The sequence below is a fragment of the Panthera leo genome, chromosome E3 (genome assembly GCF_018350215.1).
Source record: "Panthera leo isolate Ple1 chromosome E3, P.leo_Ple1_pat1.1, whole genome shotgun sequence".
In the NCBI taxonomy this organism is placed as follows: domain Eukaryota; kingdom Metazoa; phylum Chordata; class Mammalia; order Carnivora; family Felidae; genus Panthera; species Panthera leo.
The window spans coordinates 32543576-32687754 of NC_056694.1; the positions used below are offsets into that span (position 1 = coordinate 32543576).

Consider the following 144179-nt stretch of genomic DNA (forward strand, 5'->3'; position numbering starts at 1 on the left):
CGCAGGTGCCCCTCGATTGACTTTTTCTTGAAGGAGCTTCGCGACGGCTCTAGGAAGCTGAACATTGTAACAGCCTGATAGGTTTCTTGCTATAACTCTTGCTGGTCCGACAGCTTCCACAGGTACATGGTTGGTGGAAAACAGGGTTAAACGTTTGGTCCTGGCCCAGCCCAGTCCACCGCCTGATTTTGCAAACAGGATAACGCTGGCACACAGCCACGCCCACTGACTTACACATTGTTCGTGCCTGCTTTAACAGGCAGGGATGAGTGGTTGCCAAAGAGACCATACTGACCGCTAAGCCTGAAACAGTTGCTATCTGGCCCTTTACAGAGAAGCTTGCCAAAACCTGGTATAAAGCAAATGTTTTGCGATCACAGTGCACGGGCCACCGCTTCCCAGCCTGGAATGGCGGGGCCTCACTGCCCTCTGCCCTGCCCCCTCCCACTGGCCAGTTGCACATTTAGAGTGTTACTTGTAGTGCCCAAATTTAATACCAGTCAGGGTTCTTAGCTGTAAGCAACGGGGACTCTGGCTGATTTAAACAGAACGGGAGCTCGGTGAAAGCAAACCGGTGAAGCACAGGCTTGGAAGTATGCAGTCACATCCCCGTGATTGCCTCCGATTCTTCCATAGAACCGTCTGGTGAGGAAACCACTGCTGTCACCACAAGCTGGTGCTTTGCACCGAGAACTTGACCTTAGGAAGCCCGCTGCTCCACCGGAAAGCATCTGTCTGTGCTATCCCTACTCCTTTGGATTCAGAGCCTGGCACGGTGCGTCTGATGGATGGGCGAAGACTGTGTCAGGTGACCACACCCTCGCCGCAAGGGCAGCTGGGAAACAACAGGCATTTTCAGTATCTATAGTGGGAGGTAAGGTCTGCAAGCCACCAAAACTCCGAAGGAAGGAAATTCCCCAACAAAGGAAGGAAGTTCAAAGGCTGGGCAGTCAAAACCCAAGAGCAAATGCCTGCTACATCCTATCAGGATCCAGTTCCCTATTTATCCACAGCTAAGTTCGTGCTTCCCAAAGTTTATTCACCCGTCTCTCCTCGGCCACATGCTCCTTGCTCATAGGCATATATGGCCTGGACTGTTACTTGCTGAACGTTTTTCTTTAAAGCAACTAGTTTTTATGTGAATACATTTATTCAAAAGGAAACTCTAAGGTAAGTTGAAAATCACCCTCGGCTGTCCTAAGTGACATAGATATGATTAAATTAAAAACAAGAATGCTGTTAAGTGTAGTGCAAACCGTTATCTGGCAGAGGTTTTGAGCCTGAACACTGCTGTTTCCTAAGGAATAAAGGAGGCTAGTAACCGACGTATAGGTGTTAAAAAATTATCAGGACCGTAGCTGCTTGACATAATCAGAAAGCTAACAAGAGAACGGAGGAGACAGGAACTTCCTCCTATGTGATGTGACTCTAGGTACCACCTAAATGAGTTGGGTACCACTGGGGGTGTTTGCCTCGTCATGATAATAGAAAAAGGAAAAAATTAAGTCCTTGCTGGCGCAAGGGAATTCACACGTACGCTCCGATCCTATCGGATTTCCTGATTCTGCTCTTTGTGAGCCGGGTTTCCTCTTTCAGGCTGGCCACATCAGACATCCCAAGCCAACAGGAGATTAGAAACGTGTGTTTTTGTTTAGCCACGCCTGAGTGTGTGATCGGAAGCTTCCAGCCTCCGGGGAAGCCTGCCATGCCCCATACTCTCAACTCCCCTCTGACCACAATCCCTGCTCGAGCTTCTGGCACGGCAGTGACCCAGGAAGGCGTTGCGCAATCCCGCACAGGTGGCCGGCAGGAGCCACATCTCTGCCAGGTGTCTGCAGTGTGCTAATTACAGAGCATGTCGGGCTTTAAGGAGCTGAGGTTCCTAACTCCTCTCCCGTAGGGTAGGGGCTGTGGTTCACCTTTTCTGATCACTGCATTTCTTGCTCCCATCCCAAGGTCATGGCCCAGGACTTCTGCGGCCAACTGGACCCTCCCTGGGAGGCAAGGCCAGGTCACGTAAAACACACGGGCCTCAGAACCAGACAGGCCCGGGTTCCAATCCGACTCGGCAGTTAGTTGCTAAGAGGCTTCGGCAAGCAGCTTAGACCCTGTGAACCTCGTGTCCTGTTCTGCAAAATGGGAGTAATGCTTGGTTCACCTGGTCCCCCACCCGGCCAACATGCTTTGGGCACCTACTGTGTACCACACACTGGGCTGGGCACGGAGACACAGGACGTACCAGACTGAAAGGAGCTGACGTTGTAGTGGGGAGATACAGACACGCGAGACAGATACAAATTACACATTGGGATACAATCTGTGAAGGAAGCCGTGTGCCACGAAGACAGCAACTCGGGGTAGGTGAGGCCTGACCGTTGAAGCTGAGACCCGCGCTAGGAGAGCTGAGGGCAGACGGGGCCGAGCAGCAGAGCCGGCTGGGTTGTGGGGTCCCGTGAGATGGCGCACGTACCGGGCTTGGCACCGAGCGGGGGACCCTGAGCGCTTGCGGAGACACCCGGAACTCCGGTTTACGGAGCACGGTCACGGGAACTGTGTCATTTCGTTTGATTCCATGGCAGCCCATCAGGCAGGGGAGGCAAACACCGTGCACTCACTTTTATCGGTGGGGAAGCAACGAGAAGAACAGGGAAGTACAGCAAGGAGCCAAAGCCATTTCCTTTGGTCTCTCCTCTCCCCAAGGCCACCTCCTTTGGGGCGCCTGGGTGGCTCCGTCGGTTAAGCGTCTGACTTGGGCTCAGATCGTGATCCTGCAGTTTGGGGACTCTGTGCTGACAGCTCGGAGCCCGGAGCCTGCTTCGGATTCTTTCTCCCTCTGTCTCTGCCCCTCCCCCGCTCATTCTCTCTCTCAAAAATAGACAAACATTTTTAAAAAACCACCTCCTTTGATGGACGGTGGACGCCTGCAAGATGGGTGCGGATGACTTAGCTACTGCTGTATGACAAGCAGAACCTTGTTCGACAGGTGTCTCTCATCCCGTTTCAAAATGACTCGGGTATAGACTCATGGTGATGGCACAGATGGAGGAGACCAATTGGAAACATACGCTCTCTTGGGCTCGGAATTGGGATACCACTTCTGCTGCCTTTTGTTAGCCAAGCGGGTTACAAGTCTTACCCAGGTTCCAGGGAGAGGAAACAACTCCCTCCTTCAATTGGGAGGACCGCACTGTCACTTTACAGAGGACAGGGGTGAGAAGGTGAAGGCGGGAGGGAGCAAAGTATTGAGGCCATTCGTGTCATCTGTTAGTGCCGACTTCCATTTAGGGGCATCAAGTAGAGAATGGGTTGTGTGTGTGTGTGTGTGTGTGTGTGTGTAGCAACTGAACCTTTTAGAGCACACACCATTCGGAAATGCTCGTGAAAATGCAGACTCTAGACCTGTGAAATCTCTAAGGACCTGTCCCAGGATCTGAATTTTAGGACTCCCAGGTTTTTCAAGTTTGCATGTTATCATTTTAAGGGATCAGACCTATGTACCGGAGTCAGATGAGTTTTAATTTTGCATTTGGAGATGAACACTGGAACATGTAGGCCAGTCTCTATGCCTCCCTCCAAAACAGTGTGTATCGAAAAAGTGTCCTGCTTCTAATGTATTTGCTTTATGGACTTGGGCAGGCCAAGCGGCCGGAAAGTGAAAGAGCTGGTGATACTACCACCCCCTAGTGGCGGCGTGTGGCAATACAACATAGCAATAAAGCACCCTTAGCAGATAGGTTCTTTCATATCCACTTTAGCCAAATCCAACACAGCTGATCAGGGCTAATGTGAGTTGTTCCTCATTACTCTACAGTGAAATCTATACCGCCAGAACATTGCTATGGTCCTCTTTTCATTAGCTCCATTTATTCCTTTTTAGCCACGTGATGCTGGTACTTAGAATATTGCCCCACGGACACAGATCTGCAGGTTACAACCGGGTGTCACTATAGAATGACTCTTCTCACGTGAGAAAAGAGTATATTTTCAGTGCCAGCCCCCTTCGAAGTCATTTTAAATAATTCTATCATGAGAAGTCCTTGCGAATGTTTTCTTTCAAAATTTGTCCTCGCAAGAGCTCCGTGGTATAGACCAAAGTTGCTCAGCGTTGGCGCGATGGACATTTGGGACCAGATAATTCTCTGTCGTGGGGGCTGTCCTCTGTGTGTCAGGTATGTAACAGCATCCCTGTCTAATCCATCCATCGGATGCCAGGAGACACTCCCCCCTGCCCCCTCCATACACACCAAATTGCGTCAAGGTAAAAGGTCTTCAGACGTTGCCGAAACTGCCCTCAGTTGGGAACCACCGCCAAAGAGTTTCATACACCGGGAAATACGGTGACTGGTGACCCCGGAAGGCTGCAAGGGCACTGCTGGAAATTTGCCGTGAGGGTGGCTGGGCCCCACGCAGCTCGCATCACTGCAAGAGAACAGGGCAGAGCCGACGACAGAGGACCCGGCTGTGGCCCTTGGCACGTGTCAGAACACACGGGAGAACAGCACAGGACGTTCCCGGTCCCGGAGTTTAAGCCGTACGTTTGCTCAATATTTGTCATCAGCTGGAATAAACCGAGACAGGAGGAGCCGGGAAGCGACTGCTTCTTTGTGTCTGTGGAAGGGCGACGGTGCAGTTTCCCCGGGGCCTCGCATGCATGCGAGGAAGGAGAGGTGTGTGTGGCTCGACCTTGGCACAGGTTTACCTTAAATAACAGATTTTGGGGGGCCAGAAGAAGTTGGACATGCTGCTGCCTCATCCGGGAGGGAAGGGGAGAGGAGGGTTAACAGGCGGCCCACCATGCCTCTATCCTCTTAGCTAAGCTTAGGTTTGCTTTTTCCGGAAGCCCGCTTTTCCTGTTTGTCATCCTCTGTCATCCTATGGCAGCCTGGGATGGGTGGACTTTGGTCCAGAAAAAAAGGATCCCGAAAGACCCCCAGCCCAGACCTTTTCAGAATAAGCTGTGATTCCTGGATCACAACGAAATATCTCACTGGGACCAACGAGACATGCCTCATGGGGGCTAATGACCCTGCCGAGCCTCTGGTCCCAGCATTCTCCTTGCTGGATGACCCGTGGCAAACTGCTTGATTTCTCTGGGCCTCTGCTTCCTGTAAAACGAAACTGGCTGTTGCAGCAAGTGCAGGAGGCATACAGACAGTGCTCAGAGAGGGCTATTAATCTCTAATTATTATTGTCGAGTCACTGGGCCAAGGCCACCCGTCAAGTAAAGTGGTAGACCCCAGGCTAGAAATTAGATTTTCCTACTCCAAAGCCTGGGTTCTTGGCACCCGCCGGAACGACTTGGGAAGCTTCTGAAGCCCGGATCCCGCAGAGGCGGTCATTTATTGGCCCGGGGAGCAGCCCGGGTGTGGAAGTTGTTAAAATTCTCCAGGTGATTCTAACATGTAGCCCGGGGCTGAGAACCTGTCTCTGGTCTGCGTCATAACTCAGGTGCAATCAAGTAACAGTCAGGCCCGTGCAGTATTTGACCTTCTGTGACTGGCTTATTTCACTTAGCACACCGTCCTCCAGGTTCATCCATGATGTAGCATGTGACCGGATTTCCTTCTTCTTTATGCCTGAATAATATTCCCTGGTATGTAGATAGCATGTTGTCCCTATCCATTCACTTGCCGATGGGCATCCAGTTTGTTACCACCTGTTGATATCCCTTGAGGTGCCTCAAGTAGTCAAACTCATAGGAACAGAAAGTACAATGACGGCTGCCAGTGGCTGGGGGAAGGGGGATGGGGCCTGGGGTTCAGTGGGTACGGAGGTTTGGCCGTGCAGCTTGCAAAAGTTCTAGAGATCTCCTGTACGCCATAGTGCTTGTGGCAAATGATGGCATACCCTCAAAACTTTAAGAAGGTAGATCTCCTGTTATGTGTCTTATGTTTACAATTTAAAAAAAAAAAAAAAAAAAAACAGTGGTAGGCGATGGGCTGTTCGAGGAAGTACAGAAGGCTCCAGAGTGAGCAGAGCCCAGAAACAGCAGGACTGAATCAGGAGGGGCTTCCTGGAGGAGGTGGTGGCTGAGGGACCTTCTGGGAGGAGAGGTGCCAGGGAGAGCAGGAAAGCTTGGAGCCAGCCTGTGGAGCGGCAGGTGGCGGGAGGCCTTTTAAGGGGGTTAATGGGAGCAGCAGGCTGCTGGGAATTCCAAGCAGGGATCTGGAGCCTTCAGCGTGAACCGCAGACCTCAGACCTCGGAGTTGCCTGCTGGGAGCAAGGTGTGGCCTGCCGGCTCCCGCCTCCCCACCCCCCGGTGAGTTGACACAGTAACCAGACTACCTGTGAAAGGGTGATGACTCAGCCTTCCCTCTCAGCCTCCGTCTTGCTCGGCTAGTTTTCTGGCAACGGAGGCAGAGAGGCCCCGTGGGCAAGACGGGGCAAAACGTGGCAAAAAACAATGGCCAGTTGGTGCCAGAGGCTCACCTGGTTTCGAGGTTGGCCGATTTTCTCTCTCATCGTACGTGGAAAGGTCTGCATAGCTGCGGGTGGGAGAAAAGGGTTTCGTGAAGCGTCCACAGACCCACGGCCTTGGGGTCCCCTGGGGAGCAGGCGGACCTGCGGATTCGTGGCCACGCCCTAGACTGTTGGAGTCCGTCCCTCCAGGGGCGGGGCCTGGGAACCTGCCGCTTTGACAGGCTCTCAGGGATCCAGATCGGGAGAGGTGGGTGGATGGCAACTGGGGATGTTTCACAGGAGGTTTAGCCTTGTCCACCAACCCAGACAGCCCCAATTCGGAGGCGTGATGGCGCTGCCAGCCCGAACTTCCTTTCCTCTCTGCTGGTTGTCCGCTGTCTCATTGAGCGTCATGAAACGCCGAGTGGACCTCCAAGGCGGTTTGGAAATGCAGTGACCTGACTTCAGTGTAGTCCCACCAAAACTGATAAATTAAAAAAAGAAAGGAAATCTCACCTCCTACCCACGGTCCACTCATTTTTGAAATATCTATCCATGCGGATATTTATTGCTTTTTTTTTTTTGACTGGCTGATATTCAGTCCCCCTTTGCTTTGGTAACAACACCCCAAATTCCTCTTGGAGAGTCATCTCTCCCTCCCTGTGGGCAACCTGATGGGCAGGTCAAGCGGGCGTTTTGTGGCACGTGACCCAAGCCAGCGCAATCCACGTTTCTTTCTTAGACCCTCCTGGGCTCCTCGAGGATCCCCCAACCCTGGCGTTTATTCCATCTAGCAGGTGCTTCTTATCTTTGCCTTCTTTCTGAGCCTTCCCTAATCTACACCACGATTGCGTGGGCCGTTTTAGGTGCCTCTCATAAAGCCCCCTGCTCCTGAAGTTCTGGTCGGCTTGCCTCCTCGAAAGGTCTCTCCTTACCTACGTCTACATGCCGCTGCAGTATTCTGGAAAGCTTTGGCTTTCCATGCGAAAAGGAAAGGAGTGGAGGCAGGGATGAGAACGGGCGTCAATGCCTTTCAATTCCTCTGCCACATTCAATGGAGTCCACCAGGAGAGCCTGAGGTTTTTCTGGCAGACAACATACAGAAAGTGGCTCATGGAGACCAGTCTTCCACTTGGGTTAGGTTTGCAGCTGAAAGCAATGGATTTTAATCTACCTCGCTCGATTCCAATTTGACGAAAGGGTGGAAAAAGGAAGAGAGGAGGAAGGATGGTAAAATCCACCCGCAAGGGCTGTGGTTTCTAAGTGCAGGTGGAATTCTGAAATGGGGAACGCCGTCAGGGAAGGGCTTTTGACTCGTTAGGAAAGCCAGCGGGCGTCTGTGGTCATTCAGGTTACGTTGTATGAATCAAGGTCAGAATCTGAATCGACGGAGAAGTGTTAGAAAAGAAACATTTTTTTTTCTCTGCCCTTCTTGGCTTTTTGTGACCCGTCTAATAATCAAATTAACCTAGGACAGATTAACAAGAGAAACACAGATTTAATTAGTACACAGCAGAGTGCCACAGGGACCACGAGACCCAAGGGCAAGCTGGGAAATGGAGGCTTACGTTTCATCTTGAGCTGAGGAATGAGACAGGGGCCTGGGGCTCCACAGTGGGGGAGGGTGACTCAACTCACAGCAGCAGAAGAGCAGGTGTTCGGTAATGAGACGTTCTTCTTGCCATACAGATATGTCATTCAGATTAACAAGTGACCTCTTGGTAATAGCTCTCTTTCTGGGCCAGGCCCCCTATCTAAATTCTTTGAGGTAGTTTAAGGAAGAGGTAAAAGTTTTTCTTGAGTCTGCTGGGTCTTGAATACCTTCCGCTCAAAACGTCCACATGTCAATAGTCCACATTTTGGGGAGACTTATTCTGAGCCCCTTCAGAATCAATGTGGAGGCCTGGGAGAAATGGACCGTGTTGTATCTAGGTAATAGCTAAAACACTTGCCACACTGACACCGTATTTCAAATATATTATTTAGTAGCATTGTGACAGTTGGTTTCAACGCGCAAAGGACAAAAAGGTTTCTTTTCAGTTTCAGAAAGGCGGAGAAGAGGCATAGTGCCACCTGGTGGCCATTTCCCCACATTGTAATCAAGCCTCAGAGATGAAATTTGTGGCATTAAATGTAGGAGGCGAAATGCGAAATTCCACTGCCCTCAACATCTGGCCATTGACCTGGGATATATACATCTCTATATTCAATTAAATTCTCAAGTATTAATCAAAAAATTTGGTTTGGTTTGGTCTGATAAAAGTTGTTCTTTTTTAAAATCAGATATTCCCCAAAGAAGAGAAATGATTCCAATGATTCGTTTTATGGTCATTCTACATTTTCCTCTGCCATGTTATTTTTCCCGGAGGAAGAAGGGCGTGCACATTTATTCTGTGCTTCTTAGTAGCCTTGGGGCAGAGTAACTGGATGCTGGGGTCTGCCTGGTATATTCATTGAAGATTCCCTGGAAAGTATTCATTCTTGATTCCCCTACCCCCGGACATCACTTCCACGGCTTCTGTCCACATCACTTCCCAGCCCGGCTGCTGTCATCTTGTTCTGACCATTGCAGTAGATTGGTAATTAGTCACCCTCGTTCCCTGGTCTACCCACCACCCTCATCCCAGTCTCCAGCTTATTTTCTACGTGGCAACCAGAGTGATCGCAACCTCTTCTGATCCTGTTAACATCTTGATTGAAATCTTCACTGCCTCTCCATGACTCCCAAGACAACAACCCAACCTCTTTTTCTTTTCTAAGCTTTAATTTTAATTCCAGTAGAGTTAACATTCAGTGCTGTATTAGTTTCAGGTGTACAGAAGTGATTCACTTTCATACATCACACTCAGTGCTCCTCACGGCAGGTGTATGCCTTAATTCTCAACCCCTGTTTCATCCAAGTCCCCACTCTTTCCCCTTTGGTAACCGTGTTTGCCCTCAATAACGAAGAGTCTGTTTCTTCCTTTGTCTCTCTTTTCCCCCCCTTTGCTCATTTGTTTTGTTTCTTCAACTGCACCTGAGTGAAATCATATGGTATTTGTCTTTCTCTGACTGATTGATTTCGCTTAGCATTATACTTTCTAGCTCCATCCATGTCATTGCAAAAGGCAAGGTTTCATTCCTTTTTATGGCTGAGCAATATTCCATTATATATATATATATTTCACATCTTCTGTATCCATTCATCACTCGATGGCCACTTGGGCTGTTTCCATGGTTTGGCTTTTGTAAATAAGGCTGCTATAGTATGTTAAGTTACAAGTTAAAAATAGAACTACTCTACGATCCAGTAATTGTGCTGCTGGGTATTTACCCCCAAATACAAAAACACTAATTCAAAGGGATATATGTGCCTGTTTATAGCAGCATTATTTACAATAATGACCCAACTTCTTTTTTTTCTTTTTTCAATATATGAAATTTATTGTCAAATTGGTTTCCATACAACACCCAGTGCTCACCCCAAAAGGTGCCCTCCTCAATACCCATCACCCACCTTCCCCTCCCACCCCCCATCAACCCTCAGTTTGTTCTCAGTTTTTAAGAGTCTCTTATGCTTTGGCTCTCTCCCACTCTAACCTCTTTTTTTTTTTTCCTTCCCCTCCCCCATGGGTTTCTGTTAAATTTCTCAGGATCCACATAAGAGTGAAAACATATGGTATCTGTCTTTCTCTGTATGGCTTATTTCACTTAGCATCACACTCTCCAGTTCCATCCATGTTGCTACAAAGGGCCATATTTCATTCTTTCTCATTGCCACGTAGTATTCCATTGTGTATATAAACCACAATTTGTTTTTCCATTCATCAGTTGATGGACATTTAGACTCTTCCCACAATGTGGCTATTGTTGAGAGTGCTGCTATAAACATTGGGGTACAAGTGTCCCTATGCATCAGTACTCCTGTATCCCTCGGGTCAATTCCTAGCAGTGCTATTGCACGACCCAACTTCTTAAAACGGGCTACCAGTCTCTAACAGTGTCCCGGGTGCTGTTGCTGCCTCATAAGCCTCACACTTAGAGGCTTAGAGTAACTTGAGTTTTGCTTAGTTTTGTGGGTCAGGAATTTGAATGGGACTCAGCTAGGCTGTTTGGTCCACATGGCTTCCACTGAGGCGATTGAAACCCAGGATCTGCTTCAAAGAGGCCCTCCTCACCCATGGGTCTGCCACCTTGGTCCTCCCTGGTTGCTGCCACCGTGTGACATCTTGTCCTCCAGGGTCTTCATGCAGCGTGGTGGTCTCAGGGTAGATGCACTTTTTTAGACGGTGGCTGGTTTCCAAGGGGGAGGAACCAGAGCCAGCTCTGAGAACTGGCCCAGCATCGCTCCCCCTATGTTCCATCGGTCAAAGCCATCATCGACCTGCCCAGAATCCAGGCAGTGGAGAGACAGATGGGTCCGCTAGGTAGGGGGAGGGGCAAGGCCGCGCCACGGGAGACCAGGCAGCATGCGGGTCTGCTGTCCAGGGCCTGGCCCCTGCAGAAGCACAGGTCATCCTAAACCACCTGCCTCTTACAAATGTGCTTCCCTGCGCTCTTAACCTGGCGAGCACGGCCAAATCAGGATTTCCAGACTCTCCGTGGCCTGAAAGAATCTGCAAGCCACTGTTTTGTCCCCCAACTTTTTATTTTGAAAAGCTTCAGCCTACAGAAATCTAAGAATGACATGACGCCCATACACTTTCCACTTAGATTCACCAACTATTAACACTCTGTGGTCGTATTTGCTGTGATGTGTGTGTGTGTGTGTGTGTGTGTGTATGATTATTTTATGAACCATTTGTGAGTTAGTTGCAGACATCAAGGCATGGGGTTAAATGTCCATCATTTAACGCAGACACAGCACTGTTGTCTGCACAGTCTATATAGTTGGGACTTTGCTGGTTGTCCAAATGATGTCCCTTAGAGCTGCTTTTCTAAATCCACGATCCACTAAGAATCACGCACTGCATTTCGTTGGCCCATGGGATTTCCCTCTTCCACGCAATCCTCTACCTCCAGAGAACTTTCCTGAGTTAAACCCCTCAACTGGCACAAGCCTTCCCAGCAGACGGTCTCCAGGACCAGCCTGTCTCACCACCATGTTCCACTCTATCTCCCTGCTCATGTTCCTCATGGATCACATTGCCAGCGCTCTAGGGAAATCTTGCGTGTTCATTTCTTACTCGTTAATGTCCTTACGCCACTTCCGAAAGGGCGGGGGCAGTATCTTCTCTTGTTCTCCATGTCAGCCCCGGGCCTGAGGTCTGGCACCTGGCAGATGTTCGATAATTCCTTGGTGAATGAATACATGAATATTTCACTGGGGAAATTTAACGAATCAGTGAAAACCGTTTTGGGTTGGCTGAGCTTTGTGTCCCAAACCTTTACTATGTCATAAACCTCTTGCCAAAACTGCTAAGAATTTCTCCTTTGTCTTGGGCTATAGCCCAGCCTACCCAAGCTTGGCCTCTAGTTTGCTCAGAGGAATAACTCCTGCTCATAACTCTACCAAATTGGTTTTATACAGAGCCCATGTGGACTGAAACAAGATCCCAAACCCTACTGCTGAACTACCCAAGTGTCTCTGCTTGCCACTTGTGGGTCCCAATCTGTGAGCAAGAGATGGGTGACTCCAGCTTATGGGACAATTTCTTTTTCTTCTTCTTTGTTATATCTATATAAAGTTTATCTTTTTTGAAAGAGAGTATGTGTGTGAAGGGGGAGGGGCAGAGAGAGAGGAGAGAGAGAGAACCTCAAGCAGACTCCTCACATCATTGCAGAGCCTGATGTGGGCCTTGATCCCACAAACTGTGAGATCACGATCTGAGCTGAAATCAAGACTGACTGAGCCACCCAGGTCCCTGGGAAGATTTCCTTTTCATGGAGTGAGATGCATAATTCGCCCAAAGGGAGCTGGCTCAAGCCGTGGCAGTGATCAGGTTAATTTGCAGGTAGTCCTGAACATATCCTATGACCCCCAGTAATGCCCATCACATGTGGTTTTCACCCCCTGTGCTATGTCTGTACCCTTTTTTCAAGGCACTTTTGACATTCCAGAATTCTCTTACCATTAGGTACTCCCCAAAATGGAGTATCTCCTTGAATGCAAAGAGTTAACACTCTATATTGCAAAAATCAAGTATTACCTGCCTCTTGTGTTACCGTGGCTTAAATCCATTCCATCAAACTTTACCAACTGCATGCACTATGTGCCCCCCAAATCCAGGGGAATCAATAAATAAATCTTGGGTGCAGAACTATTATCTTCACACATCAGACATTATTTCCCTCCATCAAAGAAAGAAAAAGAACTTCCAGATGTGTCCTTGCCCCTGTGATTCGTAACAGTATCTATAGGTATGTCCATTGGTATCAGCCTTAATTTGTTCAACTTCCTGTAACCTTTAAGGAAGGTGAAGTGACAAACACTCAGAGATCGACTGACACTTATACATATTACCCATTACCATATATCCAGAGGGTGGAGTAAAATTGGACTTAAAAAAAAAAAATCCCTAAAATCCAGTTCAGTCAGTTCCTACCCCTTTTGGCCTCATGAGATTTTTGTCAGGGGAGAGATGCAACTTGATTTTTTATCCACCTTGAAGGAAACCCGAATAGGCCACCCCTCAAAAAATAAGCCATTCTGGCGTAAGGATCATGGTGAGCTGAAGGCCGCTGAGAAATGGGAGACATGGGAAGACCTCTTTGCTTTCCCCCTTTCTGCCTAAAATCGGGGCATTTCACATGTGATCTCCTTCGGCTGGCTCTCTTCTGGTGTCACCGATAGGGTAACAGTTGAGAATATTGCCCTGTACTTTCCAAAAGGCAAAAGCCATTAATGCTTTTTGAGCCACCAACTCTAAGATGCTTGCTATCGACCTTCCTCCCTCATCTTGTTATTGTGAAACTCTTGCTTAAGCTTGTGTACTCACCAACATTCCAGAAGATTTGCTGGCTGGGGATGTGTTTCACTTCGGTGAGTGCCCACCACAATCTTGTCCGTGGTGTCAACTCTTGGGAGCTTGGCTTAGCACATGAATGTCTACTCCGCGTCAGCCGAAGGGTGCAGTCCTCCCCTAAGTGGAGCCCTCGTCCTGTGCTGAGGGATGCCCCCCCACCCCGCCCCGCCCCACTCCATTGCTCTGAGCCTGAAACGGGACCTCACAGAGGGAAGCTCAGCTCATCAAATTCAGTTCAGAATCTGGCTTTTCCAGGAGGAGTCAAGATGGCGGAGAAGTAGGGGGGCCCAAATTTCCCTCATCCCTCAAACACATCGGTATTGAGGTCAGAACACTTGGAATCTCAGGAATCCAGTCTGCAGAGGGACAGAAAAATCACAGGTGTACAGAGACACGTGGCGGGACAGAGGTGTATGTTTGTGAATTGGGGGAGATGAAATGGGCAGTGTAGACACAGGGTGGGGGGATCCCCTTCGGTGGAGAGACAAAAGGAAGAGAAAGAGAGGCTGTGGAAGTGTGGGATTATATTCGGGTAAGAGAAAACCCTCTCCCGACCACTGGCCAGGGAATTAAAAATATGAAGAGAGCCTGTTTCTACTTTGCAAACAGCCTTAGGAGTTTAGGTCAGAGTTTTCAGGGGTGTATGACTTTGTCTGGGACTGGAGCCAGCAGTGTGTGTGTGTCCTGGGAAGGAGGGGAGCCAGTGATCTTGGGGGTGCACTGGGAGAAAGCAGTCTCCTCCCTGGAGTGCTGTGGGAAGAGACTGTATTGCCCCCCACATCCAGAAGACCCTGCAGGTGTCAGCCAGAGGCCCTTTGTGGCTGGGTGGAGCGGTGCTATTCCAGAACCACACCTGCACACAATGGGATCCTCGAAGATACCGGGTTTTGAATCCTAGTGGAGTACCTGGGAGGCATGGGGGACTGTGGAACAGGACAAGCCACCCACCTGGGTGGCTCTGTGAGGATGGCCTGAACAGCGTGCTTTGAGACACCCAGTTCAGGGAGGAGATTGGGGTGTCATTTTCCTTTCACCCAGGGGTGGGGCTTCAGGTACCAGGACAGAGGCCCCCAGGGGGCGTGGGCCCCCGCTTACACCAAACCCTGCTCCTCCATACGTGGTAACTGCTTATCTACTGGGGTGAGATTGACACTGACCGAACCAGACACGGCACAGTCACGGGTCCCACGCACCAACAGATAACTGTCTTGTGGTTTTTTTAGATTAGTCTGTTTTTTTTCTTTCCTTTCCTTCTCTTCTCCCTCACCTTTCTACTCTCGTTCTTTCTTCCCCCCTTGGAATCAGCCTCAGAGCTTCTGATTTGACTTTTGATCCGTTCTTATTATATATAAAATATGTATTTTTTTCCTCTCCTCTGGTCATTTAATCAGGCATTTTTACCCTATTCTTTTTACACCTTTTCTGTATCCCCTTATTTTCCTCTTTCTGGATTAAGCCTATGGTTTCTTTGATTCTCTGCCTGGTCTTTTTTTCCGCCCCTGTCATTTCTTCGTTTGGGATAAGGTTTCTTCCCTTCTCCCCGGGCCCCCGCTTCTCCTTTTTCCCAGGGTTACTTCAGCAGACAAATCAAAGCACATGAGGCGGAAAGTCCAACTCCCCACCACGAGTAGCGAGATAAAGCAGCCAAAGACACAACAGTGCATGCAAGACCCTCTAAAAACACTTCCTCAAATGCCAGGCCCTGGACGGCGTAGGACCTCTTTTTAATGTAGTAGTTGTCACAGGTGCAGGACATAGCACAAGCTGTTACAACACAGAAAGGCCAGAATCGGGCTCTTCCAGTAGAAATGTCTTAGGAGATAAAGACACAGGAGACCGTAAAATAATAGCTTTATTTATGACTGGAGATGTGAAGATATTCACAAAATGCCAAGGAAAACCATTCCTCGTTCAATTTTTGAAATCTCAGAGCTCAGAGGACTGAGCTTTCACTACAAACCGGGAAAGGACACCTCCTGAACAGACGATTCTTCACACTAAGAGTTGGTGTTCCTTTTCTCACCACCCCCTGGGCCCTGAAGTACACGTATCCAGTCTGCTCACGGTTTCCTGGGGAGCTTGTGCTGGCTGCCACCTCACTTTAGTGTCCCTCAGAGGGGTTCACGGGCTGCATCTCTCGGGGCCCCTTAGTGTTACGTCCTCTCTCCGAGTATGACGGCAGCCAGCAAATGAACAGAGAGTAGCACTGAGGAGTCAGCAAAGGAAAGCCTTGAACCTCAGGCAGACAACTCCATTTTCTGGAGCTGAAATAGAGGGTTGGATACTGTTCTTATCAGAGATACTCTGTGTTTTGTATACACAGCACACAGTGTGTAACTAATTTTATTATAGATATCGAAATATACAAATTTAGGGAAAACCTCCAGGCTCTTTCCCCAAATGACTGACAGGGCCAAAAAGAAAAACACAGGGAGAGGGCAAATGACAAGCCCTTAAGATTTGAACAGAAGGAGAAGACATTTATTTTCGCAAAATCTTGGTGAGCACCTCAGGGATGACCCTTCCTCAGCAGAGAGCTGATTTTTCTTGTACCTACACTGACCACAAAAGCAGGGCACCGAACGCTGCTTTCCAAAGGCACAATAAGTGGCTGCTCGTATCCTAGGGCTTTGGAGACAGAACAGCAGCGCCTCCATAGTCCCAGAGGTTATGTACACAGCACAGCCGAAGTGACGTGAGTCCAGGGAAGCGTATGTTTTAGAACATATCTTCTGGGAGTACTTATTGAACGCAAATCAGAAATTCATGAAATGAGACGTCACTTACAACATAAGGACGAGGCCTGTCCCTGTTCAAAGGGTTCACAATCTGAACTGGCCCCTGGCAAATAGTGTTAGAGGAACACTGTAAACCAACAACTCAAAAATGAAAAAACAAAACAGTGCGATACAATAAATAATCACCAAAGACTTTTAGGTGAGATTTTCAGAAAACCCAGGGATAGATTTTATATCACAAAATGGTCCATATCGTCCAAAAATGTCTTTTGACTGGACGGTAAAATAGTATTTGTTGGAAGCTAAAAACTGAGATAGAGTACAGGCCATTGGGAGTGGTAAAGCTTTAATTTCTCCGATTTTCTTCCAAATAAACTTATTACTAGGGTTGTCATGGCAGAGAAAGAGGTGATAGCTTTCCACAGGGGCACACTTGGGGTTGATTTTAGCGATGTTCCAAGTCAGCGCGATGCCCCTGGGTCTCAGCACCCGCTTCACTTTGAGCTCAGGCTTCTGCGGGGGAAGCGTGTCTCGGGTTTTGTCTACAAGCTCGGGCAGCAGTGGTGGTGGTTCTGGGAGAGGCGGCAGGTGCTCAAAGGACTCAGGAGCCTAAAAACACATTTAGAAAGTTTAGCGAGCTGGCTCGGCGGGCTCTGGTAATTTACACGCGCGCGACTGCAGTTCTAAATCTACTTCCCAGTTTTCTGTCCGTTTCTCCAAATCCTCAGGACAAAAGGATGCTTCAAGACTATGTGGGGCTAGGGCCGGTCTTTTTAAGCATAAGCTGCTTTTGGCATTATGATTTGCACACTCTGCAGTGTCACTAATCCAGAACGGTGAGGTCCCAGACATTCTGGATCAATATTCCAGCTCATTTCCAACTTGTGTTCCCAAACGCTGTGCTAGTTTACATGAATGGTGTGAGTGTACATGAACACCCATTTCTCTCCACCGTCATCAACAATGGCGACTGCTCTTAAAAATCTTTTGTATACACACACACACACACACACACACACATTTGCATTTGCTTTAACTTTTATAGCTTCTGGAAGACTCCATTATTTTGACTGCATACACAAGGAGATGTACAACAACACAGTTTTAAAAGCACAAGCTGCAAGGGGACCCAAATGTGTCTGCCTAGGTAAATGGGTACTTCCCCTCAATCTGGAAGGAGCATCCCTTATAGAGCATCTCCCATCAGTACCTGGGCTGCATTTTGTGCCACTGGGGTTGTCTCTTTTGAGGTTGAAACCGCTTTTGCGGGTGGCTCCAGGGTGGATACTGAACTTTCTGTGAACACAAGGTGTAAGAAGTAAAATTTATCTGCAACAATCAATTCCATAGCCTTTAAGCAAAGCTAGTTACGTCCACCTTAACTTTCTGTATCACAATTATACTGTTAAAACATATACTCCAAGTATTAGGAATCTTGAGACAACAGAAGATGACGTATTATTCATATTATTTAATAATAATTAAATGTGAACTAAAGTTACAAAACTGTGAAATAAGATGACAAACTTTTGATAAAAATTCAAGACCCAAAGGTGCTAAATACAGCGAACTTTCCTTCAAATGGGACAAGAATTCTCCCCTTAAACACTGAAGTCATTATGTAAGCTGCAAGTAGGAAAAACTACACCCAGGAGAGTGCTCCTGGCTCAGGGCTCTTAGAGGTGGCTCGTGCTCTCTCAGGCCAACAGGATATTTGCAAACAGAGCCATCTGCAATCCTGTATAAATATATGACACACACAAGTCCTAGGAATTCAAATGAAATATCAGGCAGCCTGGAGGTTATAGGACTCTGCTGCGGAGGCTGCTTCAGCCTAGAGGGCATCAGATATACCACTGACCCTTGAACAACACAGGCTCGGTCCACCTAGATGTCGCTGTTTTTCATTAAATGTAGTACAGTCCTGTACAAATATTTTCTCTTCCTTATAACTGTCAAGCCATTTTTTTCTCTAGCTTACTGTATTGTAAGAAAACAGTATATACGACATAGAACGCACAAACAGGTGTTGACTGTTTGTTATCAGTAAGGTTTCCAGTCAACGGTGGATTGTTAGTAGTTACATTCTGGGGAGCCAACAGTCATATGCAGATTTTCTTTACTTTTTTCTTTTTTTTTTTCTTAGTTTATTTACTTTGAGAGAGCAAGAGAGCAAGTGTGAATGGGGGAGGGGCAGAGAGTGGGAGACAGAGAGTCTCAAGCAGGCTCCACAATGCCAGCGCAGAGCCTGATGCGGGCCTTTGAACTCTCGAACTGTGAGATTATGACCTGAGCCAAAATCAAGAGTTGGATGTATAACTGACTGAGCCACCTGGGTGCCCCTAGGCAGATTTTCTTTTCTTTTGTTTTCTTGATAAAAATGTTTAATGTTTATTTATTTTGAGTGAGAGAGAGAGAGAGAGAGAGAGGCAGGCAGAGAAAGGGGGATACAGAGGATCCGAAGTAGGTTCTGTGCTGACAGCAGAGAGCCTGATGTGGGGCTCGAACTCACAAACCATGAGGTCATGACCTGAGCCAAAGTTAGACGCTTAACTGAGTGAGTCACCCCACAGATGTTCAGCTGTGTGGAGGCTGGTGTCCCTATCCCCCACATTACCCAGGGTCAACCGTAAATTGTGGACTGTGGTAAGGGAGAGGGGAGGGAAAAGGGAGAAAAAGGAGAACAGAAGAGAGCTGGTGAAGGGAAGAAAAGGGTAAAACAGAGAAAATGTGAGCCTAAGGGAGAGACAGAAGGTTTTAGTTGGCCCAGGACAATGTTCTGAAATTGTATCCATGTAGTTGTATATAATAAGATTTTGCTTATTTAAAAAAAATTTTTTTTTTTACATTTATTTATTTTTGAGAAACAGAGTGAGACAAAGCATGAGCCGGGGAGGGGCAGAGAGAGATGGAGACACAGAATCCGAAGCAGGGTCCAGGCTCTGAGCAAGCGGGTCAGCACAGAGCCTGATGTGGGGCTCAAACCCACGAACTGTGAGATCATGACCTGAGCCGAAGTCGGAGGCTCAACCAACTGAGCCACCCAGGTGCCCCTATTTTTTTTTTTAAATAAGCTCCCAAAGTGGGGTTTGAACTCACAACCCTGTGATCAAGAGCCACGTGCACCACCGACGGAGCCAGCCAGATACCCCAACATTTTGTTCATATTTACTGTTGAGTAGCATTTAGCTGTATTATAGATATGCCGCGACCTGTTTCTCCATTTATCCACTGATGGACATTTGCACTGTTTCTAGTTTGGGGCTACATGCATAAAGTGGCCACAAACATACGTGTCAAGTCTTTGTGGATGTGGGTTTTCATTTCTCTTGGGACAATCAATACCTAAGATTAGAATAACGCGGTCACACGGTACGGGTGCAGTTGACCTACTGAACCGCCAGATCACTTCGAAAGTGGTTTTACCATTGTACATCCCTACCGCTACGGCCTGGGAATTCTAGGCTGTTCCACATCTGTGCCCACACTCTGTGTATTTTCAGTTGTTCTCCTCTGTAGCCATGTTGCGGCATCTCATTCCAGTCTGCACTGGCCTGGCGAGTGACGATGTCGAGGATGTTCTCTCGTGCCAGTCCACCATCCCCACAGCCTCTACAGTGAAGTGTCATCCGTTTGTTGGCGTTTAATTGGCTCTTTTTCTCCCAAGCATCTTAAGGGAGAAGCTTATCAGATTGCTCATTTTAGACTTTCCATTTTTTCCAATATAAACATTTAATGCTAGTAACTTCCCTCCAAGCACTGCTCTATCTGCTTCCCTCACATTTTGCTGTTTCAATTTTCATTCAGTTGAAAACATTTTCAAATTTCCCTTTTGACTGCTTTGACTCCTGGGTTATTTAGAAACGTGTTTGGTCTGCAAATACCTAGCGATTTTCCAGCGATCCCTGTTACTGATTGTGAATTTAATTCTGCCGTGTCAAAGAATATACCCTGCAGGACTACAGTCCTTTTAAATATACTGGGACTAGTTTTATGGTCCAGAACACAATCTATCCTATCGCATATTTCATATGCACTTAAAGAGAAGGTATATTCTGCCATGGTTGAGTTGAGCGTTCTACAAATGTCAGTTAGCTTAAGCTGGGTTGGTAGTGTTGCTCAGGTTTCTACATACCCTGTCAATTGCTGAGAATGGAGTGATGGAACCTCTAATTCTAATGGCTTATTTTTCTATTTGTCATCTCAGTCCTATAAGTTTTTGCATCAGGAATTCTGAAATGCTGTGATTAAGTACATACACATGTAGGTTTCCCAGGTCTTCCTGTTGAAATGACTGCTTTATCATTAGAGATAGTCTTCTTTACCCCTGGTAATATTCCTTGTTCTCAAGTCCATTTGATGGTAATACCGTCACCCCAGCTTTCTCACGACTAGCGTCTGTATGCTTTTGCATAGCTGTCTCCCTCCATCCTTTTAACCTCTCCATGTATTTGTATCTGAAGGGCATCATATAATTATCTTACAGTTGGATCTTGTTTTCTTATCCAGTCCAACAAGGTCTGCTTGTGAATGTAGTATTTAGACCACGGACACTTATTCTAATTATCAGTATGGCTGGGTTTAACTCTACCACCTTGCCTTCTGTTCTCCGTTAGTTTCGTTTGCTCTTTGCATTTTTTGTGGCTTCTCTTAGATTATTTAAAAATTCCATTTTATCCTCACTATGGTCTATTAGCTATACTTGCACTTAAAAAAATTATCGCTCTAGGCATTACCATATGTATCTTCAATAACTTAGTCTGTTTTCAAGTAACATACGAATAAAACGTTAAGACCCTCACAAGAGCATACATCCATTCCTGTCTTATGCACCACTCTTGTCATATATTAACTTCCACATATATTAGAAACTCTACAACATGGTATTACATTCTTTCACATACAACACTTTCCATCTGCTATCATTTTCATTTTGCTAGAAGAACTTCCTTTATTTTTTTTTCTGCAAATTTTTATTTAAATTCTAGTTGCTTAACATAGTGTAATACTGGCTTTAGGGGTAGAATTTAGTGATTCATCGTTTACACGTAACACCCAGTGCTCGTCATTACAAATACCCTCCTTCATGCCCATCCCCCATCTCCCCCCCCCCATCAACCCTTAGTTTGTTCTCAATCATTAAGAGTCTCTTATGATTTGCTTCCCTCTCTCTCTTTTCCCTTCCCATACGTTCATCGGTTTTCTTTCCTAAATTCCACGAGTGAAATCATATGGTATTTGACTTTCCCTGACTGACTTATTTCACTTAGCATAATATACTCTAGCTCCTTCCCTGCTGTTACCAATTATAAGATTTAATTCTTTCTGGTGGCTGGGTAATAATCCATTGTGTGTGGGTGTGTGTATGTATGTGTATTATCGTACACATACATACACAAACACCTTTAATCCATTCTTCAATTGATGGGACACTTTGGCTCTTTCCATAGTTTGGCTATTGTTGACAATGCTGCTAATAAACATCAGGGTGCATGCACCCCTTAGAACCTGTATTTTTATATCTTTTGGATAAATACTTAGTAGTGCAATTGGATTGTATGGTAGTTCCATTTTAAAATTGTTGAGGAACCTCCATATTGTTTTCCAGAGTGGCTGCACCAATTTGCATTCCCACCAACAGTGTTAAGAGGGTTCCCCTTTCTCCATATCTTCACCAACATCTGTTGTTTCCTGTGTTGTTAAATGTTAGCCATTCTGACAGGTGTGAGGTAGTTTCTCAATGTGGTTTTGATTTGTGTTTCTCTGATGATGAGTGATGTTGAGCATCTTTGCAGGTGTCTGTTAGCCATCTGGATGTCTTCTTTGGAAAACTGTCTATTCATGTCTTCCGCCCATTTCTTAACTGGGTTATTTTTGGGGTGTTGAATTTGGTAAGTTCTTTATAGATTTTGGATACTAACCCTGTATCAGATATGTCATTTGCAAATATCTTCTCCCATTCCTTAGGCTGCCTTTTAGTTTTGTTGATTGTCTCCTTTGCTGTGCAGTAGCCTTTTATCTTGATGAAGTCCCAATAGTTTATTTTTACTTTTGTTTTCCTCGCCTCTGGCGATGTGTCTAGTAAGAAGTTGCTACAGCAGAGGTCACAGAGGTTGCTACCTGTGTTTTCCTCTAGGATTTTGATGCTTTCCTGTCTCACATTTAGGTCGTTCATCCATTTTGAATTTATTTTTGTGTATGGTATAAGAAAGTGGTCCAATTTTCCCAACACCATTTGTTGAAGAGATGGTTTTTTTCCCATTGGCTATTCTTTTCTGCTTTGGTAAAGATTAGTTAACCATATAGTTGTGGGTCCATTTCTGAGTTTTCAATTCTCCATTGAAATGTTCCACTGATCTATGTGTCTCTGTTTGTGCCAGCACCATATTGTCTTGATGGCTACAGCTTTGTAATATAGCTCGAAGTCTGGAATCATGATGTCTCTACCTTTGCCTTTATTATTCAAGATTGCTTTGGCTGTTCAGGGTCTTTTGTGGTTCCACACAAATTTTAGGATTGTTTGTTCTATCTCTGTGAAGAATGCTGGTGGTATTTTGATAGGGATTGCATTAAATGTGTAGATTGCTTTAGATCATGTAGATATTTTAACAATGTTGGTTCTTCCAGTCCATGAGCATGGATTTTTTTCCCCCCCATTTCATTGTGTCCTCCTAAGTTTATTTTGTAAGTGCTCTTTGGTTTTCAGAGTATAGACCTTTTACCTCTTTGGTTAGGTTTATTCCTAGGTATCTTACTGGTTTTGGTGCAACTGTAAATGGGGTCGATTCCTTGATTTCTTTTTCTGCTGCTTCATTACTGGTGTATAGAGATGCAACAGAAGTACAGAGATATACAGAAGTACATCGATTTTATATCCTTCAACTTTGCTGAATTCATGTATTAGTTCTAGCAATTTTTCTGTTGGAGTCTTTCAGGTTTTCCACAGTAAGTATCATGTCTGCAGATAGCAGAACTCTGACTTCTTCCTTGCTGATTTGGATGCCTTTTATTTCTTTTTGTTGTCTGAGGCTAAGACTTCCAGTACTATGTTAAATGATAATGGTGAGAGTGGATATCCCTGTCTTGTTCCTGACTGCAGAGGAAAAACCTTATTTTTCCCCACTGAGGATATTGGCTGTGAATCTTTTGTATATGGCTTTTATGATGTTGAGGTATGTTCCATCTATACCTACTTTGTTGAGGGTTTTTATTAAGAATGGATGCTGTATTTTGTCAAATGCTTTTTCTGCATTTATTGAGACAGTCATATGGTTCTTATCCTTTTATTAATGTGGTATTATCACACTGATTGGTTTGTGAACATCAATCAGTGGTTTGAACCACCCCTGCAACCTAGGAACAAATCCCACTTGGTTGTGGTGAATAATTCTTTTAATGTACTGTTGGATTCAATCTGCTAGCATCTTGTTGAGAATTTCTGGGTCCATGTTCATCAGGGATATTGGCCTGTAATTCTCCTTTTAGGTGGGGTCTTTGTCTGGTCTTGGGATATTATATTAATAACTCTTCTTTAAATGTCTGTTAGAATTCCCCTGGGAAGCCATCTGTCCCTGAACTTTTGTTTGTTGGGAGATTTTTTTTTTTAATTTTTTTTTTAACGTTTATTTATTTTTGAGACAGAGAGAGACAGAGCATGAACAGGGGAGGGGCAGAGAGAGAGGGAGACACAGAATCGGAAGCAGGCTCCAGGCTCTGAGCCATCAGCCCAGAGCCCGACGTGGGGCTCGAACTCGCGGACCGCGAGATCATGACCTGAGCTGAAGTCGGATGCTTAACCGACTGAGCCACCCAGGCGCCCCTCCCTGTTGGGAGATTTTTAATTACAGATCCAATTTCTTTGCTGGCTATGGGCCTGCTTAAATTTTCTATTTCTTCCTGTTTCAGTTTTGGTAGTGTGTATGTTTCTAGGAATTTGTCAATTTCTTACACATTGCCCTGGTTTTTTTGGCAATTTTTCATAATATTTTCTTAAATTTTTTTTGTATTTCTGTATTTGTGGTGATATCTTTCATTTGTAATTTTATTTATTTGGATCTTTTCTCTTTTCTTTTTGATAAGTTTGGCTAGGAGTTTATCAATTTTATTCTTTCAAAGAGCCAGCTTAGTTTCATTGATCTATTTGTTTGTTTGTTTCTATATCATTTATTTCTGCTCTAATCCTTGTTTTCTCCTTCTCCTGCTCACTCTATTTGCTGTTCCTTTTCTAGCTCCTTAAGGTTAGGTGGCATATTTGACTTTTCTTGCTTCTTGAGGTAAGCCTGTATTGAAATATTCTTCCCTCTTAGCAGAGCCTTTGCTGCATCCCAAAAGTTTTGCACTATTGTGCTTTAATTTTCAAGCACGAGTGGGAGAGGGACACAGAAAGAGGGAGAGTCCCAAGCAGGCTCTGTGCTATCAGCACAGAGCCTGATGTGGGCCTTGAACTCACAAACCATGAGATCATGACCTGAACTGAAATCAAGAGTTGGATGCTTAACCAACTGAGCCACCCAGGTGCCCCAACCCATTTATTCTTTAGTAGGATATTTTTTAATCTCCATGTATTGTGGTCTTTCCAAATTTTTTGTTGTGGTTGACTTCAAGTTTCATAGCACTGTGGTCTGAAAATATGCATGCATGATATCAGTCTCTTTGTGCTTGTTGAGGGCTGATTTGTGATCTATTCTGGAGAATATTCTATATGCACTTGAAAAGTATGTGTATTCTGCCACTTTAGGATGAAATGTTCTGAATAAATCCGTTAAGTCCATCTGGCCCAATGTGCCAATCAAAGCCGCTGTTTCTTTGATTTTCTGTTTAGATGATTTGTCCATTGCTGTGAAAGTGGGTTGTTGAAGTCCCATACTATTATTGTGTTATTATCTGTGAGTTTCTTTATGTTTGTTATTAATTGATTTGTATATTTGGGGGCTTCCACTTGGGGGCATAAATATTTACAGTTGTTAGATTTTGTTTTTAATGTATTATATTTATTATTATTTATTTTTTCATTTAGTTTATTATTTATTTTAGAGAGACCACACACGTGTGAATGGGGGAGAGGGGCAGGGGAGGAAGGGAGGGAGAGGGAGAGAGAGAGAGAAAGGGAGGGAGGGAGGGAGGGAGAATCTTAAGCAGGCTCCATGCTCAACGCAGAGCCTAACGTGGAGCCTGGGATTATGATCAGAGCTGAAATTGAGTCGGATGGTCAAATGACTAAGCCACCCAGACGGCCCACAACTGTTAGATCACCTTGATGGACAGACCCCTTAATTATGATATAATGCCCTTCTTCATCTTTTCTTAAGTCTTTGGTTTAAAATTTAGTACTTCTGATATAAGTATGCCTACTCTGGCTTTATTTTGGCATCCATTAGCCATGATAGATGGTTCTCCATTCCTTTATTTTCAGTCTGCACATATGTTTAGGTCTAAAATGAGTCTCTTCAGGAAACCATCAAAACCTTAGAGGAGAAAGGAGGAAAAAACCTCTCTGACCTCAGCTGCAGCAATTTCTTACTTGACACATCTCCAAAGGCAAGGGAATTAAAAGCAAAAATGAACTATTGGGACCTCATGAAGATACAAAGCTTCTGCACTGCAAAGGAAACAATCAACAAAACTAAAAGGCAACCAATGGAATGGGAAAAAATATCTGCAAATGACATATCAGACAAAGGGCTAGTATCCAAAATAAAGAACTCACCAAACCCCACACCCGAAAAACAAATAATCTAGTGAGGAAATGGGCAGAAGACATGAACAGACACTTTTCCAAAGAAGACATCCAGATGGCCAACAGGCACATGAAAAGATGCTCAACGTCACTCCTCATCAGGGAAATACAAATCAAAACCACACTGAGATACCACCTCACGCCAGTCCACAGTGTGGGGGTTCCTCAAAAAATTAAAAATAGATCTACCCTATGACCAGCAATAGCACTGCTAGGAATTTACCCAAGGGATACAGGAGTGCTGATGCATAGGGGCACTTGTATCCCAATGTTTATAGCAGCACTTTCAACAATAGCCAAATTATGGAAAGTGCCTAAATATCCATCAACTGATGAGTGGATAAAGAAACTGTGGTTTATATACACAATGGAATACTACTTGGCAATGAGAAAGAATGAAATATGGCCTTTTGTCACAATGAGGATGGAAATGGAGAGTGTTATGCTAAGTGAAATAAGTCATACAGAGAAAGACAGATACCATATGTTTTCACTCTTATGTGGATCCTGAGAAACTTCACAGAAGACCATGGGGAAGGGGAAGGAAAAAAAAAGTTAGAGAGGGAGACAGCCAAACCATAAGAGACTCTTAAAAACAGAGAATAAACTGAGGGTTGATGGGGGCTGGGAGGGAGGGGAGGGGAGGGTGGGTAATGGGCATTGAGGAAGTCACCTGTTGGGATTAGCACTGGGTGTTGTATGGAAACCAATTAAACAATAAATTTCATATTCAAAAAATAAATAAAATAAGTCTCTTGTAGACAGCATATACAAGACTTGTTTTATTTATCCATTCTGATACTCTGTCTTTTGACTGGAGCATTTAGTCAAATTACATTCAGAGTGGTACTGAAAACATAGGAATTTAGCACCATTGTGTTATCTGTAAAGTTGGTGTTTCTGGTGATGTTCTCTGTTCCTTTTGGTCTTTTTTCCCTTCCCCACTCAGAGTCTGCCCCTTTAATATTTCTTGCAGGGCTGTTTTAGTGGTCATGAACTCCTTTAGTTTTTACTTGCACGGGAAACTCTCTCTCCTTCTATTCTGAATGACAGCCTTGCTGGATATGCAGCCTGACTGCACCTTTTCCCCGTTCAGCATGTTGAACAAATCATTCCACTCCTTTCTGACCTGCCAAGTTTCTGTGGACAGATCTGATGTGACCCTGATTTATTTTCTCTTATAGGTTAAGGACATTTTCCCCCTTGCTACTTTCAGGATTCTTTCCTAGTCTATGTATTTTGTGAATTTGACTACGATATGCCTTGATGATGGCCAGCTTTTGCTGAATTTAATGGCAGTTCTCTGTGCTTCTTGGATTTTGAAGTCTGTTTCCTTATTAGGGAAGTTTTCAGCTATAATCTGCTTAAATAAACCCTCTCCTCCTTTTTCTTTCTCTTCTTCTTCTGGGACTCCTATGATAAGAAAGTTTACACATTTAAGGAGTTGCTGTGTTCTCTAAATGTACAATTATGATCCAATACATTTTTTCCCTCTTTTTTTCCGCTTCATTATTTTTCATAATTTTATCTTCTATATCACTCATTTGTTCCTCTGCTTCATCCGTCCTCAGTGTCACTGCATCCATTTGGGTTTGCATCTCAATTACAGCATTTTTTATTTTGGCCTTTGACTAGTGTTTTGTTCTTTGATCTCTGCAGTAATGGATTCTGTAAGTGTCTTCTATGTTTTTCTCAAGCCCAGCTAGTATCCTTGTGATTACTGAATTCCTCCGTCTTGTCATTTTGTCTGGGCCACTGGTCTGTTTGTGTGTGTGATTGTTAGGAAAGTCTGTTGTATTCCTACTCTTGAGAATAATGGCTGTTACAGGGGTAAAAAAAAAAAAAAAAAAAAAAAAAAAAAAAAAAGCTAGATCCTAAGTGTGTTTTGGTGTGCTTGTTAAAAGAAGTAGATCCATAAATAAATAAATAAATAAATAAATAAATAAAGCAATATTTAAAAAAAAAAATGAAGGTAAATCCTGGGTGTGCTTTGGTCTGCTTGTTAAAATAAGTTAGATCCCAAAAAAAAAAAAAAAAAAAAGGAAGCTAGGTCCAGTTTCCCCTAGAGCCAAAGCTTTGCAGCAGTCCAAGATCACGGACTTTGTGCATGGGGGGGGGGGGGTCCTGTGCTGGCCTCCCGGAGGTGGAGCCTGCTATGCTGATTCTCAGGTGAACTTGCCCTAATGGAGGTGCATCTCCCGGGGGGGTGGGGGGGGGTGGTGCTTGGTGTAAGCGGCTCTAGCCTCCACTGGATGGCACTGTTTTGCTCATTGAAGTCGGTCCGTGCTGATGGGTAGAGGTGGGGGGAACTGAGGCGTAGAGGGTGAGGGGGTGGGGATGGCACTGCCTTGCTCTCTCCTCCTAGGAGCTGGGAGTTTGTGCCCGCCGCCCTTCAGGACGCCCTCAGAGAAATGTGAATCATCACCTTTCTTGTGTGCCCCACTGCTGCCAAATCCCTGCCTTCACCCTGCCTGTGTCTGAGCTGTCCACCTGCCAGGCAGCACGGTACTGCTGTGTTCTATGTTGGGTGCGTGCCCGGGTTTCAAAACTCCAAACTCCAAGACGCAGACCCCCACTGATCCTCTGGGGGAGGGTCTGGCCTTGCTTCTGCCTTTTGCTAGTCTGTCCCGGAAGAGCAGTCGCAGAACTGCACGGCGGTTCGGAGTTCACGGTAAACTGCACAACAAGGCTGGCACCAAGGTCTGCTGCCCCCAGCTGGTGTCTGCTCCTACGCTAGCAAACAGGGCAGCATGCTGGCGCCACCAGTTCTGTTTGTCCCCAGAGAGGCCATGCCACCACTCCCACACGTACTCCAAGCAGGGGAACCGTTTCTTCCTGTGCCACCCAAGGGATCCTCAGACCACGGTGCCTGCTCCCGGGTCTCCACCCTCCTTCCCCACCTGCTAAGCCCACCAGGCACGGCCACAGCGATGGCGCAGCCCTCTAAAACTTGAGACTTTGCGCTCCACTGCTTGTAATAACCTGCAGCAGTCAGCCTTTCTTCTTTTCCCGGCTGATGGTTTCGAGGAAGATTTTCTTCTTGTGCAATCCGCTGCAGGTGTTCTCTCTCTCTCTCTCTCTGTTGCTCCCTTCTCTGTGATCAGGGCTCCCTTCCGTTCGCAGCACCCACAGCTCTTTTCTCCCCTAAATCAAGTCTCTGCAGCTCCCCTTCCACAACATGGCTGTTTTCCTACTTTCAGTTGTGCAGTTTTCCTCCGTCAGGCCTCGGATCGATTTCCTGGGTATTCAGAATGATTTGATATTTATCTAGCTGTGTTCAAGAGAGGAGGCAAGTTTAGGGACCTCTACCCCTCCCAGAACTTCCTTTATTTTTAATCATGAAGGTTTACTGGCAACAAATGTTATCTTAAAAAGTCTTTTTATATATTTATTTTGAGAGAGAAAGAGCATGTGTGTGGGAGAGGGGAGAAGCAGAGCGAGAGGGAATCTGAAGCAGGCTCGTCTCCACCAGTAGCACAGAGCCCAATGCGAGGCTCGAATTCACGAACCATGAGAATGCATGAACCTGAGCTGAAACCAAGAGTCGAATCCTTAACTGAGTGAACCACCCACACGTTCCTATCTAAAAAAGTCTCAATTTTGCTTTCACTTTTGAAAGATATACTTGGTAAGGATTTTTCCCCCCGGCCTTTTAATGATGTCATTTGACTGTCTTTTGGTTTGCACAGTTCCAAATGAGAAAACTGAATTCTTCGTTCTTCTCTCTATATTTTATGATACATTTTTTTTTCTTAAAAACAATTTTTGGTTTTTTTTTCTGATTGCTTTTAAGATTTTTTTCTCTTTATCCCTGGTTTTCAGGAATTGATTATGAGGTACCTTGATATGGTTTTCTTTGTATTTATCCTCCTTGGAATTTACTGAAGTTCTTAATTATGTGGGTTTGTGCTTTTCATTAAATTTAGAAAACTTCTGACCATACATGTATGTAGGTCCACTTGGTATTATCCCACAGCTCATTAAAAAACTCTTACTCCTTTTTTCCCCAGCCTTTTTTCTTTTCTCTTTTTAATCTTCCTTTAATTTGGATAGTTTCTTTCTAAGCTATTTGGTCAGGTACTATTTCTTCCAATTTACCAATTTGTTTTCCTTCTTCTGTGTTTAATATGCTGGTTTTTTCCAGTCACTGAATTTTGTTTTCTAATTTGGTTCTATTTTATATATTTTCTTTCTCTTATTATGTTCCTGTGTACTTTTTATCTTTGAGCATATTTCTTTTTTCTTTTTTCAATTTAAATTCTTTATGTAATCCCCCAATTTGGAGCTCAAACTCCAGATCAAGAGCCAGGTGCCCCAGTTTGAGCATATTTATATCACATCTTTCAAAGTCCCTCTCTGTTAATTTTGTCATCTCTGTCATTTCTAAGTTTGTTTCAAATAGATTGATTTTTCTCTTGGTTATGGATTCAATTTTTTAAAGAAAAATTTTTTTAACATTTATTCATTTTTGAGAGAGAGATGGAGCATGAGCGGGGGAGGGGCAGAGAGAGAGGGAGACACAGAATCTGAAGCAGCTCCAGGCTCTGAGCTGTCAGCACAGGGCCTGACGTGGGGCTTGAACTCACGGACCATGAGATCATGACCTGAGCTGAAGTCGGACGTTCAACCGACTGAGCCACCCAGGCGCCCCTGGATTCCAATTTTTTTTTTTTATCTTTGTATCTCTAGTGACTTTTAAATTGGATAATGGATATTATAAAATGTAAACGGCTGTATGTCGAATTCTATTCTCTCTCATTTTAAACAGAACACAGTGAGCTTTGTGTGGTAAGCCATCAAGTTACATGTAGTTCAGCTTGATCCTTTCGAAGTTTGTTTTTAGATTTTATTAGGGTAAGGCTACAGTTGGCTTTGCTCTAAGATGAGTTTACACCCAGATATTCAGAAGACTCTGCCACGATAGCTGGTCGAAATGGAAACATTTCCTACCTGTGAGCATAAAGCTCTTTGGTCATTCTTTGCCCAGATGTATTGAGTTTCACTCTACCCATGTGTGGCTTAATACTTCAGTAAGGACTCAAGAGGATTCTATGCTAACCTCCTGGGGCTCTTTCTCTGAGTGGCTTCCTGATTCTGATACTATAGTCTTCCCCTTCTCTCCAGCTGCCTTAGCCTCTCTGGAGGCCAATCTCTGTCTCCTCACCTCAGCAAGACAGACATTCTCTGCTTGGGAGCTCCTACCGTGTACCACAGTCTAGGAAGGGAGTTGGGACGATCTGTACAGCTCATCTCATTCACTGCCTTCTCTCAGGGGTTGTAGTTCCTATCCTGCAATATCTGAAAAGGTTTTTAAAAATTACATCTTGTTTAGTTTAGTGTGTTTATGGCAGAAAAGGGAAGTCTGGGATCATTTACTCACATCACTACTCTCTACACATACATTTGTAACTTTTTTCTCTTGTTATATTACTAACACGTTTTCATCAACACATGTACTTCTTCTACAGCATTATTTTTAATGGCTGAATACTGCTGCACCATATAAATGTGTGCAATCAATCCTATATTTCTAGGAATTTAAGGGTTTCCAAAGTTTTATCACAAATAGCCCTGTGATGAACATTTTCAAAGAATTTGAGGGTCAAAAGGCTTCCATATTTGTAAAGTTTTTGACATTGATAAAAATGTCATCCAGAAAGATTCACACTCCCATTCACAGTGTGCAAAATTATATTTCCTTTAAAACTCTTTAGTGGAAAATCTGCCGCACTAATTGAACATTTTGGTGGGAAAGTAAACTATGTGATAAACATTGTGCTAAAAGGATGGGAACTTACAGATTAATAAAGACACGGATGCTGTAGAAAAGAAGTTCAGGTGCTTTCAGGAAGACATATGTAAAGAAATGATTACAGAACGGTGTAATCAAGCTATAATATGGGCGTGCGCTACATACCAATGGTAAGGAGAACCTGGAAGGAACAGTGTAGCCAAAGTGTCTAAACTGAATATGAAAGGATGAAGAGTGGGGACATCACACAAGCCTAGGGAGGCCCAGAGGGGAGAGGCGTCCCGACAAAGGGAACCGCACACGTGGAGGTGGTGAGGAGAGGAAGCAGCCTTCCCTGTTGAGAGGCGATTAAGGCACAGCTAAGGGATTTGTAGAACATAAGCTAGAAAAGTTTGCAGGGTCTACGTCATTAAGGATTCCGTCGTGCTAAGGAGTTTTGATTTGTACACACAGGTGTGTACATAGGAAGCAGTATTGCAGTGACAGCTTGCAAGAGTCACCAGAAGCACTAAGTTTAGGGCAGAAACATTACTTACTAGGTCATGACAGAAGACCAGGCTAAAGGTGATGGAATTCTGAAATAAGAAAATACATGGACCAGGCCGGTTGGCTTTTCAGGAGACAGAACTGATGGGCTTGAAAAGTGACGAGACCGTGGAATGAGGCAGATCTAAGCGTCAAAAGTGTTTCCTTTTGTCTAGGAAAACTGTCTAGCTTGGAAAATGGAGTGAGCTGGTGATACCATTCATCAAGACTGGGAATACAGGAGACAGTCTAGGTTTGACCTGAGAAACGAACCTTTATTGAGAAGTGGATATTCTACAAGATAAACAGACTCATGTTATCATGGGTCAACAGCATGAATTAACATGATCTCTCTGTCCAACTGCTAGATTTCAGACTAAAGCCCCCCAAGTTAGAGGTCTGATTTATCTTCTTAAGCAGTGACGAATCTGTGTTCCTACTTTTTATTTTATTGTGTCTCAAATCCTGTACTTTGGGGAATAAGCTGAGGGACTCCCTGAGCCTGCACTGATGAGTTAACAAGGCAGAAAGAATTACAAAGCCATAGGATGCTCACACCCAAGTATGGGTAAACAAGATTAGGTGAATAAGGATAGAGAAGGGGGGCAAAGGTCCCCAGAATAGAGGAGGGGGCAAAGGCCCCCAATACAAAGGTATATGAGGTAAGCAAGATAAGGTATTCAGGGCAAAAGGGCTCCCCAATTTAGTACTATAGCAGAAAGCTGCTTTCACAGGAAGGAAGAACCAAATTAGGTAAACAGGTAAATAGGGCTACAGACCTCTGTGCTGTGGGTGAAGCTGCCCAGAGTGGAGCTGATTAACAAAAGAAAGGTGTCTTGTTAACCCTGAGGTTATGTGCTCTGTCTTATCCTCTAGGCTAGCGAAGATAAACAGACACGGGGCCTCCTGTCTGCCCTTAACAACCATCTACCCATCTGCCTGGTGTCAGGATTTTGTTTTGTTATTAACCCAAACCCCTAAACCCCTTCAAGACCCCCTTTCCCTCACGTCCATGAGTTACTGTTCACAGTTTCATTGCCTCTTTGTGCACGTCCATTACCATGTTTGTAAGCCTTCTGATCCTAATAAAAATGGAGCAAGGACCCTTAATCGGGGCTCTTTTCCCGGATATTAGCCATCTCTTGCTTTTAATTCTGTGTCCGCTCTCTTGCTGGTCAAGAGAGAACTTTAGACTTAGAGTCTACGGCACTGTACCATGTAGTTTAGAAACAATTTGTAATCTGAATTAACAACCAACTGATTATTATAGATTCCAACTCATTTTCAGATTTATATTTGTAATTTTCATCACTAAACTGGAAATTGAAGGGTTTCTTAATTCTATCATGAGGTACCTGGAGATTTCAATGGTTCCAACCTTTGTTTGGGTCCACAGTTGAAAGGGGAGAAGGAGTTAGACTATATATTTCCTATGCTAATCTCCATTTTTAAATATTACACCATTTTACTATTGCTAATAAGTAATATTTCAAGAGTTTATCAAGAGTTTCAAAAACATTCAAGTGCAGTTATTAAGGGCTGAAACTCTATAACTCATTACTAGTCCCAGATGACTATATTTTACTTCTTTCTCTTCAACTCTGAGAAAGAGGGCGCTGTTCCTCTTCCCTTTCATGTTATGCCCTAGCTTCCTCTCACAGTGCTAATGTTATAGTTAAAGAAAAAAGGTGTGTACCAGAGAAGAGATTCATAATAGCCCCAAACAACCCAATGTCTTTCAGTGAGTGAATACAAACTATTTTATACATCTATACCACAGAATATTACTCAGCAGCAAAAGGGAATACTACTGATACACAACTCTGGTGACCCTCTGAGGGAATTATGTTAAGTAAGGAAAAGAAGCCAATCTCAAAAAGATACACGCATATCATCACAGAACACCCACAGATGGTTGTGTCATTGGACTGTGGTGACCATCACGTGAATCTCTACATGATAAAACTGCACAGAACTACACACACACATATACTAACACACTGAAACAAACTTTATAAATGTGTCAAATGCTTTCTGAATTGTTACCTTCCATCGTACTTAAGAAGGAAAAGACAACTCCTTTACCTGCGTTGCGGTTTGATCGGGCTTCTTTTGTCAGATCGATCACAGAATCAAATTTCTTTTTCTCTGTGGCCTGAAAAGTTGTTGTTAAACAAGATTTTGCCTCCATAACAGAACATATTTTTAAAAAAATAAAACACAAATTTTAAATTACCATTTAGAAGATAGAACATCCTATAAGTCCTTAAGGTTTAATTTAATTCTATGAGGGAGAAGCTCAGGAAATACTACATGGTTTTTCACAATATGACTAAGCAAAGTCTGAGTTAATTTGGTAAGTATGGTTTTGAAATATGTTTATCATTAAGTGTTTGCTTTTATTTTTTTAAATTTTTTCTCTCTCTTAATGTTTATTTTGGACAGAGAAGAGTGCCTGTGCCTGGGTGCATGAGAATAGAAGGGGCAGAGACAGAAGGAGACAGAGGATCTGATGTGGGCTTTGTGCTGACAGCAGAGAGCCTGATCCCAATGCAGGGCTTGAACTCATGAACTGTGAGATCACAACCTGAGCCAAAGTTGAATGTGTAATCGACTGAGCCACTCAAGTGCCCTGTTTGCTTTTTAATGTTTAAGCTAGACTGGACCATGGGTATGCCAAGTAGTCAGACATTAATTTCACAGAGAATGAATCTCCCGAAGAATGAATAACAAAACTAAGTCATCCAACATGTAGCAACACTCAAGTTCACAGAACTAACATATTCAAATAAACAGCACTCAGAAACAATATTTATTACCTACCTGAACTTCTGTTTCAGCATTTGGTAGACTGTTAGAATTTCCTGATGTAGGTTTTCCAGTATCTGAAAGACAATTATTAAAATACCAACATTTGACAAGTTTATTAAGCAATTAAATATTTATGAACTTTGTAATATATACAAATGCTAAAACACAATAATGAGGATCCTAATTAACCATTTACCAAGTATGGGTACATAGCCACAAAAAGTAATTCAATGGACATACCTATTCCAAAGACCAAGGAACAGTGCAAACAAACAAAAAATCTAATTTTTGTTCAAAAGATTTTGTTCTTCTGTGACTTTACAACTGTATTAGTGACCCTTTTTTGAAAATCCATCTGTAAATTAACATAGCATTTGAGGAAAGACGCACATTTTTTATTCACAGTATTTCTAAACTAGACTACTGGAGAGGGCTGAAGAGCATTCGATCCGGAACCAGTAGAAAATCTCAGATCAATGCTTAATATCCCTTGTAACTATCTGATTCACAATCTTAACAGTCCAAACCCTGGGGGCAATTCAGGAGATACATAAGTGGAGGCAAAGCTTTCTGAAATCAAGATGCAAATACTCTAAAATAGTAAAATGTGAAAAGGAAATGGATAATTTTGAATGAGAACTTCTAGGCCAACAAGAAAGCCATTTTAAAAGAGACAAACTTTAGAAATCTTAGGTTAAAGTTTTTAAGTAAGTGAAATAAGACAGAAACTCTAAAGAACAACAAAGTATTCTCAAAGAAAGTAAAAGTTAAAACATCAAAGATGCAAAACAACAGCCAGACTTTAAATCTTAAGTGGACTGTAAGGTAATTTAAAAGACAAAACAAAAAGACAAACAAAAAACAAATCTGTTCCCCCAACACAGGCCAGAGCAAACATGGAAAAATAATGTATACGAAAGGGTAAGTAGTTTCAAAACTCAAAAAGCCATTAAACACAATAAACAAAAGACCATAAATTGATAAACACGAGTTTAAAAAGAAACCTCAGTTATATCAAGGAATCGTTTACTTATTCAGATATAAATTAAAACACAGACATAAATTAAAACACTTTTGGAACCAGAATTAAAATATTTATTTATTGAAAGATAATATTCAATTCTCTATTAGAAAAAAACTGATTTGAGGTTTTCTAATTTGATAGATGATATTTTAATCAACTTCAGATACCTGTTGGATTTGATGTAATTGGAGCTGTCAAATTAGGACTTTCCACAGAAATCAACATAACATCATCATTGTTACTAAAATGATAAAGAAAATTAAAAACAAAAATAAACTAAACATGCATTATTAGGCTGAAACATGCAATGTGGTTAGAATTCTGACTTAACATTTCATAACTGACACGTTTTAATCTAACAATTGTGGGCAGAGGGAGAGAGATGATAAGTATACAATATACATAAGTGTTCAACACATACAAGTCACTCTAACATGTATACTTGCCTTCATTAAAAGTATAACTGAAAGAAACCCATTAAGACACTTAGACTCTTCCAGATACAGGACTATAACAAACAAAGCTATAACAAATTAGTTCTGCTACGATTCTACATTGTATCACTATAGTAGAAATAGTTACCATACATTTACTAAACTAAACAAAGTCGGTAAATGATGCTGATTGCGGTTACAGAATATCCTGAGTCAGAAGATTGTCTTCAGCTCCCATTTGACCCGGACTCCTTTCATGAGTTTATATTATTTTTTAAAGTTTATTTATTTGAGAGAGAGGAAGGAAGAGAGAGAGAGGGAGAGGGAGAGGGGGAGGGAGAGAGAGAGAGAGAGAGAGAGAGAGAGAGAGAGAGAGAGAGAGAATGAATGGGGGAGGAGGAGAGAGGGAGGGAGAGAGAATCCCAAGCAGGCTCTGGGCTGTCAGCAAAGAGCTCAATCTCATGAACCACGAGCTGAAATCAAGAGTTGGATGCTTAACCCACTGAGCCATCCAGGTGCCCTGAAATAAGAGAGGCCTAAACATAATTCCGTCTTTCCTTTTTTTAAAAGTAGGCTCCACCCTGGGCATGGGTTCCCACAGGCCTTAAACTCACAACCCTGAGATCAAGACCTGAGCTCAGATCAAGAGTCAGACATTCAACCGACTGAGCCACCCAGGTGCCCCTACTACTTTCGTGAGTTTGATATTTAAAATCAGAATCTTTAAGGAAATCTGGACAAAAATTTCATTAAGCCCATAAAATTGTTAGATGAATTTTCTATGCACAGAGTTACACCACTTTCTAAATTAAAAAAAAAAAAATTAATGTTTATTTGAGAGAGACAGAGTGTGAGCAGGGGAGGGGCAAAGAGAGGGAGACACAGAATCCAAAGCAGGCTCCAGGCTCCAAGCTGTCAGCATAGAGCCTGATGTGGGGCTCAAACTCACAAACCATGAGATCCTCACCAGAGCCAAAGTCAGATGCTTAACTGACTGAGACACCCAGGCGCCCCTACACCACTTACTTATAGATGTTTTAAATTTGAGCTTTTGTATTTAGGTCTATGATCCATTTCAAATTATTTTTGTATATGGTGTAAGCTAAGACTGGAGGTTCACTTTTCCCCTCTGGTTATTCCTGCAACAGTTGTTGAAAAGACTATCTTTTTTTCCAACAAATTACCTTGGGAATTTTTGTTGAAAACCACTGGATCATATGCATATTCTCTAACCTGTCCACCGATTTGTAGGTCTATCCTAAACACCACCACATAAGTGCTGTCTTAATGACTATAACTTTACAAAAGTCTTTTTTTTTTTAATGTTTATTTTTGAGAGAGGGAGAGAGACAGAGCGTGAGTGGGGGAGGGGCAGACAGAGAGGGAGACACAGAATCTGAAGCAGGCTCCAGGCTCTGAGCTTTGAGCACAGTGCCCGACGCGAGGCTCAAACTCACAGACCTTGAGATCATGACCCGAGTCGAAGTCGGACACTTAACCGACTGTGCCACCTAAGTGCTCCAACTTTATAAAAGTCTTAAACTTAGGTAGTGCATGTCTTTCAACTTTGTTCTTCTAACACTGCTTTCATCTTGTAGATCTTTTGCATTTTATGTAAGTTTTCAATCAGCTTGTTACTATCTATAAAAAAAAAAAAAAGGCCACCAGGATTTTGATTGAGACTCCACTAAACGTATAGAACAATTTGGGTGAAGTGACATTAATAATGAATTTTCTGATTTGTAAACATGACGTATCTCACCCTATATTTAGGTCTCCTTTAATTTCAGCAATTTCTTGTACCTTTAAAAACTAACAGATGAGTTTTTTAAGAGCAGCTTTAGGTTTATAGCAAAATTAAGTGGAAGGTCCAGAGAGTTCCCATGTACTTATTGTCCCTAACCAACCTCTCGCCCACAGCTTCCCCATCAAAATCCTGTATCACGGTGGTATGCTTGTTACAGATGATGAACCTATACTGACACATCATTATCATTGTCAAAGTCCACACTCTACAATCGGGTTCACTCTTCGTGGTGAAAATTCCATGAGTTTTGACAAATGTAAAATGATATATATCCACCATTATAGAACCATAGACCATAGTGTCACTGCCCTAAAAGTCCCTGTGGTTCACCTATTCTTTTCTCCTAACTCACTGGTGGCATTTGATCCTTTTAGTGTCTCCATAGTTTTGTCTCTTCTAGAATGTCATGTAGTTAGCATCACAGTATATACAGCCTTCTCAAATTGACTTCTTTCATTTAGCAATATGCATTTAAGTTTTTTCTGGATCTTTTCATAGTTGGAGAGCTCATTTCTTCTTGAGTATCGTGTAATATTCCATTGTCTTGAATGTATCGGTTTATTTATATAATGAAGGACATCTTGGTTGCTTCCAAGTTTTGGCAGTGACGAATAAAATTACATTTTATATGATTCTATTTTCTCTCCTTTCTTAGCCTATCAGTTATACTTCTTTTTTAGATGGTTCCCTTAGAGTCTATAGGTTTACAACGAATCCAAGACTACTGGCAAATAACACTATGCTGCTTCACAAGTAGGGCAAGTACCTCCCAATAACAAAATATTCCTAATCTCTCCTGCCTTTTCCATGTATCATTGCTATCGTTCATTTCATTTAAACAAACACACACATACATAAATACACTGTTGCCATTGCTTCCAACAAACTCTTGTCAAATCACTTAATAAGATGAATAAAAGCTTGCGCTCTACCTTTGCTTATTACGTCTCTGACAATCTTCTTTTCTTTCTGTAGATCTGCTTATCTATTTTCCTTCTCTGTAAAGAATTTTTAACATTTCTTGCAAGGCAGGTCTACAGGCAACAAGCACACTAAACTTTTGTTTGTCTGAGAAAGTTTGTATTTCTCCTTTGATTCTGAAGGAGAATGTCACAGAGTACAGAATTTTAAGTTGGTGGTTTTTTGTTCTCTCAACATTTCACTCCACCCTCTTCATGCTTACATCATTTCTAAGGAGAAGCTGGAGGTAATTCTTATCTTTGCTCAACTATGGGTAAGGTGTTTTTTTCCTCTGGCTTTTTTCAAGACTTTATCTTTGATTTTCGGAATTTTAAAAATCGTATGCCCAAATGTAGGTTTTTTTGTTTTGTTTTGTTTTTTTAAATATTTATCCTGCTTGGTGTTTTCTGAGATTGCTGGTTCTGTGACTTGGTATCTAACATTAATTTGGTAGAAATTCTTCGTCATGATTGCTTGAAATACTACTTTTACTCCTTCTATCAGCCTCCTCCCCTTTTCTATCCTTCTGGTGTTCCCATTTTGCTTATGTGCCTTCGTTTGTAGTTGTCCCAACTTCTTGGAGATTTCTGTTGTCTTTTTCTCTTTGCTTTTCTGTTTTCAAGCTTCTATTGTCATTCTCAAGCTCAGTGAAGCTTTCCTCAGCGATGTCTATTCTAATAAGCCCATCAAAGGCATTCTTGTTGCTGTTTGGATCTCAAGCACTTCTTTTTCATAAAATTTCCGGTTCTCTGCTTACATTATCTACCTGTTCTTGCATTTTTTTCTACCCTTTTTTTTCATTAAAGCCCTTAGCAAAGTGGTAATTTTTCAAAATTCCTAGTCTGATAATTTGAACATTTCTGACTCTGCTTCTGATGCTTGTTTAAGTCTCTTCAAATCGTGTTTCTTGCCTTTTAGTATGTCTTGTGATATTCTGTTGTTGTTGAAAGGGGGACATGATATACTGGGTGAAAGGAACTATGATAAAAAGGTCATTGGTAATGCATTAATAAGACGGGGTAGGGAGGGGAAGCTTCTACTGGTCCTGTGATTAGCTCTCAGCTTTTAAGTAAGCCTGTGCCCTTGGAGTGTGGACTTCACCAGTGCTTCTCAGTCCCCGACACCGTTCAGGCGGGACAGGATGGCTGGAGCAGGTGGAGTTGCGTATTTACTTCCTCCAGATGGAAGGCCAGAGGGAGCAGGAACTGGACATTTCCTTTCCTCCAGGTAGGTTAAGTTCTGGTAACAGTTTCTCTCTAGGACAGGCCTTGTTAAGAACACAGTGCTCTGGTGTACTTTAGAAGCTTCCTTTCACTACCCACCTCTATAAGCACGAGGGGATTTCTCTCCAGTATTCACCGTGAGGCCCTGGCAAAGCCCCACCTGGAGTTGCTAACTCTTGATTTGTCTACACTGAGCCTCCAGCAATTACAGTTTAGGTTTTCCTACCCTGGGACTGGTTCCCACGGAGTCTTCTGCTCTCGTTCCTGGATGTCGTGATGACTATTTCTGCCTGTTGTCCTCTCCATTGGGGGGGTGGGGGGAGAACGTTGCTCTGTGACCTTACTTCTTCTCTAGTGGTTCTAAGAAGAGCTGTTGATTTTTCAATTTGTTCAGCTTTTTTACCTGTCGTTAGAATGGAGTGACGACTCTGCATGCTGGATCACAAACCTGGTATCTACTTTGTAGTTTTGAAATTAGGTCTTACAGATATTTTAGTAATCTTAGCCCTATGTATATCATATTCTTTGACATTATTGTAAATAGGATGGATTTTAAATTTGAAATTCCAACTATCTGTGGCCTGTATGCAGAAACACTGTATTAAACAGGACTTATATAACATATATACACACATATACATACACACACACACACCATGTAATATAGAGGAACAGTATACTATATACACGCATATATACCCTATATGGAAACACAGAAAAATACTTTACATTACCCACATATTTACAATATCCAGCACTCTGCATCTCTTTACCTTTGCATAGATCCACATTTCCATTTGGTTTTGTTTTCCTTCTGCCTACAGAACTTCCTTTAACATTTCTTGCAGTGCAGGTCTGCTGCTGATATATTCTCCACCCCCCTATATTCACCTTTTTTTCGTGGGAAAATGTCTGTTTCCCCCTACATGTCTGAAAGGTATTTTCACAGGAGTGTAAAAATTCTAATGGGTCATTTTTCTTTCAATGCTTTAGAGATGTCTTCATTCCAATGCTTTAGAAATGCCTTCTAGTTTGCATAGTGCACAGCAAGAAATCTCCTTATCTTACTTTTTTTGTTCCTTTCTATATAAGGAGTCTTTTCTTTCTGGCTGCTTTTAAGATCTTGTCACTGGGGCGCCTGGATGGCTCATTTGGTTGAGTGTCCAACTCTTGATTTCGGCTCAGGTCATGATCTTTCAGGTTCCTGGGATCGAGCCCTGTATAGGGCTCTGTGCTGACGGTGCGGAGCCTGTGTGGGATTCTCTGTCTCCCTCTCTCTGCCCCTCTCCCCGCCTGCATACACTCTCTTTCTCTCTCACACAATAAAGTGTATATGTTCCAAAGGTCTCTGATGCTCTGTTCATTTTTTTCTTTGTTAGTCTTTTACCTCCTCATGCTTTTGTCTGAACAGTTTCTAGTACTATTCCACTGTTTTTTAAATGAGTAATTATCTCTTCTGTTCTTAATCCTAATCAGTGTACTCTGCATTTACTGTGTTTTTCACCTCTAGAAGTTCAACTTGGGTGTTTTTGTTGTTGTTTTTTACATCCTCCATCTTCCTTTCTATCGTAGGACATGAACGCTATACAGGTTAATAGCTGTTTCATATTGTGGTTGTCCATCAAACATACTGTTTCCAGGTCTGTTTCTATCATTTCAGTTTTCTCCTTGCTATGAATTATATTTTTGGCTACTTTGCATCCCCGTTAAAGGTGCCAGACATTGTAAAATTTACACTGTTGAGTGATGGATGACATTTCATTCTTTCAAAGAATGCTGGACTTGATTCCGGCATGCAGTTAAATACTCAGGATTAGTTTCATCCTTGGTGTCCTTTTTTTTTGGGAGTAGGTCCACTGCAGTTTTGAGGATGAAGCCAGCCCCACTATAGCATGCCCACCTCAAGACTCTACCTGGTGTTCATACTTTAAGTTTCTTCATTGTAGCCAGAGGGAAAGCAAAATGTTCCTACCCTGTACAATACCCAAGAAATGTTTGGTCTTCTTCTTTTCAGTGGTTCTTTTCCCAGCCCCTTGAAGTTTCATCCTTTGCACGTAAAGATCTGTATTCAAACAATAACTCAAGAGGGTGCCTTTGCAAGTCATCAGACCTCTATCTTTACACAGTTTCTTTTCATCACTGTTCTGCCTCACAATTCTAGCCAACTCAGACTTCCAAGTCTCTGATCTAAATGTAGCAAGATCTCAGGTGTACCTGGGTGGCTCAGTAGGTTAAACATTGGGTTCTTGGTTTCAGCTCAGGTCACAATCTCACAATCTGTGACCTGAGCCCCATGTTGGGCTCTGTGCTGACAGCGTGGAACCTGCTTGGGATGCTTTCTCTCTCCCCCTCTGTCCCTCCCCTGCTCTCTCTCTCTCTCTCAAAATAGACAATAAACATGTAAAAATAAATAAATAAATGTAGCAAGACCTGTAGGCTGTTTGGGCTCTTCCTGCCCCTGTCTTTCAACCTGCGAAATGCCTCTGGGCAGTAAGCTTGAACACTGTAGGGTACATTTCAGGTGCTTCCCTTTCCCCAGGGAACACAGTCTTATGCTCCCTGTTGAACATTTCTGAACACAATTCTTTTTCTTTTTTAGTTTGGTTTTCTGTTTGTTGACAATCAAAGAACAATTCCTGTAGTAATTAATACTTCATGGACAGAAGTGAACATTTCCTACATGCTCCCTTTAGTTTTGTGAAATCAACTGGTTTAAATGCACATTTTAAAGCAGATTTAATTCAATAATTTTTCCCCAAATTTATCAATAAGAGAGTCTAATAGCCATCATTTCTAAGTTCAGTAAATAAAAACAAATGTTTAGATCGAAATTTGATTAAGAACATTTTAATCTTCTATCCACTTTTGGTCTCTAACAAAACTGTTTTGTATGTATTTCTTTCTACTAGTAATAGTGATCATATGGTTGAAAGATTGATAACTATACTTATTTTGTTGCTTAACCATAAGCAATTCTTTTCAGATGTTCATTACACCAGAGTCAAAATCTCTTTATCAATCTCAAAATTCTTCATTTAACATTTGTAAAGTATTTCTAGTATTTTTTTTAAGTTTATTTATTTAGGTAATCTCTATCCCCATGTTGGGGCTTGAAAACGGTAAGTCACATGCCCCTCCAACTGAGCCACCTAGGCAACCCAAATACAGTACAGTGCTATTTTAGGAGTCTAAGAAACCAAGCAGAAGACTTTAAAAAGCAGAGTGGAATTTTTGGCTTTTTCACTGGGCTGGGGCGGTAAAGATTGCAATTTGAGACCCACTAAAGTGGAGGGACCTAGTGAATGCTCCAAGCTTTCAGCCAGGAATCCATGGAGGGCTAGGTTTTTTGTTTTGTTTTGTTTTTTTTAAGTTTCACATATGTTTGTTCCATACAAAACAAAACAAAACATAGTGTTATGTCTTAAGAGCCAGAGTGAATGAAAGGTAGAAGGAACCTTGCCACATTCACAACAAGCCTAAATTTATACCATTCTCTGAGGAGCTTAGGTGACCAGGCCCTACTCTGCCAGAGGACAGAATGAACCTTGTGTACAGTATATCATTCCAGAGCCTCACCAATTTTTCAGAAATTATCAAGTGTGCCAAAAAACAGAATCAAATGACCAGAAACTGACAGAACAGCAATAGCAACAGTTACACAGATGATGTGGATGCTGCAGTTTTAACACAAGGACATTAAAAAAACTATAATTAATACTTTTAAGAATAGTGAGGAAAGACAGAGATATAGTTAAAGCCAGATGGAACATTCATCAGAAAAGCAGAAACTATGGAAAAAAAAGACTACACTGAAACTAACAAGTCAATTCATATAAAGACACCATTAAGAAAGTGGAAGGGGCGCCTGGGTGGCTCAGTCGGTTGGGCGTCCGACTTCGGCTCAGGTCAGGATCTCGCGGTCCGTGAGTTCGAGCCCCGCGTCGGGCTCTGGGCTGACAGCTCAGAGCCTCGAGCCTGCTTCTGATTCTGTGTCTCCCTCTCTCTCTGCCCCTCCCCCATTCATGCTCTGTCTCTCTCTGTCTCAAAAATAAATAAAAACGTTAAAAAAAAAAAAAGAAAGAAAGTGGAAGGACTTGGGACTAGAAAAAGGTATTCATTGTAAACATATCTGACAAAAAACGTAAGACAGGCAACTCAAAGGGAAAACATGCAAAAGTCTTAGAGAAACTTCATAAAAGGTATTAGAATGGCTCACAACCATAACTTGTACTTCACTACATTATTAGAAGGAAATACAAATTCAAAACCAATACGTGGTGTTATCAACATACCAGTGTGGTGAAGCAAAAAAGAGAATATCAAGTGATGGCAAGGATATGGGAGAACCACCACCTCATTATCCTTTCTAATGGAAATACAGCTTTGGTATGCTTTCCCTGGTAAAGTGTTTGGTAATATCTATTAAACCTATAAGTACATATATACTCTAGGACCTACCAATTCCATTTCCAGGCAACAGAAATGTGTGTACGTACATTCACCAAAACACATGTAAAGGAATGTTCATAACAGCACTACTCATAATTTCCCCAATCTGCAAACAAACCAGGTGCCCACGAATAAGTAAACTGAGGTATATTCATATGATGAACATTATACAGAAAAGAGAATGAACACATCATTGCTGCTCAGTGGAGCATGGATGAGCCTCACAACATATAATGTTGGACAAAAGAGGCAAGACACCAAAGTGTTCCCTGAGTCTGACTCCATTTCTATAAAGGTGAAAACCAACCAAAAACTTAGGTTAAAAGTTCAGATAGTGTTACTTAGGTCGCTCTGGTAGGAGTAGGATTGGTGATTAGGAGTGAGGCATGAGGCAGAATGGATGGCACTGGTTTGACCCAAGAGATAGTTACAAAATGTTTTTATTTTCTAAGCTATACATTTGCCAAGCTATACATTTATCTTTTGTAGTTTTCAGTGGGCATTATGTCAATTAACTTAATTTTTAAAAATTATTTATATAAATGTGTGTGTATATATATATGCATGTAGAAAAGTGTGTCTGTTTGTGTGTGTATATAAACTGTTAATACTTACCCTGAGAAGCTAATCTGTGTATCTGCACACTGAAGATTGGAATCCCATGACCATTCAAAGACATGTGACTTTTATAAAACTGTTCTACTGACTGACACCAGTGATGGCTGTTTTTTTTTTTTTTTTAATGTTTGTTTGTTTGTTTGTTTATTTATTTTTGAGAGAGAGCACAAGTGGGAGAGGAGCACGGAGAGAGGGAATCCAAGCAGGCTCCAGCTGAAGAGAGGATTAATAAACTGGAAAATAGGTCAATAGGAAATATCCAGACTGAAGCCTGGAGAACAGAAGACATGGCGGCTACAGAGAAGCAAGTAATTGAAATACCGGAGGGGAGAAGAGATGGAATGGTGCCGAAGGAATATCTGAAGAGACAACGGCCAAGATTTTTCCAAAGATAGTGGAAGACATAAAACCAGATTCATGAAAACGGTGAGTCCCAATCGAGATAAATTAAAAACCAAACACTAAACCCAAGCCCCCACAACTAGCATCATAGTGCACTAATGAAAACCAAAGGTAAGTAGGATATCTTAAAAGCAGAAATACAGACACAATCTTTGAAGAAACAACAATCAGACTGAAGCTAACTTTTCAACAGAGATGGTAGAAGTCAGAGGTAAAGACATGTTGAAAGTTCTGAAAGCAAATAACTACCTACAAGTCAATACCTATGTTAAAATAGTCTTTAAAAATATAGACAAAATGAGGGCACCCAGGTGGCTCAGTCAGATAAGCATCTGATTTCTGCTCAGTTAAGCATCTGACTTCTGCTTAGGTCTTGATCTCATAATTTATGAGTTCGAGCCCCACATCGGGCTCTGTGCTATGTGGAGTCTGCTTGGGATTCTCTCTCTTTCTCCCTCTCTGCTCCTCCCCCACTTGCGCTCTGTCTCTCTCTCTCAAATAAATAAACTTAAAAAAAAAAAAAAGACAGAATGGCATTGTTTCCAAACCAAAAAAACCTGACAAAATTTATCTTGAGCAAAACTAAAAAAAGAAATAACAAAGAACAAAGTTCTTCAGGCAGACAGAAAATTACCGCAGATCGAAAGACAGAAATACAGGAAGAAATGAAGAGCAACAGGAGTGGTAAATATGTGGGTAACTCTGAGTAATGACTGTAACAAAGCAGTGATACCAGGCGCCTGGGTGGCTCAGTCGGTGAAGCATCCGACTTCCACTCAGGGCATGATCTCACAGTCCATGAGTTCGAGCCCCATGTCGGGCTCTGTGCTGACAGCTCAGAGCCTGGAGCCTGCTTGAGATTCTGTGTCTCCCTCTCTCTCTGCCCCTCCCCTGCTCATGGTCTGCCTCTCTCTGTCTCAAAAATAAATAAAAACATTAAAAAGAAACAACAGTGATACTGTCTTGTGAGATTTAAAATACAGAGGACTTTGAACAACAAGGGTTTGAGCTGTGCATGTCCACTTACAGGTGGAAATTTTTTCGATCAATAAAGTACAGTACCTCAAGTGTATTTTCTCTTATGATTTTTAATATTTTTTCTCTAGATGGCAGTACTGTAAAAATACAGTATAATATATAGTACATACAAAATGTTTAATTGTTTATTTTAAGTAAGGCTTCCAGTTAACAGTAGGCTATTAGTAGTTAACATTTTTGGGGAGTCAAAAGTTATGTGTGAAGTTTTGTGCGTGGGGTCGATGCTGCATTATTCGAGTGTCGACTGTAATGTAAAATGAAAATGTGTGAAAACACAAAAGATGGAGTGAGAGCAGTAAATGGAGTTACAGGGTTCTAAGGTCAAGCACTGCCTACAAAATGGCAGAAGTAGCAAATCATATGAGATTCTGATTACTAGAGTCAAGGATCCAAATCTGATCTTTAGGGCAATTTCTAAAAGAACAATGAAGATGTGTAATTAACAAGGTAATGGGGAAAGAGGAAAACAAGATTGATTCAAAAGGCTAAAATAGCGACCAACACACAGACATAGACAAGGGAGAAGGAGCATAAAACAGATGGAATGAAAGAGAACAGAAGAAAGACTGTAGTTCTGAACCCACGTATTTCAGTAAGATTACATTAAACATAAATCTAGATTTTCTAATAAATAGGCAACTATTTTCAAATTGGGTTTAAACCACATGTTTAATTTAATAATTAAAAAGCTAGCACCCATGTAACCACCGCTCAGGTAAATATATTTTATATGATCAGCATTTCAGAAACCCACGTGCCTCTATCCTGTATTATAAATCTCCTCCATAAATAGCATTTGTAGTGCTAATTTCTTTGTTTTATTCTTTAGATTCACCATCTAGCCTTGAATTCCTACATAATGTACTTCTATTTTTCTGGCTATTTTTGACATTCATTTGAACAGAATCGAACCATTCAATGTTTTTACGGGAGTAACTCAGTTGCATGTGACTGCAGTTCCTCCCTTTCCACTAACGTACAGAATTCCACTGTGCGGATTTACTGTAATTTATTCACTTCAAGTGTAGATGGGCTTTTTTTCCTTCTCGTTTTTGACTAGTATGGAAAATGCTAATAAATGTTCCTCTGCATATATCCTATTGCACATTTAAAGGGCATGTTTCAAAGGATAGGAACGTGAGGTCAAATGATGGTCAGATCTTCAATATTCCTAGATAATGCCAAATTTTTTCTAAAGCATTATACCAATTTGCTCTTCTAACAACAAAATTTTAAACAGAGTCAGTTCCCTTTATTTCAAAGCCTCTCCAATACATCTGGTGTTGTTGGATTTTTCAACGTTTTACTTTTCCTTACCTGATATGAAATGACAGCTCATTGTGGCTTTAATTTGCATTTCCCTGATTACTTATGAAAATGAGCACCTTTTCATATGTTTATTGGTCATTTGGAATTCCTCTTTTGTGAAATACACATACAAGTCTTTTGCCCATTTTCCTTTTGTATTATCTGGCTTTTACTCACTGAAACTCTTTTATATATATACTCTGGGTACTAGTCCTCAATAGGTTCTATGTGCTGCATATGTCTTCTTCACCTTGATGGCTTGTCTTCTCACTAAAATTATAGTGCCTTGAGAGAAGAAGTTTCGAATTTGAATGTGGTAAATTAAAAAAAAAAAGATTTAATGTGATCAATTTTTTCGCTTATTGCAAAGGTATTTGTGTCTTAAGAAATCTTTCCTTATCTGAAGTTCATGGAGACATTCTATATTACCTTCTAAAAGCTTTATAATTCTCCTTTCGTTATTTAGTTCCTAATCCACATGAGATTGATTTTTATGTATAGTCTGATATAGGGATCCAATTTCTTTCATATTTCCCTCAACAAGAGTAGCAAAGTAACTGCAGTATTTACTAAGTCCCTCATGTCCCAGATGATGTGCCATACATTCTCCATCACTGATCATATATATATATATATATATATATATATATATATATATATACCTACGTACATATACACACACATACATATATATATATGCATAGGTTTAAGGATTCTCCATTTGTCTATCACTCGTATCACATTATCCTCATTACTCCAGTTTAGTAGTGTCCTGACATCTGATGGCAAACTCCTTCCTTTGTGTTTCTCTAGTTGATGGACATCTTGGGTTTCTTAATCTACTGCATTTATGCACACATTTTAGAAATCAAATCATCTTGTCAAGTTCCACAAAATTACACACTGGGGAACTGATTGGAATTGCACTCCATAAATTAATTTGAACAAAAGTGAGAACATTCTATAAATACTGCATTGGGCAACCCATAAACATAGTACATTTCTCCACTGAATTTTTCTTAAAATCTCTGGAAGTTTTGTTCATTTTCTTCAGTTATTACATGTCTTATTGAATGTATTCCTAGCTTAGCTAATGGCTGTATTTGGTGCTACTGTATTGGTGTGGTATCTTTAAAAAATATCTTATAATTCCCTAATTGTTTGTATCAGGTATACAGGAATATAACTGATTTCTTACACATTTGAGATTGGCAATGTTGCTAACCTCTTAGTAATCCTAATAATGTATCTGTAAGTTATGTTGCATTTCCTACATTATAATCCTACACTAATCATCCAAGGATAGCAATAATATTTCTTCCTTCTTTTTAAACCCTCTATATTTTGACTTTTCTTCCTTTAGCCAAGAGATCCAGTAGAAGGTTAAAGTGATGACCGCAGGCATCCTTCTATTTTATATCTTAAAGGAAATACTTCCAATATTTCACCATCAGATCTGTTTTAGGGTTTTTGTAGATATTCTTTATCAGATTAAGGATGTTACCTCCCTATTCCAAGTTTGCCAGGAATTTGGTTTTTAATCATCAACAGGTATTTTGTCAAATCCGACCTCTATTGTGAGTTAACAATGATTCTTGTCCTGGCAAATTACATTCGCTGATTTTTTTTATTGTTGAACCAACCTGGCAGCATTGCTGTGACAAACTCAACTTTTATAGATTATTGGACTCGGCTTACTAGTGTCTTGTTTAGGATACCTGTGTCTGTTTTGTGGGTAAAAGTGGACTTAGGTTTCCATTTCTGTAAAATGTTAAAATTGACTTTGTATCAGAATTGTGCTAGATTGTAGTATCTAGTCTCATAAAATGAACTCAAGTATTTCCTCTTTTTTTGTTCTTTGGAAGAGTTTAACACCGGTGTTGTTTCTTTCTTCGGTGTTTTTAAAACTCACCACTGAATCCATCCATCCAGGTCAAGTTATACACACTTGTTAGCATGGTTGCCTGGGACAAGTTCCATAAATGGCAGATTCTTCATGACAGAGCATAAGGTAGATTGTTCTTATCAGATAAAGCCACTGACAAATTTGCCATATTGGTCTACAAAATGCTATTTTCATGGGGTCTTCACTTTTCAACTTCTATCACTAGCATTTTATTTTTCTTCTTAGTCACATGATGAGTTTCAGCACACACATTAAGAGGTAGTAACAACAGGGACGTCCGGGTGGCTCAGTCGATTAAGCGGCCAATGTCGGCTCAGGTCATGATCTGGCAGTTTCGTGGGTTCTAGCCCCGTGTGCGGCTCTGTGCACTGACTGTGCAGAGCCTGCTTAGGATCCTCTCTCTTGCTCTCTCTCTCTCTGCCCCTACCCTGCTCACACTCTCTCTCTCAAAATAATTTTTAAAAAATTGAAAAGAAAAAAAGAAGTGGTAACAACAAAGACTCGATGAAATGGGACTCCTGCCTTCATAAACTAAATAAATGCTTTCTTCATAGCAGCTTCCTGGCTCAAAACTAAAATGAATATTAGGAATATTAGGAATGTTAGGGTTTCTTCCGAGGAGTCAAAACTGCATGTAAATTCCCAAGTACCAAGAATCTACTGCAAATGGTGTAGATTTGGGATGCTTCTCCTTCTTTTGCTGCCTCCTTGGGTATGCGCAGTTATCTGGAGAAAGGGTGTTGTTCTTCAAATAATGGCCATCCTTTATTTATTTTTGGTTACATATTTTTCTCTTTTTAAAAGCTGGAGTATAATTTAACATATAAAAGTAAAATCTGAGGACATTTTAAGGAGTTTATGTTAAGAATAAATAAATAGTATTATAAAGCTCCAAAACTGTTCAAAATCACCAAAGAAAAGAATTCACTAAAATGCCCCTCCCCCCATCATCTATCTAGGCTGGAATCAGTAATCGTGTTTCTTTGTTAAACCTAATGATTTCTTCCCTACCAGCCCCAAATCTTTTAGACTAGATCAGGGGTTCCAGGTCTTGGATGCTTTTTTTTTTTTTTTTTTTTTAAGTTTATTCATTTTTGAGAGAGAGAGACAGAGCATGAGCAGGGCAGAGAGAGACAGAGACAGAGACAGAGACAGAGAGAGACACGGAATCCAAAGCAGGATCCAGGCTCTGAGCTGTCAGTACAGAGCCCAATGCGGGGCTCGAACTCACGAACTGTGAGATCATGACCTGAGCTGAAGTCGGATGCTTAACTGACTGAGCCACCCAGGCTCCCCTTGGATGCTTTTTTTAGACAAGGAAGTTAGTCTGTTCACTCTAATTTGAAGTTGCCATGACACTGCTTTCAACCTCTAAGAAACTAATAATTTCAGGCACTTCTTCTCCACTCTTACTTTCCTAGCCTCAGTCTTCTCTGTAATTTTTGTAAGCCACTGTTTCACAGGACCTTGACTTTTCCGTGTGTAGAACAAAAACCACAGGAGTGATCAAGTGACCACTCTGGTCCCCATACCAAAGCTGGAACACAGCATAAGGGAAAACCCAATCCCCTAGTCAATTCTAAACTTGACTTAGTACTGTTTTTCTTTTTAAGTAAACCCTACTCCCAATGTGGAGCTTGAACCCACTACCCAGCGATCAAAAGTCACATGTTCTACCGACTGAGCCATTCAGGTGCCCATATTTAGTAAAAACCACCATGTAAAACAACGATAAAAGCCCTGGATAACCGATTCCACTCCTTCACAACAGACAAGAATGAATGTGAACTTTTAAGCTGTTTTACGCTTGAGAAACATAGGTTTACGAGCATCTACTTAGTTAAGTATGCATTTTTATAGAAATGCCTACCTTTCAGAAACAGCATCATGTTTCCTTGATAAATTAATCTTTTCACTCGCATTTTGTGAAGGGTTAGCAGATTCAGAGTTCACCGAAGTCTTTCTTTTATCTGGACTACTGACTGACTCTGGGCTCTTATCCAAATTCGTCTCTGAATTTGTAACCTGTTAATTGGGTGAGGGGAAAGCACTGAAAGGGAGTGGAGTGTTACCACTTGTATTCTTCCACACACAACTACTAAACTTTCACCTGGAAAATGTTCTCAAGATATTCCCGAATACATATGGCAAAACATACGTTAAGTTATATGTATTTCGATGGCTAATGACAATCATTGCAGTTTCTCTGCCAAAATGAATTTTAAAAATACTTCTAGGAAATAAAAATGATAGTAACAAATGAACTTGTTAGCTTGCATGGAAAAGAAAAATAAATACCTAAGTACTTATACAACGTTTTATTCCTATCAGACTATGTTATAGGAACTCAGAAACATTAAACTTTAATAAGCAAATTTTTACTTTCATTATACTTCTAATAATAAGTGAAAACCAGAAATAAATCAAATTTCCAACTTGTTCTTCCAGTTGGTGAGTTTTGTTTAAAACTTGGAAGCTGAAGTACTTAGTACATGCTTTGGTTGAGAACTTACAGTATTTTTTTTTTTTAAGTTTATTTATTTTGAGGGTGGGGGAGAGAGAGGGACAGAGAGAGAGAGAACTTGCTGACAGCGCAGAGTTTGATGTGGGGCTCGAACTCACAAGCCGTGGTGAGATCATGACCTGAGCTGGAGTTGGACACTTAAGTCAACTGAGCTACCCAGGTGCCCTGAGAACTTGCAGTACTTAAAATATCTGTGTTAGTTGGGGCCCCTGGGTGGGTCAATGGGTTAAGCGTCAGACTCCTGATTTTGGCTCAGGGCATGATCTCACTGTTTTGTGGGTTCAAGCCCCATGTCAGCCTCTGTGCTGACAGCTCAGGGCCTGGAGCCTGCTTCGGGTTCTGTGTCTCCCTCTCTCTCTGCCCCTTCCCTGCTCATGCTCTATCTCTCTCTCTCTCAAAAAGAAATAAACATAAAAAAATATTTAAAAAAAAAAAGGGGACAAGAAAATTTTGTCAATCATTTGTCAACACATTCAACAACTTAGATAAAATGGTCACATTCCTTGTGAAGGTAACTTACAAAATGACACGAGATCAAAGAGAAAAATGTGAATTTCCCCGTACCTATTAAAGAGTTGCATTTTGAGAAAAAGTCTCCCTATAAAAAAGGCTCTCGCCCAGAGAGTCTTCAGAGATGGATTCTATCAAACATTTAAGGCAGTAACAAAAACTTTACCACAAACTTCCAGGAAACAGGGGTAGGAATGCTTCCCAATTCATGTACTGAGGCTAGCTACCATAAATACGATACCAAAGAAAATAAAGACACTACAAGAAAAAAACTCAGTGAACGTACATTGAAGATTAGATTCAAATTTTATATAAAAAATATAAACAGATGCCAAACTCCAATGATACCCTTGCTGAAATATTTTGGAAATATATTCTGCTACAAAACAGGTTAGTATTTAGGAATGCACCAAATATAAAGATGGCTTAGGAGATGAACGGATTGACAGATATATGACAAAAATCAACACATAAAAATAGTAAAGGTAGAATTTAGATGCCGTGTATACAAGTGTTCACTGTTAAATTTTTTCAACTTTGCTGTAGTGTGTGTTTTAAATTCTTTATCATGATAAAATGGTGGGGATGGGAGCAGTCTAGGTAATCACAAATCACCTCTCTACTCACTTTATTTTACTTTATTTTTTACCTCTCCACTCACTTGATGAAAGAAATAGAAGTGGCATTTGGAGGATACTCTGCAGACTATCTTCTCCAGAGACAGCATCGTAGGAACATTCCAAAAACAAATGTATTGTCTTTAAAGCCGACATTTCCTTTCTTAAAATCCAACTACCTGTAATGTGGGTCAGTGAGGTAATTAAAACTCCTATATGTTTATACCAACCTTACAGGCTGTGTTATTGGTTAATACATTTGGTTCCAAGCAATTCTTTTGAGTTTGCAATACTGTTTTAATGCGTCTTTGAAGTTTGGATATTTTCACCTAGAAGAAAAAGGGGAAAACAAATATGAAACCAGAGTACTAAATAATATATAGAGATGAAGGGAAAACTATGTATTTGCCAAAGTGGTCTTCTAACACTTAGGTAGCCACCCAAGTAAATGAGAAATTCTTATATAAGCAAAGATTTAAATCATGTTTGATGCTGATATACCATTTAAGAATGGAAGATAAAAACCCCAAACTTCTAACTGAGCCACAGTAACACTCATGTCGGTACAAACACCAATCAGCAAGTAACCTTAGAAAAGTAGAACCAAACAAACCCCCCGAGACAGTTTGAAACAGGCTGTAGGAGCTCTAATACAGAATATGTTTTGAATTTAAAAAAACACAACTGCCTATGTATTAGGTCAATCGACACAGAATTACTGACAACAGAATAGCACAGAATAATATTTCTAAAAGTATCTCACAAGGGCCAATATTGCTAATAGATTCTATCGCTTCTGGTATAGTACATAATGCTTGTGGTCAAGGATCAGACTTGGGTCTGCCTTATTGTTTCCGTTTCCCAACAGGTAAAATATCACTATATTCCACTTCCAAATTAAGTCAGATGAAATTAGAAACTTACGAAGAGTTCATCAGCTACTGCTTCATGTTTATTCCTGCACTGTGTCCTCCCAATGCGTTCGGTCAGTTCTTTCAGTTTGTTATCAAATAGTTTGTAATTTACACTATAGATCTCCTGTCGAATCAAATGTTTGACCTAGAATTAAAAAAAAAAAAACCCAAACACCCCATGTTTCAAGTTGAAAAACAATTTTATTTTCTACCCCTTCAAAACATCTTTGCTCTTTTTTGGATTTACTATAACCAATAAAATATACTTTTTTTTTCATATTTTTATGTTTCTATGTATATGACTATATGAGTAAGTTTTATAGAAGTTCGAATATCGGGGCGCCTGGGTGGCTCAGTCAGTTAAGCGGTAGACTTTGGCTCAGGTCATGATCTCACAGTCCGTGAGTTCAAGCCCCGCGTCGGGCTCTGTGCTGACAGCTCAGAGCCTGGAGCATGTTTCAGATTCTGTGTCTCCCTCTCTCTGACCCTCCCCTGTTCATGCTCTGTCTCTCCCTGTCTCAAAAATAAATAAAATGTTAAAAAAATAAAAATTAAAAAAAAGAAGTTCGAATATCAAATTCAGCAAGACACACACCATCTATGGAGATGTTAGAAAAAATTAAATGTCATCTCCCAGTGCTAATTTTAGTTTCCTGTAGTTTCAGCTGAATTCCATAATATATATTAAAGGAAAGGTAAAAGCCTATATCCCATTTATATATTTTTTTTAAATTTTTTTTTTAACGTTTATTCATTTTTGAGAGACAGAGCAAGAGAGCGTGAGCAGGGGAGGGGCGAGAGAGAGGGAGACACAGAATCCCAAGCGGGCTCCAGGCTCCGAGCGGTCAGCCCAGAGCCTGACGCGGGGCTCGAACCCGCGAACTGTGAGATCGTGACCTGAGCCGAAGTCGGACGCTTAACCGACTGAGCCACCCAGGCGCCCCCATTTATATTTTTTAATAAGCATAACTGAAACCTGTATTCCATAAAAAGGATCTCTACCTATCTGAAAACCAGAGCCCAATGAACATGGTTGGTTGGTCTGTAGTAAATCTGAAGCAAATTATGGAAGTCTGAGCCTTGGCCCAGTCATTAACAAGCTACATGACCTTTGGGAAGTCACAATATCTCTCGGCTTCATTTTCTTTGTCCACATAGGGGTAGATAATACAATGCTGAACAAATGATCCTCATAGGATTTTTATAATACGAAAGGTTAATATGTGAAAGAGCTCCATAAAATAGAAAATAGTGAATTGGCATAAAGGAAATAAATATGCAACATAATCCACTTTACTTGCATAGGTTTTTTTAGGGGGTGACTTTCCTACTGTTAAAACTGAAAGAGGCCAGGAACAATTAGGTAGTGACTAATGCCGTTTGGCATAAAACATGCTATCCTAACAGTCTGTAGTAGCTATCACACGAAACATTAATGCATTTCATTGTCTGGCTGTTTTTTAGAAAACAGACTGGCCTATTTTCAGGGAGTATAATTAATCTCAATGCCCACGGCTATGAAAAGCTCTGTCGAGCCATATATTCAGAAACATCCACTGTACCTTTTTGAACCTGTAACCTCCTGTAAGCCACTTTCCTAACACAGTAAGTAGTCTCTCTTAATAACAAAACCTGTCATGATACACTTAAGATATTTATTGGTAATATTTGTATTTTTCCCCATAAATTCTTGTTGCTTGGTGTCTGAAATTGGAACACAACGCTTCTATGTTAACTCTTTTATACTGGTATCACCTGGATGATTTCTCATATTCAGCAATTTTATTTGATTATTCCTAAGCTTTTTCCTTCACATTTCCAACTGTTCTTACTCTTCAACATTATCATCTACTTGATTTTTTCTGTAATGCTTAACATTTCTTCAGTGGTTTTCTCAATATTAGGCACGACTGTCATTTTCACTTTCAAACTTTTAAGTATTTGATTAAACTAGTAAGTACTCAAAATAAGTATATTATATAAATAAGTGCTCAGAAAAACATACTATTTTTTACTGTCGGGTGTTACCTGTTACCCATGTGTGGTTTTTATGGGTTACTGCATACTTGCCAGTTCAATGGCTGGGGTCAATATGTAAAGCTCATACTGAGATGAATCTTGGAGAAACTATCTAAATGTTTTGAAATGGAAATAGCGTTTTGCTAACAAGTGGAGGCCACACAGTATTTGCGAACCTTCCCTGGTGACGAAGAACCATTATGGGACATTTGTTAACATCACAGATTCCTAAGCCCTACCCTGAATTCACCAACCAGAACTTCCTGGAAAAAGGCCTGGAAAGCTGTATAATTAACAGGCACCACGAGGAATTCTCAGGTAAGTGTGAGAAAAAAGGAGCCTCAAACAACAGTCTTCAACTATTAGTGAGCCCAGTAAAAACCACAATTTAACCAAGCAAGTATTCCTGGTGATTCAGATGGAGGCCTACTCTTAAAACTTGGTTGTTTAAAAGGACTAACTGCCCACCTACGGGTGATTACTCTTGGTTAGAGGGGACATTTGTTCTCGTTTAGTGGTGATGTTCCTGAAGAACAAGGAAGATGTAATAACTTCGACCAAATACCTCATAAATGTCTTGTGCTGATGGTAATGTGTCCAAAAGTATGGTATCAGATGCAAATCCTAGGTACAATTTGCAGATGGCAGTCAAAGTAGCCTAGAGCTTGGAGAAAGACTGGCAATTATGCATTTCCAATCTGCCCCAACTTCCTAGGATGAGGAACTCCACTTATCTATGGGTAGATGAATAACTTGGACTTTAGAAGAAAAACCCCTCCACTTCAATAATTTAATTGAAATCAGTGAGGCCAAGATCCTTACAGAATCTCGAGAGAGAAGAGTCAACAGCTCTGGGACTCTCTCAGGGAAGAACGATGTCAGAATGGTAGGACCTATTCTGGGAATCAAACAAGAAAAATAAATAGGTATGGTTTAGAGAGTTAACTGTTTGAACAGGAATTAAAATATCAAGGGATGGAAAACTAGCTGTTTAGAGATAGGTAAAAAGATAGTAATTAGTTGAAACCCAAGATATTTCCGAAGAATGTGCAAGAAAACTTTTGGCGGGGGGGCTGACAAAACAAAACAGACTGCATTCCTTAAACCTCACTTGGAAGGACCATTTTCTGTGTCAACTCAGACCAAGTATTTTGTGAGACAGATAACAATAATGAATGAAAATTGTAATCTTCCCCTGCCAGTGAAACCAAAATGATACAAAGATTAAATTTTGTCTTTATATGTCCCTATCAGAACTTATTTCTAGGGGCACCTGGGTGGCTCAGTCAGTTGAGTGTCCGACTTCGGCTGAGGTCACGTTCTCACACCTCTTGAGTTCGAACCCCGTGTCAGGCTCTGTGCTGACAGCTTAGGGTCTGGAGCCTGCTTGGGATTCTGTGTCTGCCTCTCTCTCTGCCCCTCCTACACTCTCTCTCAAAAACAAAAACAAAAACAAAAAAAACCCATTAAAAAAAAAAAAAAGAACTTCTTTCTAAATTCAGCTACTAACCACCGAAGTAAGACACAGCTGGAATCCGCAACCTTTTTTGTAAGCTAGATCTATGCTTACCATAATTTTGCTACCCCCCTCCTGCAAATAATAGAGTTATGTACATATTAGAGTTTCCTTTGGACTTCCTGGAAGAAAAGACTAGGAGGAAAGGGAAAAACTGCTGATTGGCTTTCAGGCTGGTTCTGCATGAGTCTTTCAATAAGGTTTCCATTTATTTATTATGTGAATATATATTCATATAATACATAACCATATAACTGTAATGGTCTCTTTTAGAATAGTGTTTTTGTTCCTGAAACAGCAGGATAGTTTGGCTTGGGGCTTTGTGGTCCATTATAGTTGACAGACATTAATCTACCACATAATGACTTTTGGGTGAACAATTCCAGTGGTAGTAAAACCGTAAAATATGATTGTTATAATAGGTCCTGTAATGAGGACCTTTTTTATTAAAATTAAAGCTCATTACACTTAAACTCAGAGTTGATCAGACGTAGGAAACTGTAGTACGATGAAATAAAAAGGGGCAAAAATGAAAGCAAAACGTGCACTTGATGATGCTATGCAGCAAATGGTCAGACAATGCAACATTTCTGTGTAAACCTGGAAATCAGGGCAAGTAAAACTGAATGCAACTGGACTTTATGATGGAGACTTCTGGGTTGTCGGAGTCTATGAAGTGGTCAATTGTGACAAGGTATACCAACAGCTGTAGCTGCAGATCAGAGAACCCCACGACCAGGACAAAAGAGATCCAGCAAAGCTTAAGGTCATGCAGTGTCTTTCAAGGAAATTTAAATGTAATATGACTAAAAAGGCCATTCTCTTTCTACTACAGCACTCTACCTCCATGTGATTCTCCAGGTTGCTCTGCATAGGGCTATGTTCGATTAATTAGAGACGGGAAAGTAAACAATGATCTTTTCCCGGATACCTCCATCTGTTGATTCCGTTTTCACGTACCACCTTTGCACCAACTGAAAGTCACCTGTACTATACGTCATTGTGGAGATCAAGTAACTTTTACCATTTTTTATTAATCAGAAGTTTCTGAAGCAAATATATATGCCCTGATATTTTACCTGTTCCAGCAATGCTGTTTGCTTTTCCAGAGCTACACAAATATTTTCATCAATTTGCTCTGAAATTTTCATGCGCTTAACATGTTCTTTTTTTTCTGAAAACATCCTCTTCTTTTGATTATGGCCTTGGGGAAATGGAAAGATCAGAGGTAAAAACATTCCTTCTAAGGAAAGAAACAGGGGAATTCTCTAATCTAGTGACCAAAATGTGACCAAGGCAGCATTTTTTAGCAAATGTAATTGTATAAAAACTTCCGACAAACTAATCCCCCCCAAAAAATGATTGTCTTAGGTTTTTAGGTAGGGTTCTGGTCTCAGATGCACTTTCCCTTCAACCTTATTTAGTGCCTACTTAACACCAACAAAAACTGAATTACAGCATTTAATCCTCTAGTTACTTAAGTGGTCTTACAGTATTTTTATAAAGTTACTTAGGCACTCTGACCTATTTTAATATGTGATACTATTATTATTTTTAATTTTAAATCCATCTTGTTTAATCATCACTATGAAGCCTAGACAAGAACACAAAATTTCTCCTACGAAATCGGTTTTTTCTTATATTTCATTAACCTACAAAAACATTCTACTTCTAACGAAATTTACTTTTGCTATTTGATTTGGTAGCTCTAGAACATCACTGGTTAATTATTTGATGTTTCTCTGTCACTCTATGCACACACATGTATATGCTCACGTGTATATACCCTTATTACCTATCAGCTTATACTTGGCATATGATTTCCAGGTCAATTCTATGGAAAGAAATGAGTTCACCAATGATTAAAAAAAAACCACACTCTTTCAACTAGCCTCCTTATTAACCTAATAAATAAATCTTCAAAATAAGAAAAGATGTAGGGGTGCCTGGGTGGCTCAGTCAAATGAGCATCCAACTTCGACTCAGGTCACGAGCTCACAGTTCGTGAGTTCAAGCCCCACGTTGGGCTCTGTGCTGACAACTCGGAGCCTGGAGCCTGCTTCGGATTCTGTGTCTCTCTTTCTCCCTCTGCCCCTACCCCACTCGTGCTGTCTCTCAAAAATAAATAAACATTAAAAAAATTAAAAAAAAAGAGAGATGTAGATGAAATAAACCAAACAACTGCCTTAAACCACCTTTTGATTTTTTTGTACTCTTAAGGGAAAGCGACTGATTCCTTCTTTGCCAGAATTTATTTTCCTTTGGATATGGAGAATACTATTTCCCCCTCCTCAGGCTAAATGGTTCAGAAACAAGATACTCTAAAACAATTATCATTATTTACTCTTTCTCTTGACTATATGTAGTCTACTGTTTCTACATCTGAGGCTAAAAAAATCCCCCAAAAGGAAAATGACTCATTTCTCCAAAAGATGCTTAAGTATGCACTTACTGTTATTACTATCTGTGTCTAGTGCTGATGGCCACGTTGAGTCTGCATTGTCACAATTTGAAACGCTGGAATGACCGGTTCTACAGGATTCGTCACTTTTCAACATGTCAGCAGGACAGTTACTGGAGATGACTGAATTCACCAACTTAGGTATTTTATCAAAAGGCACAAAATGGGTATCTGAACTTAAAATGTCACTTTGTCTTTTATCATGTGACTCGGAAATGGAGTTCGTTTCTAAATGGGAAACGATCTTGTCGATTCTCTTATCATCCAAGGTGTTTACTGTAGATTTTGGTATTGGAACCATACCACTGCATAAACTGGACGGACAACAAATGGATTTCAGATCACAATCCTCTTCACGTTGTTCAAAACAGGACCTTGTTACATCTGTCTGACATTCCAAATGATTTTTAGAAGTGTTTTGTGAATCTTTTGTCTCTTGTGTAAAGGGTTTCCCAGAAGATTCTATTGTTTTACTTGGCTTTTGGGAAGGGCACACAACTTGTTCTTGAGTGTATTCTGATCTTGTTTCTGAATCAACAGTTTCTAGTGGTTTCATTACATTCTGAGACAAAACTTTACTTTTCACCGAGCATACTGAATTTTTATTAGAGTCCAGCAAGGAAGCAGCATTTTCAGACTGTCCATATATGCTAGTTACGACACTGGTATTTGAATTCTGATTACCACTTGATATATTATTCCCACTTGCTGTTTTCAGTGCTTCGACATTCTTTGACTTATTCAGGATTTCTACTTGCTTCCGGCAACTTGCAGGCATTGTTTTTTTGGCTTTTAGTATCTTCCGCTTACTTCTATCTGGACTTACCATCTTTTATATCCTAGAATTTAAAATACCATGTTTAAGTACTTCTCTCTAATAGACAAAAGCTTATTTATTTGCAGTACTAAAATTAGGTTCAGACTATCTCTGAAGAGTCAGGTAATTTTCTTGAAAATTACATCCATTTCCATCTGTCATTAAAATGTACAAGTAATTTTAATTTTATTCTATAAATCTAAACTATGTAAAACTCAGACTTCATATTGCCAGTAAGCCTCTACTTGATACTAAGTCTGATAATTTTATCTGGCCACTTTTTGTGGTATTACTTCACTGCTGTAGCCATTAAAGTTTGGTGTCAACAATCCAAACAGGCCATACTTTACATAATCTAAAGACTGAATTGCATTTCTTCATAAAAACAAAACTCAATGTTTTGCAAAGAATTTTGGATTTTCTCCACGTAATGGCACCTTCTTAAAGCCTTCCTAATGTTCAAATTTCCAAAATAAATGGTACTGCGGGAGTAATTCCCAGTAGGAGTATAAAATAAATGCTAAAGATACACAACGTGATGCCAGTTCAAACAAGAAAGCCGATTTAGGTTTTATAATAATAATTTCTCATAATTTAAGAAAAATCTACATAAGAGAGAAAAATATCTTCGTGTTTCTCAGTATCTATATCAAGTCTGATCTAAACTGCAGGTAGGTAAATGGTTTAAAGGAAAGAACTCTGCCAAGTGACAATCAAAGGCATAATAAAAGCAAAAGAATATAGATATATATAATATATACGGGCATGGTAGACCAGTTATTTAGCAAACTATAGAGAACTCATTAAACTGAAAGAATCTAAGACTTTTTAAGGAACAAACGACACAGTCAAAACTACCTAAGTAATTTTGTCATTTGTAACTATATTCTTACCTGAAGCTTTTATCCTTTTTATTCACTATTTCATATGATCAGGAACAGTTCCAGGATTTGTGAGACCTGAAGGTTGAGGTGAATAGTTATTTAATAGCAAGAAAAAAGAAATCAGAACAAATTCAAATTAAAAAAAAAACAAACCTGTAATGTATAAATAAACATCACAAAATCCAGAAAAAATAGTATACTTTCATTAATCAAGGCCCTGATACAATATAGGATCCTGTTTTGCCTCTATGACTGAATATCTGCCTCTTTGTGAACATAATTTTTGCAGTATTTCCCATAGAAAGAATGATCAAACCAAGGCTTTCTTCCAGCATGGTTAATTTTTTTTTTTTTTAACGTTTATTTGCTTTAGAGAGAGAACACAAGCAGGGGATGGGCAGAGAGAGGGAAACACAGAATCTGAAGCAGGCTCCAGGCTCTGAGCTGTCAGCAGAGTCCGACATGGGGCTTGAACCCATGGGTTCATCAATGAACCCATGAACAGTTCGTTGATCCCACGAACTGTGAGATCATGACCTCAGCTGAAGTCAGACACTTAACCGACTGAGCCATCCAGGCGCCCCTATGGTGAAGTTTTAATTGAACATGCTATGTTATTTTTTTTTAACAAAGAGAGAAGTTCTTTTGATTGGAAATCCATGAGAGCTATATCCTCTACTTAGATTTTTAAACATGAGGTAACTGGAAAGTCTTCCTGACTACCTTCTGGCTTCATAAATTTCAATTTGTGGCTTCTTTACTCCTCACATATTTCAGGTGCTAGGCACTGAAGACCACATTCCCATCACGATCAGGCCAACAGGCAATAATTACCTACACTCAAAAGTGACTATGAACCACAAATGTATTCTATTAAACCCACACTAAGGATATCCTTAATCACAATCTGCCTGAAGCTGTTCTACTGCCAGGTGACACAGAGGTAAGGGGAAATGAAGATGAAGAGAGACAGTAGTCTTAAATGATTACAGCATCTTATTTTTTAAAATCTTACAAAAACTTCCAACCATGTGAATACACTGCCATGGTCCTTTCTCATGGCCTTTAGAGAAGGCCAAAAATAGTGAAAAGCCCTGAAAACTTTGGGGGAAATATGCCCCTCCATATGATGCATCCAAAAGGCATGTAATATCCATTAATTATGAAATACAACAATTTGAAAGTACTGAATATTTTTGGGGTGCCTGGCTGGCTCAGTCAGAAGAGCATGTGACTCTTGATCTCGGGGTTGTGAGTTTAAGCCCCACCCTGGGTGCAGGGATTACTTAAAAAATACTGAATACCTTTGAACCACCCACCACTCATTCAATCAAGTACTACCAGTAACTTTCATTTACTTAAGTTTCCCTATACCATGTCTCCTCCCTGGTACCCATTCTAAGATAATTCTATATCCTAAGTTTTGAGTTTATACTTCTATTACCCTTTGTAAGTTAGTTTCATTGTAAATGTCATGTGTAAACAGTACAGTTTAATTTTGCTTTAGAGTAACTTATAGTTTTCTAACACTTGTTCCTTCATGAATATCCCAGACTCATCCACACAATTGTATATAGCAATAATTCATACATTTTAATGGCATTATAATGACCGATTGGGTCAATATAACAAAACTTGTTTATTTACTTCTCTATGAAGATATCTGAGTCACTTCCAGTTTTCTTTTTCTGACGAATACTTGTTTCAAGGGGGCATATCTGTATAAATTTTTTGAGTGGATCTGTTGGGTAGCAGGTAAGATATACAAATGTTCAACTTTTCAAGATAGACAAATTATTTTCCAAAGCAGGTATACCAATCTACATCTCTATGGGCAATATATGAGAGTTACCACTATCCAAATCCCCTCAAGCCTTTGGTATTGCCAGACTTAATTTTTATCAATCTACCTGGATATAGATATATATCCCAACTGTCTTTATTTGCATTTCCCTAATTACTAGCATCTTCTCATGTTGATTGGCTATACAGCTTTCTTTATCTGCAAAATTCCTGGTTATATCTTAATTTTTTTTTTGACTGGGTTTTTTTCTAAAGCTTATTTATATTTTTTGAGACAGGGACAGCGTCAGTGGGGGAGGGGCAGAGAGAGGATTCCAAGCAGGCTCCATGCTGTCCCCACAGAGCCCAAACTGGGGCTCAAACTCCTCCGAAATAATTACCTGAGCAGAAACTAAGAATTGGGATGCTTAACCGACTGAGCCATTCAGGCGCCCTGGGTTGTCCTTTCTTATTTACATATTAAGAAAACTTAATAGATTATGAATAATAATCCTTTGTCAACCATTTGTTGAATGAGTTACAAGTATCCTGGATCTTCCTAATTTTTATATTGACAAATTTCTTTCTTTTTTTCTTTTATGGCTAAAGTTTAATCTCCCTTGAGAAATCCTTTCCCACCCCCATGGTAATGTATGAAATAATAAGGCCCACTGGAGGTACAGAAGCCTTCTTCCGAATAGGTTATCTCGGGACATGGACCTGTAGCGTGGCTGCGTTAACTATAAAAGTATATGATATAAATGCAGGCCTGAGTGAGTATATAATAGAAATACTCGCTCAGAATTATTTTTAAAGTTTATAAACATGAGAAAATGGGTCATTAACTGCAACTTGCTCGTTGATAAAACTTAGGGCGCTAAAGAGAGACAAATCACTTCTGTATCAGTATGCTTAGAGAAAAATAAGTAACACTGCCAGTAAAGGGCTCAGGGAATTTAAGTACTGGTAACTATCTAAAAGGTAAACTAGAGTTTACATGTTGTAGAGAGGTTTAGTGAAATTTATTACTGGTAGATTAAAACTTAAAAAATTGTAATTGGGGGATCCCTCCCATCACCAGAGCTCCGGACACTCTTCAACCTTGAATCCTGTGCTTCAATCCTTTGCTGTCAAATAAACCACATTTGACACATCATTGGAATCGTGGTACTGTTCTGCAGCATAAGGATGGAAAAGAGAAGTCATCTATATTACCTCAAGTTTTAAAGACCTGTCTTTTGCAATTTAAGTCTTTAATCCATCTAAAACTGATTTTAGAATGTACTGGAAGGAAGGAATCCAAATTCGTTTTTCCCTCAGGTGTATAATTAATTGTTGGACAGTATCCTGTTAATTTTTAACTTTAAAAACATAATGTCTCTTTTATTTATCTGATGATGTAACTCCTTCTGAACATACTGTTGTTCATCCCATCAATTTTAGATGTCTCTTGTAAAACTTACTGATTTTGGTCTAATGAATCTTTCAATATAATTTAATCAAATTACATGTAATATAAATGCCATTAAAGCTTTAATTTATATTGGTGTTATGCCTCTCTGATTTTCACAGCTTTTTGCTGCTACGTTTTCCTTTCTGTTATTTGTGATCTCCATATTATGCTTCACTATGAAAATGTCCTTTTTATTTTTTGTTCTTTTTTTAAGGTCTACACATGCTTTCCAATTCCATGGATTTTAGTATATTTAAAAGTTTTCCGGGGCGCCTGGGTGGCTCAGTCGGTTAAGCGGCCGACTTCGGCTCAGGTCACGATCTCGTGATCTGTGAGTTCGAGCCCCGCGTTGGGCTCTGGGCTGATGGCTCGGAGCCTGGAGCCTGCTTCCGATTCTGTGTCTCCCGCTCTCTCTGACCCTCCCCCGTTCATGCTCTGTCTCTCTCTGTCTCAAAAATAAATAAACGTTAAAAAAAAAAAATTAAAAAAAAAAAGTTTTCCAAAAGCATTTCAGCCAATGTTTCAGTAACCACTGAAGTACAAAATGAAACATTATTTGAATATACATTATTAAAACAAATATCCAAAGGGAGACTGGCTGGCTCAGTTGGAAGATCATGTGACTCTTGATCTCTGGGTTGAAGTTTGAGCCCAACTTTGGGTATAGAGAGTATTTAAAAAGTATTTGAATTTTACATCCCGGATTTTACCCTACTTTAATGTTATATATACTTTCAAGAATAATTTTGGATATTTACATTCTGGTTCAGAGCCAAACTTGGCTATTATGAATAAACTGCTACAAACACGCATGTGTCAGTTTTTGCGTGGACTTGTTTTAATTTCTCTTGGGTATATACCCATCGGAATTGCTGCGACATACTCTAACTCCATATTTAACTTTCTGAGAAAGGCTGTTTTCCAAAGCATCTAGACAAATTTACATTTACACCAGGAGTGAATGACAGATCTCGTTTTAGGATCACTTCCTCAACACTCACTATGATCTCTTTCCTAGTATACTCATCTTGGTGAGGGTGATGTGATACTCATTTTCATTTCCCTGATGGTTGCTAATGCTGCTTACTGGCCACGTTTATTTTGTTTATTCAGTGCATTTTCCACTTTAAAATTGGGTTATTTGCCTTATTATTAACTTATAAGAGCTCTTTGTATATTCTAGATTTCAGTATCTTTTCACGTATGATTTGAAAACTTCTCACACTCTGTAGGTGTCTTTTCAATTTCTTGATATGCTTTGAAAACCTCGAGTTTTTAATTTTGATAATGTCCACTTTAGTTTTTTATTTGTTGCTTGTGCTTTTGGTGTCATATCTAAGGAATCACTGCTTAATCCAGGGTCATGACTATTTACTGTTGTTTAAAAATTTTATAGCTTTATTTCTTGAAATCCATTTTAATTTATATATAGTATCAAGGGGGTCCATTTATTCTTTTGCATGTGGACATTTGTTCCAGCACCATTTGAAAAGGCCATTCTTTCCGCCACTGAATTGTTTTGGCGCTCTTGTCAAAAACCAATTCATTTCAATGTTAAGGCATATTTAAAGGTTCTCAATTTTATCCCATTGACATATAGGACTGTCCTTATGCCAGTACCACAGAGTCTCAATTACTGTAGGTTTCTGCTAAGTTTTAAATTTAGGATGTGAGTCCTCAACTTTGTTTGTTTTGGCGTGGTGGGGACAGGGGGATTGTTTGGACTGAGTTCCTTGACTGTGTATATGAATTTCAGGACCAGATTAACAATTTCTGCAAAGAAGCCTACTGGATTTTGATAGGGGTTGTGTTCAACCTATAGATCAATTTAGGGAATATTGCTACCTCAATTCTACCAAACATTCTGATCCATGAACATGGAAGTCTTTCCATTTTTAGATCTTTAATTTCTTTCAAAAGCATTTCATAGTTTTTAGAGCTTTGTACTTCTTTTTGATGCTATTTAATTGAAACTATTTTTCTTAATTTCATTTCTGTATTGTTTGTTGCAAGTACATGGAAATTCAACAGAATATTGTATATTGATCTTGCCTGCAACATTGTTGACCTTGTTTTTATCTCTAGTTTTTTAAGGCTTCTTTAGAATTTTTCACAAGTAAGATCCTGTCATATGTCAGTAGTTTTATTTCTTCCTTCCTAGTCATGATGCCTTTTATTTCATTTTCTTGCCTATCCTAACTAGAAACTCCAGTATAATGTAGAACAGAAGTGGTGAGAACAGACATCCTCGTTTTATTTGGACTCAGGGGATAACCTTTACTCTGTAACCATTTTTGTATGATGTTAGCTGTGTATTTTTCACAGATAACCTTTATCAGGATAAGGAATTTCCCAACTATCTTTACTTTGTTGAGTGTTTTTGTCATAGAGGAGCATCGGATTTTGTCAGAGAATGTTTCATCATCTATTAACATAATCATATGGCTTTGTTCTCTATTCCATTGATACATTACATTATTGTATTTTTGGATGTGAAACCAACCTTGCATTCCTGGGATAAATCCCACTTGGTCATGGTGTATAATCTTTTCTGTGTTGCTGGATTGAATTTTTTAGTGTTGATGATTTTTGCATTTATATTCATAAGAGATATTGTTCTGTAGTTTTCTTGTGGTGTCTTTGTCTGATTTTGTTATCAGAGGAATACTGGCCTCCCAGAATTAGGGAAGTGTTCCTTCCTCTTGTATTTCTTAAAAGAACTTATTAAAAATTGGTATTTTTAAATGTCTTGTAGAACTCAATAAACCCATTTGTGACTGGGCTCTTCTTTGCCTTCTAATTCAATGCCTTTACTTGTTATAGGTCTGTTCAGGTTTTCTATTTCTTCCTGAGTCAGGTTTGTTCATTTGTGTCTCTAGCAATTTGTCTGTTTCAACTACTTAACTGACTGGTATACAAGTGAGTTGTTCTATTCTCTTATTTATTTTTTTAACTTCTGGAAGGTCAGTAGTAAGCCTCCCTCCTTCATTCCTGATTTCAATTATTTGAGTCTCTTTCATGGTCAGTCGAGGTAAAAGTTTGTCAATCTTTTTGATCTTTTGGAAAAACAACTTTTGGTTTCCTTGATTTTCTCTATTTTTTATTTTATTAATTTCCACCACACTCATTATTTCCTCCATTCTGCTGACTTAGGTTTAGTTTGCTCTTCTTTTTGTATTAAAGTTAGGTTATTGACTTGAGGTATGTTTCAATACAGGCATACATCACTACAAAATTTTCTTCTAATGATTGCTTTAATTTCACTCCAAAGTTTTGGCATATCATTTTCATTCATTTCAAAGTATTTTCTGTTTTTCCTTGAGTTCATCTTTTACCCACTGGTTATTTAGTAGGAGGTGTTTAATTTCCACATAGTTGTGAATTGCTCAAGTTTCTTCTTGGCATTAAATACTAATTTTATTCCACTGTTATCAATCTAGTTCATTGACTTCAATCCTCTTAAATTTGCTGATGTTTGTTTTATGGCATAGTGTGTCTACACTGGAGAATGTTCTCCATACATGAGAAGAATGTATTCTGCTGTTATCTTGTTGAGTGTTCGCAAGACATCTCTTCGGTCTAGTTGGTTCAGAGCGTTATTCAAATCTTACGGTCTCCTGTCTAGTTTTCTGTACATTAAGAAAGGGCAGTACTGGTCTCCAACCATTCTTTTTGAATTGTCTATTTCTCCCTTCAATTCTTGTCAGTATCTGCTTCATAGATTTTGGTACTGTTATTAGGTGTATGTATATAATTGTTATAAATTCCTGACGGACTGGTCCTTTTTTTTATAAAACATCTCTCTTCTAGTAGCATCTTTTGTTCTAAAATCTGTTTTGTCTGAAATCAGTATAACCACTCTTTCTTAAGGTTGCTCTTTGCATGATAGATCTTTTTCTATCCTTTCATTTTCAACAGATTTGTAGCTTTCAATCTAAAGTGTCCCCTGTAGACAGCGTATAGTTGGATGTGGTTTTCCCTCCAGTCTGAAAATCTGTTTAATCCATTAATATCTGACATTAATATTGACGATTCGATTTATGTCTACATTTTACATTTTGTTTTACAGGTCTCACATCAAGAAAATTGCAAGTCTTTTCTATTTTCTGAAGAGTTTGTGTTTGCAAATGGTTATTACTTCTTCCTTAAATGTTAGAAATAATTCACCATAATGCCACCTGGGCTTGGAGTTAACTTAGTAATAAAGGTTTTCAATTATAATTGAATTTTTAAAAAGAGACACAGGACCACTCATATTTTCTACATCTTTTTGTTACTTTTAGTGGTTTTTCTCCTTTCAACAGAATTTCAAATTTATCAAGTTCTTCATAATTTTCTCTAATTATATTTGTAACATCCGTAAGATTTGTAGTATTTTTTTTTCTCCTTTCTTAAGATGAGCGGGTAGCGGCTCAGGCCATGTTCAGTCTCTAGCTGTCTTACCACTCACACTAGCTTCTTAGCTCATCTGGGCAGATGTCAGGGCAGTGAGTGAAGTCAGAGGATATTGGCACCCATGGGCCCTAGAAGTTGGTTTTCCTGCAAGCCTGGCCCAGTGGTCCAGTAGGATAAAGTCACTCTGGTCCTTGGCTGTCTAGCACTGGGCCTCTGTCTGCTGTTGTTGTTGCCACTGCTCCTTCCTTGCCCTTGTAGCCAGTCAGGCTTCACTGAAGCTCTTTTTATTCTTGATATTAGTGATGTGGGGTTTTTTTCCCCCCCTTCATCATTTTTACTGGAAATCTATCTATTGAATCAATACTTACAAAGCACTGACTTTTGGCTTTGTTGACCCTCTATTGTATGTAGTGTTCATTTCCTGTTGGCATAATTCCATTTTCTTCAGGCTTGATTTGTTGCTCTTTTTCCAGCTTGAGATAAAAACTCAGATCTTTCATTTTCAGCTGCTTTCCCCTCTTCACTTTTTGCATCTAAAGCTATAAAATTTTTCTCTAGTTCTGCTTCAGTTGAGTCCCATACATTTTGATAAACCCACTCTCAATTTTATCATTTGGTTCAAAATATTTCCAATTGTCATTAGAATTTCTTCTAGGATCTGTGGATGATGTCGAAACATTAATTTCCATGCAATTTGCAGATTCCCTATTTATATTTTTGTTGAAAGTTAGCTTAATTGCACCAGAGTCAGAGAATATCTTCCAAAATGACTATCTTCCAAATGGTATTTGTTGAGGCTAGCTTCATCGTCAATTTTTCCAAAAGCTCCATATATACTTGAGCAGAACCTGTATTCTAACACTGTTGAGTACAATGTTGTTATATGTAAATGCCAACTAGTTCAGATGTTCTTAGTCGTACTGTTCACAACCTTCCAGCTATTAAAAACACTGGATTTGTGCACTTCTTTTGATTTAATCATTGTTTTCTTTATATAGTTTGAAGCTGTTAAGTACATACTGATTTATTTTCTCTATTCCTGGTGATGGATTGGTTTTCATTACAAAATCTCTTGCAATGCTTCTTGCTGCAGAAGTATCTTAATACATTATCAACGGTAAATAAATGTCAATTGTATTTTTTTTTAAATCCACTGAACCAAATATGTACCTTCCCTTTACTAACAGTAAAACTTAGAAACCAACCAACCTGAGCTAGGTTATATAATTTGTTCAAGGAAACATAGTTCAGAGCCAGAATTTAATCTTAGGATCTTAAGATTCAAGGAAATCTTGTATCACAAGTACAAATCAGATTAGGAATTATGAAGGGACAGGGTTATCTTCAGGGCCATACAATGGTCAACAAATTGACAAAACTTGACCAATTTGTGACAGGTGATTATCTGATAATGAGCATGAACTAATTACTACTCTAAGTGTGGTCCATGGACCAGCTGCACCGGCCACTTTCTAAGTGCTAGCAGAATTTTACTTTTATTTTAAAAACTTTCATCAATGTAATGCCCTAAAATCAAAGTTATAAAGTGCTCATAATGAAATGTAGTTGCTCGTCAGCACTCCTTAATGCCCGGGGGCAATCAATTTTAATCAATTTAACAACCTGTTTTTATTTCAGTATTTTTAAATATCTTTATACTAGTTATCTCCTGAGTTACAAATTCTAGTAATTATCAATTCCTATATATTTACAAATGAGATTTAGCTGTTTTCTACACCCTACACATCTTTTTTTCCTTAAAATCACATCTGTAGCTAACCCAATACATTGTTATAGCCAAGTATTTTCTATATAACCAATAGATCATCGCTGTCAGCATGGGGCCTCATGTGGGGCTGGAACTCATGAGGCATGAGATCATGCCCTGAGCCCAAACCAAGAGTTAAATGCTTAGCCTACTGAGCCACTCAGGCACCTGTATGACATGTTTAAAGATCACATCTTCAAAAATGCCTTCCCTTGGGGCACTTGGGTAGCTCAGTCGGTTAAGCATCAAACTCTAGGTTTCCTCTCAGGTCATGATCTCATGGTTCAGGAGTTCAAGCCCTGTGTTAGGCTGTGCACTGAGAGCACAGAGCCTGCTTGGGATTCTGTCTCCCTCTCTCTGCCCCTCCCCTACTCGGGCTTGCTCTGTCAGAAAAAAAAAAAAAGCCTTCTCCCAAGATAACAACTTTCTTCTCTGGAGATGCCATTACATGTATTTTTAGTTATGAGCTTTGAGGTCAGAGGTGTATCTTATTTACTTTTATATCCTCAGGAAGGTAGCTTTCATATAGCTTTAAAAAAATGCTGCTTAAATGTATACTTCTAAAAATTAATCCAAAAAGTCAACCAGGGTTAGTCTTTCTTTAAGTACCCAAACAGGCCTCAGCAATTTTTGCCATTGGGAGCTTATAAGCTACTTCTTATCAGCAGCACTATATACAATAGAGTCTCTACATTTACCAGATCAGTCTATGAACATCCCTGTATCCCAAGAAATTTTATCAGGAATTCAAAAATTCAAACTAATCTAATCATCTCCCCTACCCAGAGAGTCATAGTTAGTTCTCTCCAAATATCGCCGGACTACAATCTTTTCTTTCCCACTCAGGCTGGTAAAGCTGAAGGGCAAGAAGCTACCGGAGCCTACGGTAATGCATTTTAAAGGTATGGGTTGGGGCACCTGGGTGGCTCAGTCGGTTGAGCGTCCGACTTCGGGTCGGGTGATGATCTCACAGTTCGTGGGTTTGAGCCCCACGCCAGGCTCTGTGCTGACAGCTCAGAGCCTGGAGCCTGCTTCACATTCTGTGTCTCCCTCTCTCTCTGCCCCTTCCCCGCTCATGCTGTGTCTCTGTCTCAAAATAAACATTAAAAAAAATAATAAAAATAAAGGTATGGGTCAAGGTTTAATTAAAACTCAGAGAAAAGAATATTTAAATGATGTAAGAATAGGAGACAGAAAAGAACAGAATACAGTTCTTTTTTATATTTAATATCTCAATGAGAACACTTGTACATTTAAAGTTATAAAGTTTGTTTTTATTACTAACAACTATCCAATGTATTACTTAAAATCTGATTACATGAAATGAAATAAATCTTCCCACACCCACGATGATAGAATTACATGATATCCACAAGAATTTTCACACCAGAATTCAAGATACTAACTAGTAAGGAGATAACAGTGGGCTGAAAGCTGAGGTATGTACAAGTCAATAAGGTAAACAGAGCAGAAAATTCAAGATGTACCTAGACACACCAGTTCTTAAAAGACACAAATCGTTTCCAATAAGACACTGTTCCTGCATTTCTGTTGAGGCAGAAGTTAATCTTAGGATGTGGTCCGTGCAAATCTGCAGATAAAGCTGAGATAGGCAGATTAATTCGATTAGCATCACACTCAGCATCTCCGAAAACCGAAGTGAAGGACACACGACCAAGGCATACTTCACAAAAGATGAATTCAGGACCATCAATCCTTGATTCAGAGGCTGCATTTCTGCATTTTCAATAGCTCTCCTGTGACATCTTGACCTTGACCTTGACCTATCTTGACCTTGACTGTTCTTCACCGTTTGTTTTGCAAGTAAGTAGGCTGCTGGTCCGTTTGCTGGCTACAAATAAACGCGTGACACGATTGTCACGAAAAGCCTTATTAAATCCCAACCTGGAGTTAACAGTCTCTGTACGTGGACAGGACGCAAATTCTTCCAACGTTTTACTTCCACGGGGTTGCAGTTATTCGCTCCGCTTCTCTTTCTAGATCTTGGCCACACAGAAGTCTTCAGGGCAGCGCAGACTAGCTTGTCCCAGAGCCAACAACAGGTGCCGGCTCCTAACGTCAGAAGCGTCGTCTTCAACAGTCACGCGCACAAGTCGGAGAAGTCAAGTTTTCCAAGGACAGCCAGGCTGGGGTCCGAGAGGCAACGCAAACTAACCGCCTCCTCTCTCTACCGTGCACATCCTTGGACTTGGCCAAAATGGGGGAGAGAGAGCAGGTCAGGCGGCGGCACGAAGAAGAAAACGGCCTCTGATACGAAAATATGTACGTATACATTTGTAAGCGCTCCTAAAAGCCAGAGCGCCTGCGTGGGAGGGAGACCCATCTCCGCCAAGACTCGGCTGCAGGATCCCTGGCGCCGCTAAGCTCAACAGGTGTCCGGCACACGTGTGCGCGCCAGGCCCCGGGCTCGCAGGGGCTCCCTCCGTCCCCGGGCTCACTTCCCAACGCCACGTCTCGACGGCAGTCTCCCCGCCGCCTGGGGAGCCGCGCCGGCGCCCGGCCGAGCGCCGGCGACCGCCTTTCCCCGCGGCCGCTAAAGTAGTCCGGCCGGGCCTCGACCCCGTACTTACTCGGAAGGATAAAACTCTGCGGCCGACGCGGTGCCCCTCCGCAGCCGCCACTCCCACCCACGCGGGGCGCCTCAGCCGCCGAGCGCACACCGCTGTCGCCTCCCGCGCCGCCCGCCGGGAAAGCGCCGCGGCCGCGTGCTCTCGCCCGCTGCGGGCGTCCTCCCGACCCCGTCGGAGCCCCGGCCACTCCGCGGGGGCCTCTCGCTCGGCCCCGCCGCCGCTGTCGCCCTGCTAGCGAGGCGTCCCCGGGCTCCTGCGCCGACCCTCAGAGAGGCGCGCGGCGCCGCGCAACCGCCGACCCGGCCAACCGCCGCTCGCGCGGGGCTCCCGCCCGGTCCCAACGTACCTACGGCGGCTCCCCACCGGCCGCTTTCCTCAACGAGAGCTCAAGGAACAGTAACCTCCGCGCACAATAACTCTCCCGCGCGGACCTCGGGGGTAAGTCTGCCCGCGCCCGCCCCCTCCGGACTCCGGGCCAATGGCAGCGCGAGCATGCCGTGGCCCGGCCAATCAGGGGCGCCCGGGTGGAGTGGGCGGGGCGAGAGGGGGCGGTGGCAGGGAAGTGGAAGTCGGCGGCGGGGTGCCTCTGAGCTGGAGCGGTGGTTCGCGTCGGGCCGTGGTGCTCACCACCCGTCGGGTGGCGGCGCCCTGCGTCCCGGCGGGCGGTCGTTCTGAGTGATTCGCGCGACGCGGTAGTTTTCCGAGAGACGTGACTCGTGAAACTCTTTGTAAAAACCGATTGGAATCTTCAAAATGTTGCCTTTAAAGCTTCATTTCTTTGGATGAAGGAGTTTTTGGGCGACTCCTTAAATTTTGCCACCCGGGCGAGAGGACATGGCCCACTTGTGTTTTCTTGAGTTTCCTGAATTATCCCGGCACCCTGTCACCCTGGGCTGCGTTAGATTTCTCCAGGCAGATGATGGCCCTGTTTGTGACTGCTGTGTGTTCGACAGTTCTGAGTGTCCTCTCTGTGCTCGGCACAGGGAGTGTAACCATCAGTTTTTCCATGACGCGTCTCTCATCGCCGAGGGGACAACTGCTTGCCGTGTAGTAGCTACTGGCTACGGGGAAAATGAGGCAAGGACGGAAGTTCTGGAAGCCTGGGTCATGAACGGACTGATACACTTTGACCCAGTGGGTTCCCAAAAATCTGGTCCAGGGGGTGGGTGTCTATTCTATTATTAAAATAGTATTGACATTTCTGTTGGTCTCAGACGTTTCGGTTTTCCAGAAACTTCTAGGAAAGTGTCGTGTTATGTTGCAACAGGTTAAATGCAGAAACAGATACAAGAATCCAACTGTCTTAAGTCAGACTTTAAGGAAATTGGCAAAAATGTAAAATAACACCGATCTTTGCACAAGTTTTTATGTTTCGTTTTGGAAAATAATTTTTTGAGAGAGATCGAGAATGGGGGTGGGGAGTGGAAGAGAGAGGGAGACAGAGAGGCTACCCTGACAGAGCCTGATGTGGGGCTTAACTTACAAAAGGTGAGATCATGACCGGAGCCAAAGTTGGACGCTCAACTGACTGAGGCACCCAAGCGCCCCATGTTTTGGAAAACAATTTTTCACATAATTGAAGGGTGTACATAGGGTTGCTGAGAGAAAGAGAGGGTGTAGGAGGCAAGTGAATTGGAGCCAGATAAGGAATATGGACCTAATTCAGTCAACAGCGAATAAGTAGCCTTTAGAAATATCATGTCCATGGGGCGTCTGGGTCGCTCAGTGGGTTGAGCGTCCGACTTCAGCTCAGGTTGTGATCTTGCATCTCTGGCTCTGTGCTGACAGCTCAGAGCCTGGAGCCTGCTTGGGATTCTGTGTCTCCCTCCCTCTCCCCTCCCCACTTATGCTCTGTATCTCTCTCCTTCAGATATAAAGAAAACATTAAAAACATTTACCAAAAAAAAAAAAAGAAAGAAAGAAATATGTCCATTTAGGGAAATAGTATATCGTGTGCCATTTAAAAAAAAATTTTTTTTTTAACGTTTATTTATTTTTGAGACAGAGAGAGACAGAGCATGAACGGGGGAGGGTCAGAGAGAGAGACCACAGAATCTGAAACAGGCTTCAGGCTCTGAACTGTCAGCACAGAGCCTGATGCTGGGCTCAAACTCATGGACTGGGAGATCATGACCTGAGCCGAAGCCGGATGCTTAACTGACTGAGCCATCCAGGCGTCCCCCATTTTTTTTTTTTTAAAGTAAGCTCTATGCCCAACATGGGGCTCGAATTCATGACCTCAAGATCAAGAGGTGCATGCTCTCCTGGTGAGCCCACTGAACTTCTGACTTCTAAAACTATGACACAATAAGTGAGTGTTGTTTTAAGCCCCTAAGTTTGTAGTAATTGGTTATGGCAACAACAGAAAATAAATACTAGCATTCTCATACCCCTCTCAGCAATCTCAAAGGCAGGGCTGGAATCCTGGGAGCTACATTTCCTAGATAACCTATGGCCAGCGTTCTGGGTTCATTTACATTTTGCCCAGTGGATGCACGTTCTGAGATTTGGAAAGTAGAAGAAACACAAATTAGCATTCTGTGTTTTTTCACTTTGGCTTTGGCTCTCTTCACAGCCAGTCCCTGCAGTGACATAAGGCAGCTGGGACAATCAGCAGTGGTTTTTCTGAACTTTTCCAGCAGCAGCAACTTCCCTACGCTCTGGATCAGAGAAGCAGTGACACAAGTGAAAACTAACGTGACAGTAACTCCTCTAGCCCTTCCAAAGTCTTTCAAAGTACCTATTCTCTGTACCAAATACTGTTATGCTTGAAACATCTGGAGTGCTTTCTATTTTCATGATTGTACGCTAATCAGTAGACTTCTCCATGACTCAGTTTCCTCATCTGTGAAATGAAATTACCTGTAATACAAGGAACATAGTACAAAATGATGTCTTAGGGTTGCCTGGGTGGCTCAGTTGGTTGAGCATCTGACTCTTGATTTTGGTTTAGGTCATGATCACAGTGTCATGGGATCCACCCCCATGTTGGGCTCCGTGCTGAGCATGGAATGGAACTTGCTTGGGATTTTCTCTCTCTCCCTCTGCCCTTCTCTGCTACTTGCATTCTCTTTCTTTCTCTTTACAAAAAAAAAAAAGGAAACCTCTTTTTCTGTACCAAAAAAAAAAAAAAAAAAGTAACCTCTAAGAAAAAGAAAGTAACCTTTTAGAATTATTGCATGGATTAAATTACTTGGATTAAAAATCCATTTAAAGTGCTTAATAGAGCATTTAACACACAGCGAGTGCTCAATAAATGTTTATTATTATTTTTTCCAAAGGGCTCTTTATGTGGTCACCAAATGGGCACTACCAAAAAGCCAGTTTCTTCTGCCTTTTTCCTCTCATCCACATTCCTACCTTGAAAACATTGGGGGGCACCTGGGTGGTTCAGTTGGTTGAGTGCCTGACTCTTCACTTTGGCTCAGGTCATGATCTCATAGTTGTGAGATTGATCTCAGGGTTGGGCTCCATGCTGAGCGCAGAGCCTCCTAGGGATTCTCTGTCTCCTTCTCTCTCTGCCCCTCCCTGGCTTGCTCTGTCTCACAATAAATGAAAATAAACATTAAAAACAAAGAAACGTACACCCTGGGGTGTCTGGCTGGTTCCATCATAGAACAGGCTGCAACCGTTTTTTAAATTAATTAATTTATTTAGAGAGGGGAGAGGGAGAGAGAGAGACCCCAAGTCTGCTCAGCCCTGTCAACTTGGAGCCTGACTCCAGGCTTGAACTTGTAAACCATGAGATCATGACCTGAGCTGAAATCAAGAGTTGGACACTCAACTGACTGAGCCACTCAGCCACCCTGAGAAACTGCAACTCTTGATTTCAGGACTGTGGGTTCAAGTCCTATGTTGGGTGTAGAGATTACTTTAAAAAAATCTTAAAAAAAAAAAAAAAACCCATACACATTGTCACTACTTTATGTATTGGGGAGTTTTAGCAGCCACAAAGTACTTTACAACATAAGAAGTCAGGATTATATATAGCACTCAGCACTGTCAACTGTGAAAAATAACTCTGAAGTTAAGCAATTTATTATTATCTTGAATATATGTATTTTTACTATGAGTATCATGATGGTCATATTTTATATGTCAACTTGGCAAGGCTCTGTGCCCAGTTGTTTGGTCAAATACTATTCTAGATGTTGCTGTGAATATATTTTGTAAATTTAATGACAGCTACAAATCAGTTGACTTTAAAGTCAATGTGTAAAAATGAAATTTGTGTATACATACAGGGGAGGGAAGGAGCTGTATAAGAGCAAAGTTTCTGTATGCTATTGAAGTTAAGGTGGTATAAATACAAAATAGGTTGTAATAGGTCGAAGAGTCTAATTGTAATCCCTTAGGGTAACCAGTAAGAAAAGAACTTTTAAAATTTTCACAGCAAAAGAAATGAGAATGGAATAAAAATGGTACACCATAAAAAAAAAAAGTCATGTAAACACCAAAGAAGGATGTAATGGAAAAATTGAATAATAACAAGAAAAAAAGTAGCAAATTGAGAGCATTAAGATTTTCCTTATCAGTAACTATTTTAAATGTAAATGGATTCAACTTTCTTCAAAAGTAGTGTTAGATTGACAAATAGATTAAAAAACAACAGCAAGAACCATGGTCCCACTATATGCCTTCTGTACGCAACTCAGCTGAGATCTAAAGGCAAGTAGGTTGAAAATAGATAAAAATAGATATTGCATGCAAACAGTAACCTAAAGAGAAGTGAGGTGGCTGTAATAATTTCAGACAAAATAGATTTATAGTCCAAAACTATTGCAAGAGACCTAGAAGGACATTATATATTGATAAAAGGTCAATGTATCAAGAAATACAATAGTCAGAAACATATTCACACCTCACAACAGAGCTAAAAAATACATGAAGCAAAAATGACCAGTACGGAGGGAGAAATAGATAATTCTACAACAATCCTCGGAGTGGTTAATACCCCACTTTTAACAGTGAATAGAACAACGGAAAGAATATCAGTAAGGAAACAGAGGACTTGAACAACAATATAAACCAACCAGACCTAACAGACCATTGAAGGATATCCCGTACTAAAACAGCAAAATAAACATTCCCAAATGCACATGGAACAGTTCTCCATGATAGAGCAGATGTTAGGCCACAATACAAAACTCACGAACGTTTAAAAAGATTGAAATCACATAAGGTATCTCCTCGGGACACAATAAAATAAAACTAGAAATCAGAAACAGAAGGAAAACCAGAAAACACGTGTGGAACTTAACCAACATGTTCTTAAACAACCAATAGGTTGAAGAAGAAATCACAAGAGAAATCAGAATATGCTTTGAGTAAAAATGAAAACACTATATACCAAAATATATGTTTAGGATGCACTGAGCCTGCCAATTCTGAAATTATTCCATTATTGTCAAAGGTCTTGTTTTCGGGATTCAAGACACATGGGTATCACAGTTGAGGGTAGTCATGTGATTAAAAGATGTCCATAGATAGTGCTACAGAATGTAAGGTGTCTTTGATGACAAAGTTTATGGAAACATTTACAGGGTGATAACTATGCAAACAGGCAAAGATAACCAAGTGTTGGTTCCCTGGGCTTCCTCAGTGGTAGTGTGGCTGTTGATGATCAGGCCCAGCTAGAACGGGGATTCTTTAAGGCTTTTCTTTTCCCCTCTCCTTATGGCCCTCCCTAGAAGGAAGACATACTTATGTATCTGCCTATTTACCATTTGCTTCTCCTAAGTCTTTGATCTTCAAACAACTCAAAACACTTATGTTATTTTATGCTTGTCAGTTGGTCGCTAGCACAAACCAACTCAGCACATTCCTGACCATTTACTTGAAGGGATCAAAGGTTAATCTCCGAGGTGCTTATATCAGAAATAGGCTTTAGACCTGAGGTCCGTTTCTGCATAGATTATTACAAGTGTTGTACTACAGTGAGACTTTGCTTTACTATTCGTTTCTATCGTATGAGTTCAAATTTGATTCATTCATTTTTTTTTTTTTTTTTTTTTTTTTTACTTTTAAAATCAACTTTATGAGGGTGCCTGGGTGGCTCCGTCGGTTGAGCATGTGACTCTGGATTTCAGCTCAGGTCATGTTCTTGCAGGCTTGAGATCAAGCCCCACATTGGGCTCCATGCTGAGCCTAGAGCCAGCTTGGGATTTTCTCTCTCTCCTGCTCTCTCTGCCTCTCCCCCACCTCTCTCTCTCTCAAAATAAGTAAATCAACATTTAAAAAGAAATTACATAAAATACACACATTTCAAGTTACAATGAGTTCTGAGAAATGTAACCACCACCTCAGCCAAGATCACTTCCTTCCCCCAAATTCCCTTGTACCCGTTCAGTCATCCCCAAACTCTGAACCCCAGTTCCAAGAAACTCCTCATTTGCTTTTGATCAAGATATATTAGTTGCACCTCTTCTATAATTTCATATAAATGGAATTGTACAGTATATCCTCTCTTATGTTTTTTGTTTAGCATAATGTTTTTGAGATTCATCCATGTTGCGGTGTGGTTTTTTTTCTGTTTTAATAGGGACTAACGTTTTATTTTATGGATGAACTCCATTTTGTTTATCCATTTACCTGCTGATGGGCATTCGGGTTGTTTCTAGTTTTGTTTATTAGAAATACAGTTGCCCTGAACATTTGTGTACAAGTCATTCAGGAAGTATGTTTTTTTTTTTTTTTTTTTTCCTACCTGGGAGTGGAACTGCTATAGGTCATATAATAAATATATGCTTGACTTCAGGCGTCTGCAGAAGTTTTTTCTAAGGGCCAGAAAGTAAATATTTTAGGCTTTGTGGGCCATATGGTCTCTGTTAGAACTGCTCAAGTCAGCTATTGTGGTGTGAAAGCAGCTATAGGCAGTACATAATTGAATGAGCATGGTTGTGTCCCAGTTAAACTTTATTTACTGTCCATCAAGTGATGAGGATAAAGAAATTGTGGTTTATATACACAATGGAATACTACGTGGCAATGAGAAAGAATGAAATATGGCCTTTTGTAGCAATGTGGATGGAACTGGAGAGTGTTATGCTAAGTGAAATAAGTCATACAGAGAAAGACAGATACCATATGTTTTCACTTTTATGTGGATCCTGAGAAACTTAACAGAAGACCATGGGGGAGGGGAAGAAAAAAATAAAAAACAGGTTAGAGAGGGAGGGAGCCAAAACATAAGAGACTCTTAAAAACAGAACAAACTGAGGGTTGATGGGGGGTGGGAGGAATGGGAGGGTGGGTGATGGGTATTGAGGAGGGCACTTGTTGGGATGAGCCCTGGGTGTTGTATGGAAACCAATTTGACAATAAATTTCATATTAAAAAAAAACACTTTATCTACAAAAAACGGGTAGTGGGTCAGATTTGGGATGTCGTCTATAGTTTGCTGAACCTGGTAATCAAGGTTTCAAAGATTCAGTCCTGTGTTTTCTTCTAGATATTTTATAGGTATAGCTTTTATACTTAAATCTAGATCAGTTTTCAGTTAATTTTTGTAGATGGTGTGAAGTTAGGATCAAGGTTCATTTTTTTGTTCATACTATTTTTTCTCGTTTCAGTAACATTTATTGAAAAAACTTCTTGGGGCACCTGGGTAGCTCAGTCGGTTAAGCGTCTGACTTCAGCTCAGGTCACGATCTCATGGTCTGTGAGTTCGAGCCCCACGTCGGGCTCTGGGCTGACGGCTCAGAGCCTGGAGCCTGCTTCCGATTCTGTGTCTCCCTCTCTCTCTGCCCCTCCCCCGTTCATGCTCTGTCTCTCTCTGTCTCAAAAATAAACATTAAAAAAAAAAAAAAAAAAAAAAAAAAAAAAAAGAAAAAACTTCTTTCCCTCTTTGAATTACTCTGGCAACTTTATCAAAAAACATTTAGGAGCGGCTGGGTGGCTCAGTCGGTTAAGCCTCTGACTTTGGCTCTGGTCATGATCTCGTGGTTCAGTGAGTTCAAGCCCTGCATCGGGCTCTTTGCTGCCACCATGGAGCCTGCTTCAGATCCTCTGTCCCCTTCTCTCTCTTTGCCCTTCCCCCACTCACGCTCTCTCGTGCTCTCAAAAATAAACATTAAAAAAAAAAAAAAGTCAGTTGTTAAGTCAGTTAAGCATCTGACTCTTGATCTCGGGTCAGGTCGTGATCTGGTGGTTCATGAGATTGAGCCCTGCATTGGGTTCTGTGCTGACAGCGTGGAGCCTGCTTGGGGTTCTCTCTCTCTCTCTCTCTCTCTGCCCCTCCCCTGCTTGCATGTGGTCTCTCTCAAAATAAATTAAAAAAAAGCAATTGACCATATATATATGGATATAATTCTGGACTCCCTATGTGTTTCTATGGATGTATATATTTATCCTTGTGCCAACATCCCATGGTGTTGATTACTATGGCTTCATAATAGGCCTTGAATTTGAGGGTATAATTCCTCCAGCTTTGTTTTTCTTTTTCAAAATTGTTTGCCTATTCTGGGTCCTTCTCATTTCCATGAAAATTATAGAATCCACTTATTACGTTATGTAAAAAAAAAAACCAGTGATTTTAATTTTGATTGAATACGTAGACAAATATGGGAGAATTGACATTTTAACAGGGTTGAGCCTTCTAATCTGTAAGTAGTTAATACTCGGACAAGTACTGTTTATCATGTATATGTGTAATTTTTATTAAAAATATTGATAGTAATTCTCTGAGTGGCAGGATTATAGAATACTTTTGTTCTTTTTACTTTTCTGTCTCAAAAATATTATTTTAAAAATATTTAGCTAGACCAAAAAAAGATACTAATTTTGGTTATGCAACAGCTCAATTTAATTTGAATGATTCAGAGACAAGTAACTATATTAGAAAAAGAGAGGATAATTGTTTCTGTCTTTCCAACTAAAATAGAAGATTCATTACCACAAGAAAAAATTATTTGATGGTGTGTCCTTAGCAACTAAACTTTAAAAATATCATTGAAAAAAGAATAAGGAACTGCCTGTTCGTCTACATCACGAAAGCACCTTCATGCAAATAACTGTTTTGTACACTGTGAATTTGTAATCTGTTTTCTTTTGCAAACAGAAGAAATAATGTATTTCTAACTTTCCTCACAGAAAAGCCAAGGAACTGTGACCAATATAAGGGCAACAGACTTTCCCAGTGTTCGTTCTACATATTATTTCTCACTGCAAGAAACCAGAGCTTGGAGAAGTAGCTGAGTCCAGGTATACATAGGAGAGTACAAGTTAACCTGGAACATCTGATGTTCATGGGGAGGGAAATGAAATTTTACCTCATCCATGGAAGAATGTTCTAGAAGTTGTAGGCATATGTTAAAACCCCCACAAGTCCACTAAATGATTTTGATTTTTTTTATAATCTTTTTTTTTTTAATTTTTTTTAACGTTTATTTATTTTTGAGACAGAGAGACACAGAGCATGAACGGGGGTGGGGCAGAGAGAGAGGGAGACACAGAATCAGAAGCAGGCTCCAGGCTCTGAGCCGTCAGCCCAGAGCCCGACGCGGGGCTCGAACTCACGGACCGCGAGATCGTGACCTGAGCTGAAGTCGGACGCTTAACCGACTGAGCCACCCAGGCGCCCCATGATTTTGATTTTTAAAAAGTACCCAGCCACTATCCATAGGCATCCTTTTTTTCCCTTTTTTTTCTTTTTAACGTTTTTGAGAGACACAGAGTGTGAGTGGGGGAGGGGCAGAGAGAGGGAGACAGAATCTGAAGCAGGCTCCGGACTCTGAGCTGTCAGCAGAGACCCATGCAGGGCTCAAACGCACACACCATGAGATCATGACCTGAGCTGAAGTCCGATGCTCACCCAGGCGCCCCCATATGTCATCCTTATGAAATGCAAGCCATATAGCATTCTATACAATAAAAATTGAAATCCCCTGTTCACAACTGAATTTACCCACACCCCTAGTCTAACCTTCAGAACGTGACTTTCCAGACATTTTCCCATTTACACACACACGAACATGTGCACAACTCTATGCATAAACGTATACAAATTTAGAGTTTTGGTTATTGCATGAATGGGCTCATCTTACCATTCTGTTTATCAATCAAGATATATCTCTTTTTTTTTTTTTTTAAAGTTTTAATTTTTTTTTTTAACGTTTATTTATTTTTGAGACAGAGAGAGACAGAGCATGAACGGGGGAGGGTCAGAGAGAGAGGGAGACACAGAATCGGAAGCAGGCTCCAGGCTCTGGGCCATCATCAGCCCAGAGCCCGACGCGGGGCTTGAACTCATGGACCGTGAGATCGTGACCTGAGCTGAAGTCGGACGCTCAACCGACTGAGCCACCCAGGCGCCCCAAGATATATCTCTTGAAGCTCTTTCCATGTCAGTGTAGAGCTAGCTCATTCTCCTTAACAAGTGCACTGTATTCTATTATGTTGATGTAATTTAACCAATTACTAACTGGAGGACATAGGATAATGCCGTCTCCTTTTTTCTACTATAATAAATACCTTTTTAGTCTTTTCCTCTTAGTTCTAGCAATTGGAGACCTAGGAGTGAAAAAAAAAGTTCAGTTAAATGCTATCTATACATCAGATTTTGACAGTAAGTGCCAAATGATGGGGAGTTGTTCTAAAAAGGAAGTTGTTCCAGGAAGAAGGAACACACCTTTATCAGTTGGGATGTTTTGCAAGTAACAGGAAAAAAATCTAAAGTAGCCCAAACATCTAGAAAAAGCTAGCAGTTGCAAAGTAGTGTTCCTATAACTGAACCAAATGAGGGTTCCTTCCCACATCTTTCAGTAAACCAATAAAAATTGAGGACTGAGCTTTTGCAGTGAAGAAAGGTAGGCTATATATTGGTACGGTGCCACCCAAGAGAGTGGCGGCTAATGCTCAAAAGTCCCAAACATCTCCGTGGTTGCAGGTGAGAGATTTTAAGGGCATAATTTGGGGCGGGGGTCTCCTGAGAAGGTGGATGCTCCCGGAGGCTCCGAAGTCCTGTTAGCAGATGTTAATAACTTCTGGTGCCACTTTGTCTGGTCACAAGGAGGTCTGTTCCATCACAAGAGACTTGGAATCTGAAAAATGTCTTTGTTCTTTAGGGGAGAAATTTCATCTGGTACATTTGGTGATTATATCTTCAGGGTAGTGCTGATTAAGTACTTGTACCTGCCGCAGCTAGTAGGCTTGCATTCCTGCGTGTTGCTTTGAATGAGCGAGCCTTTCTATCTGGTGAACCTAGGCCTACGTGTTCCTTGGCAGGTCCAGCCCAGCCCTGGGACGGTGAGACCTCTAGTGTCCATTCCTTCATCCGCAGTGTCCACGTGGATGCCAGTTTCACTTCCTTTTCCTTTCCCAGTACACCCACTCAGATCCTGCGGATTCAGAGTGACTCCAAAATGTGGGGTGGAAACACAAGGTCGTCTGGAGGTACCAACTTCAGCAGATCGTGTTTGCTCTGCTGCAGTTAAGAAAGGAACGACCGAGGTGCCGATTTGGGGCGCACGGCGCGGTGGGACGTGCAGCCTGCCCCTGGGGACCTGGGCCTTCCATGGCGGCCCACGGCCCACTTCCTGGCCCAGGCCTCAGGCGGCGGCCGACCCTCACCCCAGGGCCGGGGTCGCAGCTGGCCCAGCCCCACAGGCCGCGCCGCTCCGGTTGGGCCGTGGGGCCGCCGTTTGTTTGAGTGGAGCTCGTGGTGTCACAAGCGTAATGGCGACAGCAGAAGCGCAGGGCAGAGTCTCGAGAGGGCTGGTCTGGGCCTTGAGCTTGGCCGCCTGGATGAGGCCCACGAGCCCGGGCTGATGGCTTGGTCCCAGTCAGACGAAGTGGCCCCCCACCCCCTTCCCGACAGCGTGCACAGAGGCCTCCGTAGGGAAGCGAACAGAGCGTGGGGTGATGAGGGTTGGAACCGCTGGTGGCCCTCAGGTGGCAGAATAAGGCGTGGCCCCAGGCAGGTAGGGAGGGCCACCACCCTTGGGTGGATCTGCTGGCTCAAGCATGAAATACAAAAAAGGTCCCCCCTCCATGTCCACCCCTCCCCCCCAGCCTTTTGAAAGAAACTGTCTGCTACATCTGGTCCTTGTTGGACCACCTCTAGAAGCAGCATCAGGTGTGACACAGGTGCACGTTGGCACCCTGGCTTAGAGGTCATGGAGCGATAAGGTCACAAGGAGGAAGAGAAGCAGCTTCTATGTCAGAGCAGCTGTATTCAGGAAACATTGTCACATTAAAGCTATTGCTCTAGTACAGTGCATTTGATTGCTCACTGACCTAGGGTTGACACTGCTAAATACTTGGTCTGAAATATTTTCTGTCTAGATTTTCAGAAGTGCGATATAAAAACAGTGGTAGTGTTGCAGGGTTCTTTTACCTCAGTACCTGGGATTCGTGGTCTCCTGTGGCTTCAAAGAATGAAGAGGTAGACTCGGAGGGAAGTAAGCAGGCAGCAAGAATTTTATTAAAAAGCAAGATTAGCAGGGTGCCTGGGTGGCTCAGTCGGTTAAGCGTCCCGAGTCCTGGTTTCGGCTCAGGTCGTGATCTCGTGGTTCGGGAGTTAGAGCCCCACGTAGGGTTCTGCACTGACAGTGTGGAGCCTACTTGAGATTTCTCTCTCCCTCTCTCTCTGCCCCTCCCCGGCTTGCTCTCTGTCTCTCAAAAATAAATATATATTAAAAAAATTTTAAATAAAAGCAAGAATAGTACAAAAGGTGTCTTTGCAGAGAGAGGGCATTGCAAAGTGAATAGCCCCGACTGTAGGTGAGGAACTCATTTTATAGGACATCGCGTTCCTTCCCCTCTCTTTCCCCTTTGTTCCTTTCCAGGTTCTGTTTTTCGTTGGCCTGATAACTGTAGGTGCTGACTAGTTTATTCCTGATGGGCTTGATTCCGTGGTGTGAGGGCTCAGACTGTGAGGACCATGATCATACTGTCCCTGGAACAACGTAAGTTTTATGGTTTACTTTAGTCTGTTTGTCAAATTCCTGAGGGGAACCTGGGGGGGGGGGGTGGAGTAGGTGGTTTGTTACATTCTTAAGAGAAACACTTTACGCCTGAGGGAGTTTTTCTCCTGGTCACATGCTCCCAGCATTGTTTTAAAATAATGTGTTTTCCTTCTTCTGCTTGGGGGGGGGGCGGCCCTCAAGTCCTAACCTTTCCCTCGCTACCTCTTTAACCCTCTCTTTCCCTATCATAGTCACATAAAAATTCACTTTGTAAATTTTTTTGTTCAAATTTATAATATGAAAATAAAGTGAGGCCTCACTGAAAGGGGGTCAGGAGGCAAGAAAGGGAGCACATGCTGTAACTGAACAAAAGGAGGTTCGTCCACCGGCTGCACAGGAAGCCAAAACAAAAGCAAAACCAAAAACTTAACACTGAGCTTTGGCCATGAAGAAAGGCTACTTATTGATGTGGGGCACTCAGAAGGATGGGGATGTAGTGCTTGAAGCCCTGAACTCCCTGATGGTTAGTAAGTGAGGATTTTTTAATTTTCTATTTTTTAATGTTTATTTTTGAGAGACAGAGACAGAGTGCGAGGGAGGGAGGGGCAGAGGGGGAAACACAGCATCCGAAGCCAGCTCCAGGTTCCGAGCCTTCAGCAGAGAGCCTGATGCGGGGCTTGGACTCACGAACCGTGAGATCATGACCTGAACTGAAGTCAGACGCTTAACCGACTGAACCACCCAGGTACCCCAGTAAGTGAGGGTTTTTACAAGGCACAGTTTGGGACAGAGATGTCCTGAGGCCCATGTTGATTGGTCTGTAAAGTCCTGTTAACAGATGTTACTTAGCAACTCCTGGTGCCGCTTCCCCTGGTCACGGGGAGCTTTGTTCCATCTCAGGAGGCTTGGAGTCTGAAAAATACCTTTGTTTGTCATTAGGTCCATGTGATGATCGTATGGTTAGGGTAGTGCTGATTAACTACTTGTATGTGCATAAGCTACTGGGGTTGCATTCTCGCGTGTTCCTTTGCACCCTCAGCAAACACTGCTGTCGCTAAGCCTCCACATTCCATGGTTAGACACTATCCCTGCTGCTGTTCATTCCTTCACCTGAACTAACAAGATGGATGCCGGCTTCAGCGCCACTCCGGGTCAATTACAGGAAGAACTGTCAATTACAGACCCCAGCGGAAGAAGTGTCAACAGGAAAGAACCGTCAGTTAGAGGCCCCGGATGTAATTGCATCTCCTGCAAGAAATACACCCCTGCCAGCCAGTCAGTGAGAACCCGTCATCACCTGGAACTCTGTTCTCTCTGATGGACAACGCCTCCCAATTCCCTTTTCTTCTCCATAGGATGATGTTTGTCTCCTTTTTTCTTCTCCTTTTTTTTTCTTTTTTGTTTTGTCAGACTTGTCTATAGTTTTGCTATAGCTTGCATGTCCTGGGTTGCAATTCTTTTTGTTGCATCCACACGACTCCTGAAACAGAATGCCATGGGCACCAGTGACAGTCACAGTAAAGTTTACTGCAAGGAGAGGCAAGTCCTACCAATCGGGACCAACACTTTTGATCAGAGTGCGGCCCTGAACAGCCCAGGTACAGAGTTTTTATAGCCGACCACATCGTCTTATCATCACCTGGGAACAGAACAAAGAAATAGTTCCCAGATGAGGTGGAAACAGTTCCCGGATGGGGGTGATTATTTTAGACTTTCTGCCGTTAAGGCGCAACCAGTTGATCTCCTTGACCCTGCCTCTGATGCCACTTTTCTTTGAACTTTTGTTCCCTTAATTGGTGAAGCCTAATTTACAAGAGTATGAAGCGTAATTTACAAGAGTAAAGCAAGGTGTTATCTCTTTAACCTTCAGTGTCAAAACAAAGCTGTTATTTCTCAAGCTACAGTGTCAACACAAAGCTGGTATCTCTCAAGCTACAGGTTAGCCCTACACTACAATTTAACCCTTACACTTTTCTGTTCCTAAATAAACCCATTTTGCTGGTTAAAATAACTGCCTGGCTTTTTTTGTTAAGGTTAACAATAAGAAATACAACTTGTTTGTTTTGGAACGGCCAAATCACTTCCCTGACTACTCATTGTGTTTGTGCACTTGTTTGGTGGGGGAGAGAGGAGCAGCAAAGGCCTAAGTGTATTTACAGAGGCACGATTAACCACTATCCCTTTGGTTTATACGTTACCTTCTGCATTCTGCGTTGCTGTGTATGTAGTGCATATAATGGACAACCGAGTCCTAGCTCATGGCATCTCATCTTTGTGGATGTTAAAGAGGTTGGCAGTTTATGGCATAGGCGTTAGACTAATACATTTTGTATGCTTTGTGTTAAAATTCCTAGGAAAGAATGTCTCCTGAGAATTTGAGCAGTATAGCCTGTTAGGGTCAGGTGTAAGGCAGGGTAAAGATAGGAGTCACAGGCTCTCCCTGTGACTCAGGGAGAGAGAGAGAGAGGAGTCAGGGAAGTCGCCCCCAGGTGTAGTGGGGTGGGGTTTTTAAGCTGCAGCGGTTCCGGGTTTAGGTCCGGGTGGGCCTTTTTCACGTCAGGTTGTGCTGTCGCTCAGTGATTGGTTGACCTCCAATTCGTTCTGGCAACTTTTTGTTGGGTTGCGCTGGCAAGATGGCCGTCCCCTCTACTGTGGTTCCAAGGACATCCTAACATAGCCCACTTGGAGCCACACTCCAGTGGACTCTAAGCCAAGGGTGGGTGATGGCTCAGCTAGACCTCAGAAATGACCTGGTGATATCAATGTAGACGCAGGTTTATTGGGGGAACTTATGTACAGGGAATCCAGGATGGCAGACTGGACAAAACAAAATCCCCCTTACTGGGATCTATATGCAGCAAGCTTTTATAGTCTAGCAACTGGCTGAAAGGGCGGGCCTATGCTGGCCGACTCCATCTTGTTCTGTGTCCTTCACCTTGACCACACCTCCTCCCCTTGAGTAACCTCCCACTCACCTGCCTAACTGGACTCGGACCCTTCCCCAGCCAATCAGCTGAGGCCACAGCCATTACCTCACCGACTGCCCCTAGGCCCCAATAAAACCTTTGTCCTTTTGAAACTCACCCTCTCTCCCCGGTATCTCACCGCTGCGTTGGTGCAGGTAGGGGATTGAGCTCGAGCTAGCTCGAATAAAGGCTCTTTTGCTTTTACGTCGGACTCAGCTCCCTGGCGGTATTTGGGGATCACGAATTCTGGGCATAACATGGCCAGCAAGTTATCAGTAGCTTTTTCCCTCCTTGCGTGGCCAGCGATCCAGGGAGATCAAGGCCTGCCATCTGGACATTTTTTCTTATAAAGGAAATGGTCTGGGTTGGCCACCCCCAGAGCCCCTGACCTTGAATGCTGAATGACACGTTCTTCTACCTATTCTGTTTGATGGGAATATAGATGGAGCACAGAATGCATACGTTCTCAAGATAGCGATTAACAGGGGCCTTCGGGGTGTGCTTGTGCAAACCATCCATCTAGCGCATTCCATATACTGGGTCGGTGGGGAGGGAGAGAAGAAGGAAGGGTTCTAGGCCAGAAGTTCATATGGAAAAGGTACTTTCAGAGTATAAAGGGTGTCCTATGTGTGCAGTTTACTCAGCACCGCTGTCTCGCTAGTGGGCATAGTCCTTATTTGGAACAGCTAGTCTATCCAGATGTTTCGAAATGTCCAATGAGATATGCTTAAAGTAGAAGTCGTGAAATACATATCTTTGTGCTACAATTCTTAGGACATATCTTTTAGAAGGTGAATTGCTAAACCAGCTCTGTGAGTAGTATGCTACTGTCTGTACTTGTTTCATAGTTTGGAGGAGGGAGGGAAGGAAATTCAAAAGGTAATATGCTAATGTGTCCGCATTTGGATAGTTTCAGACAAAACCATTTTTGTGTGTTATAGGCATCTTGTTTGCTATGTATATAGTGCATACAGTAGACAAGTGAGTCCTAATTTTGTGCCATCTAGTCTCTCGATGGTAAAGAGGTTACCAATGTATGACAGAGTAGAGTTAGTAAAATCAGCACATTCTGTACAGTTTGTGTTGAAAAGCATAGGAAAGCCTGTCTTCTATAAATGACTTTTGGATATGAATTTGTCCAACCACCTCTAAGCTTGTGCTTGCCCACTGGGTTGTGGTAGAGAGAAGGAAGTCAGGAAGGAATGGTCAAGGCCCAAATGGTCGTATTTAGAAGATACCTCAATCATAATCCTTGCCATGTGTATACAGTTTTATTTTACAGTGCTTTGTAAATATAGTGAATAATTAAGCTTTTATTGAAATACCTAGTCTTTCTGGATGTTTAGGAGTGCTTGATCTACAATTAGAAGTAGTAGAATAACATTGTATAAGTAGATTTTAAAAATCGATGGGAATGTTATACAATCCCACTTATATGAGGTACTTGGTATAGTCACATTCATAGAGACAGAAGGTAGAATGGCAGTTATTGGGTGTGAGGGGTGTGCTATTGGAATATCGTTTAATGGGTATAGCTTTTCAGTTTGGGATGATAGAAAATTCTGGAGACAGATGATGGTGGTGGTTGCGCAAGAAGGTGAATTCACCTTATGCCACTGGACTGGAGAATTAAAAATGTTTAAGTGATAAATTTTATGTCGTGTATATTTTACGACAATAAACATTTTTTAAAAATTGATGGGAAATTTTATCTTTGCAAATGGGATTGTTAAGCCACCTCTGTGGACACTATACTCTATGTACTTGTTCATTGGGTTGAGGGAAGTGGGAGAGAAGAAATTGCAAGAGGTGTTTTACTGGCATGTTCTGGAATATTTCATGTTATAACACATTGCCAATGTGTTATGTATATTCCATTTATTTATTTATTTACTTACTTATTACTTTAATGTTTTTTTTTAATGTTTATTTTTGAGAGAGAGAGAGAGCAAGCAGGAGAGGAACAGAGAGAGGGAGACAGAATCCCAAGCAGGCTCTGCATTGTCAGCATAGAGCCCAATGTGGGGGTTCGAACTCATAAACCACGAGATCATGACCTGAGCCAATAAGAGTCGGACTCTTAACTGAGCCACCCAGGTGCCCCTTGTACATTCCATGTAACTTTTCTGTACCATGTGTACATCCAGGAATATCTTCCTTAAGGGCTTGGCAACCATCTCTGATAGGTAATCATCAAGGGTGGTAGCCCCTACGTATCTGAAAACCTTCCAGTGTTCCTTCCTCCTGTGTCCTTCTCCTTTATTTTCGTGTAGAATGCTTCCCTTACAACATTCTGGTCACTAAATAATGGGGTTTTGCCTCCCACACCAAGGAATTCTGCAACACCACATTCCTATAATTCAACTCAATTCTGACACTGTCTACCTAGAGTTAGAATCAGATCTCGCAGGTTAAGGATTCTCGAGAATCCTTAATGACACTACCCCCAACTTAAGATGCCATTTGCAGGTGGTAGGTTTCCCACATTGCCCACAACTTCCATGTGACTTGGCTGCAAATTGGAGGTTCCCATGACCTCCTCTCCCGTGGGATCTGACATTTGCCAGAACAGATCGCAGAATTCAGGGATTCACTTTCAGAGATTCCCTCCTCAGCTAAGGTTTCGCTTTCTGCAGTTTCAGTGACCTGTGGTCAACCACAATAGGGAAGCAGATGATCCTTCTTCTGACAGGTCATCAGATAGATGGTCAGTAGTCGCCTAAGGCTGCATCGCAGTGTCTACAGTCATTTACATCACTTAGGCATTTTATCATTTCACATCGTCCCAAGAATAAAGGCCACTATAGTACATTAAGATACTTTGAGAGAGAGACCATATGCACATAACTTTTATTACTGTTATTGGTATAATTGTCCTATTTTATTATTAGTTATTGTTAATCTCTTACTGTGCCTGATATATAAATTAAACTTTATCAGAAGTGTGTACATATAGGAAAAAGCATAGTATATTTAGGGTTTGGTACTGTCCCCAGGCATTCATTGGGGGTCTTGGAACATATATCCTCCAGATAAGGGGAAACTGCTGTACTTATGTTTACCAGTTTACTAAAGGACATGATAAATCCCACTGGGGCGCCTGGGTGGCTCAGTTAAGTGTCTGACTTCAGCTTAGGTCATGATCTCATGGTTAGTGGGTTCAAGCCCTGCATCGGGCTCTGTGCTGACAGCTCAGAGCCTGGAGCCCGCTTCAGATTCTGTGTCTCCCTTTCTCTCTGCCTCTCCCCCTCAAAAATAAATAAACATTAAAAATTTTTTTTAAAAAATAAAGGATATGATAAGGGGTGCTTGCCTGGCTCAGTTGGAATGGTATGCAATTCTTGATCTCGGAGTCCTGAGTTCAAGCCCCATTTGAGGTGTAGAGATCATTTAAAAAAATTTTTTTTAATTTAAAAAATACTTTAAAAAGGGTATGCGAAGGGATCCAGATGAATAGCTAGCTAGGTGAAGATATACATAGGGCGAGATCTGGGAGGGTCCCAAGTGGAGGAGCTCCTGCCCCCAGGAAGTTGGGTTGCACTACCCTCCCAGTATATGGATACGTTCACCAACCTGGAAGTTCCCTAAACTCTACACTATTGGGATTTCAGGGAGGCTGCCTCCCTTAGGCATGATCAATGATTAATTCCATTTCCACCCGTCTTCCCTCTCTGGAAGATAGGGTATAGGGCTGAACCTTCGAAGCTTCTGATCTTGGCTTAGTCCCGCCCCCACCCATCCAGGAGACCACCCAGAGTCGCCTCAGGACAACAAGAGGTGCGACTAGTACTCTGATCGCTTAGGAATTTACAAGGGTTTTAGGAGCTCTGCGTCAGGAACAGGGTTAAAGACAATTATTAGAACAAAAGATACTCTTATCACTTAGGGAACTAAAAGGTTTTGGGAGCTCGGTACCAGAAACTGGGAGCAGAGACCAATATATATATTTTCTATGATGTCACACCACAGCTCCCAGTTTCTGTGGGAGGGTAGAAACCTAGCTTCAGTGGACGCCTACCAAGTTGCAAAACTCCCTTCTGTCATAAGCGCTCAAAATAAGTTTATTTTTCCTTTGGATAAAGCCAATTAGCACACACAGATGGCCACCTCAATTACCAGGTGAATCTAGGATGTGTGTGTGACAAAGGGTGGTATCAGGTCCTCTTACGTGAGAATAGTTCGCATTTATCTTGAGAACATCTAAGTCATGGGCTGTATCTCCTTGGCTATAGAACAGAGAGCGATTTCGTTTGTTTGTTTGCAGTCTCTTAGCAGCTTGCCCGTGATGTGTATCACGTTCTGGATTAATCCTCATTCAGTCGTAAAGCTGTTTTCTTTCTCTAAGACTTTTGTAGAGAGGATTTTTGGGTCCGGAGAAGATTTTGTTCATAATTCTATTTCCCCAGCAGTGACAACAGTGGAGTGGAATTGGTAATCTAACACGTTTTATTCACCTTGTGTTGTTAGGAGTCTGTAGAAAGATTGTCTTCTGAAAATGGCTTTGGGACTGAAATTGTAAAACCACATCTCATTTAGTGGGTCGTTTCTGTAGAAAAGGAATCGAGCGAGTTGAAGGATTCCAGGCCATAACTAACGTCCCTAATCAGAAGTCACCTTCAGATATAACCATTGTCACAGGAGTGTAGTTTATTCAACACTACTGTGTGTATAGTGGACAAACTTAAGTCCTTATTTGAGACACGTATCTCTTCTAGGTGGCTAGAAGGACACAAAGTATGTTAAAAACAGGAGTAGTGAAATGACACATTTTATAAATAGTGTATTGTTAAAATCCACACGAGAACCGTGTATTTTGGAAATGAAACGGTCAAACTACCTCTCTGAGCAGAACACATTGTGTTCGTGCCGGTTCAGGGAAGAGGGAGGGGCAGAAGGTGCCAGGAGCTGGATGCCAGTCTGTTGATAGTTAGACAAGCGTAACCACCACCCCTTGTGTTCTCTGCATACTGTTCTGACCTGCGATGTATACAGTACATGGAAAAGATCAACGTGTTCAAATTTTACAATGTCTCGCCTTTCTAGATGTTAAAGAAGTTGCCAGTGTGTGGCAAAAATGGAGTTAGTAAACTGAATTTTTGGTTAATCCACCCCCTGGTGCTAGAGGGGTTTCTGTCCTTGAGTCACTGCCATGGTGGAATCGGTCAGAGAGGAAGGGTAGAGAAAGGGATGCTTTGCTACGGTCTCTGCATCTGGAGGATAGTTGTGGATTATGTCCGAAGTTCTGTATGTGTGCTTTTTATAAAGGGCCTGTGTCTACTGAGGACAAACTCCAGTCTTTATTTTGCAACTTTAAAGATTTGGGATGTCTTGAGGTGACAATGTATGATAAAAAGTAGAGCTAGTGAATTAATCAACTTGTAAATATCTTTAAAAAATAATTACTAGAGAGACACCAGGGTGGCTCGGTCGGTTGAGCATCAGACTCTTGATTTCAGCTCAGGTCATGATCTCAGGGTTAGTGAGTTTGAGCCCTGGGTTGGGCTCTGCATTGACAGCACAGAGCCTGCTTAGGATTCGGTCTCCCGCTCTCTCTGCCCCTCCCCTGCTTGTGCTTTCTCTCTCTGTCAAAGATAAATAAAAATAAACTTGAAAAAAAGCATTTTGGAAGTGGAATTGTGAGGCCACCACTAGGCAGTGAATGCCAGGATTTCGCTTTCATGATTCATCTATTTGTTTGTTTAAATTCCAGGTAGTCAACATACCCTGTAATGTTTCAGGTATACAATATAGTTTTTTTTGTTTAAATTTTTTTTTAGAAGCATTCCTTTTTTTTTTTAACATTTATTTATTTTTGAGACAGACAGAGCATGAATGCGGGAGGGGCAGAGAGAGAGGGAGACACAGAATCGGAAGCAGGCTCCAGGCTCTGAGCTATCAGCCCAGAGCCCGACGCGGGGCTCAAACTCATGGACCGCGAGATCGTGACCTGAGCTGAAGTCGGACGCTTAACTGACTGAGCCACCCAGGCGCCCCTGTTTAATTTTTTTTTAATGTGATTTACTTTTGAGAGAGAGAGAGAGAGAGACAGAGCACGAGCGGGGGAGGGGCAGAAAGAGACACACACACACACACACACACACACACACACATATATACACACACACACATACACACACACACACAGATTTCAAAGCAGACTCTAGTCTCTGAGCTGACAGTACAGAGCCAGACGTGGGGCTTGAACTCACGAACTGAGATCATGACCTGAGCCAAAGTCGGAAGCATAACCGACTGAGCCCCCCAGGCGCCCCATAGGTACACAATACAGTGATTCAGCATTTCCATGCGTCACCATGTGCTCATCACGACAGTTGCCCTCCTTATTTCCCATCATCTATTTCACTTATCCTTCCCCCCACCTCCCTTGTGGTAACCATGTTTGTTCTCTAGAGTTAAGAGTCTATCTCTTGATTTGTCTCTCTTTTTCCCCTTTGCTCAATTGTTTCTTAAATTCCACGCATGAGTAAAATCATATGGTATCTGTCTTTTTCTGACTGACTTATTTTGCTTAGCATTATACTGTCTAGCTCCATCCACGTTGTTGCAGATGGCAAGATTTCGTTCTTTTTTACGGCCGAGTAATACTCCATTCAACATATATACTACATCTTTATCCATTCATCTATCAACAGACACATGGACTGCTTCCATAGTTTGGCTATTGTAAATGATGCTGCTAAAAACAGAGTTGCATGTATGCCTCTAAATGAGTGTTTTCATATTCTTTGGGTAAATACCCAGTAGTGCAATTGCTGGATCATTGGGTAATTCCATTTTTAACTTTCTGAGGAACCCCCATACTGTTTTCTTCTGTGGTTGTACCAGTTTTCATTCTCACCAGTGGCGCCTGAGGGTTCCTTTGTGTCCACATCCTTGCCGACACCTGTTGTTTCTTGTGTCGTTGATGTTAGCCATTCCAGTGGTGAGGTGATATCGCATTGTAGTTTTGATTTGCGCTTCCCTGATGATAAGTGACGATGAGCATCTTTTCATATTTCCGTTAGCCATTCGGATGCCTTTTTTGAAGAAGAGAGGCCTGTTGGCTTGTTTGTTTGTTTTGGTTTTTGTGACTTTTTTGTTTACAAGTGTATCAGGGAATTATTAATTTCTACTAGTAGTAGTTAGTAGTAGTACTCCAGAAGAACAAACGAGTAGGACTGATGGATTGATTGGATTTCATTTTGTAAACATCCAGAAATAATGTTTAATCTGGGCACCCTGTTGCCAGTCAAATTTAACACATAAAATTAGCTATCACACCAAGAAAAGCAGGATTTCTTTCTTTCTTTTTTTTTCTGATTGAGTTGGTATAGTATACGCTTGGCTATCAAAATATTCATGGCTTTTGGACTTTGAGTTGCTAAATGTTTGAATTTGTAAATATTCATGATCATGGTGTGTGAAAATGTATGATAGAATCTTTGTTAAGTTTATTTATTTAACTTATTAGTCTCTACATCCAGCGTGGGACTTGAACTCTTGACTCCCAGATCAAGAGTCAATGCTTTTCTGACTGAGTCAGCCAGGCACCGCCATACTGTATCATCTTAACCACACAAACACATTTGCTTAGTTCTGTGTATACAGATATAGGACCTAGAAGGTTCCTTCATCCATGGAGACTCTTTTCAAAATAAGATCCCGCTCACAGGTGCTGGGGACTAGGCCTTATCTTTTTGGGGGACACAGTTCAGTTCATAACAGTTGCCAGGTCAGTGGTGGCTCTGCTCCTCCTAGACGTGCCTTTCCATCCTTGGACCCAAACTGAACGGGGCCCTCCTACTCAGCGTGTGCTGTTCTTGTGGCGGGACTAAATAATAGCTCTCAAAACATCCATTCAGATGAGGCGTGTGTCAAGTTCAGTTCCACAAGTTTGCCACATGCCCGTTTGCCGTGTGTCACAAGTTCCTGCCTCACGTTGTGTTTGTCCAAAACTTGCATCATTTCACAGGCATGGAGTTCCTGTCAGGATCCAATCTGTTCCACTTCTTGTTTTGTTTTGGTTTCAGTTGCTTTACTGTCATTCCTCTTTTTGTAACTTAACTCTAACAGAAGTATCCTCTCTTCTGTTAGTCTTGTCAAACCCACTTCTTTGAAGAAGTTTGACATTTTTCTTAAGTATTCACAGGCATCTTGGGCTCCTGGGTGGCTTGGTTGGTTATGCGTCCAACTCTCGATTTCAGCTCAGGTCATGATCTCATGGTTGGTGACTTCAGGCCCCACATCGGGCTCCACACAGGTGGTGAGGAGCCTGCTTGGGATTCTCTCTCCCTCTCTCTCTCTGCCCCTCCCCTGCTCGCTGTCTCTCTCTCTCTCTCTCTCAAATAGATGAACTTAAAAAAAAAAAAGAATTCACAGGCATCTTCAGCTGATTAAATGCAAGACACACATGAAAAAAATCTTAGCACTTAAGATTCTTTCAAGAAAAGATAGCAGTTTCTGAAATATATTTGGAATATGACAATATGTAGATAACAGAATGATTTCACTTATACTCTATAAATATTTCCAAGTGAAATACTTGCACAATATCCACATCAATGAGATGAACACTAGATGTTGCTGGTGAGTCTTGGTCTATGTGATAGTGACGGCAGCCGGATAAGAACGATGGGTTGTTCGCTCTATGTCTGGTTCCATTTTGTTAGGCATCTTGGGGGCAGGACTGTCGCTGTACTGTATTATAGGAGTGGTAGAAATTGTGTAGTCATCTCTAAGAGTTGGGGAGCAGGAAGGGGTTCCACACACTTCTGAGGAGGCAGAGTTACCCATCTGAGGCATGTGGCCTTTCAACCCATTGGTTAGAGGTTTCACAGCACAAGTTGTGTTCTTTAGTGTGTGTGTGTGTGTGTGTGTGTGTGTGTGTGTTTTCCAAGTAATCACCTTATGAATCTAGCTTCCTTCTGTCGTCATACAAAGTCATAGATTATTAACTATATTTCTTATGTCGTACATCATATTCACGTGTTTTACTTATTTTATATCTGGGCATTTGTACCTTTTAACTCCCTTCCCTTATTTTGCTCATCCCTATACCCCTTTCCTCTCTGGCAATGACCAGATTATTCTTTATACTTCTGGATTGTTCTCTATATCTATGAGTCTGTTTCTTTCTTGTGTTCTTTGTTTTATTTTTTAGATGATTACTTAGATGATTACATATATAAGTGAAGTCATACAGTGTTTGTCTTTCTCTGTCTCACTTATTTCGCTTAACATCATACCTCCTAAGTTCATCCATGTTGTCACAAATGGCAAAATTTTGTGCTTTTTTTATGGCTTAGTGATATTACATTTTATATATACACATATCACGTCTTCTTTATCCATTCATCTGGGTATACCTCAGGTGCTTCCATATCTTGGCTATTGTAAACGGTGCTGCAGTGAACCTAAATGTGCATATATCTTTTCAAATTAGTGTTTTTGTTTTCTTCAGATAAATACTCAGAAGTGGAATTGCTGGGTCTTATGGGAGTTCTGTATTTAATTTTTTTGAGGAACCGCCATACTGTTTTCCACAGTGGCTGCACCATTTTGCATTCCCACCAAAAAGTTCATGAGAGTTCCCTTTTTGTCCCAAAAGCTTGGTTTTTTTTGGTGTGTTTTGTTTCCTTTTTGCCTCTGCATTGAAGTTAGCTTTTTACTCTTCATCTAGGAGTGACCTATAAAAACATGTACAGGCACTCAACACAGTTGGAAATGCCACATAAAGCTATGATAAGATGCCATTGTACACCCTATAAAATGGCAAACATTTAAAAGACTCACCACACCAAGTGTTGGTGAGGACAGGCAGCAACTGGATTCTTTTTTTTTTTAATAATTTTTTTACGTTTATTTATTATTGAGAGGCAGAGAGACACCGAGCACGAGTGGGGGGGGGGGGCAGAGAGAGAGAGGGACACAGAATCCGAAGCAGGTTCCAGGCTGTGAGCTGTCAGCACAGAGCCCAACGCGGGGCTCGAACTCATAAACTGTGAGATCATGACCTGAGCCAAAGTCAGTCGCCCAACCGACAGAGCCACCCAGGCACCCCAGTAGCAACTGGGTTCTTGTACACTGCTGGTGGGAGTGTAAAATGGCACAACCACTTTGCAAAAGAGCTTGGTGGTATTATGATGTTGTAGATATCTGAACAAGGGGCCACAAAAAGGATATCGAGAAGCTAGAAACATATATATCTTACCAGCTATCAGGACATCCCTTAGCCCAGTCAATCTGACACATAAAATTAAATATCATGTGCAGCCAGTAGAGTAGGAGGCCAGGAGAACTGGAAAGATACTTGTTAGGATGTAGTTCCAATGTCATCCAGTGACAGTGGCTTCACACACTGTACTGGTGATTTGGGATTATAGGGGTTTTTTTTCATTTATTCCTTCAGTCCCTCAACACATATTTAATGAGCATCTATGGTTTGTCACGATTACACTGAGCAAGAACCAGTCCATGTCCTCGAGGGATTTGCCATCGGAAGTTAAGGTGGACAAGTAAATTCATAACATTAGTATAGTCTGATCAATGCTACAATCACATGATGTGTCATAGTTTAATTTCACTAATAGAGTGCCACCAGGGATCCTTAGCGCTAAGATACAGAGCTCACAGCCAAAACACACAGTAGGGAAATACTCTAGACAGAAAGCATGAAATCCAGATCTTTCTATGTTCCTGTTCAAATATAGAGTCTTTGATTTAATTTTGATATCTTGATACGCAAGGGAATGTCTTTGGGTCAGGAATTCAAGGACAGCCTCCCTGAGGAGGTGGCATTCAAAGAGAAATCTGATTGGTAAGAAGGGGAAACAACTAATGCAAAGGCCCTGGGGTAGGACTGTGCTGCATTTAGAGGACCTGAAGGAAGGCCATGTGACCAAAGCATAATGAGTTGTATAGGGCAGATCACAGTGGTATAGTTTGGAGCAAGATTACATTTCATTTTAAAGGTAATGGAAAACCATTGGATTACCTTCAATGGAGATCCGATCTGACTTGCACTGTGCTCGTAGAGGTGGTGTGGTAGAGCCCCTCCCTAAGGAATGTGATGAAAACTTCAAGACAAGGGAAGACAACCTGGCCATGTGCACGTATGTGACCTTCCTCACGACTCTGTAACATAGACCTGCCAGTCAGACTGGATGTCTGTGTGTTACCATGTATGGGAGACCATGAAGTAGAAATTGTATAAAAGACTATACCCCGCTGCGCTCAGGGCTCAGTTTTTTGGGTACGAACCCATTGAGCCTGTGCCAGTACAAATAAACATGCTTCCTCGAAAGAAGAGCCCCAGTATCTCGTCTCTCTATGCGAGAATCCTGCTACTGTGGGGCTCCTTTTGTCACTGGTCACTACCCAACTTCCTTATTGAGGCAAAGCATAGCATTGCTTGGAACTACCAAACTTTTGTGGTTAGCCATAGCTGACAAATACATGCTTACATCTGCTTCCTTATCTCAGAAGAGTAGTTTCTAATCAGGTTTTCTTTGACACTCACTTCCCCTTTTCCTAGCCAGAAACAAACAAGCAAACAAAGAGAGCCTCAACAGAGCTCTTTAAGAAATCAATAAGACCCGAGAGGACTGTTTAAGGTAATGGAAATATTGTATATCTGGATCTTGGTAGTGATTATACAGGTGTATATAATTTGTCAAAAGCCATCAAACTGTAGGCTCACCATAGGGGAATGTTGTTGTATGTAAATTATACCTCATTAAAGCTGATGTCAAAAAGGAAATTCTCTGAACACCATAGGTAAATACTGAGGAGGTCTGGTGTGTACTGTTTGAAGAGTGCCAGCAACGTGACGATGTCAGAGCTGCTCTTTGAAGAATCAGTAGGGGTGGTGTGGCCATTTAAAGCGAGGTTTTGGGGCGCCTGGGTGGCTCAGTTAAGCCTCCGACTTCAGCTCAGGTCATGATCTCATGGTTCATGGGTTCAAGCCCCACATCAGGTTCTGTGCTGACAGCTCAGAGCCTGGATCCTGCTTCAGATTCTTTGTCTCCCTTTGTCTGCCCCTCCCCCATTCACACTCTGTCTCTCTTCCTCAAAAATAAATAAACGTTGGGGCGCCTGGGTGGCGCAGTCGGTTAAGCGTCCGACTTCAGCCAGATCACGATCTCGCGGTCTGTGAGTTCGAGCCCCGCGTCGGGCTCTGGGCTGATGGCTCGGAGCCTGGAGCCTGTTTCCGATTCTGTGTCTCCCTCTCTCTCTGCCCCTCCCCCGTTCATGCTCTGTCTCTCTCTGTCCCAAAAATAAATAAAAAACGTTGAAAAAAAAAAAATTTAAAAAAAAAAATAAATAAACGTTAAAAAAAAGGGGGGGCACCTGGGTGGCTCAGGGGGTAAGCATCCAACTTCGGCTCAGGTCATGATCTTGTGGTTCATGGGTCGAGCCCCGTGTCGGGCTCTGTGCTGACAGCTCAGAGCCTGGAGCCTGTTTCAGATTCTGTGTCTCCCTTTCTGTCTCTGCCCCTCCCCTGCTCACACTCTGTCTCTCTCTCACTCTCTCTCTCTCAAAAGTTAACATTAAAAAAATTTTTTAAAGCAAGGTTTCAAAATTCTGTGACGCTCCTCCCCTTAAGATCTGTGTGACTAGTTACCCACGGCTACTTTGTGGCCCCATCCCTGTAGTCTCTAAACCAAGGACGCGTGAGGACTCAGCAAGACCAAAGCCATGACCCAGAGTGGTGATCCAGATGTTGGTTTATTGGGGGAACTTACGTGCAGGGGGTCGGAAGCAGCAGACTGACAAAACATTCTACTGGGATCTGCACGCAGCCGACTTTTATAGTGTGACAACTAGCCCAGCAACTATCTGAAGCCTTTTCCCTCCTTGCATGAGCAGTGCTCCGCGGAGATCAAGGCCAGCGCTCCCAAGGAGGTCAAGGCCTGCCATGCAGAACGTTCTTTGTTAGAAAGGAGATGCTCCGGGTTGGCCACCCCTGGTGTCCTGACCTTGACTATCGAACAACACGTTTTTCTTCATATCCTGCTTGATGGGAATACAGAGGGACCACGGGATCAGTACATTCTCAGCATAATGGTTAACAGGGGCATTCAGGGTGTGCTCGTATGAACCAGCCAGCCAACACATACCATGTGATACTCGATCACCAGAACAAGGTGGGAGTGATGCTGTGCCAACAGAAATGGGTAACTTCTACTTCCTGTCCTTGGGACGCTCTCCTTGAAACCCAGATGCCATGCTTGAGGAAGTCTGTGCAGCTGGTGGAGAAGGCTTGGTGGAGAGGCTCCTGTGAAAAGGCACCTCGGCCCCTGCCCTCAGCCTCAGCTGAGGTCCCCGCCAGCAGTCAGCCCCACCTGCCAGCCGGGTGAACGAGCCAGGCGTTCCTCGTTCCCACCAGCCGAGTCCATGCGGTGGGGAGCAGAGGCAAGCTCCCCCTGCCAAAGCCTGAGCCCAGCACACAGAGCCCAGCACAGATGTGGGAGCCAAAGAAATGGCAGTTGTCTTGGCCCCAAACAATTCTAATATCTGGTACAGATTCATACCCACTTACTCAAAATCTGCAAGGTGAGCTGTATTTCAGAATTCAGAATTTTTGATTTTAGAATTTGGAATTTTTGAAATGGTACTTACACCATATTTTCATAACATCCCCAGTGGGTCTTACCAAAATTTTCAAATGAAATTTTAAGGATCTAATTGGCTTTATGAATCGGTTCCTGAATTAGGCAGCATCCCATCTAACAAGTAGAAGAGAATTCCACAGGGCTACAGAAGGGGAAAGGTTTTAAAAGGCAAGACAAGTCATAAACAGGAAAAAAAAAAAAGGATTATTTTGGGGGAGGTCAACTTTCTTTTAGAGGCGAAAGCTTCTCTTGGTAGGTTGATGACCTCAGCGTTTTTGGGGGCATGGGGAAGCCCCGTGTGACAGATCACCTTATTGTTTCTGACCAGAAGATTCCTTACTGACAGGTCACGACTACGTTTCTAGGGGAGGCTGAAAGCTTAATAAGATTAGTTAAACCCTGGTTTGGTGTCGTGGTCTAGCATACATTTTGGGCCCGAGGTTTTCTTTTTAACATGAGTAAATGCAAAATACGAGCTTAACCTCGCCAGGAGAAGGGCGAGCTAGTGCTCAAAAGTCCCAACTCCCTGATGGCTTGCAAGTGAGGATTTTAAAGGCCGACTTTGGGGGGGCGCTCCTGAGACACTGGGCGCAGCTGATGGGAGGCCCAGGAGGTCAGGCTAGCAGATGTTACTGGATAACTTAGTGCGGCTTCGCCTGTTACCAGGGAGCTCTGTTCCATTTCAAGAGACTTGGAATCTGAAAAGTATCTTCGTTCCATATGTTAGAGATTTCATTAGGTCGATGTGGTAATTCTATCTTTAGGGTAGTGCTGATTAACTGCTTGTAAGCGAGCGAGGTGCGTTCCACCTCCAGGTTCCTACGAACGATAAGCGAGGATGCCCATCGCTTGAGCCTAGGCCAATAGGTTGTTGCTTGGCAGGCCCGGCCGGGCCTGGGGACGATGACCTCCAGTGTTCATTCTTCTACCCGAACTAACGAGAAGGCCCTGGGAAGCTGCCCCTCACCTCCAGCTGCCCCATCAGTGACCCTGATCCAGGCCAGGGCATACCAGCGTGTAGGGCCCGCTGGGCCGGAAGCTGTGGATGTAAGGGGCTACCAAGGAGGAAGAAGCCGCTGGACTTGGCGGCCGATGTGGTTGGGAGACGGGGAACAGGATGGAAGGGTCACTCAGGCTTCTGCTTGGAGGACAGGGTAGATGGTAGCACCACTCTTGCTAAAACACAACAGGATCGCTCTTGGCCAGAGGGTTAGATTACTGGGGGTCATTATCATGAAGGTGGTAATTGAAGTCTCTGGAATGTGTGAGATGGGCCCTGAAGAAGGTTTCCAGAAAGAAGGGAGGGAAGGGGGGGTAGACAATAAAGAAGGGGAAGAGGTACTCTTCGTATCTTTTAATACATCACAGTTCACCTGTACATCCCAGAATCCTAACCAGACCCCGCCTCCACCGCAGATTGTGATTTACTGATTAAGGTGTTGGGGTTTGTGTCTGGCAAGGTCTGACTTTCAGGTCAAGTTCCTTATAAATAAATAAAAACCTTCACACAAATACATAGCCTTCAGTACAGCCTTCCCCACCCCCCGCAGGGCTTTGATTGGAGGGCGGAGACCATCTTTGAGGTGCAAAAGACCCAGGAAGCCAGAGGCTTCCACCCAAACTGTCAGACCACTTAGGCCTCTGTTTCTTGATATGCATAAAAAAGGTCAGAGTCACCTCTGAAAGGGGAAGTAGAGGTGGGGGTGGGGGGCTGCGGGTGGAGAAGGGAGGAAAGGAGAGGACATTTTATCTTTTAATTCTACATATTTCTGTATTTTTAGGAAAACTTGACAGGAACGTATTCGTGTATTCTGTAAATGTATATATACATAAACATATACCATATATAGTAGATTCTGGCAACTTTCTTCTTATTTGTCTTACAACACAATTAATATTGCTGTGACAATAATTGTTGCTGTGTTTTGACTCATGGCGCACCGGTGAAATCTAGGATTCCCTCCTCAGTTCCACCTTCAGTAAATTTTCTGCGTAAATAGTTGACTTGGGTGAGTTTCTTGATTAGGGCTTGGGAAACCAGAGGCCAGCCAAGGTGAGAACAGAGCAGGAAAGGCAGGGTGAGGCGATCCGACTTTCTCTGTTTAGTAAAGACAAAGGAGGTGATTGCCTGTGACAGAGTTCAGGACGTGCTCCCCTAAAATACGGCCCCTTCTTGTATTGACTATCTTAAGCTGGAGGAGTTCGAGAAAATGGCAGAAACAGGAAAGATGCTTCTCTTTCCTGCCCTTCTTCCCTGACACAGCCCATAAAATTCTCCTGTGAGAGACCCCCTCCCTCTACCTGGAGGAAAGGAGCAAGTCAAGGGACACAGAAAAATCCTAACAAACAGGTCTTGCTAAGCTTCCCTCAGATTAGTGGACTCTCTTGCTGCTGAACCTGTCCCGGTCCTCCGTGATGCCCCTTCTTCTTCAAATGCAGCATAAAGATCCTCAAGTCTGTTTCCTTGGGTCCTCATTTCCTTATGAAGGCTGCTGTGTCATGTAAAACAGACTTTAAATAGATTTGTCTGCTCTTCTCCCGAGTAAATTTTTAGATCCAGCCAGAGACTTGCTCTAAGAGGGTCTAGGAACGCTCTTTGCTCTCTTAGACTTTCTCACCCCCTCCACGTTGGGATGTATTTGGTGGAGTTTTGGGGTGATAGTGGGGTTTGGAGCTGACCACCAAGAAGGAATTCCTGAAGACTCTTCAGTGCAAAAAAATGATTTTATTAAAGCATGGGGACAGGACCCGTGGGCAGAAGGAGCCGCACAGGGGTTGTGAAAAGTGACTGGTTATATACCTTCCGGTTGGGAGGCGGGTAGGGACAGTGCATGTCCCGATGGAATGTTGGAAGCAAGGTTTGCAAGACCTTGAGGGGCTAGCTGTTGGTAGGAAAATGTCATTTATTACTGTTTAATAAAACCTCAGTCATGATACCCTTCAGATGTATATCAGCGGCCATACGCTTGGAGTATAATTGCCAACATACACTTGGGGGTTAAAGATAAAAGGTTTGCAAAAGATTTTTTATGTGTTTAAGGAGACTCACGGCATCCTGGGGGGTCAGGATAATGTTAAGCCAAGATTCCCTTTGGCCCCTAGCCAAGTGTCATCATTGAGGCAGCTGAACTCCTAGAGGAAGGTCCCCCTGCCTGTTTCAAGGACTTGTCAGGCTATAGGCAGTAAGGGAATTTAATTTTTCATTTGCCTCAGTTTCCCACATCACCACAGCAAGCACTTAAACCCCCGTCCTTTGTTCTTGGGTAGCTCGGAGTATCCAAGGGATATCACACAGATCCCACCTGGGGGGCGGGTGTGGAGGGTACTCACTCTGCCTACCTCATGCTCCCTCATCAATGATACCTGTCTTGACTCCTGGCAGTTTAACCGTTTGTTTTCTGTCCTCTCCTTTGTTCCTGGGCAGCCAGGAGTGCCTGAGGAACATCCCACATCTCTCACCTGGTGGGGGCGAGGTATGCTAGGTTGCCCTTTGCCCTCAGCTTGCCTTATGCTCCCTCAACATATTGATGCAAACTGACTGGAAAGAACTCTAATATAAGAAGAAAATACAGAGTTTTATTTGAGCCTGGATAGGACAGTTGCTGGGGAAACACGATCTTCGCAGGTAAGACAGTGCTCCAGAGAAGGAACACTTTTTTACAGGGTTATATATATTTTTTTACATAAAGAGCCATAAATCAATATGTCAGAAGTACATTCTTGTTAAAGCTCAGAAAGATCATAGATTAACATGTAGGCAGGAATCATGAGTTTTAACGTCATGGAATGCAAGGAGTAGGGGCATTGATCGATATCTGAAGGGCAAGATGTTTTCTTTAGGCTACTCATTTACAAAGCAGATGTACAATGCATGCTTGACCGGCCATAAATCAGGCTTTCAGTTTAAACAAAGGTTATATACAGTCATGCTGACTTAGAAATCTAAAATGACTTCCCATATATATCATGCCTTTGGAAAATTTTTCTCTCATCATTTCCCCCTTTTGATTAATAATCTTTTGAAAGAGGCGTGCCTGTCTGGCTCAAGTCAGTGGAGGATGCGTTTCTTGATCTTGGGGTTGTAAGTTTGAGCCTCACATTGGGCGTAGAGATTACTTTAAAAAAAGTCTTTCGAGGGGCGCACAGGTGGCTCAGTCGGTTGAGTGGTCCGACTTCAGGTCAGGTCATGATCTCACAGTTCTTGAGTTTGAGCCCCGTGTCGGGCTCTGTGCTGACGGCTCAGAGCCTGGAGCCTGCTTCAGATTCTGTGTCTCCCTCTCTCTCTGTCCCTCCCCTACTCGTGCTCTGTCTCTGTCTCTCAACAATAAATGAACATTAAAAAAATTATAGAAAATAAATTCTTTGGATAGAAAGAATTGATTGATCATATTATTTTGTCCCTCGATGTCAGGGTGATTGCTTATTTGCCCTGGTTTCGTTATGTTCCTTGATGCTAGGTGTCATGAGCATGCTATGAAGACACACGTGAAATTGTATCTTTCCACACCATCAGCTTTATTCAGTCATACAGTCGCCATAATCATAAAGCAGGTTCAGGATTCCAGATTCAGTGATGTTTCCTTGGGTGTTTTCACTTGGCTTCTTACGGGTCGTACACAGCAAAGCACAAGATCAGTCCCACAATGAACAAGATAAGATAGAGTGGGGAAGGGGGCTGAGGGCTGCGGGGAGGTGGTGGGCTTGGTGGGATGAGAAGTTAAGGAACCAAACTCCAAGTCTATCTGTGAGCATGAAGTTGAGATGAAGCCTTGGTCCAGTCTGGGTCAGCTCTCAGCTCTTGTTGCTGATTATGTTCAGGCAGTAGAGGAGCTCTCTTATGTGCAGAGATTAGTTGGGTACAACCTTCAGCGGCAGTTGCCTTTTTGATGTGGTCGTACGTGAAAAGGGTCAGCGTCTAAAAGGTTTGACAGTTTGCTATAAAAATCCCTCCTTTGTAAAGCAACTTGATCCGTCTTGGGCACTGCAGACCTCTGGTTCAGCTGCTCATCAGTTCTGAGTGTGCTGTCAGCTGGTGCTGGTTTCAGCGATATCTGGTCTTCGCTGCGGTGCCCTTGGTTGCTTGCACCACTGCTGGACCTAAGTTACTGCTTGATGTGAGTGGCTCCATCTTGCTGTTTCTTCCACGCCCAGATTTAGGTCACCGAGGAGTCTTTGGGGGATCAACCGTGTGTTCTTTTGGGGGAATATCACAGTTGATACGTATATATATACTTTTTTCCTTTCTTTTTAATTTTTTTTAATGTTTATTTATTTTTGAGAGAGAGAGAGAGAGAGAGGCAGAGTGCAAGCAGGGGAGGAACAGAGAGAGAGGGAGACACAGAATCTGAAGCAGGCTCCAGGCTCCGACCTGTCAACATGGAGCCCGATGTGGGGTTCGAACTCATGAACTGTGAGCTCATGACCTGAGCTGAAGTCCGACGCTTAATCGACTGAGTCACCCAAGCGCCCCTATATATATTTTTTCAATGGAATTGGATTGTAGAGGAAACATCATAATGTGTGCTTTGTGATGAGCTTTTGCCTTTGCATTAAAAAAAATTTTTTTTTAATGTTTATTTTTGAGAGAAAGAGGGACAGAGTACAAATGAGGGAAGGGCAGGGAGAGAGGAAGACACAGAATCTGAAGCAGGCTCCGGGTTCTGAGCCATCAGCACAGAGCCTGATGCGGGGCTTGAACTCAAGAACTGTGAGATCGTGACCTGAGCCGAAGTCAGATGCTTAACCGAATGAGCCACACAGGGGCCCCGCCTTTGCATTTTTGTAACCTTTGGTAGAGGCAGTTAGTTAGATTCTCACAGGGTGCCTGGAGGCCAAAGAGGAAGTCATGGCCTGTTGGGAAAGTCAGAGGCCTGTCCTGGCAGCACTCCAAAACAAAGCCACAAGAAGCCGGATCAAACCAGACAAGCCCATGATGGCTGACAAAGCAGCCAGAAACTTGTGACCAAATACGGAAGAAAAAGCATTAAACTCTGCTTCAAGAAGTCCTCCCCTAAGTAATGAATATTCTACCTCCTATTTAGCAACTGTTCCTAAAAGATAGAAACCCAACCCCTGAGGGGCGCATGTAGCTCTTGCTTGTGAGTGCCTGTGCGCTCTCTTTCTCTCTCTCTTTCTGTCTCCCTTGCTAGACCTGCACTCACATTTTCCTGCTTGTGTCGTTCCTCTGCTGTGTTGTGTCTGTCCTTGAAATCTTGAACTCTTTCTTGTGAGGAGACCAAGAGCCTTTGGTCACAAGTTTAGGACGGGCTGGATCGAGGCCTCAGGGCCCCGGGGTTGCCCCAGTTCACCCAGCAACACATTTATAGCATAAATATGGAATAGCAATAAAAATCCAATTAATAACATTTGAGGCAACCAATGGGGAGTATTTGCAGAATTAGAAAAACAAGGGGCGCCTGGGTGGCTCAGTCGGTTAACCATCGAACTCTTGATTTTGGCTCAGGTCATGATCTCACACTGGCAGCACGGAGCCTGCTTGGATTCTCTCTCTCTTCCTTTCTCTCTGCTCCTCTCCCTCTCTCTCTTTCTCTTTCTTTCTCTCTTTCAATAAATAAATAAACTTAAAAAAAATTAGATAAGAGAAGAATCCAAAAAATCTGTTACAGGTATTTTAATGATCTTGAATTAGTTTGAGTATCAGTTTGCCTCCTGTATCTAGTTATTTGTGCTTTGTGATCTGTTTGAGCTGATTGGTTAAAATGGTAAATCAATTTTCTGTTACTATCTGTAATGATTTCTCTGGGCAGTTCATTTCCATAGATAGTATATCTTGTAGTGGTTGTTATTCTATCTTCCAAAATATTTGGCCCTTGAAGTCAATAATAGTATAAATTTAGTATAATTGGTATAATATTTGTATAATTTTTGTTAGCATCAGGCAATTTGAGTTGCCAAGCCTGAATAGTACCCATATAGCAGTAGCATTATGATGGAAAGTACTGTGGTTACAAAATAAATCAAGGAGTATTACAGAGGTATGTTTGTTATGATTTGAATATATATACTCAAACATTAGGTAATAGTTTAGTGTTATCATCAGTCACCTTAATAGGAGTTACTGATTTAATTTTTCAGTGTCAGAACGAGAAGAGGACCATAATTTGGGGCGGCGGGGTCCGGGGGGATTTGTAATAACAAATGGTTATCTTCCGGTTGGTCTACTTGTTTTTGTAACCATTAAGTTTTCAGAAACCAGATTGTGGTCTTCATCTGTCTTCATCAGTGTCTTTTTTTTTTTTTTTTTTTAGTTTATTTATTTATTTTGACAGAGAGAGAGAGTGTGTGTGTGTGTGTGAGCACACAAGTGGTGCATGGCAGAGAGAGAGGAGGAGAGATAATCTCAAGATGGCTATGCACTGTCAGCCCCAATGCAGGGTTCGAACTCATGAACCGTGAGATCATGACCTGAGCCGAGGTTGGACACGTAACCAACTAAGCCACCCAGGCGCCCCTTCATCAGTGTCTTCCAGATCTAAAAACATTTTACCCTTTTCAGAAATGTTTGAACATTATATGTTTCTAAAAAAAATCTTGCCATGTAAGATGATTTGGGGAATAATTGGCCAACAAAAAGACATGATTTCCAGTAATATTTCCTAACTGGAAAGTTTGTGGTTCTGATTCAAATACTCAAATTGTCAGATTTGCTACCTCTGCCATTTGAACTGAATTTTTACTCCGAGGGAAAGGGCAATGGGGGAAGGTAGAGATGAGAACAGAATAAGGTAGCCCAGTGTATGTTTAGGGTCCTTGAAGTAGTGATGTTGATGTCTCCTAAAGTGTCAGTGAGGAAGAAGGGAAATGCCCTCTTGGTTCCCTTGGAGCATCCCTATTTTTTATTTTAAGGTTTATTATGCTCAGTGGCCCATTTGCATTTGTAACAGTCTCACTCAAAATGCCCAGGTTGTCTATGATTAGTACCCCAGATGGTCTTCACAAGCCTTTGATTGGGTGTTTGGAAAGGCATCTGAGTAGGGCCATTATTAGGCTCTTATAATTGTAGATTTATAACGTTCACTGCTTTCCCCTCTTCTTTATTGTGTAAAGTCTTAGAAAGTTGATCCACAAGGGAAACAAGTACATTGGGAGGTAGTGTCCCCTATCTCAAGACCGATTGCTTTACTTATAAAGCCAGTTCTTCATCTAGACCTTCTACAAAGGCTGAATTTCAGAGAAGATCACTCTGATGATTTTGAAAACTCTCAGGAGTCCTTCTAGAATATTGTTTAAGTGTTTTTTTGAGTCTTTCAAAATAGTGAAAAATGGTTTCTCCGTGCTTTTGTTTACATTGTTGAATTTTGGGGGGACATCTCAGGGATTGCGTGGTGTAACGTATGGGCACTTCTGTAATTTTCAAGGCTTCACATCTAGGGAAATCCAGCGGTGTTTTCCATTTTGCCTTCCTTATTCATTCCTTTGCTTTACTCTCAGATGCAAGCATATGCTCAAGCCAGCACAGGTCAGGATATCCAGGTCATATGCCCTAACAGTTAAACTGAATTCTCAAGCAAAGCCTGTGGGAGCTTGGAAAGGGTCCAGGAACTCTTTCGTTAAATATTTAAACTCTGTTCTTGTCCAGGGGGTATAAAGAAGTGCTGACTCACTTCTCCCCGACACAGGTTTTTCCTTAAAGAGGCCCAGAGTAATTGTTGGTCCTTCCATATTTATCCCCTGAGTTTTGGGGACTTCATCCTTTAAGTTCAGAAAGAAGGGGATATATAGGAGCTGAGGGGGGCAAAGGGCTACTGGCAGTTGTTTCTGAAGCTTTCTCTAATTCAGCAATGGAGTCTAAAAGTTTTTTTTATTAGTTTCCTGTCAAAAGATATCATTGCCACATTTTAAATACCTATTAAAATAAACTTCCTATTCTATTCGTTTAATTTTATAGATGGCTTTTTCCAGTTGTACATACAAGAAAACTTTTTTTGGTAAATCAAATTTTGGCCATTTTGGCCACCTAACACTTAGATTATCTTTTGTTGAATGTTCTCATTTAGTCAAACACTTGCAAGTAGAAATTCCAATTGTATTGTATGTAAAACCTGTTGGGGTTTCTTTGGGGGGCTGTTGTGTGTTAGGGAGCTGTTCTGCTTTAGAAGCATGATTCCTTGTCTTCTTTTGATTTTAGTTTTGGTATAAACTCTGGGCTATTCTCCTGGGAGAAGAGAAGAATGTCGTGGATTAAAGTGTATTGTTTATGAGCGTCACTTCTAGAAGGCTGTGGAACCCTCTCTTAGGAGTTTTAGTTTCTTCCACCTGTAGTCTAAAACCACCTTGCGGGCAGTGAGTACCCAATGAAAAACCCTTATGTGTGCATCTCTGGATGAGCCAAACTTTATTTACTCTGTGAAGAAGATGCAGTTCCCTATGGGACTGTTTCTTGTCTTGAGGAATAACCCCAGACCCTTCCACTACGTTCTCAGTCGCCCGAGGATACCCTTTGGCTGAAAGGAGCAAGTGTCCCTTAGCTTTGAAACTAAATAATTCAATCTCTCATTTTCTGACCAGCCTTTGAAGTTTTATTGCCAAATGAAAGCCAGATATGAATTAGCCATCCCACGTATTAGCCTCTTTCCCCTAGATTTCCTACCTAGAAAATTATACCAGTGCAAACAAAATCAGTCTAAAAACAGCTCAACAAAACTTAAGACCATCAAGTTAAAATAAGGATGTCTGAATATCAGGAGAACTCACTGATCCACCCGAAGGTTGCTGAGAAGCTGGAGGGGTACAGGGGGCCCATGCCAGTACCAGGTGTTGGGTTCCAGAGGACCTTAGATGGCCTCATGTGGGTTTCTGCGATACCCTGCTGATTATGCCAAGACATGTTTACATAAACCGACCAGAAAGAACTGTAATATAAGAAGAAAATACAGTTTTATTTGAGCCCAGATGGGACAGCTCCCTGGGAAACATGATCTTCACAGGGAAGACTGTGCTCCAGAGAAGGAACAGTTTTTACAGGGATTACGTATGTAGGTATGTGTGTGTGTGTGTGTATAATTTTGGCATAAAGAATCATAGATCAATATGTCAGAAGTACATTACTGTAAAAGTTCAAAAAGATTATAGATTAACATGTAGGCAGGAATCACAAGTTTTAATGTCATGGAATGCAAGGAATAGGGACATTCATCGATATCTGAAGGACGAGATGTTTTCCTTAGGCTCCTCATTTACAAAGCAGATGTACAATGCATGTCCAACCGGCCATAAATCAGGCTTTTGGTTTAAACAAACTTTATGTGCAGTCATGCTGACTTCGAAAGAAACCTAAAATGGCTTCCCTTATATATCAGGCCTTTAATGTGTTTTTTTCTCAGTGGATTCTACCCCAGTTTCCACTCAATGACCTGTGTCCCGACGAGCCTGAGTTTGAATGGGATACAGGAATCTGCTGTTCTCCTAGGCCTCGCTTCTGACATGATGCTTGTCACACAATGTACATCTTGTAGCCTAGAATGTGGCTCTAGTATGTGAAAAGCAGCCGTTTCTGTTTGGCATGCCTCCAAACATAAACTGAGTGCTTTGTCCGGTGTACGTGAGAGTACAGCCTAATCTAAAGTCAGAGAAAGGACTTTCTGTGTTGATTATGTGAGAGAAGGTATGCTGGTCTCTAAGGTGGGACATCAGTCTGGAACCAGATGTGGAGGGAGAAAGTTGGCCACTGTCCCAGGGTCTGCTTCCAGCTCTCCTGGCCGCTTGGCATACTTTATTGTGCTGTCCTGCCTGATGCCTGCCAATGAAAACACCAAGAATGGACCTAGGTCCCAGGGCCTAGTGGGTCCTTCAGAACACCTTGTCTTCTTTCCAGACCTGCATGCTCCCCACTCATAGCTACAGATTTATTCTTATTCAACTACACTCAGAGCTTATACTCACCAATAGAAACACCTCTGACAGTGACTACAAATGGCTCTGACTTCCTGGAATGGAACATGTGTCCTTGGACTGTTCTAAGAATCTAGACAAATAATCATCTCCAGTCTGCCTTTAGTGCATCTGATCATCACTCTGGGGTGACCATTCCAAGTTTTTTAGGACTCCCTCCTGGGATCTGCAACGATGCATCCTCAGGCCTGGAATCAGTTTTTGTACATGATACATGATACTACAACTTCATGTGGGGCTTTATCTCTGGGTTGGGGAGGCTAATTATTGGGTGACATCCCTATGGGAACTCTTACCCTGCTAGAGCAAGTAGCCAGTGAAGTGGCTCAAGTCTTAGGGTCCAAGCAAGCCATTCTGGATGTCTTGGTTCAAAGTGGTCTTAGACAACAGAATTGTTCCTTGCTATTCACTGTTGGCCAACCAAGGGGTGGACTGTACCCTGACCAAACTGTATTATGTTTAGGTCAACACTGATAGCAAGGTAGAGCAATGAGACTCCTATATGTAGAAACAGGTAGAACGGCTAAGGGGCCCTGATTGGCAGCCTGGAAACTCTTCTCTTGTCTGCTCTGGGATCCCTTGATCCCTAGTTTTGGGGAGGACTTCAGGTGTTATGATCTTCCTTTTCCTACTTGTCCTTCTAATTATCTTTCATTGTCTCCTACAGCAAAGCCAGACACTGGCTCCACAGTCCTTGTGGGCTCAACAGGTACAGGAAGAAGTCTGCTGGTGGGATAGAATATGACACCCAGCAGCTCTCCTCTGAAATCATGTAGACTGAGAAGCAAGGATAAACTTGCCCGGAGACTGCTCCCCCACAGACTGGCCTCCTAGGGAGGAAGTTGGCTTCCTTTGGAAAAGGTCTCTTTGGGTTATGGAAACTGGTTAAAGCTGAGCATGGAAAGAATGAACATTCTGGCAGAATGCTGATGTGGTGGAATAGAGCTGAAGGGGTATGTCCTATCAAATGGTTGTATCTGTAAGACTCGAACCATAGCCCAAGAGCACACATCAAGGGGAGGATAATGCATCCTCAGCCACAGAGCTGGTAAGCCCAGAGGCTAGGGTTCATCTGGACCCCTGTCTGGCTCAGATAAGTCGGTGTTCTGCTCCACATGGCCATGAGCACTGGAGGGGAGAGCGGGCAGACACCTGCTACCATCCAGTCTCTATGATCTCTTCCAGGCTTGGTGCATGTGCCTTCAGCCACCAATTCCTGTTTTCTCAATAACACCCATAAAATCATTTCTCTGCTTCATCCTGAATTCCTGGCATCCCGGGACCAGTCAAGGTACCATATCACCTTTTTAATGAATGAAAAGTGATCTGAGCTGTTTCCCCAAAATAAGTTAAGAAGAAAAACAGCAAAAAGAGCCTGTCCACATGGCATCAAGACAGATTTAAGAGAGGAAAAGGGCACAGGATTAGCTGGGTCATTTGATGATTTCAGAGGCAAAAAAAAAAAAAAAAAAATAGACTTGTGTTTTATTATTTGCATATTCTAAGGAGGAAATGAGAGGCAATAAATGGTAAAACAGGGACAGCATTTCTCCATCATTCACATGTGATAGGAACAGGAGTAGTTTTACAAAGCTTCCTACCAACAGTTAAGCTTTTTTTGTCCCACTGTGTTTCAGAAGGCAGAGATACAGTCTAAAGAACTTCACAGTTGTAAAAGTGAAGCTGTTGTAACTGAACCTTTTTGCTTGCTGGCCGGCACCCATTCCTTCCATTGGCATTTGTCCACTGGATTTCCTGGAACAAAATTAGCTACAGATTCGGCAGGAGTACACGCTCAGTTTAATACAATCGTCAAGAACCATTTCATCCCCCAAAACTTGTGATTGTCTTAAGAATCTATATGTCCATGGGACCAGATTTGGCCTACACAAGGCAATTAGCTGCTGGTGAATTCTGGGAAGAAGATTTCTTCCCTTTCCCAGAAAATGCAGGGGAAGAGGCTTCTTCTAATCAGGATGAAATCTGTAGTCCTGGATCTCCTGGCAGCCATTTTTTGACCACACGGGGAGGCAGATGTAGGGGAGGAAGAACTCCCCTCTCCCCTCTTAGGTTCTGTAGTCGGGTGTAAGAATTAAATTTGCATAAGATGGATTAACAGGGGAAAAACCTATGTATTTTATGTAATATTTTAACGCGTGCATGGGAGTCTTCAAGAGGAAAATGAAGACCCCAAGAAACCATTGGAGCCAAAAGTGTGCAAGGAGCAGTAAGTCATGGGGATGTGACAAGAGACCAAGGGGCTTGGGCTGGGGGCAGTAAACTGTGGAACCATGACTAGGAAATATGTGGGGGGAGCTGATGGAAGACAAGGGTTATGTTAGCAGGTTGGTGTGTACAGATCCGTGTTGGAATTGACTCCTAGTCTTTGTGATAAGAATGTTCTTCTCTTCCTGGAAGAGCGAGCACCTCTCCCGTGTGAAGTTTTACGACCTGATTTTAGGTAGAAAGAGCCATCAGAAAGCTCTTTGGGCATCTGCTGCTTCTCAGGTGCCTTCAGCTCAAGGTCATCAATACGCCAAAGTGGTGAAGGAGGGTAAAACATGCCACCTTCAAGTGTGCCACTTTAGCATGTGGATGATTTTGAGCCGAGTGCCATCGAGACCCAGGAGACTCCAGAGAAACTTTTACCTCTTCCTTAACTGCCTACAGGAATTTAGATCAGGGGGGTCTGGCTCAGAAAGAGAGCTACTACCAGCGATAAATTTGTATCCGATTAAACCTGATGATCAAACATCTGCTCTTTTGATCTTCCTGTGAATCCTCCTGTCTTGTGAAGCCCCAGGCCCCTGTTGCATCGCTTAGATTAGGAAGGCATTTAAGCCTCAACTGCCTGACTGCCTTTGGGTCTCCTATTCTTAACGGGCCTCTGCCATCCAAAATTAAATCTGTTTTTCTCCTGTTAATCTGTCATTTTGTTGTTAGACTTTCCAAAGAACCTAGAAGGGTAAAATGAAACATTTTCTGCCCCTGCAGCCGCACATTTTGGGGTCACATGTTGTGAATGCCACTATAGCCTTACGTTGAAGACAGTTGTAGAGGAGACAAAAATACTTCAAAATAGGGTCTCCTGGCTGGCTCAGTTGGAAGAGCATGCGACTCTTGATCTCGGGATGTGAGTTCCCACATTGGGTGTGAGCCCCACGTTGGGTGTAGAGATTACTAAAAAAAAATTAATAAATAAACCTAAAAAAAAGAAAGTATGCAGCACAGGTCTCAAAAGAAAATGCACATATATTTTGCAACATAATTCTCTTGGGTACGAACTCAATTTAATAAATAAATAATATCTAAAAAAAAAAAAAAAAAAGATAGTTCAAGAGAAATCAGGTCATTGGTGCCATGGCTGAACTACCAGGTCTCAGCTAAAGTTTGCTGTGTTCACTGGGCTTACTGATTTTGGTGGGCAATACATTCTTTTTGTTTATTATTATTTTTATTAGTATTATTTTTTAAGTAAACTCTATCCCCAACGTGGGGTTTGAGCTACGACCCTGAGATCGAGAATCACATGCTTTATTGACTGAGCCAGCCAGGTGCCCCCATTCTGCTTATTTTTTAAGACAGTAGTTATGGATCTCTGTTGCTTGATACTCAGAGGATCCTAACAGGTACAGCCATCGCATTTGATGTAACGACAAGACAACCGCTGAAAACAAACCAAGAAAAAAGCCAAAGAGGGAAGGGAATTATTATTCAAATTCACATGTACACAGATGTACTATTAAGAGTTGAAAGGGGCACTTGGGTGGCTCAGTTGGCTAAGCATCCAGCTTGGGTCGTGATCTCACGGTTAGTGAGTTCGAGCCCCACATTGGGCTCTTTGCTGTCAGCACAGAGCTCGCTTCAGACGCTCTGTCATCCTCTCTCTCTGCCCCTGCCCTGCTCATTCTCTCTTTCGAAATAAATAAATAAGCTTTAAAAAAAAAAGAGTTGAGAAATGCCGCAAATACAGTTGCTTAGGGGGAAATATTTTATGTGTTCTGTGTTCAACAGGCTTTAATTTTCACACTGGTATATATTTATCTAGGAAGCCGGGATATGGGAAGTAGCTGGGGATAGAAAGGGGAATGTGCTGAGAAAATTAAAATTGTCCCTTTTAGAGCACCTGGGTGGCTCAGTCAGTTGAGCCTCCTATTCTTGGTTTCAGCTCAGGTCATGGTCTGAGATGGAGCCACCTACTGGGTTCCATGCTGGCAGCATGGAGCCCCCTTGAGATTCTCACTCACTCTCTCCCTCTCTCTCTGCCCCTCCTCAGCTTGCTCTTTCTCTCTCTCAAAGATAAATAAATAAACTTGAAAAGAATTTAAAATATAAATAAAATTGTCCCTTTTGCTTTTTTAAAAATTGTATGTAATCGACACATAACATTATCTTAGGTTTAGGTGTGCAACATAATGATTCGCTATTTGTATACCTTGTGAAATGACCACCACAATAAATCTGGATAACATATGGTCACCATACATAGTTTTTTCTTACCAAGAGAACTCTTAAGGTCCAGTTTTTTAGTGATTTTAGAATATACGAAGCAGTACTATTCACTGTAGTCAACATGCTGCACCTCACATCCCCAGGAGTTATTTATTTTGTAATTGGAAGTTTGTATCTTTTGACCCCCTTCACCATTTCTCACCTCCCCCTCCCCCGCAGTCTGCCTCTGGCACCCGCCACTCCATTGTTCTCTGTATCTATGACGTTGGTTTGGGGGGTTTGGTTTACGTTCCACGTATAAGCGAGATCTTACGGTATATTCGTCTTCTCTTTCTGACTTATCACGTTGCATAATACCCTTGAGGTTCATCTGTGTTATCACAAATGGCAGGATTTCCATCTTTTTTTTATGGCCAAATAACCCTTTTGCTTCTGTTGGTTCCTTTTGTTAAGAAGCCCACAGTACCGTACACACGCCTGTGATTTGTGGTAGTTTGCAAGAATGGTTGCAACAGTTCCTCCCCTGGCTGTGTATATCTACACTCTTGCAATAGGATACTCTTTGAATCTAAAGGCAGAGTCTGTTTCTCTTGCCCCTGAGTTGGGACTGGCCCGTGACTTGCCTTGATCAGTAGAATGTGATGGAAGGGATGTTGTGTAACTTCTGAGCCCAGGCCTCAGGAGGGCTTGCAGCTTCTCCGTTTGCTCTCTTGGAGCGCGGCCCCGAGACTACCAGGTAAGGAAGCCCACGGAGCTTACGGTAGGGTCTGTTCCCCCAAAACCTGTGAGAAGTAAAGGAGATGATGCGTTTTCAGAAGTACCAAATAAAAGCTGTGTTGTTTAATTAACAATAGGTCTACGAGCTATTGGAAATATGTACAGCAGTGGAGCCCCAAACCCTTAGACGCTTCACTTCCTGGTTCTTCCCCTCTCCATTTCCTGGGGTTATTTTCGTGGGCTTTGCAATGAGTCTGTGCCCAAGAACAAAGGGAGGAGGGGCTGAAAGTCTGCCTCACCTCAGGAAGTGTACATTTGTTCCAAACAGACTACGTTTTGCCTTACATGGGCATAGGTGACATCCGGGTAAGGCTGTCACCTCAGTAGTGCTCAGCCAATGAGGAGCCAGGGGAGGGACTTCATGCTAGGAGATAAATTGTCTGCTGTAACTGCCCTGAGTCTGTCAGACACCTGCTCTTGCAAGAACATTGATTAAAGCCTGGCTTCATTATGCTTCCAGTCTCCCTATCCCTCCTTTGTTTGGGTCGGTGGGCTTATTTCTAACAAAACCAAACAGTATTTGGTGGCAAGGGGGTAATTTATTCAGTGGGCAGAGAATGGAGAAGGGAGAGCTTATGCTTCAAAGGCACCTTCACCGCAATTAGGTCTCATGGTCAGGGTTTTATGGGGTGAGGGCAATTAAAGATCTGGTAAGCAAGCTGATGTTGGGGTTTTCTAGGGATAGGGGAGGAGGCTTCTCAGAATCAGAGCGCCCCCTCTTTTCTTCCCTCAAATGGGTGCAGTCAGATCTGTCATGGCCCTGGTGGGTATGTTTTTTGTGATTACAATTAGATGGCAGTGATCTCAAGGTCATCTGGAAGGTCAGCAGCTTCTGAACTGGATCATACTGGTTGAAAATTGGATCATGGGGGCATCTTTGGAGCTTATGGCTTCTGCATTTGGCCTTAGTTTCTGGTGACCCATAAACTGGGCTAGAAAAGTGGGTTATTGTGGCTGGTTTGGAGCTTGTTAGCGAGTTCCTGGTGATGGAGGCCACGGGGAGGAGGATGAAGGTGCCTTGGATAATGGTAGCATCAATTGCAGATAGGTGAGTGGGGCCATGTTGGGGCCATCATAGGCCAGTTGGCCCTCCCGCTGCATGTAGCCACCTGAGTGACCCCGGGTGAGGCCAGTTGAAAGAATGGCCTAGTCATCTCCCAGGATCATGAAAGATCATAACTTATTGCTGTTTTAAGCCACTAAGTTTTGTGGAGTCTTGTTAGATAGGAGCAAATAACTGAGTCGGTTCTCCAGATCAATTCTGCTAAGACAGTTTAAAATGCAAAGGCCTTGTAAAATTTGGGTACCACTTGGGATTAAAATCTGAAGAAATAAACCGTTACCCAGTGTAATCTATTGTCTCAACCCTTTAGGCTCCAAACCTCAGAGCTGAGACATCAGGGAATGTAGCCATGCCATGAGAGTGCTTGTCTGTGGAGAGAAAACCAGGCTCCAAAAGTACTTGTTGCTTCATTGTGCAAAAAAGACTGGATGAATTTCCACCAAACATGGAGGGAGCGTTTAAGATAGTCTGACTTATACAGGGGAGGCAAAAAAAAACCACCTTTTTCCTTTATCCATCTTTGAGTCTCCAGCTGGGTCCTTGTGAATTAGACTGACAAAAGACAAATTAAGAGAAAATTAACCAACAAACAAGCAAAACACAAGCAAGAGAAAAATCTAACAGAAGTTTATTGGCACGGGCATCGCACATACTCAAGGGAATACCCAGGGGTGAGTAGTTCAAAGGGGTGGTTGGGATTGGGGGTCTATGCTCCCAAATTAGTTCGGCAAAGGAAAGGGGGAGAAAGAGTTTTTATGGAAAAGCAAATGAATTTTTGGAAAGATAAAGGGTGACTGTTTGGGAAATAGGATAGTCTTGTGATGGTGTCAGTCTGGTTATGGTTGAGAGGGTTCTCAGCACAAGTAAGTTCTTTTGGGAGCCTCTGCTTTTAGGTTGATACGGGATTTCAGGAACATAAATGCCTTCGGCTCAATCCGTATGCCAAAGTGACGTGTTTTGGGGCGGCGTATCCCAATCCCTGTCACTTGAATACACAGTTTTCACTTTGGGAGGCCTTGCGGGGGGTACTTCAAAAAGGTGGGCATTGTCTACACCACTGGAACTGAGGTACAAGGAGAGGATCATGGACTGCTGATGGGCAGAAACTGGCCGTGTGCCCAGCAGATTAACCCCCATCCCCCAATCCCTCTGTAAAATATGCTTCGGAGCACAGAATGCTGAGTCTACGGCCAGCGGGCCTGTCTGTGCCCCAGTGTTGCCATTTGTAGAAGGAACAGTAATGTCTGTCTCAGGGAGTTGTTTGAAGGGTTGATAGAGACGCTCTCCTTGACCAGACCTCAGTCAAGCTCCTCCAGACTCTTTGCAGCCAGGTGCCTCCACTTTGGACTTCCGTGTTCTTCTGTGCCTCACCCAATTTTAGCAAGAATCCTGTCAAGTACGTCAGTGGACCCAGAATCCCCAACCTCAATATCTCGTCATCCTCGGTACCCAACAACATTCGCCATTCCTGCTGGTCCGCAGCTGGTGTCTGACACCCTGACCTGCCTTCAGCGAGAGTCCTGTGAGGTCGCTGTAGCCAGAATGCCCCCTGACCCCTGACGGTTCCTCTTAGGAAATTTCCACCCCCTGACCTCCACCCTGCTCCTGGGCTACAAACTGCCGCTTACTCGTTCTTGTCATATTTGGAATCAAGCCTGGTTTTACACTGAGCCCCTCCTTCTCCACCCTGTTGTAATAGTTACTGTGTAAAATCGGTTTTTGCCACCTTGCTGTCTAGCTTTGGGTTTTCTTCAATGGGTTCAATGGGTAAATGTATGAAAAGCACTTAAAATCCTACCCAGCACCCAGTAAGCCCTGTGTGGCTTAGTTTTGTTACTGTGAAACCCTTTTTCTCAGTCTCTCAACTGATGGATAAAAAGACCCATCCCTGCTCCTGAGGTCCCAGAGCCAGCTGCAGGCCTATCCCTTTCCCTTCTCTTCCCAAGTTGCTCTTCCCAGAGGACACCCACCCCCGGGGCATCTCTCCCTGCCCGAGAGGTGGGGTCCTGGTTTCCCTCCCAACCCAGGCTCTGAGTGTTCGCTTGTCTTGCTCTCTAATGATCTCTCTTTCCCCAAAGACTCGTGATACTTCTCAGCTCCTTACTCCTTTTGCAGGGACTTCTACCTGCTCCACTCCCTTGCACCCAAGGCCAACCGGCTTTGTTATCCTCACAGGCAGGGCTCATTATCCATCTTCCCTGTGCCAAGCACCTGCCCCTGAGTAGAATAACTACACTCTCTTGCAGCTTTAAGGACAGAAGCTTGAGAGAAGTGGGGACTGAAAAGGCACCTAACTGGGGACCCCCCTTCGAATCAGTTTTTGAAGTCTGAGGTCACGGGGAAAGCCAAGGACTTTATAATGATTCTGTACTCCTTTTTGAGTTTTCACGGCTGACAGGGTCATAGATTTCTCTCCCTCCCCAGAGGGCACCCCTTCCCCCCACCTCCAGCTGTTTATGGCTACAGCTGCTTTTCTCTGGAGAAAATCAGAATTAATAAAAATCTGTAGTTATGACCTTCGTCAACAACCAGTTCTGGAGAGTGTCTGTGGACAGACCCAGTAACCAGACAAAAAACTTGCTTGCACATAGGGATTCAGTAGTGGCCATTTCAAAAGCAAAATCTATAGAAAGATACTAAAATTGAAGGATATTCACCACCACCACCACCACCAAAAATACATATTTAGAGTTATTTTTCAGTGGCAAAGGACAGAAATACAAGCCAGACTGGCTTAAGCAATAAGTATAGAATTTTTGACGCATGTAATTAAAAAGCCTAGAGGCACTGTATCCGGGCACAGCTGGATATAGGTGCTTGAATCATGGGATCAGATAACCCTTTCTCTCTTCTCTTTCTCTTCTCCATTTCTTTGCTGGCTTGACCGTTATCTATTTTATTCACCAGATATCTGTTGGGTTTAGTTGCAGCAGGCCCTGGGGATACTTCAATGAAAAAGGCTGACAGGGTCCCTATTCTCGTGGGAGTCATGTTTTATTAGGAGAAAAGGACGATAAATTAGTGAACGGATGTATACATAATATATTTCCAATTTGGGGTAATGATGAAAACAAATGGAGGCAAGGGCTGGGGGAAGACTTCCAGTGTCTAGGGTGACAGGGAAGGCCTTTCTGTAAAGGTGAGATTTCCTGCCACCCTCGGGCGTAGTAGAAGTCAGCCATGTAGGGATCTGGGGGGAGTGCATTTCAAGCAGAAGGAATAGCTACGCTGGGATAGACAACATCTTCCAGTGATGGGAAAACTGGTTCTGGGGAGACTGGCACAAGGTAGAACTGCTGAGGACCAGCTTTTGGGGTTAGGCTAATCCAGGGAGGCAACACTAATGGGTTTTGTAAATAGGGGTGTGACTGCTGTAGATAATGATTTATCATGTCAAAGATGGTGTTCATTGCTGCTTCAAGAATGGAATGGAGCTGGGTGGGAATAGTAGACCTTCCTGATTGTATCAGCAAAGGAGGCTGGTTTCTACCCACCTTAGCGTGTTTTGGTATTGGCTGAACTCACCAAATCATGGTGCAGGTGTCCATCCTGCAAAGGGAAGTGAGCCTCATAGCTACAAAGAAAATACAGTCTATCATCCTACTCTGTCAACAGATGACAGAAAGTATGTCACATTACACAGTTTTCTGCTCATGGAGTGTGCCTTTTCATGTTTATTGACGTGGTATAATGTGGCCATTTTTCAAAATGTCAGAGGCCATTATCTCAAACATTCAGGGTCCTAGCAAAGCTCCCTGCTCCTGTGAGCAGTACATGAAGTCATTTTCCAATTATAGCCTTTCTGAACGCCTTGTCTTTCCCTTTAAATAAAGTGTCTAGCCATATGTTCAATGAGTAGTATTCTAAGTTTTATATCTTGCCTCATTTTCTTTGGAATCTGTCAATGTCAGAGCTTTTTACGGGGTTACTGTAAAAATGTACTTGAACCTTGGTTGAGAGAATTGGCTTTTCTGAAGATAAAGTGATTTTTAAAAGAGGTCGTGTGGGAGTCTATGTCCTGTTTGCAAAAATAGTGAAATCCGGCCTTTCAACTAATTCCCTACTTGGAACCAAGCTCGGTTTTTCAGTACTTTGTTGACTGTGTTGCCCAAATTTAAACTCTGTGTGCGGTTCTAAATCGTCTCATGCTTTTAAGAAGTAAGGTTATGGGATATTTTACCCAGAGACGGCCAGAGTTCAAGAAAAGCAGGGGCTCAGTAGAATACGTTGAAGGTAGAGAGAATGGAAACTGACATAATTTCCTGTCCTTGAATTAAACCATACCGGGAGCAGGAATACTCTGCTATGTTTATATTAAATAATACAGAGACCAGGCATAAAACATTTAGTTGTTGATTCCAGGAAATAGTCGCTCTTGCGAGATAAAGACTGTAAACCAGAGAAAATCGGTTGCTCATTAGGATTTGCGTTAAAACTTTCGAGTCACTGGGTCCGCCTACCCGGAGCAGTTCTGTCCTAAACTATGCCTATCCTTGATGGTTCCCTACCTTGCAAACCCCACCCTGAAATCACCCAGTCCGGGCTCTAAAATCCTACACATGCCCTTTGCTAACGAAGGAGATCAGAGTATGCCACCCTCAAATATATCACTTTGGTGTAAGGACTATGGAGATATGGACTGTGGACTAAGGACTATGGAGATAAAGACTATGGAGATGGAGGCGCCTGGTTGGCTCAGTTGGTAGAGCGCACGACTCTTGATATCGGGGTTGTGAGTTCGAGCCCCACGTTGGACACAGAGATTACTAAAAAATACAATAAAGAAAAAAATCAACAGATGTAGGAAAAGTTCCCTGCCCTCCCCTAAACTGACTGAGTGCAGGGTGTGAATGTTCCTTTGAGGAAGGTTCCCTCCCTCTCCACCTTCCCCCACTACCAGGGAGATAAAAGCAATTCTCATCATGATAGACGGGAAGTCTACAGCAAGATGAACTTGTAGAAACAGATCCTACTAAGATAACTGTTTTCCCATTGGTCTTCTCCATATATTTCATAGTTATTCCCCCATATTTTATTGTCCCTTGGAGCCCAAACCCATTTTCCTTTGTTAAAAGAGTATACAAGCCCCTGAGTCTAACTGCCTCTTGGAGTTTTCACTTCTTTCTGTGAACGCCCATGCATGCAAAGGTTAATCAGACGTGTGGCTTTTCCCCTGTTAATCTGTCTTGTGCTAGTTTAATTCACAGGTCCCAGATCAAAACTTAAGAAGGTAGAGAAAAAAAATTTTTCCTCCTTGACGCTAATGTCTCCACTTTGAGGTTCTACAAAGACCCTGCCTGTCAGGATGATGTCCTTCCTCATTCCAGTGGCTACAGTAAATTTAGCTTTGCTTAATCTGCGATCCTTGGAGAGGGATGGCTGGCCTTATAGACCGTGTGTGCACAGTGTAAAAATGCAGTAAAACCGCCACCAAAATGCAGGGTTCCAAATGATAAGATTACATAAAATGTGTGTTTGTGTGTGTGTGGTGGGTGGTTGTCAGGATCGTGCACTTCCCCTTTGCACGATCAGTCTTTCGTCTCAGTTGTGATCCATCTACGCTTATAAATATGGTGTAGCGTTATAAACATATGCAAAGTTTACTCTCTATAAAAAACGTTATGTGAAAAAAGTTATGTGAACTGATTGCACAAAAAGCTGTAATTCTTTCTCTCATTCTCTGACTCCCCTTCACAGTGTAACTTTGCAGCCCCTCCCATCAAGAGGCAGAGTACTTTCTCTGGCCCTTCCGTGTGGGCTGGTCCGATGTCTTGATTTGGCCAATGGCCTCCAGCAGAACTGAGGGAATGCCGGTTTTGGAGCGAGGTCTCAAGAGGGCCTTTTGGCTTTTACCGTTTCCCTTGGAACCCTGATCCCATCATGTGAACGAGCCCAAGTTAGCCTGCTGGAGAATGAGACCATGTTGGGAAATGAGTCAGGGTACCTCAGTCTTGCCAGCCCACTTCCCATCGTGTGAGCGCCCAGCCTAGATCAGCAGAGCCACCTAACTGATGTATGTGTGAGCCCAGCTGAGATGAGCGGAACCGCTCAGCCGAGCTGTATAGACGCGACTGCCTGTTGTTTTAAGTCACCGGGTTTTGGGGTAGTGTGTTGTGGGGCAGTTGCTAACCGATACGTAGAATGTGGTGGAGACTGTTTATTGCCTGGAAACATCTCTTGCCTTCTCCTCTTCCCAACTGACAGAATATGAGTTTTGTTCAGATTCCTTGGCCTCAAAGAAGGTGGGCAGTAGCCAGTCACATTATCCCACGTTGCTGGCTACACGTGGGGACAGGCACATGAACCGTCCTGGCTCCTCATGGGACCATCCCCCTGGTCAGTCACTACAATAAATCCAAATGAGCAAGTGGATAAAGATATGTGTCTTACTTCATCCAGGTTGCTATGATAGAATCAAAGACTGGGAACTCCCAGGCGCCACAGACTGGAGGAGGCTGGGAAGTCCAAGATTAAGGCGCTGGCATATTAGGTGTCTGGTGAGGTCTTGCTTCCTTGTTCATAGATGGCTGTGTCCTCACATGGCAGAAGAGAGAAGGGAGCTCTCTGGGGCTCTTTTCATAAGGGCCCTCATTCATAAGGAACCCTCATTTATAAGGGTTCCACCCTCATGACCTAATCACTTCCCAAATGCCCTATCTCCTGTACCGTACTCTTGGGGGTTAGGATCTCAACCTGTGCATTTTGGGGGGACGTAAACATTCAGTCCATAACATATGCCAGTCAGAATTCTTCCCTAGGGTGTTATCTATGAAGGTAGAAATGAGAAAAATGTGACTGAGCTGCGGGCTCCATCGGATTGATCTGTTTTAGAATAAAGCATGAGAGGTGAATGTTACATCTGAATATTTAAGAGAAAACGCGTATCTGTGTCATAAGTTTACCATAACAATGAACTTAAATTCACCTCCTTCAACATACAAAGTGCACAACAAGTTAATATTGAGCCTTTAGACTTCAAGGTAGAGAAATGCCATAGGAAAAGATGATACATAATTATTTTTATGACTCCCACTGCAATGTTCCCTTTTGCCTGGATAAAACAGTTGAAGCAATGGATGTTTATAACGGGTAGGAGAATCGGGTCAAATGAACTCATCTCCAAGGAGATTTAAAACCCTTTTGAAACCCTCCTTGATATAGACTGCATTTTTATGCATTTTCTTTGAACTTTATCCTTCTGGGCTCTGTTTGCCAACTTGCCTTGCATCCATACTTTAGATTAAAGCTCCATCTTCTGGAGAAAAACCGACATACATGGGCTAACAGACTCCATTTAGAAGTTACTGAGGCAATGTCTTTCTTAGTCATCTGAATGATTTCTCATTGGCAGCTCATTTTTCCCCCTTTTGAAAGAGTGTCATCTCAGCAGGCCAGTGAAAGTAGATGTAAGCTATTGATCACCTCCTCTTTTTCAAAGAGAGATTCATAGCACAATTTCATCTTTATATTTATGGTTTCTGCAGGAGGAGACCAGTTAGAATAATTTCCCTTCCTTAACCATGTTCTTTTCTTTGATCCCTCGTATCGTAAAACAGGTCCTGGCTATTATTTTCTTACTCTCTAGAGAAATCAATTCCTCTGCAGCTTTTATTATATTTTATTCATGTGGTCTGTTCTGAAGCTCCTTCTTGAATACAAATATTTTAAGGAATATTTTAGATCGATATGGTATTTTTGAGAGATTTAAAAAATAGTCATTAAAAAATAAACTTAACATTTTAAGAATAGTTTTAGATTTAAAGAAAAATTGTGAGGCTAATACAGACGGTGCACATATACCTTGTGTGGTGTCCGTCTCTCTCTCGTTCAGATGGCTTCCGCCAAAAGCGGGGCGACGATTGGGAGGAAGCTGGTGGTGTGGGCCCTGAAAGGATTCACGGAGGATAGAAGTTTACTGAATACGCTGCAGGGGAGTGGGCGGGCGGGCAGGACAGCAGAGGAGAGGCTGTCTGCTATGAGGCAATGGTGGGAACTGTTTTTAAAGGGAGAAGGTGAGGATGTTCCAGCAAATACTCGACGGCCAGGAGGAGACAAGCGACACGCACTCAGGGAATCAGAAAAGACTGTTTATTTTGCACCGGTGGGGGCCCAATGGAGTCACCTCTACAGGCTGAGCCCCCAGCCCTGGTGCTGGCCTCCTTTTGTGGGTGGTATTGCAGGGGCTCAAAGAAAAAAACGGTGGGGGGGAGGATTTACCGGTTGTGCTACGCAGGCAGTGGTGGATGCCGGGGTGGGGGTGGGGGGTGGCAAGCAAGATTACGGAAGCCAAAAGCAAGCAAGGGGAGTATCCGGTCTCAGATATCTGGCTGCCCCCCCCCTCCCCTTTTTTTAATCTGCTCTTGACAGGTTTCCTACCCATGAAGGTATGGCAACTATGGAATTTTCCCTTTCTGGTAACTGTGCCTGGTTGTAAGGAGCCCATTGGTCACCTAGGGCTCATGGATACTTTGAGGGGGTCCTCGGATGGGCCTGTTTGTATTCAACCAGGGGGTCGCCATGGGCCCTTTTGTCTTGATCAAGTTTCCATTGCTCAAGCCTGTTGTCTAAAAGCTGCCTCTACGCCTCTGCTCAATTTTCCCAGTCAGTACCTTGTGTTAGTGTAACACATTTATTTCGATTAATGAACCAGTATTGATGCAGCATTATTCATTGGAGTCCATACTTTATGTAGATTTCCTTAGTTTTTACCTAATGTCCCTTTTCTGTTCCAGGACCCATGCAAGATACCACATTATATCTGGTTGTCGTGTCTCTTTAGGCTTCTCTGGGCTGTGACAGTTCCTTAGATTCTCTTTGTTTTTTAAATTTTATATTTATTTTTATTTTTTTTTTTTGGTTTATTTATTTTTGAGAGAGAGAGGGAGAGAGAGAGAGAGAGAGAGAGACAGGGTGTGAGCAGGGGAGGGGCAGAGAGAGAAGGAGACACAGAATCCAGAGCAGGCCCAGGCTCGGAGCTGTCAGCACAGAGCCTGGTGCTGGGCTTGAACTCATGAATCGTGAGATCATGACTGAACCACCCAGGTGCCCCCAAAAGATTTCATTTTGAAGTAATCTCCACACCCACTCTGGGGCTCAGACTCACAACCCTGAGATAAAGAGCTGCACACTCTACCGACTGAGCCAGCCAGGCGCCCTACTGCCATTTTTCATCCCATCACGACTCATCACGGTTGATGCTGACCCTGGTGTAGTGTTGATATGCCCTGATTCGAGAGACCCCCCCGAAAACAATCCACCAGAGTCCAGAGTCAAAGCCAAGCGGCAAGGGTCGTTTATTGCAGGTTCGAACCCGGTCCTCCGCGCACTCGTTGCCGGTGACGCTAAGAGGCCCCGAGCGAGGATCTTACAGCTTCTTTTATAGACAGGCACAAACAAGTTAGGGATTTTTTTTGCGGTTACAGAGCTGTTATTGGTTGACATTTAAATTTGAACACTCAGCAGAACTTGATTGGTTCCCGCCTTTTTTTCAAACCACTCAGCAGAACTTGATTGGTTCCTGCCTTTAGGTCAGACCACAACTGGGCACGCCCTGGCTGGTTCTGGGAACAACGGGGGTGGGGGGGGTGGGGGGGCGGGGGGGGAGGTCTTTTCTTTGCAGTTGTGAGTACACCTGGTAATTTTTCTCTTATTCTCTCATTCCCCCCTTTCTTCGGTGCCTTAAGAGCCAATCTTGGATCTTATGTGTCTGACTCAAATGTTTCGGTAATGATAGGTTGGTATTGGGTCCTAAGGACCATCAGTTGGATCGTGTTAACTCGGTCTTTGATAAAGGCAACTAGTTTATTAATAATATAAGGCCCGAAGGTGAGGAGAAGGAGGAGTATAAGGGGCCCAGCTAGAGCAGAAAGCAGGGTAGCTAGCCATGGGGACTGATTGAACCAAGACTCAAACCAGCCTTGTTGTTGTTCTCGTTCACGCCTCCGTTTGGCCAGGCCTTCTCTAACTTTAGCCATGGACTCTCGGACTACTCCGGTGTGGTCAGCATAAAAACAACATTCTTCTCTTAAGGCTGCACATAAACCTCCCTGTTGGAGGAAGACTAGATCTAGCCCCCTTCGGTTCTGTAGGACTACTTCAGAAAGGGAGGTCAGAGATTTTTCGAGGTGCGAGATTGAGTCCTCAAGTCTGGCTATATCCTCAGCAATGGCTGCCCTTAGGCTATTGAACCCTCGGTGCTGGATAGCTAGTGATGAGATCCCTGTTCCTGCCCCTATGATACTGAGGCCAAATAAAGTGGCCAAGGTTATGGCCGTAAAGGGTTCCCGTTTTGTTCTTATTGACTCTCTTGCTTCCGTCCCTTCTGTCCACAGATCATATACAACATTTTCTCGGTGGTAAATAACCTTTGGAAATATTAATACCATGATACAATATTCGGGTGACGAATTAAAAACATCTCTGCTAACACATGGGGTGAGCCCTGTCTTAGAACAAATCCACCAACTGTCAGGAGCTGGAATTATCCATTTAGATTCATCCATAGAGTAATTAGTCGGGGCACAGAGCTGGATATGGCTAGAGGGGACCTTTCCTATACAAGTCCCATTGCCAGTGACCGCTTGCAGTGTGAGGCCGGGGCCCTTTCGATTCCACTTGCAAGCTGCTGGCGACTCTTCTCCTGAGTGTGAAAAAGGGGCAGCTAGACCTATGGCTTTGTAGAAGGGGGGTTTTATATCATAACGTAGCCAGCAGGCCCTTGTTGCCTCAGGGTCCGATCGGTTTAAGGCCTCATATGCTGCTGTTAGCAATTTCCATAGGGAGTCTATGCCTTCTGGGTTCTGATTTTCTTGGACAGCTTGTGCTTTTACTCCTGGGATAAGGACGGGGAGTCCTGCTGGGGATCTGCCTGGGGATAGGCTCGTCTCTTTTTTTTTCTAATACCTGATTTGGCCCCACTGGTTGTACAAGAGGGGAGACTTTTAATTTTATTTGAATGGCAGTCCCAAAGAGGGGATATTGATATAAGTAGAGTCCCCAAGTGAGTCCTGAGACCCACCGCCTGTCCTTTTTCCCCTCCTCTGTAAATCTTACACGAATAAGGTTACAGTTTTCATCATGCCTGGTGCGGGTACATGGTTGGACATAGGACATTTCAATAAATTGGGGTTTTACTTCCCACTTCCGTTCCCCATCATTGGAGGTGATGCAACTCCAGGCTGCGCAATAGAGGGTTTCAAACCCTCCACGTGTGCGCCTCATTGCCCCCGTCCTAAATCCCGGACATGCATAAAATCCATTTCTACTTATTGATACCCTCCTTGGCAGTTGCCTCCATTTACGTCCTTCCATTTCTTCTAATGGACTAATTTTTTCTAAATTAAAATATAAATCTGGCCACCAGGTATTTAATGGGGCAGTTCCTAGGGTTTTGTTGTAGACTTCATGAGTCTCTAAATTAGTAATTTCCCATGTCAAATTATAGGGGTTGTGGGGGTTTGGATTTACAGACAGAATTTGCAGAACAGTCAAGAGGAGGGCAAGTACCATAGTTATGGCTCAGTCCGTTGGCGGCGTAGGGTCAATTTTAAAGGATTATCCTTAGTCTGATCAACAGTCCAGGTTGTCTTTGAAGGTCCGATGAGGTCTGAGAACGGGTCCACTGGTTTGGCGTGGGCGAAATGGATCCAGGTGGCGATTCTGTCTACTTTGATGGCAGTAGGCGTTGTCAGGATGACCTGGAAGGGTCCTTTCCACCCGGGCTCCAGAGTTCCCTGCCGATGACGTTTGACGAGGACCCAATCCCCTGGCCGGAATTGATGTGGAATAGGCGGGGGTCCAGTCTCATAGAGTTCCTTTAATTTGGGCCATACATCTTCATGGACCCTCTGCAAGGCTTGTAGGGAGAACAAGAATTCAGGACTATTATCGTTCTCAGCTTTGACAAGGTTATCTTTTAGGTTAGGGATGATGGGGGGTGGTCTACCATGTATTATTTCATAGGGTGTGAGTCCCAGTTTGTGTGGGGAATTACGCACCCTGAACAGAGCGTAGGGGAGAAGGACCACCCAATTAGCGCCAGTCTCCATGGTCAATTTGGTTAGGGTCTCCTTTAATGTTCTGTTCATTCTCTCTGCCTGTCCTGAGCTTTGGGGTCGGTATGCACAATGTAATTTCCAATCAGCCCCAAGTATGGAAGCCAGTCCCTGACTTACCTTAGAGACAAATGCAGGTCCATTGTCTGACCCTATCATTACTGGAAAACCATACCTGGGCAGGATTTCTTCTAGGATCTTTTTGGCTACAATCTGCGCCGTTTCATTCTTGGTTGGAAAGGCTTCAGTCCATCCTGAAAAGGTATCTACAAAAACTAGCAAATACTTATATCCATATTTTCCTGGTTTTACCTCAGTGAAATCTACTTCCCAATAGGTCCCCGGTCTGCTCCCTCTTTGTCTTACCCCTGTTGTCTGAGGATTGCTACTCGCATTGTTGAGTTGGCACACTGTACATTTAGTGACTACTTGATCGACCTTATCAGAGACATTTCTGATTTTTAGTCCAGTCTGTCTCAGTAAGTCCAACATTCGCCGGGAACCTAAGTGGGTGCTGCGATGGATCCGCTCTAGAACTTGCCATCCTAGTTTATCTGGGAGTATAATGCTGCTTTTGGAGTCTCTCCACCAGCCATCTTTGATTCGGGTCATGGGAAGTTTACTCACCCATTGAATGTCGCTTTCTGAATACTCAGGGCTGGGGGGCAATTCCCGGGGTCCGGGGTCTGGCAGCTGTAGGGTCAGCAATTGTGCTGGGGGCCGAGCTATGTTTTTTGCAGTCTGATCGGCCAAATTGTTGCCCCGGGAAACTGGGTCGGTTGTCTTCTGGTGTCCTGGGCAATGCACAATCGCTAGCTTTTTGGGTTCCCATAAGGGTGCTAGCAGGGCTAGAATCTCTTCTTTATTTTTGATGTCTTTCCCTTCAGCTGTGAGGAGCCCCCGTTCTCTGTGTATCGCCCCATGTACATGAGCGGTGGCAAAGGCATATCGGCTATCAGTGTACACGGTTAGCTTGCGGTCTCTCCCTAATTTTAGGGCCTGGGTTAAGGCTATTAGTTCAGCCTTCTGGGCTGAGGTTCCGGGGGGTAGGGCTTCTGCCCAAATCACCTCGGTTTCTGAAGTTACGGCCGCCCCCGCATACCTTTGTCCTTGGTGAATGAAGCTGCTTCCGTCGGTAAACCAGATGGCGTCCGCATCCGATAATGGTTGGTCCTGCAAGTCCTCCCGGACCCCATAAACTTGAGCCAGTATGTCGGCGCAGTCATGAACTGGGGTTCCCATGTCTGGGTCTGGCAGCAGTGATGCTGGGTTCAGGGCCGTTGGGGGGTTGAAGATGACCCTGAGGGGGTTCAACAGCAGTCCCTGGTAATGAGTGAGTCGGGCATTGCTCAGCCATCGGTCAGGCGGCTGCCTGAGGATGCCCTCGATGGCATGCGGGGTGGTGACTTGTAGCTCGTGGCCCATGGTCGGCTTATCTGCATCCTTTACCATTAGGGCAGTGGCTGCAATCATCCGGAGACAGGGTGGCCATCCGGCGGCCACTGGATCTAGCTTTTTAGACAGATAGGCTACTGGCCTGCGCCAAGGGCCCAAATGCTGGGTTAGAACCGCCTTGGCTATGCCCCGGTTTTCATCTACATATAGGTGGAAGGGTTTGGAGACATCGGGGAGTCCCAGGGCAGGTGCTGATAGCAGAGCAATTTTAATTTGTTGGAAGGCCTGTTTGGCTTCTTCCGTCCAACTAAAGGGCTGTTGATCTTTTGTTGCCTGGTATAAAGGTTTTGCTAATTTAGCAAACCCTGGTATCCATAGTCTGCAGAACCCAGCCGACCCTAGGAATTCCCTCACCTGTCGTGGTGTCTGCGGTCTGGGAATACGAAGGACAGTCTCCTTCCGGGCATCCGTTAGCCAGCGTTGCCCCCCTCTCAGTAAGTAACCCAGGTAAGTTACCTCTAACTTGCAGATCTGAGCCTTCTTTGCTGAGGTGCGGTAGCCTAAGGTTCCCAGAGTTCGCAGGAGACCTTCGGTTCCCTGGATGCAGGCTTCGGGTGTCTCAGCAGCTATTAAGAGATCATCAACATACTGTAGGAGAGTTATATTAGGGTGTTGTTGTCTGTACTCACTTAAATCTTCGTGTAGAGCCTCGTCGAACAGGGTCGGAGAGTTCTTGAATCCTTGTGGCAGTCTGGTCCAAGTGAGCTGGTCATTTATGCCCCTGTCTGGATCTGTCCACTCGAATGCAAATAGCTCTTGACTTTTAGGCGCTGGTGGTAGGCTGAAAAAAGCATCTTTTAGATCCAGAACAGTATACCATTGTTTTTCTGGGCTGAGGGCGCTCAGGAGAGTATAGGGGTTAGGAACTGTTGGATGTATGTCCATCACCCGCTCATTGACTTCTCTCAGGTCCTGCACTGGTCTGTATTCCCCGCTGTTGGGTTTGCGCACGGGCAGCAGGGGGGTATTCCATGCTGAGTGGCAGGTGCGTAGGACTCCGAAGTCAAGGAGGCGGCGGATGTGCGGTGTGATGCCATTTTTGGCTTCCATGGGCATAGGGTATTGGCGCACGCGGATGGGGTCCGTCCTGGGCTTGACCTCTATAAATAGGGCTGGGCGATGTTTTGCTAACCCCATACCACCCGTTTCTGCCCACGCGTCTGGGAAGTGTTGAAGCCAGGGCTTGATGCCCTGATCCAGAGGAGTGGGTTCCTGATGGAGCCTGTATTCATTTTCTAGTCTCACAGTGAGTACAGATATGGGTTGGTTGTGGAAGTCAGTCACTGTGGGCCCCCCAGTTGGAAATGAATTTGGGCCCCCATTTTGGTAAGCAAATCCCTCCCCAACAGGGGGCAGGGGCTGTCGGGAATGACCAGGAAGGAGTGGGTTACCTTCCCAGTTCCTAAGTCCACGGTCCTCTGAGTTGTCCAGGGGTACTTCTTTATTCCGGTGGCCCCTTGTACCCAAGATGATTTTTCAGATACTTTTCCATGGGGCTTGACCAGAACTGAGTGCTGTGCCCCGGTATCAACTAGGAACTGGACCGGGGTCCCCTCCACTTGCAACGTTACCCTAGGTTCGGGGAGGGGATCCGAACCCCGTCCTCCCTATTCTGTATCTTGGGTAAACAGTATGGGGGCTATTTTAGGCTGCCATTGTCCTTGGCTGGGGCGGGGTTGTTTCTTCTTGGGGCATTCTCGTATCCAATGGCCTTTCTCTTTACAATAGGCGCATTGATCTTTAAGTGCCGCCTGGGAGGGCGTGTTGTTTGAGTGCCTTCTGGGGGTGGCTGTTCTTTCCGGACTATAGCGGCCAGGACTTTAGTCATTTTCTCTGTGGCCTTGATCTGTCTCTCTTCTCGGGCGTCCCTGTTGTTGTAGACCCGTTGTGCTATACGGAGCAGATCCTGGATCTGTTTACCTTCTAAATCCTCCAGCCTTTGGAGTTTTTCTTAATGTCAGGAGCTGCTTGATTTACAAAGGACATAATGACAGCAGCCTGGTTCTCAGGGACTTCTGGATCCATGGGGGTAAACTGCCTAAAGGCTTCCATTAATCTCTCTAAGTAAGCAGCTGGACTCTCTGCCTTTCCCTGTACGACCGAATATACCTTAGCCAAATTGGTGGGCTTGCGAGCTGCAGCCTGGAGACCCGCCATCAGAGTCTGGCGATAAATGAGTAGCCTTCCCCTACCTTCTGCCGTGTTGTAGTCCCATTCGCCCTGTGGAGGTCTGGTTAGGGGGAAAGCCGCATTAATGAGGTCAGGGTCAGATGTCGGCCGACCGTCGTCTCCGGGAGCCAGCTTTCTTGCTTCTAATTGGATCCTCTCTCGCTCCTCTGTAGTGAACAGGATGCGGAGAAGCTGCTGACAGTCGTCCCAGGTGGGCTGGTGGGTGAACACGACACTGTCTAGAGAGCTATTAGGTCTTTAGGGTTATCAGAGAATCGAGCGTTCTGTGTTTTCCAGTTGTAAAGGTCACTGGTGGAAAAGGGCCAATACTGGAGTCGGGGGTTGCCTGTTTCATCGGGGGATCCTATTTCCCGCAGGGGTAGGGCCACAGTGGAGTCGGGGAGGCGAGGGTTTGGCTCACGCTGGGTGAGCCCGCGGGTTCGGCCGGCTGGCCCCTCGCGGTTGGTTTCATTTTCAATGGGGCCCGGCGCGGCTGCTGCCTCCCGTCCTCCTGGTTCCGGCACAGCTGCCGCTTCCCGTCCTCCCGGTTCCCCTGGGGGGGCAACTAGCGGGGCGACTGGTGGGGCAGCTGCTGTGGGCAGGGCCTGGGGTACGAGGGGAGGGGGATGATAGGGTGGAGGGTCTAGGGATAGTAGGTCCTGACTATTGGGCAATATGGGATACAAGGGCGCGGCTGGCGTCCTTGATTTTGGGGGATCTGCAGGCCGCATGGCAAGGACCGTACACGTTCCCGAGGATAGGAAGGGGGCCAACCAAGGGGGTGGATTTTCCACTAAATTACGCCATACAAGAATGTAGGGAATCTGATCTGGGTGTCCCTCGCAACCCGGTAGAAAAATCTTTGATTTCACCTTAGCAATTATAGGGAAGCAGAAAGTTCCTTCGGTTGGCCATCCAACGCTGAAGGTTGGCCATTCGGAGCGGCAGAGGGCTATTAATTTTCCCCGCCAGATGCCTAAACTCAAATTCTGTCCTCTGGTTCTAACATCCCTGAAGTTAGCAACGAGGAGAGAAAGAGGAGTGCTTTGAGATTGGCCCATCTGTATCCTGGAGGTGGAGGAAAGGATTAAAAGGAGAAACAGTAAAGTTATGAGGATTTCTGGCTGGGCCAGGCCAGGTCACCTGTGAAAGAGAAGGAGTTTAACACTTAAAGGTTATAGAATAGAGAACACAACACTTAGATCGCTAGCGCGTTTTGGGTGTCTGCCACCCGAACAGAAAAATTCCGATGGGCCCAAAAAGGTGCCCCAGACGGGTGCCAGTGGACGTCTCCTACTGGACCCGACCGACTGCCCTATAGCGCATCCGCCAGGGCCGTGTCAGTCACCGATACAGATCCCGCGCGGGAGAGCCAGAAACGAACAGACAGACAGAAATGGACAGAGCCGGCTCACTTACCGATCGGTCTCAGGGACGACCCGTTGACTTGGGGTCTGGTGGGTTTGGGGGGATCCCGGGCAAGCCCCCAAATGGTATGCCCCTATTCGAGAGACCCCCCAAAACAATCCACCAGGGTCCAGAGTCAAAGCCAAGCGGCAAGGGTCGTTTATTGCAGGTTCGAACCCGGTCCTCCACGCACTCGTTGCCGGTGACGCTAAGAGGCCCCGAGCGAGGATCTTACAGCTTCTTTTATAGACAGGCGCAAACAAGTTAGGGATTTTTTTTGCGGTTACAGAGCTGTTATTGGTTGACATTTAAATTTGAACACTCAGCAGAACTTGATTGGTTCCCGCCTTTTTTCAAACCACTCAGCAGAACTTGATTGGTTCCCGCCTTTAGGTCAGACCACAACCGGGCACACCCTGGCTGGTTCTGTGAATGGCGGGGAGGGAGGGGGGGGGGGTTCTTTTCTTTGCAGTTGTGAGTACACCTGGTAATTTTTCTCTTAGTCTCTCAGTATTTGTCAGGTTTTTCACTGTAAAGTTACTCTTGCAACTTCAAAGTCACTGTAAAGTCTCTCTGTGAACTTGGGTGACTTTTTTTTAAAAACGTCATTCATTCATTCATTCATTCATTCATTCATTCATTCGGAGGTAGGAGAAGCCTAGCCCTCTGACCATGGTCTGTCTTCAGCTGGTGCTGTACAGCTGGGCTGCTCCCGGCCCTAGTGGAGAGAAGCAGTGGGTATCATGGGGTCCATTTGATTCCATCTATTTTATGCAGCCATGGGGAAAGGATGACCTGGGAAGATGGTATGAAAAAGGGAGTCAAGAAGCCAGAGTTGGGATCTGGCTCTAGGCTTGGAAATTCTTTTGTCTCAGTTACCAGTATGCCGAAAGGTTCTTTGGGTGTCTTTGAGGATGAGATGAAATCAGTGTTCCAGAGTCAAGAAATCTGAGTTCTGTTCTAAAGAGTTAGGGTGCTTTGGCCAAGACAGACAGTGGGTAGCCAGCCTTCTCTGGACTTCCGTGGAAAAAGTATTGAGCAATACTCATTAAATCCTCTACTAAATAACTTCACAGAGCTCATGTCACTGAATGATGAGGTAGACATTATACTCCTAATAAAAGAACAACCATAATGGGAGGATTAATAAAACCAGCAATTGTGTATTGATTTTAACCATGTGCCAAGCAGTGGGAATTCCAAGTGACTAGACTCATCCCTTGGGCATTCAAAAGCCAGGGGTAAGAGAAACAGAGAGCCATGTGGTGGAAGAATAAGAAATATACAGTATTTGGATTTTGTTCCTGGTTGCTGACACAGAATTCCTAAAACCCTTGGACTTTCCTGAGTGATCGGAATGTCCTGTTATTTATAAGGAGCTCTTTGCCATCATACCTGAGGTTATGCTAATGAGGTAATTTAGGATGCGGCCCCTAGATTGCCTCAGGATGGGGCCCCTAGATCCCCTCAGGATGGGGCTGGTCACCAGAGAGAGCAAGCAGTTAGAAGATGGGGACTTTCAACCCCACCCACCAAACCCTGGGGAGGGGAGGCTGAGCTGAGACTGAGCTCTAGAAAAGCTCTTGAAAAATGAATTTCAGGAAGCTTCCGGGCTGGTGAACACTTCCAAATGCCAGGAAGGTGACACACCCAGAGAAGGCATGGGAGCTCTATGCATACATCTCCCATACCTTGCCCTGTGCGTCCCCTCCACTTGGCTGTGCGTGAGTTGTATCCTTTATCACAACTGGTAAACATAAGTAAGGTGTTTTCCCGAGTTCTGAGAGCCATTCTACCAAATTACCAAACCTGAGGAGGGAGTCCTGGGAAGCTCTGATTTATAGCTGGTTGGTCCAAAGGACAAGCGGCCCAGGACTTGTGACTCAACATCTGAAATGGGGGCAGTCTTCTGGGATGGAGCCCTTTTAACTCGTGGGATCTGGAGTTAGTGTCAGAATTGGAATGAATTGCTCTGCACTAAGTTGGTGTCAGAGTTGGTTCGTGTTGGGAAGAATCTCCTACAAGTGCGATGGGGAAAAAGAGTTGTGAGGTGATCAGTCCAGGAGGCCAGGAGAGCTCAGGGGAGTTGAAACTGGAAGGGCAAGTAATGGGTTATTCCCCTCAAGAATGTGGAGGAGGAAGGATATTGCAGGGAGAGGAAGCAGTGTAGACAATACTTACAGACCACAATATTCCTATGGATAATATTTTCAGCATAACAACAGTGACTCCATTTATCACTTACTGTGTGCCACGTGGCGAAATTAATGGTTTATAGACATTTTCTCATTAGTCCCCAAAGGAACTCTTTGGAGTTTGCCCTGTTTGTTACCTGGGTTTTTCAGATGCAAAAAGCCTCCGAGGGGGAGGCTGCAAGTGGGTTGCAAGTGAGCAGCACTACTGCTGTTTGTGACCATAACAGAAAAGACAGTAGCTTTGGGGCCACATACACCTGGGTTTGTCTCCTGGTTCTTCAAGCCTCTTGGAAACTTCTGAGCCTCAGTTTCTTGATTTATAACATGGGAAGATAATAATACTCGTCTCTTGAAGTGAAGATTCAATAAGATGAAGTAGGGGCGCCTGGGAGGCTCAGTCTGTTAAGCATCTGACTTGGGCTCAGGTCATGATCTTGCGGTTCGTGAGTTGGAGCCCAGCGTCAGGCTCTGTGCTGACGGCTTGGAACCTGGAGCCTGCTTCGGATTCCGTGTCTCCCTCTCTCTCTCTGCCCTGCCCCTGCTCACGCTCTCTCTGTCTCTCTGTCAAAAATAAATATGGGGCGCCTGGGTGGCGCAGTCGGTTAAGCGTCCGACTTCAGCCAGGTCACGATCTCGCGGTCCGTGAGTTCGAGCCCCACGTCAGGCTCTGGGCTGATGGCTCGGAGCCTGGAGCCTGTTTCCGATTCTGTGTCTCCCTCTCTCTCTGCCCCTACCCCCCTTCATGCTCTGTCTCTCTCTGTCCCAAAAATAAATAAAAAACGTTGAAAAAAAAAATTTTTAAATAAAAAAAAAAAATAAATAAAAACGTTAAAAAAGTTAAGAAAAAATAAGATAAAGCAATCTATGTGATGCCCAATAATAAAACGAATGCCTGGCAGAGATAATAGTTTACAAATGATGATGTTGCCTGTATCAGTCAGCATTTCCCGAGTAGTAATCAGCTTCAGAGCCTCAGTGGCACTTAACAGTGAGTGTTCGTTTCTCAGGCATCTGCAGGTCTGGCTAGGGGTTGGTGAACTTGATTGGGTGACTGGGCTTCAGGCTGGGGGGCTGGTCTAGCTGGGCCTGGCTTGTGGCTGACACTTGGGCTTAGGTCTGCTTCATGTGTCATCACTCCGGGGCCCAGGCCAAGTGTCAGCAGCTACCCATGGGAAGCCCCCTCAGGTGACGGCAGAACCGTGCCAGTGCCGTTCGGACCTTTTCTGGGAGGTTTTGTCAGTCCCACCAAGCAGTTCTCTAGTTCCCCGCACACCTTGACTGGAGGTCCAAAGATTTAACTCGATTCTCACACTATCGGCCTGGAGATAGCCTTAGATCCCACGGCTTAAGGATTTGTGGGGAGCAAGAATTTCCTGTCCCCTTCTAGGTCCTTCTAGCTGGACTAAGAATCAAGTTGACGTGAGACAGAATAACAGGAGAAAATAAAGCTTAATAGCATATGTGTGGGGAATCCACACAGACATGGCAATTCCGAAGACAGGTGGAATGAGGTGTATAGGTCATCTTGAACTAAAGAGAAAGGGTGGGGGTCTGCAATTTCAGCTGGAAGGAATGCAGTTACCAGGGCAATTCAAAGGGCAGATGTTTGGGAAATTAGATCTTTGCCCTGCCATACGGATGGGTCACTCGGATAAAATTTATCTCTGTTAATAACCGTGATTCTCAGAAAGACCCCTAGTTTAGATTTTTCTGTGTAGTTAAGGGAGGGACAGAAAATTTCTCCTGAGCCTGTAGGGTCTTGATTGCTTTCAGGTCAAAACAGTCTGCACGCCAAGGTGACTCATCTTGGGGTAGCCTGCCCTTGGCCTCTGCAGTGCCTCCCACCATCCCACCGTGCCGTTGGTTCAACCTCCCCCTCTCTGGAGGTTGTGGGGTTGGGGCTGAAAGTTCTAACTTTATAATCTGCTTGATCCCCCTGGCAACGGGCTCCCTTCCTTGGAGGCTTTCTGAAAGCCACCTCATTTCCATAAACTCCGGTGTGGTTGAAAGGGACTTGTTATGAATAACAAAAGAAGGCTTCATTTCTCTAATCACGTAGGAAATTCCAAGGGTTTTAGGAGCTCTGTGCCAGAAATGGGGATGAAGACCAAGATATGTATTTCTTATTATAAATCACAGTTTCCTATTTTTGTTTACATCCGTCATGTTTGCTGACATCTCATCGTCCAAAGGAAACATCGAAGGAGCTGGGAAATATACTCCATCAATGGAAATTGCGGAGGGGGAGAGAATATATATATTTTTAATTACAGAGGTTTTTATTTAAAATTTGAAACCAGCTGTACCCTTGGCTTTTATCATTCATCTATTTATTTTTTTATTTGTTTTAATTTCAGGTAGTTACCATACACAGTGATACTGGTTTCAGATATACAGTAAAGGGCTTCAACACTTCCATACATCACCCTGTGCTCATCACAACAGGTGCCCTCCTTAGTCCCCATCACCTACTTCCGCCATCCTTCCCCCCACTTCCCCTCTGGTATTTGTCATCTCTAATTAAGAATCTGTTTTTTGGTTTGTCTCTCTCTCTCTTTTCCCCCTTTTGCTGCTTTGTTTTGTTTCTTAAATTCCACATATGAGTGAAATCATATGGCAATTGTCTCTTCCTGACTGACTTATTTTGGTTAGCATTATACTCTCTGGCTCCATCCATGTTATTGCAGATGACAAGATTTCATTCTTTTTTATGACTGGATAATATCCCATTACACACACACACACACACACACACACACGTATATACACCTACATCTTCTTGATCCGTTCATCAGTCAGTGGGCACTTGGGCTGCCTCTATACCTTGGCTATTGTAAATAATGTGGCTATACATATAGGGGTGTATATATCCCTTTGACTTAGTGTTCTTGTGTTCTTTGGATAAATACCCAGTAGTGCGATTGCTGGATTGTAAGGTAGTTCTCTTCTGAACGTTTTGAGGAACCTCCGTACTGTTTTCCACAGTGGCTGCACCAGCTTGCATTCTCACCAGCAGTGCCCGAGGGTTCTTTTTTCTCTACATCCTCACCGGCGCCTGTTTCTTGTGTTGTTGATTTCAACAACGCTACCTGTTTTTGTATGGCCTAGGAGCCAGGAATGTTTCTTACATTTTTTAAGGGTTGAAAAAATAAAAGAATACCATTTCAAGACATGTGAAAATTATATGACGTTCAGATTTCGGTGTCCACCAATCAAGTTTTGTTGGGGAGGAAACATTTTTTTCTCTACCCTTCTTGATTCTTTGTTCAAATAATCAAATTAACATATGACACATTAACAGGAGAAAAACAAATTTAATTCTGGGGTTCCTTAAGACTAGACAGACGATCAGGCATTTGAGGCTTTTATGCCATCCAGAGTTGAGCAGAAGGGGTCAGGATCTGGGACTTTCAAGGAGAGAGAGACAACTCACAGGAGGTGAAGAAGAGTAAATGTTTGGTAAACAAATGTTTGCTGGGCCATATAGAAGCAGTGGGGCACAGAGAGGACTTTGATCTCCAGGCCCTGCTGAGCACCGCCCCCCCCCCCCCCCCCCCCTTACCACACCTGGTCCATATTTTTGGTAGTTGTCTCTGGTGACAGTTCTCTTTCTGGACCAGGACCTCTATCTAAAGTCTTGTAGGCAGGCCGAGGTGAAAGTTTTTCTAGAAACTTCTGGGTCTTGGTCGCCTTCATCTCAAAATAGTCCACATGCCACAGCGGCACATTTTGGGGACACTTGTTCTGAACCCCTTCAGCTTTACAGGAACGTAACTGAACTCAGGAGGTTCGCCGCCTCACATATGTCAAATGGAACACAATCCAAGAAAGTGTTGAAAGCCAAGAGCTTTCATTACTTGACAAGTAAGGAGACAGAGCGATAGCTCT

At 42.9% G+C, this 144179-nt stretch overlaps 2 protein-coding genes and 1 long non-coding RNA gene across 9 annotated transcripts in view; 1 reads left to right on the top strand and 2 right to left on the bottom strand.

The window, feature by feature from the left end:
• Positions 1-15177: 15177 nt before the first annotated feature.
• Positions 15178-74739, bottom strand: ATF7IP2 (activating transcription factor 7 interacting protein 2). 7 transcript variants are annotated; one of them, XM_042921799.1, is made up of 13 exons: positions 74672-74727; positions 73222-73942; positions 62346-62411; positions 60627-61474; positions 59254-59378; positions 54650-54784; positions 53956-54054; positions 51945-52099; positions 36097-36170; positions 34918-34979; positions 34180-34279; positions 17292-17377; positions 15178-16690 (listed from the first exon to the last, which is right to left on the bottom strand). In XM_042921799.1, exons 4-13 carry the CDS (start codon positions 61462-61464, stop codon positions 16277-16279), a joined length of 2088 nt encoding a protein of 695 aa, XP_042777733.1. In that variant the 5' UTR covers positions 61465-61474; positions 62346-62411; positions 73222-73942; positions 74672-74727; the 3' UTR covers positions 15178-16276. The 7 variants fall into 7 exon arrangements, with proteins under 7 accessions (XP_042777733.1, XP_042777734.1, XP_042777735.1 ...); XM_042921800.1 differs by lacking the exon at positions 73222-73942 and having other exon boundaries at positions 74672-74739; XM_042921801.1 differs by lacking the exons at positions 73222-73942; positions 74672-74727 and adding an exon at positions 74326-74412.
• Positions 74683-87213, top strand: LOC122209696. The gene is made up of 3 exons (XR_006197715.1): positions 74683-74763; positions 83416-83526; positions 87111-87213. It is a non-coding gene; the product is annotated as an uncharacterized LOC122209696 (long non-coding RNA).
• Positions 87214-132336: 45123 nt separating this feature from the next.
• LOC122209465 overlaps positions 132337-144179 on the bottom strand; it is a 107466-nt gene continuing 95623 nt past the window's right edge. Inside the window, exons 5-9 of the mRNA XM_042921334.1 lie at positions 137111-137242; positions 136713-136905; positions 133725-135620; positions 133241-133619; positions 132337-132866 (exon numbers count right to left, since the gene is read on the bottom strand). Coding sequence (XP_042777268.1) covers positions 132848-132866; positions 133241-133619; positions 133725-135620; positions 136713-136905; positions 137111-137242 — 2619 coding nt within the window. The 3' untranslated portion in view covers positions 132337-132847. The remainder of the gene's footprint in view (positions 132867-133240; positions 133620-133724; positions 135621-136712; positions 136906-137110; positions 137243-144179) is intronic.

Excerpts from the sequence above, each read along its gene's own strand:
- ATF7IP2 (XM_042921800.1), bottom strand. The coding sequence starts at position 61,464 with ATGGTAAGTCCAGATAGAAGTAAGCGGAAGATACTAAAAGCCAAAAAA. Across the intron at positions 36,171-51,944 it reads CATGATGCTGTTTCTGAAAG|TAACAATGATGATGTTATGT; the intron begins GTAGGCATTTCT and ends TTATCATTTTAG. Across the intron at positions 17,378-34,179 it reads CCGATCAAACCGCAACGCAG|AAAGTTCAGTATCCACCCTG; the intron begins GTAAAGGAGTTG and ends TTGTGTTCACAG.